Here is a 144179-nt window from a genome sequence, read left to right as displayed (position 1 = left end):
CAGAGAGCTGTGGGTAAAACCCAGGGTCCGGTCCGGCCTCAGTCAGTGAGGAGCTGCTGCCCTCGCACTGCCAACCCCACCGTCCCCGCAGCAGCACCTGATCCTTGAGGACGGCTCCTGTTGGGGAGCTCCTGGGGTCGTCGAGCTTCAGACTGGAACACAGGGCCCGCCCCTGATGTGCACTGACAGGTGGAGAAGCTCCTCCTCTGATGTGTACTGTCAGGCGATGAAGCCCCGCCCCTGATGTGGGCTGGAAGGTGAGAGTTCGGGGCTGGCGTTTTGACACCGAATCCAGTGAAGGAAACAAACCTCAGGCTCTGTCAGTACGTGCGGTGGGAAGGGTTAGAGGGAAATGTGCCAAACACGGGAAAATGGGACTAATGGGACATCCTGGTGGGCATGGATGGGATGGGCCGAAGGGCCTGTTCCAATGCTGCATTGCTCATCGACTCTGAGCTGAATGTTGGGTCTATTTAACCGCTGCCACCAACTGATGAACTGTGGGGCCCTCAGACGTGACCAGCTCCATGGGACCCTCTCCACCACTGAAATGAGTGGAGCTGCTGAAACTGTGCCGGGTCTAATGTGGAGCGGGGTCAGCGGGTGGATCCGCAGCCAAACTCCCGGCAAACTCCAGGAACCAGCGCTCCCCCCGACTCCATGAGGATCCGGGTACGGAGCGCAGACTGAGTGAGTGTGGGGAAACATCTCAGGGAGTCTGGGTTCCTCTGAAGGGATCTGTGTGGTCAGACTGACCCTCCCCAGAAATAACTGAGCCCCACTGTTGTAAACTCTGAATCTACCGTTTAACCAGTCCGGTCTCTCCCTGGAGCAGTGATTCACTGGAACGACAGTCTCAGGAATCTTCCGTCCGCCGGAACTGAAACAAGAATCATAGAGTCAGCCCCTGAACTGAGGGAGTTTATTCACCCGAAGAAAGACAGGGAATTGGGCCCATTCTGTCTGCACCCTGTCCCTTGTCAATATTCCCCCATTCCCTGGAATGCCAATGTTTTTCTCTCTCCCCTTCTACCTTCCCCTTTTTCTCTCTCTCTACAATCTGGGATCTCCCCTTTCCCTGTATTTACTACATGTGCTTAGGAGTAACTGATGATCCCGGTCTCCCTGCATTTCCCCTTCACACGCCCCCTATTCACCTGTTCACATTCTGCAGTTCCTCAGGACTTATCCTCTCACGTTCCCTCTTAAATCTGTACCATCCCACCACAAGATCTCTATCATCCATCCATCGGCCGGCGCACTCAGTGTCAGAACAATCCGTGCTCCTCCAGGGCTGATCCAGGACGTTGTGGGTTACACACGGAACACCGAGTGCGGAGTCTGCGGCTGAGGGACAGAATGATGTTCAGTGTTAATGTCAAGTTCAGCTCATGTCCCCCAGCCTCTTGTTCCCCCAACCAGCCTCACCCCACCTCCATCGTCACCAAGCCCGGAGCACCAATAATCTCCCATTGACTCTCTGAGCGAGACCAACATGACCCAGATAAACGCTGGACCCAGCCTCACCGTTCTGAACTCAGCTTCACCACTCTCCCACCAGGTACTAGTCACCACAAAGACCACCTTTCGGCCCATCGACTACATGCCAGCTTCCAGGGGAGCCATCTCACCAGTCCCATTGCACCTCTCCTGACTTCCATGTACCCCGACAGCTGATTCACGCTCAAAGTTAGAGAGCTGTACATCAGGGAATTAGGCCTTCCTGCCCATCACATCCGTGCTGACGAATTTGCTGACCTGAGCTGGTCCCATTTGCTTGTGTTGGGCTCATAACCCTCTGAACCTTTCCTGTCCATCTACTTGTCCAAATGTCTTTTAGGTGTCATGATTGTACCCATCTCGGCCCCTTCCTCTGGCAGCTCGTTCCATCTCCCCACCACCCTCTGTGTGACAACGTTGCCCCTCAGGTCCCCTTTAAATCTTTGCCCTCTCACTTTCTACCTCTGCCCCCTAGTTTTACACCCTCTACCCTGGGGAAAGGACTGTGACCGTCCACATTTCTAAGCCCCTCATGGTTCATCAACCTCTATAAGGTCACCCCTCAGCCTCCTTAACTCCAGGGAGAACAGTCCCAGCCTGTCCGCTCTCTCCTTATAACCCAAGCCCTCCATTCCCAATGACATGCTGATAAATCTTGTTTGCAGCCTTTCCAGTTTAATGACCCCCTTCCTGTAGCAGGGCGACCGGAACAGTGTGCAGCAACAGAGGGATCTTGGGGTCCACGTTCGTAGATCCCTCAGAGATGCCGCACAAGTTGATGGGCTGGTTCAGAAGGTGTACGTTGAGCTGGTCATTTGTCTGGGGATTGAGTTCAAGAGCCACAAGGTAATGTTGCAGCTCTATAAAACTCTGGTTATACTACACTTGGAGTATTGTGTTCAGTTCTGCTCGCTTCATTATTGTAAGGATGTGGAAGCTTTGGAGAGGGTGCAGAGGAGATTTACCAGGATTCTGCCTGGATTAGAGAACATGTCTTATGAGGAAAGGTTTAGCGAGCTCTTTGGAGCGACGCAGGGAGAGAGGCGACTTGACAGAGGTGGATAATATTATGAGGGGCATAGATAGAGTGGACAGCCAGTGCCTTTTCCCCAGGGCGGCAATGGCCAATACCAGAGGACACCAGTTCAAGGTGAGAGGATGAAGGTTTCGGGGAGATGTCAGAGGGATGTAGTTTACACATAACGTGGTGGGTGCGTGGAACGCACTGTCGCGGGTGGAGGGAGAGGCTGATACATCAAGGACATTTACGAGACTCTTAGATAAGCACGTGGATGTGAGGAAAGTGGAGGGTATGATGCAGGAAGAGAAGGAAACACATGGCAGGTGTGGGAGACTGAGAACAGGAGAGACCAGTCACCAGTTACAAGAGGGTAGGAGAGGACTTACAGTAAATAGTAGGGCAAGCAGGGGCCATGTAATCTCTCTGGCAGGCTGGACTCAGGAGAAAACCAAGGAATTCTGAAACTATATTCAGAGAACGAGGGTAACCAGGGATCAGAGGGTGACGTGTGTGTGGAGCCAGGGGATGTGGAGGAGGTCGGAAATGAACACTTCTCAGCAGTGTTCACAGAGAGAACGGTTTGTTACATGGGGGATTCAAGGAGAATGATGGAGACCTTCTAGACCACGTTAGCATTGGGGAGGCAGAGTTGTTGGATGTCTTAGAGCAGATAAAGCTGAATAAATCCCAAGAGCCTGATGAGATCTGTCCCAGGCAGCTATCGGAGGCAAAGGGGGAGAGAGCTAAGCCCATCTTGTTAAGCACGGGGAAGGGGCCAGAGACCGACACACAGCAAATGTGCTTCCTTTGTTGAAGAAGGGCAACCGAGACAAGCCAGATAGTCAGAGGCCGATGAGTCTCACATCCTTCCTCGGGAAACTATTGGAAAACTTTCAAAGGGACAGGATTTATTTACACTTGGAAAGGCAGGGAATGATGAAGGAGAGTCAGCATGGATTTGTCTGTGGGGAATGATGTCCCACTCATTTGATAGAAGTTTGTGCAGAGGTAACTCTGCACACTGATGAACGCCGAGCAGCAGATGGACAGGTGAACTTCTGTAAAGCCTTTCACTTCTGTCCTGTCCCTCCTTCCGCCCTGTCCATCCCTCCGCCCTGTCTGTCCCTCCCTTCTGTCCCTCCTTCCACCCTGTCCCTCACTCTGCCCTCTCCGTCCGTCCGATCTCTCTGTCCCTCTCGCCGTCCTGTCCCTCCCGTCGTCCTGTCACTCCCTCCGCCCTATCCGTCCCTCCGCCCTGTCTGTCCCCCTGCTCCCTTCCTCCCCTCCACCCTCTCCACCGACATTCTCTGCCACTGAAAACTAACTTGTTTCTCCCTTTCCCGCTTCTGGTCTCCAGCCTGAAACATTAACTCTGATTCTCTCTCCACAGACGCTGCCTGACCTGCTGAGTGTTTCCAGCATTTCCTGCTTTGTCTCAGACTTCCAGCATCTGCATTGTTTCTGATTTCCATCCTCAGCTTCCCTCTCCGACCAGTGACAAAATCCCCCAAATAAATGCTGGAAACGTTCCTCCAATTCTAAACTGGGCTCCACCTCCCCCCGCTCATTCCCCGCCCGTTCCGCTCACTCCCTGTGGATCGACAGATGGATCTAGTCCAGGAAAGTGTGCATTCAGTGTGTGCCATCCAAACAATGTGGGCACATGACGTGTGTTAGTGAACTGCCCCACAGGTGTAGGTGCTGTTGTAATGCAGGGAATACAGCGATCAACTTGTGCAGAGTGAGCCCCATGTGATGCAGACCGACAGATCATGTGTTTTAATGATGTTGACTGGACATCAGCACAGTGAGAGACACCCCCGTCCCTCACAACATGGACACAGGCTCTGGTTACAGACACAAGAGACTTCAGATGCTGTAACAACAGATCACTTGCTGTAGGAAGTCAGTTGGTCAGGCAGCATCTGTGGAGGGGAGGGGGTGGGTGAGGTTTCGGCTCAGGAGCCTGCATTAGGACAGGTAGTGCAGAGGGGAGATATCCAGTACAGAGAAGTGAGAGGGGCGGTGTACAGGGCCGAGGGGGTGACGGGTGGAGACAGGCCAGAGGGGGATGGTGGGCAGGTGGATCCGTGTGGGAGGGGAATGTGTGGGTAACGAGAAGGGAAGGAGGGAGGAAGGGAGAGAGGGAGGGAGAGCCTGCTTGGACTGGTAGAACTGGGAAAGGAACACCGGGGGACTGGGCGACCTGGATTTGGAACATTCAGTGTTCAGTGAAACAGACTGTTTAATATTGATCCCGTCCCTCCCCAGCAGTGCAGCCCTGGCTCAGCACCGCACCGGAAATCAGCCGCAACGTTAGTCCTCAGGACCCTGGTGGGACAGGATCCGGAAGACGAAGCTGTGGTGAGCAATAAGGTACAGGGGTTGGGGTGGAGGCAGCCCAGAGGGAAGCTGACAGCAGGTTCAGAGCGGGAAAGGCAACACTGAATGTGGGAGTCAGGGGCTCTTCCCTCACCCCTGCCTCCCACCTCCTCATCCCCGATCCCTCCTCCCCTCCCCCCGCTCACCCTCCGCCCTCTCTCTCCTCTCCCCCCTCCCCAGTGCCACATTCACATCTGACCCCACTCTCTGTGTACAACGCACCAAGTTTCACATGGACACCAGTGTTTACCGGACTAAGTGTGGGGATTTCAGTGACGTTCCCAGCTCACTGACAGGGACTACCCGGTGTCGTTCCTGCTCGGTACCAAGTGTTGAGACACACAGACACAGTGCGGCACCAATTCCTCAACACTGGTTCTGTACAACATGAGCCAGGCTGACCCTGACTCAGGCCACGCCACTCTAGGGCTGTCAATGCTCTGGGGAAGCTGGGCGGTCCTGAGGCACACTGGAGCAGCAGGTAGTGCTGCTGCCTTCCACCTCCAGTGACGATGGTTCCATCCTGACCTCTGGTGCTGTCAGTGAGCAGTGTGCACCTTCTCTCCGGCACCATGTGCCTTTCCCCAATTGCTCCAGTTCATTCCCACATCCCATAGTCCCCTGTGGAGATGAACTGGTTCCTGGGAATGACTTCTGGTGTAGGTGTGTCACAGGAGTATCATGGAGGGGGAGGTTGTGAATGGGTGTTCTGGCGGAGGGGATGGGTCTGTCCTGGGGGGCAGGGGACGAGTCTATCCTGACGGGGAGTGGATGGGTCTGTCCTGGCGGGAGGGGATGTGTCGGTCCCGGGGTGGAGGGGATGGGTCTGTCCTGGGGGGTGTGTCACAGGTCAGACTGCGAATTGTCACAGGTTAACTTGCCGGTGAAGGTCACAGGTCAGGCTGAACAGCATCACTCAGGCCGAGGGGACTGGACACCAGTGAGGTGATCACTGAGCACGGACAGGGCAGTGATGGGAAAACTCATCCCAGTGTGTGTGTTGGGATCTCGGGACGTCCCAGAATATCACGACAGCACCCAACACCCCTGTGTCACTGGGGAACGGTGACCTACCTGTACAATACACAATGTACTTGGCTAGTGGCGGCTGCAGCCGATACACAAAGAAACCGGAGCAATTTTTCACCCTGATCACCCGGTTTCAATCGCAGGTAGAACTGTACCCAGTGAAGCAGACGTTCCTGGTCAACTCCCCTTCTCCCACACTAGGATGGGCACCTGGAATGAGCGTTACAAACACTGTAACATGTCCCCGGTCCCACAGGACAGCGGGAATGTGAATCGGGACCACTGGAAAGCAGCCGGTCACAACCCAGGGTCCTGTCCGGCCTCAGTCAGCAGGGAGCTGCTGCCCTCGCCCTGCCCACCCCACACTCCCCGCAGCAGCACCTGGTTCCTGAGCACGGCTCCTGTTGGGGAGGTGCTGGAGGTCCCCGGGCTTCCGACTGGAACAGAGGCCCCGCCCATGATGTGAACTGACAGGTGGTGAAGCCCCGCACCTGATGTGCACTGAGAGGAGGTGAATCCCCGCCCCCGATTTGCACTGACAAGAGGTGAAGACCCGCCCCGTTCAGCTGTGAACCCAGACTAACCGGTTGTAATAAAATCACAGACAGTCAGAGCATTCAAAAGCTCTGAAAATATTCCATAATTGTTAAAGTTAATGAAAGGATCAACAATTCGGACGGTCACATTTTCAAAAACACATTTAAAGTTGATGCAAATATTTGCAACAAAAATCAAAATCATTTTCAATATTAAACACAAAACGTTTGAACTAAACGTTGTACCAGTTCAGTCTGACCCCAGCACCTCTAAGGGAGTCTGGGTACCTCTGAAGGGATCTGGGTGGTCAGACTGACCCTCCCCCAGAAATAACTGAGACCCACTGTTGTAAACTCTGACACTACCGTTTACCCAGCCCGATTTCTCCCCGGAGCAGCGATTCACTGGAACGACAGTCTCGGGAATCTTTTGTCCGCCGGAACTGAAACAACAATCAGAGAGTCAGGCCCTGAACTGAGGAAGATTATTCACCCGGAGAAAGACCGGGAATTGGGACCATTCTGTCTGCACCCTGTCCCAGGTCAATATTCCCCCATTCCCTGGAATGCCCCTGTGTTCTCTCTCCCGGTCTACCTTCGACTTTTCTCTCTTTCTCTACAATGTGGGATCTCCCCTTTCCCTGTATTTAATCCCAATGCATTTTAGTGACTGATGATCCCGGTCTCCCTGCATTTCCCCTTCACACACACCTTTTCTCCTGTTCACATTCTCCAGTTCCTTAGGAATTATCCCCGCACGTTACATATTAGATCTGTACCATCCCAACCACAAGATCTCCATCATCCATCGATCAGCCGGTGCACTCAGTGTCGGAACAGTCCGTGTTCCTCCAGGGCTGATCCAGGATGGTGTGGGTTACACACGGATCACCGAGTGCGGAGTCTGCGGCTGAGGGACAGAATGATGTTCAGTGTTAATGTGAATTTCAGCTCATGTCCCCCACCCCCTTCTTTCTCCAAACAACCTCGCCCCACCTCCACCCTCACCAAGCCCCGAGCACTAATAATCTCCCATTGACTCCTCTGACCTTGAACAACATGACCCAGATAATGGCTGGACCCAGCCCCACCGCTCTGAACTCAGCTTCACCACTCTCCCACCAGGTACCGGTTACCACAAGGACAACTTTTCGGCACATCGACTACATGCCAGTTTCCAGGGGAGCAATCCCACCAGTCCCATTGCCCCTCTCCTTACTTCCGTGTACCCCGACAGCTGATTCACTCTCTGACACCTGCCCACCAGCTCCCCTTTCACCTCTCCAGTGATGGAGGCAGATACAAGGACATCATTTCCAGTCAGTGAAGGATTGGAACCAGTCTCCCTGGATCCCTCGCATCTTCATCCCTTGGATCACGTTCAGGCCGTGGAGAATTGGTCTAATTCGGCATCGTGTTGGGTGCAGCCATTGTGGGCCGAAGGTCCAGTTCCTGTGCTGCACTGTTCTATGTTCCAGAACCTGCACACAGACACCGACCGAGGTCAGGATGGAAGCCGGATCTCTGGGCCTGTCAGCTCCATCACGCCACCCATTGGGCTGTGGGGCAGCCTGTAGGACTGGATGTTGTAACGTTGAGTGTTTGTGTGAACAAAGGAGAAGGCATCCTGAAGAATGAAACCTCTTTCCCCTCCCCAGGTGAGGACAAGATGCAGGAGTGAATGTGCTGCAGATTCCCACACTTGCACAGGAACTGACAATGAAAGCTGTGTCCACTCCGTGGTGAAGAGATGAATTGCAAGAGCCCTGTCTGAATGGCACCAGTCGGTCCCAGCCCTTCCACACCCTCAGCCGTGATGTTGTTACCTCTAGACTTGGTTCTCCGTCCCAATCCTGACCAGCGCCCCTCTGCTCAAAACACACACTGCTGCCTGTGTCTGCAACTGCCCCAAGTCCCCTTCACCCACCATCCCTGCGTCCCTGTTCAATTTTCAAATCCATCCACCCTTGTGTTCACCTCCCAAGAGAGCCTCACTGCTTACTACCTCTGTCACATCCTCCAGACTGATAACCCTCCTCCAGTTCCAGCCTCCTAGGATGAGATCACTCCACCTCCGGCCCTGACTTCTGTTCCCTCAGCGTTAAAGGCTTCATTCTTTGCCGAAACCCCTCCGTTTCTCCATCTCCCCCGCCCCCTTCCCTGGTGCTGCTTTATCACCCCTGGCGTCTGGCCAAGACTTTCAACACCTGTTGTAATCCCTGTGTCTGATTGATAATGTTTCAGTAGTCCCTTGTATTCTTCTACCCCAGTTCAACACACTGAATCCACACGTTGTCACTGCCCCTCTGCACAGACAATAAATAAAACCTCCTTCCCCTCACTGTGCACGGCGTGTCGTTTACCCCTGCTGGAAATTACTCACCCAGAGAACCCAGTATCAGTAGCAGAACCCTCATTTCACCAGGTGACATCCTGGAATTAAAACAGGAGAGAGAAATGAGATCCTGGAGGCTCGGGGGAAGATGTAAACTGGGACAGGAGATGAAGGAACAGAAGGGCAGTCCATCCACAGTGGGTGAGGTACATCACTCCCTCACTGGGTCCCCACACACAGGGGGGATATCTCTCTCCTTCCCGCACTGGGACCCACACACAAGGGGGAGATCTCCCTCCCTCCCTCCCTCACTGGGACCCACACACAGGAAGGAGATCTCCCTCCCTCCCTCACTGGGACACCACAGATGGGGGTGGGGTCTCCATCTCCTTTCACTGAATCAACACAGATCATTTCCTTGGACTTTGCCCCCATGCGATGCACACACACCACATACTCTCTCTCTCTCTCAGACTCTCTCTCTCTCTCTCCCACTTCCCAGCTCACGCATTAGAGTCACAGAGCAATACAGCACGGATGCAGACCCTTCGGCCCAACCAGTCCATGCAGACCACGGTGCCAACCCAGCTAGTCCCATGTTCCTGCGTTGGGCCCATATCCCTCCAAGCCCCACCCCTCCACCGACCTATCCAAATGCATCTTCAATGATCCTGTTGTACCTGCCTCATCCACTGCCTCTGGCAGCTCGTTCCATGCACTCACAACCCGCTGTGTGGAAAAGTTGCCCCTCAGGTCCCTTTTACATCTTTCCCCCACACCCTAAACCTGTGCCCCCAAGTGCGGGAATCCCCTACTCTGGGGCAAAGACTGTTACCGTCCACCTTATCTCTGCCTCTCTTTATTTTACACAGTTCTATAAAGTCGCCCCTCATTCTCCTACGTTTCAAGGAATAAAGACCCAGCCTGGCCGACCTCTCCCTGTAACTCGGGCCCTTCAGTCTTTGAACATCCTCGGAAATCTTTTGTACACTATTTCCAGTTTAACCATATCTTTCCTAAACACACACACACACACACACACACACACACACACACACACACACTCTCTCACACACACACTCACACACACACACAACCACAAACACACACTCTCTCTCTTTCTCTCTCTCTCTCTCTCTCTCTCTCTCTCTCTCTCACACACACACACACACACACTCACACACACACACACAAGATGTCTGCTCACCCAGTCTCCAGACGAGGTGTCGATGTGTGAGACCGAGGGAGGTGGAACCACCTGAAACCTCCTCAGTCTCAGCGACGATCTGCTGGGAGCGGTGTCAGGCTTGGCGACAACTCACCAACTCCATTATGCATCGGCTTCTCGAGAGAACGACACCAGGGCTGGGCAGTGAAACTGGTGATGATGTTTGGGGAAAACATGCAAAGTAGGAAAACTGACATCTGTTGATGTGCGGTGAAGCACCCAGTGTTGTGTGGGTGAGCTTCCTCCAACAAGCACGGCATGGGTGATAGGTCAGCATTGAACAGAGGGCAGTGTACACTGGAACAGGAGCGGACACAGGAGTGAGAGAGGGAGTCAGCACACGATAAACCCCCGACAGATCGCGAATGGTCAGCATTCTGCACTGGGCTGTGTACAGGGACTGTGGTGTAATGTTGGTAGAGAAAGGGAGCAGAGCCAATATAGCCCACTGCCTGCTCAGTAATGGGCCAGTGTTGGTCACTGGGCTGTGTACAGGGACTGTAATGGATAATACGAAGTCAGGCAGCATCGCTGATAACAGCACATAACTTACCGATGAGCTTGACACATTCTATGCACGTTTTGAACAGAAGGGGACTGGTTTGTCACCACTTACCCTGACAGCCTCCGATGCCCCTGAACTCTCAGTCACCGTTGTGGACGTAAGATCAGTCTTCTCGAGAGTGAACCCGAGGAAAGCATCTGGCCCGGATAGTGTCCCTGGCCATGTCCTCAGATCCTGCGCAGATCAGCCGGTGGGGGTATTTGCAGACATTTCTCAGCTCTCCCTTCTTCTTTCTGAGGTTCCCACCTGCTTTAAGAAGACCACTATCACCCCATTACAAGGTATGATGCCTAACTGACTCCTGCCCGGTGGCTCTGACATCCACCACCATGAAGTGCTTTGAGAGGCTAGTCACGGCACCCATCATCTCCAGCCTCCCAGACAACCTCGACCCACTGCAATTCACCCACCGCTGAAACACGTCCACAGCAGACGCCATCTCCCTGGCCCTAAACTCATCTCTGGATAATCTGGACAGAAAAGACACCTATGTTATACTGTTGTTTATTGACTACAGCTCTGCCTTCAATACTATAATCCCAAGGAAAGTCATCACCCAACTCTGAGACCTCGGACTCAACACCTCCCTCTGTAACTGTATCCTTGACTCCCTGACCAACAGACCGCAATCAATGAGGATAGGCAGCAATACCACCGACACGACTATTCTCAACAATGGTGCCCCACAAGGCTGCGTCCGCAGCCCTCTGCTCTACTCCCTATACACTCGTGATTGCACAGTCAGATTCTGCTCTAACTCTATTTACAAGTTTGCAGATGATACCACCGTAGTGGACCGTATCTCAAATAATGATGTCGGAGTACAGGAAGGAGATAGAGAGTTTAGTGGCATGGTGTCATGACAACAACCTTTCCCTCAATGTCAGCAAAACAAAAGAGCTGGTCATTGACTTCAGGGAGGGGGCCGTGTACATACTCTTGTCGACATAAACGGTGCTGAGGTCGAGAGTGTTGAGAGCTTCAGGTTCCTAGGAGTGAACATCACCATTAGCCTGTTCTGGGCCAACCACATAGACGGCACGGCCAAGAAAGCTCACCAGAGCCTCTACTTCCTCAGGCAAACGAAATGTGGCATGTTCCCTTTGACACTCACCAACTTTTATCAATGCACCATAGAAAGCATCAACTTTTATCAATGCACCATACCTGGATGCATCACAGCTTGGTACGGCAACTGCTCTGCCCAAGACTTCAAGAAACTGCAGAGAGTTGTGGACAAGCTCAACACATCACTGAAGACAGACTCTCCTACGTGGACTCTGGATATACTTCTCGCTGCCTCAGTAAAGCAGCCAGCATAATCAAAGACCCCACCCAGCCCGGACATTCTCTCTTCTCTCCTATCCCATCGGGCAGAAGATACAAAAGCCTGAAAGCACGTAGCAGCAGGCTCAAGGACAGCTTCTATCCCACTGTTTGAAGACGATTGAACTGTTCCCTAGTACGATGAGATGGACTCTTGACCTCAAAGTCTACCTCGTTATGACCTTGCACCTTATTGTCTGCCTGCACTGCACTATCACTGTAGCTGTGACACTTTATTCTACATTCTGTGTTGTTTTACCCTGTACCACCTCAATGCACTGCACAATGAATTGATATGTACGATCGGTATTGAAGAAATATTTTGCACTGTACCTCGATACAAGTGAAAATAATAAACCAATTCCAATGCCAGTAGGTATTAGAACTTCAGAAGACCCAGTGTAACCCCCTGCATGGCCAGCAATGGGCCAGTGTTGGTCAGGGGGCCGTGTACAGAGACTGTAACGGACAAGGAAGTTCGAGAGAATTTTATGGATATTGCAGTACAGAGGTAGATGTTTGGCCCCATGAGGGGTATTTATCAGCTCTGATCAGAGAGCAGGAAGGGACAACAAGTGTTGCGGAGGGCAAGTGGTGCATTGGCTTTTATTGCAAGGGGTTGGAGTTCAGAAACAGGGAAGTATTGTTCCTGTTCCAGGGTGTCAGTGAAAATGTCCTGAAATACTATGTACAGTGTTGTCCCCTTGTGAAAGTAAGGATACATCAGCATTGAAGACAGTCCAGGAGAGATTCACTCGGCTAATTCCCGGGATGAGAGGGTTGTCCGATCACCAACATCTAAAACCGTTAGATTAGATTTGGGATAATGAGGGATGATCTTCGGGAAACATCTCACATCCAAAAGGGGACGTAACGGTGTCAATGGTCCCCCAGGGGAGAGACTCAAACGAGGGAATATATGAAGGAAGAGCTCAACTCAAAATGCGGCATTCACTTTCCCGGACAGTTGTGGAGAACTGAACATCTCAGGAAGTTAATCGGAAGAAAATTAATTTGTGGAAGCTTGGGGAATTGAGAGCTCTGTGATGGCCCAGAACAGGAGTTGAGAAATGGGAAAACCAGCCACGACTGTAATGAAAGTCCGATTGGGCACTGGGCTGTGTGTTGTGGAACAGGAATGGACGGAGAGGGTGAAGGAGGGAGTGTCCACAGCAGAAATCCCTCCCAGACCAGCACCTTGTCACCGTTGGACACTGGGCTGTGTAGACGGGAACTGCAATGGACAGAGTGGATAATTCCTTCCCTGTATTGGGACTGTACATTGGTCTCTGAGCTCTGGAACTATCACGGGCAGACAGCAGACAGGCCTCGACAGCTGAGGCCAGCTGTAGGTTGTGGATAATGGAGAGGCCAGAAATAGAGGGGCTCAGATCATCAACACTCACAGGAATGGAGGGGATTGCAGAGACGGGGAGGCAGGGGAGACCATGGAAAGAACTTCAAACCAGGAACCATGTCTGGAGGTGACATGGATTCCACCCCCCCCCCCCACTCTCTCTCCCTTCCCAACAACACACCTTCCCACAAACCCTCTCGTCCAGCTTTGTATTTGTTTGTTTCTTTCCATTGCTCAGGACGTATCCCCAGTCTCTGGGTCAACGATCCGTCATTGTCCGTACCTGAGCTACCTCAAACCAACGATTCAGGACTGGGCCGGGATTCACCAGGGGAATCGGTCGATAGGAACTCCACTGAAAGTCGGATTTGGAAAGAAATATGTGGAGTTTACAACACAGGACGGACACTGGGCTGTGTGTACAGAACTATAATGCGCAGTGAGGGTGTGAGAGGGACCGGCCACAGGATAACACCCCCCCCCCCACACCCACCACCACATTACGTCAGTGTTTGACATTGGGCTGTGTATACAGGAATATAATGAGCAGTGAGGGTGTGAGAGCGACCGTCCACAGGTTAAATCCCCCCACCCACCACCACACTGCTTCAGTGTTGGACACTGGGCTGTGTATACAGGAATATAATGGGCAGTAAGGGTGTGACAGGGACCGACAACAGGATAAATCCACCGACACCCCACCACCACCCCCCCCCCCCCCCCCCCGCATCTCCACACTGTGTCAGTTTTGGACACTCTGCTGTATATACAGGAATATAATAGGCCGTCAGGGTGTGAGGGGACGGTCCACATGATAAACCCCACCACACTGCGTCAGTGTTGGACATTGGGCTGTGTGTACAGGAATGCAATGGGCAGTGAGGGTGTGAGAGGGACAGTCCACAGTATAAATCTCCCTCCCACCACCACACTGCGTCAGTGTTGGACACTCTGCTGTATATACAGGAATATAATGGGCAGTCAGGGTGTGAGAGGGACGGTCCACATGATAAACCCCACCACACTGCGTCAGTGTTGGACATTGGGCTGTGTGTACAGGAATGCAATGGGCAGTGAGGGTGTGAGAGGGACAGTCCACAGTATAAATCTCCCTCCCACCACCACACTGCTTCAGTGTTGGACACTGGGCTGTGTATACAGGAATATAATGGGCAGTAAGGGTGTGACAGGGACAGACAACAGGATAAATCCACCGACACCCCACCCCCCCCCCCCCCCCCCCCATCTCCACACTGTGTCAGGTTTGGACACTCTGCTGTATATACAGGAATATAATGGGCCGTCAGGGTGTGAGGGGACGGTCCACATGATAAACCCCACCACACTGCGTCAGTGTTGGACATTGGGCTGTGTGTACAGGAATGCAATGGGCAGTGAGGGTGTGAGAGGGACAGTCCACAGTATAAATCTCCCTCCCACCACCATACTGCGTCAGTGTTGGACACTGGGCTGTGTATACAGGAATATAATGAGCAGTGAGGGTGAGAGAGGGATCGTCCACAGGTTAAATCCCCCCACCCACCACCACACTGCTTCAGTGTTGGACACTGGGCGGTGTATACAAGAATATAATGAGCAGTGAGAGTGTGAGAGGGACCGTCCACAGGATAAATCCCCTTCCCACCAACATACTGCGTCAGTGCTGGACATTGGGTTGTGTATACAGGAATATAATGGGCAGTGAGGCTGTGATAGGGACCATCCACAGGATAAATCTCCCTCCACCCATACATCTCTCCTCACAAATCAACCCCTCCAGTCCAGGCCACAACGTCGTGAATCTTTCCTGCACCATCTCCAGCTCAATCACCCCTTACTTTCGTGTAGTGACCAGAACTGTGCACAACACTCGAAATGTGGACTAACTGACCTCTGTACAACTGTAACATAACGTCCCAGCTCCTGTAATTAGTCCCAAACACCTTCACCACCCTGTCGACCTGAGCTACCACTTTGCAGGAACTGTGGACCTGTAACCCGAGCTCTCTCTATTGAACGCAGATCAGCATCGTGGTTGGAACCGACCAGCAGGGCTAGAAGGGCCCATTTCTCTGCTGTACCATTCCATGAATTTTCTCTCCCTCGACCAGGCCCTCAGACTCCTCCATTCCGGGGAAAACAATTGCAGCCTATCCAGTCTCTCCTTGTAAGCAAAACGTTCCATCCCAGTCTACGCCCTGATGAACCTTCTCTGCAGCCTCTCCAGCACTCACACAACCTTCCTATAGTGTGGTGACCAGAACCACACACAATGCTCCAGCTGTGCTGTGGCCCAACCACTGTTTATGAAGTGGGAACATCACATCACAGCTCCTACATTCCACGCCACGGCTAATGAAGGCAAACACCCCGTGTGCCTTCTTCACCACCCTGTCGAGCTGTGCTGCCACTTGCGGGGATTTATGGACCTACCCCAAGGTTCCTCTGTTCACCAACACTCCCTCGGTCCCTGCCATTTACTGTATGTGTCCTGCCCTCGTTTTCCCTCCCACAACACATCACCTTCCGCGTATCAGGAAGAAATTCCATCGACCATCGCTCCGCCCCACTTTCCAGCTGATCTCCATGCTGCTGTATCATTAGACAGCCCTCCTCGCTGCCTACACCAGCACCAATTGTCAGGTCATCTGCAAACCGATCAAACCTTCTACATTCACATCCAAGTCATTCATGGATGACACAAGCATCATGGTCCTAGCACCGGTCCCTGAGGTACACCACTGGTCACAGACTTCCAATCTCAAAACCACCGATCCATCATCACCCTCTGGCTTCCATCACCAAGCCAGCTTTGGATCCACTGTGCCAGACTACCTTGGACCCCAAGGACTCGACCCTTTCGCACCAGCCCACCGTGTGGCAGCTTGTCAACGGCCTTACTGAAGTCCATATGGACACCACCCACTGCACTGCCCTCATCAATGTGGTCAGTTAACTCTGTCCCATCAGTGAGACAGGATTTCCCACAAAAACCATGCTGACCATCTCCAATCAGTCTCTACCTTTCCCAGTGCCGATAAATCCTGTCCCTTTGAATATTTTCCAGTACTTACCCCACCACCTTGCTATCCCTGCTGCCCTTCTTGAACAAAGGAACAAGATCTGCAATCCTCACCTGAGGCTGCTGAAGATGCAAAAATCTCCGTACCGATACCATCAATCTTCTCCCTCATTTCATCCAGCAGCCGGGAACACATCTCATCTGGCCCTGGGGATTTATCAACATTTGTACATGAGAGATCACACAGCTGTTCCTCCTGGTTTCAGACATGCTGCAGAATGTCCCCACCGCTCTCCCTGAACTCCCCATCGACCACGTGCTTCTCCTGGGTGAATACAGATGGGAAATCTTCATTGAGCACCTGACCCACATCCCTTGGCTCCACACACAGAATGTCCCTTTAGTCCCTCAGGGATCAACACTTACCCTGCTTCCCCACTTCTTCCGAATATACTTATAAAATCCCCCGGCATGTTCAATCCTGTCTGCCAATGATATTCCATGTCCCCTGTTAGCTCCCCTAATGTCATTGTGAAGTCTTCTCACATCTTCTACACTCAAGGGTCTCCCCTGTTCTCACCGATATCTCCAGATGCCTCCTTTGTGTTCATCTAACCCTCCACATCCCTCATCACCCCGGGATCCCTCAACTCACCATCCTTCCCTTCGGTCTGTAATTCCCAAGATTTTCCCAGCTTCCCTCCTTGAAAAGAGGAACGACATTTTCTGTCCTCCTTCATCTGGAACCTCACTTGTGGCCGGCAAAGTTTAAAAAGTCTCAGTCAGAGCCCCAGCAATCTTTTCGCCTGTCTCCCACAGCAGAACGTCACCACCCGTGACATGCCCCCTTCTCGTTACTGCCACCGAGGAAGAGGTACAGGAGCCTGAAGACACACACTCAAGGATTCAGGATCAGCTTCTTCCCCTCCGGCATCAGATTTCTCAATGGTCCATCAACACTGCCTTGTTATAGAAACATCGAACACAGAACATGGAACATTACAGCACAGTACTGGCCCTCAGCCCACGAGATGTGCCGACATGTTATCCTGCTCTAAGATCTATCTAACCTTTCCCTTCCACATAGCCTTCTATTTTTCTGTCATTCATGTGTCTATCTAAGAATCTCCTAAATGTCTCTAATGTATCTGCCCCAACAACCTCTGCCGGCAGTGCGTTCCTTGCACCCACCACTCTGAGTAAAAAACTTACCCCTGACATCTCCCTTATACCTTCCTCCAATCACCTTAAAATTATGTCCCCTCCTGTTAGCCATTGTCGCCCTGGGGAAAAGTCTCTGACTGTGCACTCGATCTTGGCCTCTTTTCATCTTGTACACCTCCATCAAGTCACCTCTCATCCTCCTTCTCGCCAAAGAAAAAAGCTCTAGCTCACTCAACCTATCCTCATAAGACATTCTCTCCAATCCAGGAAACATCTTGGTAAGTCTCCTCTGTACCCTGTCTGAAGCTTCCACATCTTTCTTATAATAAGGCGACCAGAACTGAACACAACACTCCAAATGTGGTCTGACCAGAGTTCTATAGAGCTGCAACATCACCTCGTGGTTCTTGAACTCAGTACCCCGACTAATGAAGGCCAACACTTCATATGCCTTCTTAACAACCCGATCGACCTGCGTGGCAACCTTGAGGGATCTATGGACGTGGACACCAAGATCCTTCTGTTCCTCAACACTGCTAAGAGTCCTGCCATTAACCGCCATTTGCCACTTCAGCTAGTGTCTGCATTCTATCAATATCCTGTTGTAATCTACAGCAACCTTCTACACTACCCACAACACCACCAACCTATGGATCATCAGCAAACTTACTAACACAACCTCCACATCCTCATTCAAGTCATTTATAAAAATCTCAAAGAGCAGGGGCCCCATAGCAGATCCCTGCAGAACACCACTGGTCACTGACCTCCAGGCAGAATACACTCCATCTACCATCACACTCTGTCTTCTGTGGGTGAGCCAATTCTGAATCCATACTGCCAATTCGCCTGGATTCCATGCCTCCTGACTTTCTGAATAAGCCTTCCATGAGGAACCTCATCAAATGCCTTAGAAAAATCCATGTACACCACATCCACTGCTCTACCATCATCAATGTACTTTGTCACATCTTCAAAGAATTCAATCAGGCTCATGAGGTAGGACCTGCCCCTCACAAAGCCATACTGACTTTCTCTAATCAGCCTATGCTTCTCTAAATGCCCATAAATCCTGTCTCTAAGAATCTTCTCCAGTAATTTGCCCACTACTGAAGTTAGACTCACGGGTCTGTATCTCCCAGTGTTATCCCTACTCAATTTCTTAAACAAAGGAACAACATTTGCCACCCTCCAATGATTTGGCACTGCTCCTGTGGCCAGTGAGGATACAAAGATCGCCGACAAAGGCGCAACAATCTCTTCCCTTGCTTCCCGTAATAACCTTGGATATATCTTGTCCGGCCCCAGTGACCTATTTTTCCTAATGTTTTCCAATAGTTCCAGAACATCCTCTTTCCTCACGTCGACATGCACTCGCATATCAGTCTGTCGTACGCCATCCTCACAAACATCAAGGTCTCTCTCTGGTGAATACTGAAGCAAAGTATTTATTAAGGACCTCCCCTACCTCTTCTGACTCCAGGCACATGTTTCCTCTTTTATCCCTGAACGGTCCTAGCCTCGCTCTAGTCATCCTTTTATTCTTCACATCTGTATAGAACGCTTTGGGGTTTTCCTTGATCCTTCTCACGAAGGACCTCTAATGCCTCCTTCTCGTTCTCCTAAGTCTTTCTTAAGCTCCCTTCTGGCTACCTTGTACCTCTCCAGAGCCCTGTCTGATCCATGTTTTCTAAACCTCAGGTAAGCTTCTTTCTTCTTTTGACAACATATTCTACATCTCGTGTCAACCACGGTTACTTGATTCTACCAACCTTACCCTGCTTCAATGGGACAAACCTATCCTGAGCCCTATGCAAGCATTCCTTAAACAATCTCCTCATTTCCGCTGTGCACTTCCAAGAACATCTGTTCCGAATTTACACTCAAGTTCCTGCCTAACAATTCCCTTCCCCCAGTTAAATATTTTCCCATATCGTCTGCTCCTATCCCTCTCCAAGGCTAAGCTAAAGGTCAAGGAGTTATGGTCACTATCACCAAAATGATCTCCCACTGAGAGATCTGAAGCCTGATCATTGCCTGCTACCAGGTCCAGTATGGCCTCTCCTCTAGTCATTATGTCCACATAAAGTGTCAGGAATCCTTTCTGTACACACTGAACAAACTCCGTCCCATCTATCCCCTTTACACTAAGGAGGTGCCAATCAATATTAGGGAAGTTGAAATCACCCATGAAAACAACCCTGTTGTTTCTGCACCTCTCCAAAATCTGCCTCATGATCTGCTTCTCGGCATCTCTGCTGCTACTGGGGGGTCTATAGAATACTCCCAATAGAGAGATCGCTCCCTTCCTGTTTCTGACTTCCACCCACACTGACTCAGGGGACGATTCCTCCAGGACATCCTCCCTTTCTACAGCTGTGACACTGCCCCTGAGCAGTAAAGCCACTCTCCACCACTTTTACCTCCATCCCTGTCCCTTTTGAAACATCTAAATCCCGGAATATCCAGCAGCCATTCCTGCCCTTGCGACAGCCAAGTCTCTGTAATAGCGACAACATCATCGTTCCACGATCTCACCAACGATCTCAGCTCATCGGCCTTGTTCCTGATACTTCTCGCATTAAAGTAGAATCACTTCGGCCCATCCAACTTGCTGCAATCTTGCCATTTCTACCGCATATTCTTCCTCACAGCCTTTCTACACTCTGCATCTACTTGTACGCTAAATGAACCAAGCTCCGACCTATCACTCTGGATCCCATCCCCCTGCCAAACTGGTTTCAACCCTCCCCAACAGTTCTAGCAAAGTTGCCCGCAAGAATATTGGGCCCCTCCAGTTCAGGTGTAACCCGTCCCTTTTGTATAGGTCGTACCTTCCCCAGAAGAGATCCCAATTATCAACAAATCTGAAAGCCTGTCCCCTGCACCAATTTCTCAGCCAAGCATTCATCTGCCAAATCATCCTATTCTTACCCTCACCGGCACGTGGTACAGACAGCGATCCAGAGATCACTACCCTTGAGATCCTGACTTTCAGCTTCCTACCTAACTTCGTATATTCCCTCTTCAGGACCTCATCTCTTTTCCTACCTATGTCATTGGTGACAAGACGTTCCACGACCTCTGACTGTTCACACTCCCGCTTCAGAATGCTGTGGACCAGATCAAGGCGTCCGTGACCCTGGCACTAGGTTGGCAACATAACATCCAGGAGTCTCTTTCATGTCCACAGAATCTCCTGTCGATCCACCTCACTATGGAATGCCCTATCACTACCGCTCTCCTCTTCTCCCCCCTTCCTTTCTGCACAACACGTCCAGGATCATTGCCAGAGACCTGGTCACTGAGGCTTTCCCTTGGTAGGTCGTCCACCCGAACAGTATCCAAAGCAGTATACCTGTTATTGAGGGGAACATTCAAAGGGGTACTCTGAACTACCTACCTACTCTCCGTCCTTCTCCTGAAAGTCACCTAGCTACTTGCCTCATGCAGCTTAGGAATGACTGCCTCGCTGTAGCTCTTTTCCCTGTACTCCTCGGTATTTCGTAGGAGCTGAAGGTTATCCAGCTGCAGCTCCAGTTCCCTAACACGGTCTGTTATGAGCTGCAGCTGGATGCACCTGGTGAAGATGTAGTTATCAGGGAGACTGGATGTCTCGCAGAACTCCCACATATCTAAGGCTGAACCCTGGAACCATTCTCACTGCTCTGCATTACAGGGAGCACCAAATCAAAGACAGAAAGAAACTTACCGGTTCTTCCATTTCTTTTGCTCTCCTTATTGATTTTGGGAATTTATAGTAACTTGCTGCCTTTGCTCTGTTCTGCTGCCCCAGAACAACACATTTCACTTCATGGAAGTCAGTGATAGTAAATGTGATTCTGATAAATCCGATTCTGATCTCATCCCGTCCTGGGGGTTTAAGCCCACTGAGACATCGACTTCCTCCTCTATTTATGGAGACTTGCACTGGAATTCCACCTTCCCTTCCGCTGAGTTCTCCAACCACAAAGTGTGAATACCGACGGAAAGGTTTCATTGAGGACCTCACCTGTATTTTTGGCTCCACACACAAGTTGCCCCTCTTATCCCTCATGTGCCCTGAACTTTCCCTGCTTATTCCTTTCCTCTCAGTGTACGTACGAAGTGCCATTGTCGTGACCTTAACCCTGTCGCCGATGATATTCCGTGACCCCTCTTTGCCTTACTACTTTTTCAGGTCCTGTCTGATTTCACTCAGCCCTTTCTGCTGTTTGCTCACATATCAGGGTGGGTAAGAGGTGAATGGACCACAGAAAATTGTCTCCAGTGTCAGAGAAGGTGGGAGACTCTGGGGGCAGTCGATGCGAATGTGGGGACAGGAACATGGGATCAGTGTAGGATCAGTGTCAATGGGTGCTAGAAGGTCGGCACACAGTCAGTGGGACGAAGGGCCTGTTTCTGTGCTGTGTGACTCTGTGCCTCTCTCTCTGGCTCTGTCTCCCTCCCTCAGCTCCACACTGTCTTTTCCTTCATCTGTCTCTCCCTCCCCACTCCCTCCGCATCCTACACGGTACTGATCCCTCTAGTTTCCATGTGTCCATCTGTGACCTGTCACACAATGTTACCTGTGTCCCTGATGTGCGAAGTCGTTTGTTCTCGCTCTGTGTGTTTCCTGTCACACACAGAGGATCAGAACAGGGCAGAATGAACAAGTGGTGTTTCTATCAGACATGCAATGGGCACAGAGGCAAGGGTGAGTCATTGAGAGCTTTCTGTGCAGAGACAGATGATTCAGCCACACACACTGCCATGGGAACTCTCTCTGTTTCTCTCCCCCCACCACCTCCCTGGCCCATTCCAACAACCACTCTCATTTGGATCTGCTGTTCAATTTGCATCTGTGCTGTTTACCAAATGTTACCTGTGTCCCTGATGTGAAAGAGTCTTTGTTCTCGGTCTGTGCATTTCCTCTTGCAAACAAGGTGTCAGAACAGGACAGAATTAACCCTCGGAATGCTTCTATTTGAACTGCAGTGGCCGCAGAAACCAGAGTGAATTACTTTCCCTCTCTCCACTTTCCCAGCAACACCTCTTTCCTCCCACCCAATCTTGTGTCGTTTCGTTTCCTTACATTTTGCTCAACACACACCTCCAGTCTGTGCTTTGTGTGTCTGAATGAAAAATCCTTTATTCTTGGTACGTGAGCTGCCTCGAGCAAACACCCTCAGGGACGGGCCGGGATTGATCAGAGGACTTCACCAAGAAAAGGAGAGAGAAAGATTCAGCACACAAATGGCCAATTCAGGCCGACATCTCGTTCAGACCGTGGGACACTCCCCTGTCTCCTCCAGTCACCCCTCCTGCACTCGTCAGCACCCGTCAGGGTGGTAAAATGAGGGTGTGATAGGGACCGTCCACAGGATAAATCCACCCTCCCACCACCACACTGTGTCACTGTTAGACACTGTGCTGTGTATACAGGAATATTATGAGCAGTTGAGGTAAGAGAGCGACCGTCCACAGGATACATCCCTCCACCCCCCCCCCCTCAAATCATACATCTCTCCGCACAACTCAACCCCTCAAGTCCAGGCTACAACGTCTTGAATCTTTCCTGCAGACTCTCCAGCTCAATCACCCCTTCCTTTAGTTTAGTGATCAGAACTGTGCACAACACTCGAACTGTGGACTAACTGACCTCTGTACAGCTGTAACATGTCGTCCCAGCTCCTGTACTCTGTGCCAAACACCTTCACCACCCTGTCGACCTGAGCTGCCACTTTCCAGGAACTGTGGACTTGTGCCCCGAGCTCTCTCTGTTGACCGTAGATCGGCATCGTGGTCGGCACCGACCAGCTGGGCCAGAAGGGCCCATTTCCCTGCTGGACCATTCCATGAACTTTCTCTCCCTCGACCAGGCCCTCAGACTCCTCCACGCCGTGTAAAACAACTGCAGGCGATCCAGTCTCTCCTTGTAAGCGGAACGTTCCAACCCAGTCCACGCCCTGATGAACCTTCTCTGCAGCCTCTCCAGCACTCCCACGCCCTTCCTGTAGTGTGGTGACCAGAACCACACACAATGCCCCAGCTGTGCTGTGGCCCAACAACTGTTTATGAAGTGGGAACATGACATCCTAGCTTTTACACGGTTGATGAAGGCAAACTCCCCGTGTGCCTTCTTCATCACCCTGTCGGACTGTGCTGCCACTTGCGGGGATTTATGGACATATCCTCAGGTTTCCTCTGTTCACCAACACTCCCTCAGGCCCTGTCATTTACTGTGTATGTCCTGCCTCGTTTGCCTCCCACAACACATCACCATCCACGTGTCAGGATGAAATTCCATCGACCATCGCTCCGGCCCACTTTCCAGCTGATCACCATCCTGTTGTATCCTCAGACAGCCTTCCTGGCTACCTGCACCACCATCAATTGTCAGGTCATCTGCAAACCGATCAAACCTTCTATATTCACATCCAAGTCATTCATGGATGACACAAACATCATGGTCCCAGCACCGGTCCCTGCGGTACACCACTGGTCACAGACGTCCAAACACAAAATGAGTGGTCCATCGTCACCTCTGGCTCCCATCACCAAGCCAGATTCGGATCCACAGTGCCAGTTTACCTTGGACCCCAAGGACTCGAACCTGTAGCACCCGCCCACCGTGTGGCAGCTTGTCAAAGGCCTTACTAAAGTCCATATGGACACCACCCACTGCACTGCCCTCATCAGTGTGCTCAGTTAACTCTGTGAACAGGTCTGTCACATCAGTGAAACAGGATTTCCCACATAAAACATGCTGACCATCCCCAATCCGTCTCCACCTTTCCCAGTGCAGATAAACCCTGTCCCTTTGAATATTTTCCAGTACTTTCCCCACCACCGATGGAAGATTGAATGACCTTGCTTATCCCTGCTGCCTTTCTTGAACAAAGGAACAAGATCTGAAATCCCCCCGTCATCTGGCACCTCACCTAACGCAGATGAAGATGCAAAAATCTCCGTAAGGATACCAGAAATCTCCTCCTTCATCTCATCCAGCAGTGGGGAACTCATCTCATCCGGCCCTGGAGATTGATCCACATTTTTGCACAAGAAATCTCATAACTGTTCCCCCTGGATGCTGACATGCTGCAGAATGTCCCCATCACTCTCCCTGAACTCCCCATCGACCACTTCCTTCTCCTGCGCGAATACAAATGGGAAGTCTTCATTGATCACCTGGCCCACATCCCCTGGCTCCACACACAGAATGTCCCTTTAGTCCCTCAGGGGTCTACACTTTCCCTGATTCCCCACTTGTTCCGAATATACTTATAAAATCCCCCGGCATGTTCAATCCTGTCTGCCAATGATATTCCATGACCCCTGTTAGCTCCCCTAATGTCATTGTGAAGTCCTCTCTCATCTTCTACCCTCAAGGGTTTCCCCTGTTCTCACCGATATCTTCAGATGCCTCCTTTGTGTTCACCAAACACTCCACACACCTCATCACCCCGCCATCCTTCCCTTTCACACTGATGTGCCATCCCTGAACCGTCAGCACCTCCCGTTGGGAAGACTCCCACAGTTTGGATGTTGTTTTCCCCTCCAGCAGCTTCTCCTAATCTACTTTCGACAGGTCCTGCCTCATGTGACTGAAATCGCCCTTCTCCCAAGTGAGGGCATTTCGGTCTGTAATTCCCAGGCTTTTCCCAACTTCCCTCCTTGAAAAGAAGAACCACATTTGCTGAGCTCCAGTCATCTGGGACCTCACTTGTGCCGGCAAAGGTTTAAAAGTCTCAATCAGAGCTCAGAAATCTCTTCGCCTGTCTCCCACAGCAGCCCGTCACCACCCGTGACATGCCCCCTTCTCGATACTTCCAGCGGGTAGGAGGTACAGGAGATTGAAGACCCACACTCAACGATTCCGGAACAGATTCTTCCCCTCCGCGATCAGATTCCTCAAAAGTCCAGCAACACTGCCTTGTTCTCGAACATAGAACATAGAAAATGGAACATTACAGCACAGTACTGGCCCTTCAGCCCACAATGTTGTGCCGACATGTTATCCTGCTCTAAGATCTATCTAACCCTTCCCTCCCACATAGCCCTCGATTTTCCTATCATTCATGCCTCTATCTAAGAGTCCTTGAAATGTTTCTTATGTATCTGCCCCCACAACCTCTGCCGACAGTGCGTTCCATGCACCCACCACTCTCTGTGTAAAAAAAATTACCCCTGACATCCCCTCATACCTTACCCCAATCACCTTAAAATTATGTCCCCTCATGTTAGCCATTGTCGCCCTGGGGAAAAGTCTCTGACTGTCCACTTGATCTATGCGTCTTATCATCTTGTACACCTCTATCAAGTCACCTCTCATCCTCCTTCTCTGCAAAGAGAAAAACTTTAGCTCACTCAACCTATCCTCATAATACGTGATCTCTAATCCAGGAAACATCCTGGTAAGTCTCCTCTGCACCCTCTCTAAAGCTTCCACATCCTTCCTATAATGAGGCGACCAGAACTGAACACAATACTCCAAGTGTGGTCTGAACAGAGTTCTCTGGAGCTGCAATATCACTTCGCGGTTCTTGAACTCAATACCCTCACTAATGAAGGCCAACACTCCATATGCCTTCTTAATAACTTTATCGACCTGCGTGGCACTTTGAGGGATCTATGGATGTGGACCACAAGATCCATCTGTTCCTCCACACTGCTTCGAATCCTGCCATTAACCTTGTATTCTGCCTTCGAATTCGATCTCCTGAAGTGTATCACTTCACACTTACCCGGGTTGGACTCCTTTTGCTACTTCAGACCAGGTCTGCATTCTATCAATATCCTGTTGTAATCTACAGCAACCTTCTACACTACCCACAACACCACCAACCTTTCTGTCATCTGAAAACTTACTAACCCACACTTCCACATCCTCATCCAGGTCATTTATAAAAATCACGAAGAGCAGGGGTCCCAGAATAGATCCCTGCAGAACACCACGGGTCACTGACCTCCAGGCAGAATATGCTCCATCTACTACCACCTTCTGTCCTCTATGGGTGAGCCAATTCTGAATCCACACTGCCAATATTACCCTGGATCCCATGCCTCCTGACTTTCTGAATAAGCCTTCCATGAGGAACCTTATCAAACGCCTATCAATACTCCATGTACAGCACATCCACTGCTGTACCTTCATCAATATGCTTTGTCACAGCCTCAAAGCATTCAGTCAGGCTCATGAGGCTGGACCTGCCCCTCACAAAGCCATGCTGACTGTCTCTAATCAGCCTATGCTTCTCTAAATTCCCGTAAATCCTGTCTCTAAGAATCCTCTCCTGTATTTGCCCACTACTGAAGTTAGTCTCTCAGGTCTGTTTTTCCCAGAGTTATCCCTACTCCCTTTCTTAATTAAAGGAACAACATTTGCCACCCTCAAATAATCTGGCACTACTCCCGTGGCCAGTGAGGATGCAAAGATCGCCGACAAAGGCGCAACAATATCTTCCCTTGCTTCCCGTAATAACCTTGGATATATTTTCTCCGGCCCCAGTGACCTATTTTTCCTAATGTTTTCCAATATTTCCAGCACATCCTCTTTCCTCACGTCGACATGCACTCGCATATCAGTCTGTCGTACGCCATCCTCACAAGGAAGGTCTCTCTCTGGTGAATACTGAAGGAAAGTATTCATTAAGGACCTCCCCTACCTCTTCTGACTCCAGGCACATTTCCTCTTTTATCCCTGATCGGTCCTATTCTCGCTCTAGGGATCCTCTTATTCTTCACATCTGTATAGAACGCCTTGGTGTTTTCCTTGATCCTATCACCAAGGACCTCTCATGTCCCCTTCTTGCTCTCCTAAGTCCATTCTTAAGCTCCCTACTGGCTACCTTGTAACTCTCCAGAGCCCTGTCTGTTGCATGCTTTCTAAACCTCAGGTAAGCTTCTTTGTTCCTCTTGACAAGATATTCTATATCTCGTGTCAACTATGGTTCCTACATTCTACCATCCTTACCCTGCCTCAGTGGGACAAACCTATCCTGAGCAATCTCCACACTCCACATATCCGCTGTGTACTTCCAAGATTATCTGTTCCCAATTTGCACTCAGGCTCCTGCCTAATAGGATCATAATTCCCTCTTCGCTAGTTAAATACTTTCCCATATCGTCTGCGCATATCCCTGTCCAAGGCTAAGGTAAAGGTCAACGAGTTATGGTCACTATCACCAAAATGCTCTCCCACTGAAAGATCTGAAATCTGATCAGGCTCATTCCGTACTACCAGGTCCAGTATGGCCTCTCCTCTAGTCGGTCTGTCGACATAATGTGTCAGGAATCCTTCCTGTACACACCGAACACACTCCACCCCATCTATCGCATTTACACTACGGAGGTGCCAAGCAATATTAGGGAAATTAAAATCACCCATGACAACAACCCTGTTATTTTTGCACCTCTACAAAATCTGCCTCCCGATCTGCTCCTTTGCAAATCTGCTGCTACTGGGGTTCGGAAGAATACTCCCAATAGAGAGAGATCGCTCCCTTCCTGTTTCTGACTTCCACCCACACTGACTCAAGGGACGATTCCTCCAGGACATCCTCCATTTCTACAGCTGTGACACTGTCCCTGATCAGTAAAGCCACTCTCCACCTCTTTTACCTCTGTCCTTGTCTATTTTGAAACATCTAAATCCCGGAATATCCAGCAGCCATTCCTGTCCTTGCGACAGCCAAGTCTCTGTAATGGCGACACCATCATAGTTCCACGATCTCACCAACGATCTCAGCTCATCAGCCTTGTTCCTGTAACTTCTCGCATTAAAGTAGACTCACTTCAGCCCATCCAACTGGCTGCAATTTTGCCCTTTCAACTGCCTATCCTTACTCAGAGTCTTTCTACACTCTGCATCTACTTGTACGCTAAATGAACCAAGCTCCGACCTATCACTCTGGATCCCATCCCCCTGCCAAAATGGTTTCAACCCTCCCCAACAGTTCTAGCAAATATTCCCGCAAGAATATTGGTCCCCTACAGTTCAGGTGTAACCCATCCCTTTTGTACAGGTCGTACATTCCCCAGAAGAGATCCCAATTATCAACAAATCTGAAAGCCTGTCCCCTGCACCAATTTCTCAGCCACGCATTCATCTGCCAAATATCCTATTCTTACCCTCACTGTCGCTGGGTGGAGAGGTGAATTCTCTCCAGTGTAGGAGCAGGTGGGAGAATCTGGGGGCAGTCGATGCGAATGTGGGGTCCAGAACATTGGATCAGTGTAGGATCAGTGTCAATGGCACCTAGTCAGTGGGCCGAAGGGCCTGTTTATTTGCTGTGTGGCTCTGTGCCTCTCTCTCTCCCTCCCTCAGCTCCACACTGTCCCTTCGTTCTTCGGTCTCTCCCTCCCACTCCCTCCCCGTCCCACACTGTACTGATCCCTCTCGTTTCCATGTGTCCATCTGTGATCTGTCACCCAATGTTACCTGTGTCCCTGATGTGAGAAGTCGTTTGTTCTCGCTCTGTGTGTTTCCGGTTACACACAGAGGATCAGAACAGGGCAGAATGAACCAGTGGTGTTTCTATCAGAACTGCACTGGGCACAGAGACAAGAGTGAGTCATTGAGAGCTTTCTGTGCAGAGACAGATGATTCAGCCACACAAATTGCCATGGGAACTCTCTCTGTTCCTCTCCCCACCACCTCCCTGCCCCTTTCCAACATCCACTCTCATTTGGATCTGCGGTTCAATTTGCATCTGTGCTGTTTACCAAATATTACCTGTGTCCCTGATGTGAACAGTTCTTTGTTCTCGGTCTGTGCATTTCCTCTTGCAAACAAGGTGTCAGAACAGGACAGAATTAACATTCTGAGTTCTTCTACTTGAACTGCGGTGGCCGCAGAAACCAGAGTGAATTATTTTCCCTCTCTCCCTTTTCCAGCAAAACCTCTTCCCTCCCACCCAATCTTGTATCGTTTTGTTTCCTTACATTGCTCAACACACTCCTCCAGTCTATGCTTTGTGTCTCTAAATGAAAAATCCTTTATTCTTGGTAAGTGAGCTGCCTCGAGCAAACTCCCTCAGCGACGGTCCAGCATTGGTTAGAGGAGGCTATTTTATTGCATAGTCTTTATTCATAATAAAATATATGTCGAAAGCAAGAAACGGTTGAAATGTAAACCTTGACGTTCATGGTCATTCAGTGTAAACGTTAAAGAGAAAAACACAGAAACACAGCAATATTTCCCCACATTTAGCCCGCTGAGGTGATGCCACTTTCATTGATCGAGTAGCTTCGCCACCCGACTCTGCCCCTCCTTGTGCAGTAGCGGAAGGAGCCCAGACTGTGGACCTTCCCCAGAGAGCCTCAGCATTGTCTGTACCGAGCTTCAGTGCGTCCCTCAACACGGACTCCTGCAGCCGGCACTGTGCCAGTAGGCAGCGTTCCCTTACGGACATCTGGCTCTGCCGGGAGACCAACAGGTTTTGGGCAGACCAAGGGGCATCCTTCACCGAGATGATGCCCTTCCAGCAGAAGTTGATGTCTGTTTTTGTGTGTGTCCCCGGGAACAGCCCGGAGATCAGAGAGTCCTCTGTCACTCAGCTACGGGGGGTGAAACTCGACACGGACACTTGCATCCATCTGGGATCAGTTCTGTCTGGGAGGGCTCCTCTCACCGCCAGCCAAACGTGGTCATGGTACCTGTTGGTCAGATCTGGCGATGAGCTATTCTGCCACGTGGTTTGGACCGGTTTGCTCAGGGGAATCACCCCACCGTATCCATAGTGTCCCCATCCTGCAGTGTCTGCAGTACATTCCACGCTGACCACTGCCTGATGTACTTGTAGTCAAAGTTGTTTACTTGGAAGATCTCTTCCACAAAGGACAGGTAGTGCGGCAACGTCCAGCTGAATGGGGCTTTGGACGGTAGAGGGGCCTGGCACATCGGCCGCCGCACCAGGGACAGATAGAACCTCAGCATGTAGTGACACGTGGTGCCCACGTACTTGGGGTCCACACACCGACTGATACAGCAACAGACCAAGTGGTCTTCAGGGTGAGGGTACACTTTTGCTCTCATTCTCAGAGGACCTGTGCAGCATGAACCAAAGTACTCGCTCCATCTTGGACCCCCAGATACACTTGAAGACGTCACGGGTGATTTCAGAGGCAGAAGATCGAGGAACAGGCCAAACCTGCGCAAGGTACAGCAGCCGAGAGCACATCGCACCTGATGACCAAGTTGCTCACAGTTATTGCCAAGGAACGCCGTTTCCACACACCCAATTTCTGTTTGACCTTCCCAATCCGCTCCAGACAATTCTTGTTACATATCTCAGAAACCTCCGAACCAGATCCCCAGAACCTTCAGGCAGTTATACCTGTCGGTGAGGAGGACGTTAGATCGGTCGGGCCAGTCACCCAAGAGCACGGCCTTGTTCTTCCTGCAGTTGACGCTGGCCCCCGATGCCAACTGCAACTGGTCGCCGATGCTAATCAATCTGTGAACTGACCGTGGGTCCCAGCAGAAGACGGCGACATCGTCCATGTAGAGGGAGGGTTTGGCTTGTGTGCCCCCACTGCCCGGCAACGTCACCCCTCTTGTCCTTTCGTCTTTCCTGATGGATACGTCAAAGGGTTCAGTGAGCACACAAACAAGACGTGGAGAGTGGGACAATCTGCCTGACTCCAGACCTGATGGGGAAACTATCTGTCTCCCACCCATTGATTTGCGCTGCACTTCGGAGATCTGTGTGGAGCAGTTGGATCCCATTCCTGTGTCCCTCCCCAAAACCCATTTTGGAGTTTTCGTCCATCATGTACGTTTGTGAAGTCCTGTCGAAGGCCTTCTCCTGGTCCAAGCTGATTAGGCAGGCATCCACCCCTCTGTCCAGCACATTGGCGATGGTATCCCTGAGCAGCGCAAGGCTGTCAGAGATTTTCCTGCCAGGTCCAGCACAGGTTTGGTCCGGGTGGTTCACCTGTCCCAGAGCAGACTTGACCCGGTTGGCGATGGCTTTGGACAGGACTTTATAGTCCACATTCAACAGTAAAAAGGGTCTCCAATTCCTGATGTCCTCCCTCTCCCACTTCTGCTTGTTGATGAGGCTAATGTTGCTTTTCCTCATGGAGTCTGACATTCTGCCAGCCAGAAGCACAGCGTTGAACACATCCAGCAGGTCCGGACCGATCAGTCCCACAGACCCGAGTGCAGCTCTGCCGGTAACCCGTTACTTCCGGGAGTTTTATTTGAGACAAGGGAACGGGTGGAGCCAGTCAGCTCTCAAGGACAGTGGCTGATCCAGGATCTCCCGCTTGCTGTCGTCTAGCACCTCGGTGACAGGGGACAGGAAGTTTTGAGCTGCCGTGCTGTCTGTGGTCTTGCTGTCAGACTGACTGACATAGAAGGACCTGCGGATCCTCAGTATGTCCGTCTGGAAGGACGTTACTGAACCATCCTCTTCCTTAAGGCTGTGGATCACAAACCTCCCCATGTGAACCTTTCGGATGAAGAAGCTTGAGCACGTCTCATCCTGATCCACAAAGCGGACCCTGGATCTGAAGTTGATCTTCGAGGGTTCACAGTCTAGGAGCGCAGTTTTCCTGCTCTTCACCTCTTGGAGTTTCTCCCTCACATCCACTCCCCTCGACAGCACAAGAGAAGTTGCTGCAAGTCTGTCTGGAGCTGGAGCAGTTTCCTCTGACTCTGTCTTGCTTTCTGAACACCTTTGAGGATGAAGAACCTCTTGATGTTCTCCTCGGTTGCTTCCCACCAGTGAATTAGGGAGTCAAGGAGGGTCTTTACAGTTCTCCAGCCTGTGTAATCACTCTGTAGTTCCTTCATGTTCTCTGGGGTGAGCAGCTTGACATTCTACTTCCACGTCCCCCGCCTGCCTTCAGCTCCTCCTGTAGGTGACAGTAGGCTCGAAGATAGTCAGAGAAGAACATTGGTGTGATGTCGGTGGATCTCACCGTGACTGCCTTCCATGTGAAGGGGAAGTCCATCCAGCACAGTAATGAGCTGCCCCTTCTGGTCCAAGTGTATTGTGACTGTGCTCCACCTGCAGGGGTACTGAAGGCGTCACACAACTTTGTGTCTGTAACCATTCCCATCAGGAGTCTGGAGCTTCTGTCCAATCTCCTGTCGGCACGGCCGGATTATCCAGTTGCATCAACGAAGCAGGTGAAGTCACCGGCCAGAATGGCTCGTGGGAACGTTGCTAGCAGTGGTGGGAGCTACCTGAGGGCAGCCGGCCACTCGCGGAGGTGGGGTGAGGCTGGTTGGGGGAACAAGAAGCTGGAGGACATGAGCTGAACTTCACACTAACATTGAACGTCATTCTGTCCCTCAGCCGCAGACTCCACACTCGGTGATCCATGTGTAACCCACACCGTCCTGGATCGGTCCTGGAGGAGCACGGATTGTTCCGACACAGAGTGCACTGGCCGATGGATTGATGATGGAGATCTTGTGGTGGGATGGTACAGATTTAACAGGTAACGTGAGGGGATAATTCCTGAGGATTTGGTGTGGGGTGGTCTGGTTACTGTGGTCATCCCGCGGTGCCCGGTTTTGAGTTGTCTGGTTACTGTGGTTACCCCGTGGTGCCTGCTGTGGGGTGGGTTGTTACCATGGTTACTCCGCGGTGTCTGGTGGAGTGGATTCTGGTTGCCGTAGTTACCCCACAGTTTCTAGCGTAGTGGGGGTCTGGTTAGCGTGGTCACCATGAGAGGGCCTGGTATGTGGGGGTCTGGTTACCATGGTTACCCAGTGGTACCTGCTTTGGGGGGCGGTGGGTCTGTTTACATTGGTTACCTCCAGGCGCCTGGTGTGGTGGGTGTCTGGTTACCGTGGTTACCCCGTGGTGTCTTCCGTGGGGTGCGAGTCTCCTGGTTGGGGTTATCTGCTGGGATGCTGATGGGCGCTGCTGGTTCGGGGTATCCCTGGGGTGGGTGGATGGGCCTTCCAGCTGGGAAGGTGTTCATCCGGGTTGGGAGGGGGGACCGTCCCTGCGGTGAGGGGTCTCTCTGGTCCAGACCGGACACTGACCCTGGGACACTGCACCCTGACCCTGTCACCCCACCACACACCCCACACTGACCCTGGGACACTGTCCCCTGACCCTGTGCACCCACCACTCCCCCCCCCACACTGACTATCCATTCCCATGGTCCACAGTGCGGCAGGTGCTGAGAGAGAAGCTCCCCTGCAGGTACCTCCGTCCCCAGGGCATGGGGCACAGCACCGGGAACGACCAGAAGAAAGAAGGGAACTGAGCCGGTGCAGCCCGGATCGGGAACACCCAACACCTCATGTGATCGGCTCCCCACCCACACCCACCCACAGCCCACCACCCACACACAGGGGCAGCAGTCTGTCCAATCGACACCACGCACTGCATCACCTCACCAAGGCTCCTTCGGCTGCACCTTCCAAACCCACCAACTCTGGCAGCTGGAAGGACACTGGCAGCAGAAGCACAGGGACACCACCGCCCGCACGTTGCCCTCCAAGCCTCACACCGTCCTGACTAGGAAATATCTCGCCTTTCCCTCACTGTCACTGGGTCCAAGTCCTGGAACTCCCTCCCTGACACCTCCTGGGTCCACCCACACCTCAAGGTCTGCAGTGGTTCAAGGTCAGGTCATCAAAACTGGCGATGGACAATTAATGCTGCTCAACCTGCGAAGCCCACGTCCCTGGAACATACACCCCCCAGGGTAATGGAGGGAGACTGTGGCCAGGTGTGGGAAGGTGTAGGGGTTGTACTGAGGCGTATGTGGTGGTGGGTGTGTGGTGGGAGTGTGGGGAGACGAGGTGGGGTGAACACACTGGGCAGTGTGGGGCAGTGTGGATCCAAGCTCCATCTGTCTGTGGAATATCTGAATGAACAGCCACTTGCTGCTCGTGTGTAGTTGTTGCTGAACAAACCGCGCTCTCCTTCTGTCAATTCCAGATTAAGTGATTTGTACATAAGACGTGATCTCAAGTAACGCCGGATTCAATGGATGAAAGACCCTTCCTGTTGCTGTGAAATATCTTGGGTGTTGTTTGGTTCACCTGCTGGTGACCCTTGTTGATGGGAATGTATCTCTGTTCTCCTTCAGCAGTGAGGTTATTGGAAACAACACAATAAAGGCACAAGGTTAATGCGGGCATATTGACGGGGCAATGGGTGTAGAGGGACCAGTACCCACACACACTCTGGGAGACAGAACCACGACACCCTCCAGTTCTGAGCCTTTCTTTGCATTCCCTTCAATCCGAGGGAACAGGTTGGGTGCTGTCAGCACTCCGCACCGGCTGCTGCGGAAGTCTCTGCTCCCTCTCCCGTTGGGCAGTCTCACTGCTGCTGTCGGTGTGGGAGGAATGTGGGCAATTCTCAGTAGCTGCCTCTACAGGAGGTCAGGAACCACGATACGGAGGCACCGGTGAAGTTGGAGCACAAACGATGTGTTAAAAACCGTGGTTTGTCCGTGTAAGGTGGGTGCGGTTGTGGTCAAGGTTTCCCACATTGTGTTGTTACGGGTCAGGCAGAGGGGAAACCAGTTCCCACTTCAGGAACAGTTCACAGCTGGGACTGAGGAAGGGAAGGGATGTTGTTTCACTCCCAGGGCTGTTCAGAGAGAGGGATTTGAGAACACTGGTGGTGCTTGAGAGGAAGAGTTTGGCTTCTTTCTCTGGGAAATGTGGCCACCACATGGGAGTTGGGGCGAAGGGGAGAGGGTGAGAGGAGGGTCAGAGGGTTGGTCCGGCCCAGAAGCAGCAGTGTGGTCCGGTTGGGCCTGATGACCTGTCCCTCTGTGTCTTCCCTGGCCTGTAATCCCTCCATCCCTGGGTCAGTTCTGTCTGTGCACCGGTTGAAGAGGCCCATATCCGTCCAAATCTTTCCTGTCCATGTACCTGTCCATATGTCTTCCTCATTTTGGAATTAGTCACACGGAAATACAGCGCAGACACAGGCCCTTCGGCCCAACAAGTCCATACCGACCACGGTGCCTATCCAGCTAGTCCCAATTTCCTGCGTTCGGCCCAAATCGCACTATGACACCACCCACCCCCACCCCCTCCCATGTACCTCTACAAGTGTTGCTTAACTGATCCTGTCGTACCTGCCTCACCCACTGCCTCTGGAAGCGCGTTCCATTCACTCACCTCCCTCTGTGTGGAAAAGTTGCCCCTCAGGTCCCTTTTAAATATTTCCCCCTCACCCTAAACCTATGCCTCCTATTTTTGGACTCCCCGAACCTGGGGAAAAGACTGTTACCGTCCACCTTATCCATTCCTCTCATAGTTTTATAAATCTCTAGAAGGTCACCTCTCATTTTCCAAGATATAAAGACCCAGCCTGGCCGACCTCTCCTGTAAGTCAGGCCCTCCAGTTCTAGCAAAATCCTCGGAAATCTTTTCTGTGCTCTGTCCAGTTTAACCACATCTTTCCTATAACAGGGCGATGAAAACTGTAACATCTCCACTTGTTTCCCTCATCTCTTGAGCAACTATGATTTTCTCCTCAGTAAACAGATTAAAAATCCACCCATGTCCTGCAGATCCAGACATCTCTCACTCTTAAAAGTCTCCCCCTTGCTACTCGTTCCTTTCCCTTCAAGCAGGCTCATCCAATCGACCTCTGCTCGATGCTGCCCAATTACCCAAGAGGAGGTCCAGTATTGCACCCTACCGAGTAGGGACCTCTGTATATCGACTCAGGAATCTTTCATGGACACATTTCACAAATTCCACCCCGTTCAGGCCCCTCACACTCTGGGTCGTCCAGTCAATTCCGGGGAAATTTAAATCTCCCGCTAACATATTATTCGTACAACTATGCACAACTTCTCTGCACACCTGCTTCTCATGTTCCCGCTAACGATTGGGGGGGAGGGGGGTGCGTCTATAATCCAGCCCCCTAGAGTGACCGTCCCCTCACTGTTTCTAAGTTCTACCCACATGGCCTTACTGGACGATGCCCCAAGAACATTGTCTCGAAGCACTGCTGTTACACCCTCCCTTATCAGAAAGTCAACACCCCGCTCCTCGCTTACCTGTACCTGTGTGACTCCTGTAGCACCTGTTTCGAATTCTACCCGTTTCTACCTCCACTGACAGCTCGATCCATATACCCACCTCCCTGTATGAAATCTTGCCCCTCAGGACCCCAGTAAACCTCTCCCCTCTCACCTTAAACCTCTGCCCTCTTGTTTTAGACTCCCCGACCCTGGGTCAAAGACAGTGACCATCCACTCCTGGGCCTCCTTCGCTCCAGAGTAAATTCTCCCAACTTGTCCGTCCCTCCTTATAACACCAGCCCTCCCGTCCCAGTCACATCCGTGTGAAACTTTTCTGAACCCACTCCAGTCTGGTGAGCAGAACTGCACACGATACTGGAGGTGTGGTCTCACCAATGCCCGAGAGGAGGGAGGGAAGGCATCAGAGAGAGGGAGGATCAGAGAGAGGGCAGGACCTACCAGCATTTGGAAAGGCAAGGACTGATTACGTACCGTCAGCATGGCCTTGTGCGTGGGCTATCGTGTCTCACGAATTTGATTTTTGAAGAAGTCAGAAAAGATTTCTTTATTAGTCACATGTACATCAAAACACACAGTAAAATGCATCTTCTGTGTAGAGTGTTTTCGGGGCAGCCCACAAGTGTCGCCAGACTTCCGGCCCAACATAACATGCCAACAACTTCCTAACCCGTACGTCCTTGGAATGTGGGAGGAAACTGGAGCACCCGGAGGAAACCCACGCAGACACGGGGAGAACGTACAAGCTCCTTACAGGCAGCAGCCGGAATTGAACCCAGGTCGCTGGCGCTGTAAAGCATTACGCTAACAGCTACACTACCGTGCCTTCCCCTGACCAAGGAACTTGACGAGAGCAGGGTAGACATTGTCTACATGGACTTCAGCAGGGTCTTTTCCAAGGTCCCACATTGTGGGCTGGTGCACAAGGTGAGTTCCCAAGGGATCCGGGGGAAGCAGCCAAATGGATACAAAGTTGGCTTGGTGGGGGGAGTCAGAGGGTGGCGGTGGAGGGCTGTTTTTCAGATGACATAGAACATAGAACAGCCCAGCACCGGACAGGCCATTCGGTCCACTATGTTGTGCTGATCTTGATGCCGATTTATACTAAATGTCCTCCTCCTGTGTCTCATCCATATCCCCCATTCCCTTCATATTCATGTGTATGTCTAAAAGGCTCTTAAACTCCACCAGACCGCCTGCTCCCCCGACTACCCCTGTAACCCAGTCCAGGAACCTACCACTCTCTGCGTAAAAAAACTTGCCCCTCACGTCGCCTTTGAACTCCCCCCACCCAACCAACCTTAAAAGCAGGTCCTCTGGTGTTTGACATTTCCACCCTGGGGAACAGATTCTGACTGTCGACCATATCTGTGCCTTTCATAATTTTAAAAACCTCCATCATATCTCCCCTCAGCCTCCGACGCTCCAGGGAGAACAACCAGGGTTTGTCCAACCTCTCCTTATAGCACCTCTCTCTAATCCTAGTGAACCTCTTCTGCACCCTCTCCAAAGCCTCCACATCCTTCCCGAAATGGGGTGACCAGAACTGAATGTAGAACTGATGCAGCCTGATCAGAGTACTCTAAAGCTGCAACGTAACTTCCCGACTCTTGAACTCAGTGCCTCAACAGTAACGGTAAGCATGCGGTACGCCTTCTTGACCACCCCATCAACCTGTGCGGCAACTTTCAGAGGGCGATGGACTTGGAACACGATATCCCTCTGTACATCAACTCAGTTAAGGATCCTGCCATGAATTGTGTATTTTACCCGATACATTTGATCTTCCAAAGTGCAACACCTCACACTTACCCATATTGGGTGTAGGGGCAGGAGGGCGTTACAGAGACGGGCATGGATATTGGGCCAGGAGGGGGTTACGGAGACGGGCAGGGGTGTTGGGAGCAGGAGGGGGCTGCAAATATTGGCAGGGATGTTGGGGAAGAAGGGTCTAGAGAGAAGGGCAGGTGTGTTGGAGTCGGAGGGGGCTCCAGAGACGGGCAGGGGTGTTCGGGAACGAGGGGACTACAGAGGAGGAAGGGGTCTTGAGGAAGGAGGGAGCTACAGACATGGGCAGGGTTGTTGGGGAAAGAGGGAGCTACAGAAACGAGCAGGGGTGTTGAGGAAGGAGGGGGCTACAGAGACGTTCAGGAATGTTGGGGTATAGAATGTATTGAAAATACTGGCTGTGCACTTTTTTATTCATAGTCTGCTCTGTGTTTAAGATGGATGCTGATCTCCTTAACATGGCCGCTGGGTCTCCTTCTTCACCAGCCCGAGCGCAGGAAACTCTTGGTGCGGGAAACATATATCTCATTAAACAAATAGTTCTCCCATTCCTAGGGAGACACTTTTGATTTAGTGTAGCTCATTAAACAGATGGTTAGCCCATTCCTAGGAAGACACTGTTGATCTATTGTGTAGCTAATGGTCGTTATGGCCAGTGTGACTAATGATTTTGTAGCAGTTCTGTAGCTGATAGTTTTCATAACTGATAAGTGACCAACGAGTCTCAGAACTAATAGGTGATAGGGGCACATCGTGATTGTTTATAACGGTTAACCGTGTAGTTAATAAACCTAGTATTGTTTTATAACTGATAGGTCTGTAGCCTAGTATTCCCATAAATAATTGGGGCACCCTGTGATCGAGACAGGAAATGACTGTGGCGAATTACAAATGGTTGTGAGCCAGGAGACAACTATGAAAGGAGGCAAATGGTGAAGGATGAAACTGTGAAGATAAGAGAGAACATGATGGATTGTAACAATGGAATTGAGATCTGAAAAAAGGTATTAAAAAGGCCCGAGAGCTTTGCTTGGGGGCAGTCAGAGAAAGCAGTAGTCAGAGGGTGACTAGTAACTGACTGTCTGACTGTCACAGCTTTTGTTTGCAAATAAATGTTTAATTTCTTGATTAATCTTCTGCTTCTCCTGGTCATCTATTTATTGCGGGTAACCACGACAACATCCACGATCAAATCGATATATCATACACCTTTGGCATCAGTACTTACTAATAACCAGAGATCTCCCTTTTTCAGGTTTTTTCGAGGCACTAGACAGGGCTTCCCCTTAAGTCCTTTATTATTTGGTATTGCATTTGAACCCTTGGTAATTGCTCTTTGCGACTCTTCTAACATGCCTGGCATTGGTCATGGAGATGGGATGCATAAGATATCACTATATGCAGATGATCTGTTACTTTAAATCTCTAACCTTGAGGAATCCATCCCTGTAGTATTATCACTGCTTGCTCACTTTAGTGTTTTTTCTGGCTATAACTTAAATCTTAATACGGGTGAGCTTTTCCCATTAAATATGCAAGTCCCAATCCACAGGCAATCACCATTCAGATTAGTGAGTGATTATTTTACTTATTTAGGTGTTAAAATTACCAAGAAGTAGAAGGGCTTATTTAAAGTTAACTTTTTACCCTTAATTGATCATGTTAAACAACTGTTTTTTTTAATTTTATTTACAGCGTGGTAACAGGCCCTCCGGCCCAACGAGTCCGCGCCGCCCATTTTAAACACAGATTAACCTACCCGTACGTCTTTGCAAGGTGGGAGGAAACCGGAGCACCCGGAGGAAACCCACGCAGACACGGGAGAACGTACAAACTCCTTACAGACAAGGACGGGAATCGAAGCCCGGTCGCTGGCCCTGTAATGGCGTCGCGCTAACTGCTACGCTACCGTGCCGCCCTAAAATTCTTGCATTGGCCGTTGCATTGAATGGTCCCCATTATCCTCACTACTGACTGGTCGAATCAATGATGTTAAGATGACTATTTTACCTAATCTTCTGTATCTATTTCAGGCGGTTCCAACCTTTATCTCTAAATACTTTTTTGATATAATTGATTCTAAAATTCATTCATATATATGGCAGAATAAAAACCCAAGGTTAGGCAAGAAATTAAATATTTAATTAAATTTTTTCTTTAAATAATTAAAAAGGATGGAGGTATGGCCTTCCCTAACTTTAGATTGTACTATTGGGCAATTAATATTGGATATTTAATTTTTTGGACACAAGATTTAGATGTAACTCGATGTCCACGACGGGTGAATCTCGAGCGTTGGTCAGTGCAGGGGTTTTCATTGGCTTCTATTTTAGGGGACTCGCTCCCCTTTGCACTGAAGAAATTGAATAAACAAATAGAAAAAAACAGAAAACCTACAGCACAATTCAGGCCCTTAGGCCCATAAAACTGTGCTGAACATGTCCCTACCCTAGAAATTACTTGTCTTCCACATATCCCTCTATTTTACTCAGCTCCATGTACCTATCTAACAGTCTCTTAAAAGTCCCTATCGTATCCGCCTCCATCACTGTTTCTGGCAGCCCATTAACGCACTCACCACTCTGAGTAAAAATCTAACCCCTGTCATCTGACTTATATCTGCTCTCCAGCACCTTCAACCTATGTCCTCTTGTGGCCACCATTTCATCCCTGGGGAAAAGCCTCTGACTATCTACCCTATCAATACCTCTCATCATCTTTTACACCTCAATCAGGTCCGCCCTGATCCTCCGTCTCTCCAACGAGAAAAGGCCGAGTTCCCTCAACTTACTTTCATAAGGCATGTTCCGCATTCCAGGCAGCATCCTTGTAAATCTCCTCTGCACCTTTTCTATGGCTTCCACATTCTTCCTGTAGTGAGGCGACCAGAACTGAGCACAATACTCCAAGTGGGGTTTGACCAGGGTCCTACCTCTCGGCTCCTAAATTCAATTCCCCGATTGATGAAGGACAATACACCATATGCCTTCGTAACCACAAGAGTCAACCTGCACAGCCGCTTTGAGCGTCCTATGGACTCGGACCCCAAGATCCCTCTGATCCTCCACATTGCCAAGAGTCCTACCATTAATACTATATTCCGCCAACATATTTGACAAACCAAAATGAACCACTTCACACTTATCTGGGTTGAACTGCATCTACCACTTCTCAGACCAACTTTGCATCCTATCTATGTCACTCTGTAAGCTCTGACAGCCCTCCAAACTTCCCACAACCAACCTTCGTGTCATCCGCAAACTCATTAAGACCACCCCTCCACTTCCTCATCTAGGTCGTTTATAAAAATCACATAGAGCAAGGGTCCCAGTACAGATCCCCGAGGGACAACACTGGTCACCGACCTCCACGCAGAATCCGTCCCTTCAACAACGACTCATTGCCTTCTGTGGGCCAGTGAATTCTGGATCCACATTGCAATGCCCCCTTGTATCCCATGCCTCCTTACTTTCTCAATAAGCCTTGCATGGGGTACCTTATCAAACGCTTTGCTGAAATCAGTATACACTACATCCACTGCTCTCCCTTCATCAATGTGTTGAGTCACATCCTCAAAAAATTCAATCAAGCTCGTAAGGCAGGACCTTCCCTTGACAAAGCCATGATGACTATTCCTAACCATGTTATACCTCTCCAAATATTCATACATCCTGCCTCTCAGGATCTTCTCCATCAGCTTACCAACCACTGAGGTAAGACTCACCGGTCTATAATTCCCTGGGCTATCCCTACTCCTTCTCTTGAATAAGGGAACAACATCCGCAAACCTCCAATCTTCCGTAACCTCTCCCGTCTCCATCGACGATACAAAGATCATCGTCAGAGGCTCCACAATCCCTTGCCTCACCTCCCACAGCAGCCTGGGGTACATCTATTTCTTTTTCAATCTTTTTATTAGTTTTCAAATTAATACAGATCAATATATCAATGTTTATACATGTAATACAAAGAGATCAGGGGAACAATGACATGGATAGTCATAAAGAACAATAAAGTATAAAAAAATCTGTAGATCTCACGATATGTTAGTGAATGAATATAATATAAAAGAAAACTATTTACTATAAAATATAAAAGAGAGAAAAATATCCCCAACACAATAAGAAAAATTACAAACAATATATCGAACCAAACTCAACTAAAGAAAAAATAATTCAAAACAAAATAGAAAAAAAAACTGGGCTAAGATTTCTCAACAGAAACAGAGCAATATTCTGTCGTCAACTCCGTTCCTCTAAATTGAAAGGTTATTTTAAGGAGATCTATATCATGTGAAAATATTGAATAAATGGACTCCAAACTTCCTCAAATTTAAGCGAAGGATCAACAGTACCACTCCTCATTTTTTCCAAGTTTAAACATGAAATAGTTTGAGAGAACCATTGAAAAGGAGTAGGGGGTATTGCATCCTTCCTTTGAAGCAAATGGATCAGTTGGCTATTAATGTAACAAAGGCAATCATACGGTTAGCGGAGGCAGATAGATGGCCAGATTCTACCCTTGGTAAACCAAAAATTGTAGTGATAGGATAAGGTTGTAAATCAAAAGAGGACAGGACCAAAACAAATGTGTCAAAGAAGCCACATTCGATTTACATCTGTCACATATAGGATTTGGGGGTACGTCTCATCCGGTCCCGGGCGATGTATCCAACTTGATGCTTTCTAAACGTTTCAGTAACTCCTCTTTCCTAATGTCTACATGTTCAAGCTTTTCAGTCCGCTGCAAGTCCCCACTACAATCAACCAGATCTTTTTCCGCAGGCAATACTGACGTAAAGTAATCATTAATTACCTCCGTTATTTCTTCCAGGTCCATACACACTTTCCCACTGCTGCACTTGATAGGTCCTATTCTTTTGCATCTTATTTTCTTGCTCTTCACATACTTGTAGAATTCCTTGGGGTTTTCCTTAATCCTGCCCGGCAAGACCTTCTCATCCCCCTTCTGGCTCTCCTAATCTCCTTCTTAAGCTCCTTCATATTAGCCTTATACTCTTCCAGCTCTCTAACATTACCTAACTCTCTGTACCTTTTGTAAGCTTTTCTTTTCCTTTTGACTAGATTTATTATAGCCTTTGTACACCACGGTTCCTGTATCGTCTCCTGATTCCCCGTCTCATTGGAACATGTCTAAGCAAATATCCCCTGAATATCTGCCACATTTCTTCCGTACTTTTCCCAGAGAACATTTGTTCCCGATTGAATTTTCCAATTTCCTGCCTGATAGTCTCATAATTACCTTTACTCCAAGTAAACGCCTTTCTGGTCTATCTGTTCTTATCTCTCTCCAGTGCTAACGTAAAGGAGATAGAATTATGATCTGCATCACCAAAATGTTCACCCACTGAGAGATCTGACACCTGACCAGGTTCATTTCCCAATATCGAATCAAGCACAGCCCCTCTTCTTGTGGGCCGATCTACATATTTTGTCAAAAATCCTTCCTGAACACACTTAACAAACTCCACACTCACTGTCTGGAGATGCCCGTCGATGTTTGGGAAATTAAAATCCCCCATCACAACGACACTGTTATTCTCACACCTTTCTAGCATCTGCTTCCCTATCTGCTCCTCGATATCCCTGTTACTATTGGGCGGCCGATAAAAAACACCCAGTAAAGTTATCGACCCCTTCCTGTTCCTAACCTCCTCCCGCAGAGACTCCGGTGACAATACCTCCACAACGTTCACCTTTTCCGCAGCTGTGACTCTATCTCTGATCAACAGCGCCGCACCCCACCTCTTTCAGCTCCCTCCCTGTCCTTTCGGTAACATCTAAAACCTGGCACTTGAAGCATCCATTCCAGTCCCTGAGCCATCTGTCGTCCCGAAATTAATTTTCCCCTTCTGTCTGCTGTAAGTAACACAGTGCCAAGAGGTCGATTCGAAAAAATACCTTTATTAGCAGTGCACCGCTAGGAGAATTCTCTTCAGCACTCACTAAGAGTCGCTTCCCGAGTTCTCCCCGCACAAAGGGCAGACAGACATTTATACAGGAATTGTCAGGAACATGCCATGCATACGGCGCCATGAGTTTCGGTCAAGCTATAGAGATCCAGAGACAGCTATCACACCTCTTGTCTTAGTATAATTGAGTTATAATCAAGGCTTTCAAAGGCAGGTATCACCCTTCATTGTTCAGACCAAGCCTCTACCTCTCCACAGTCTGACGTAACGGAATGGTCCGTTACACGAAACAAAGGCAATTAACAAACTTAACATTCCAACTTAACTTGTGGGTCAGCAGCTAGCTATTCCTTGCTAGAGAAATATAAATGCATATAATATAAAATAGACACATCTCAAACCTGGAAGTAACCCGGATGGAGAAGAGGAGGAGGAGTGGCGATACTGGTCAGGGACACTATCACAGCTGTATAAAGGGTGGATAATGTAGAGGGATCCACTCTAGAGTCAGTATGGGTGGAAGTTAGAAAGAAGAAAGGAGCAGGTATTCTACTGGGAGTAGTCTATAGGCCTCCTGGTAGCAGCAGGGATACTGAGGAGCAGATCGGGAGGCAGATTTTGGAAAGATGATTGAATAACAGGGTTGTTATCACGGGAGACTTCAACTTCCCGAATATTGTTGGGCACCTGCATAGTGCCAAAGGTTTAGACTGGGCAGCGTTTTTAAGTATGTCCAGGAAGGATTCCTTTCACATTATGTTGACAGGCCGAAGAGAGGGAATGCCATATTAGATCTATTATTAGGTAATGGACCGGGTCAGGTGACAGATTTCTCAGTGGGTGAGCATTTGGGGGACAGCTTCCACTTCTCCCTAACATTTAGCATTGTCATGGACGGGGATAGGAACAAAGAGGACAGGAAAGTATTTAACTGGGGAAACGCAAATTATGATGCTATAAGGCCAGATCTTGCGATTGTCAATTGGGATTAAATTTTTGAAGGGACATTTACTATAGAGATGTGGTCGTTGTTCAGGATGTTAGGGATAAATTTGTCCCGGTGAGGCAGTGAAGGAATGGCAGGGTGAAGGAACCATGGGCTACAAGAGAGGTGGAACATCTAGTTAGGAGGAAGAAGGCAACATACATAAGGTTGAGGCAGCAAGGATCAGATAGGTCTCTTGAGAAATATATGGTAGCATAGTGGCTGAGGAGAGCAGGAAGTGGTCATGAAAAGGCATTGGCGAGTAGAGTTAGGGAGAATTCCAAGGATTTTATCACTTATGTGAAGAGCAAAAGGATGACGAGAGTAAAGGAAGGACAGACTAGGGATAAAGGTAGGAAGATGTGCCTGGAAGCTGTGGCAGTGGGTGAGGTTCTCAATGAATACTTCTCTTCAGTATTCACCAAGGAGAGGGGTCTTGATGACACTGTGGACAGTGTTGGTTAGAGTAATGTTCGAGAGCATGTTGATATCAAGAGAGAGGATGTGTTGTAGCCATTAGAAAATATTAGGACAGGTAAGTCCCCGGGGCCTGACGGAATATTCCCCAGGCTGCTCTGAAAAGCAAGGGAGGAGGTTGCTGAGCCTTTCGCTAGGATCTTTGCGTCCTCATTGTCCACGGGAATGGTACCGGAGGATTGGAGGGTGTCAAATGTTGTCTCCTTATTCACAAAAGGTAGTAGGGATAGTCCAGGAAACTATAGACCAGTGAGCCTTACATCTGTGATGGGCAACCTGTTGGGAAGGATTCTTAGAGAGAGGATCTATGGGCATTTAGAGAATCATGATCTGATCAGGGACAGCCAGCATGGCTTTGTGAAGGGAAGATCATGTTTCACAAACCTGATAGTCTTTTATGAGGAGGTGACCAGCTGCCTGGATTGGAGAACACCCGGATTGTCCTCTTGGACTGTAATATTGGGTATTTAAGGATCAACATCACAGTATTACCCAGAGGATGGAGGATGTGGAAATCAGTGACGTTTACAGGAGGTGGCCGTGTGGAACATTTCCAATATAACACGTGGAAGTGAGCAGTTACAGGAAAGGTAAGAACAGTCTGCTGAATGGAACTGAAGGTGAACGTAGAAGTGAAATGTGTTTTAAACACTGCCTCCCACATCGGTATGTGGTGGAGCATCAGGTGGTGCCGCTACCTCCCAGCTCCAGGGTCCGATCCTTACCTCAGACACGGTCTGTGTGCACTCAGCACCTTCTCTCTCACTGTGTGTCCTACCTCTGCGAGCTCTGATACTCCCACATCCCAGTGACGTGCTGGGTCTGGGAATTTACCACGGAGTTTAAGTTAATGGCAGAAGGAGTCAAAGGGGAGTTGGTGGGTGTGTGTGAGGCATAATAAGTTGTAGAGTGCAGAGAAATATGGAGGGGGGAATGGGACTCATTGGATCGTCCCCCCGGGAGCTGACTTGGACTCAATAGGCCAAATGGCCTCCTTCTGTGATGTTAAGTACCAGACAGACACAGAGTCTATAGAACAGAGGAAAAGGAGCAGTGAGGTCACGGACAGTATCCGGATTACGGAACGGGAGGTGCTGGCTGCCTTGAGGCGAATTAGGGTGGATAAATCCCCATGGCCTGAGGAGGTGTCCCCTCAGTCCTTGTGGGAGACGAGTGCAGAAATTGCAGGAGCCCTGGTAGAGATATTTAAAACGTCCTTTGCCGGGGTGTCGTGCCGGAGGACTGGAGGATAGCTGATGTTGTTCCATTGTTCAAGAAAGGCTCTAAGAATAAGCCAGGAAATTATAGGCCGGTGAGCCTGACGTCAGTTGTGGGTGAATTATTGTAAGGCATACTGAGGGACAGGACATATAAGTATTTGGATAGACAGAGCCTGATTAGGGATTGTCAACATGGCTTTGTGCATGGCAGGTTTTGTCGAACCAGTGTAATAGAGTTTTTCGAGGAAGTTACCAGGAAGGTTGATGAAGGGAAGGCAGTGGACGTTGTCTATATGGACGAGCAAGAGCTTTGACAAAGTTCCGCATGGGCGGCTGCTGCAGAAGGTTAAGTTGCTTGGCATTCAGGATGCAGTATTCAACTAGATTCAATGTTAGCTTAGCGGGAGAAGCCAGAGAATCGTAGTAGATGGTTGTCTCTCTGAATGCAGGCCTGTGACCAGTGGTGTTCCACAAGGATCAGTGCTGGGTCCGTTGTTTATCATCTATATGAATGATTTTGATGGTAATGCAGTAAACTGGATCAGCAAATTTACGGATGACACCAAGATTAGGGCGCAGTGGACAGGGAGGAAGGCTATCAAAGCTTGCAAAGTGATCTGGACCAGCTGGGAAATGGGCTGAAAAATGGCAGATGGAATTTGATGCAGACAAGTGATGCACTTTGGCAGGGTAAACCAGGATAAGGCTTACACAGTGAATGGTAGGGTTCAGAGGTGTGTGGTAGAACAAAGGGACCTGGGAATATAGATCCATAGTTCCTTGAAAGTGGCAGAACAGGTGGATAAGTTCATAAAGAGAGCTTTTGGCACATTGACCTTCATAAATCAGGGCACTGAGTGCAGGAGTTGGGATGTTATGTTGAAGTTGTACCAGACGTTGGTGAGGCCACATTTAGAGTGTTGTACCTACAGGAAAGATATCAATAAGCTTGAAAGAATGCAGAGAAAATTTACACGGATGTTGCAGGGACTTGAGGAACTGAGTGACAGGGACAGGTTGAATAGGTCAGGAGTTCATTCCCTCGAGTGCAGGAGAATGAGGGGAGATCTCATAGAAAAATACAGAATCATGAGGGTATAGACAGGGGGATTGCATGCAGGCTTTTTCCCCTCAGGTTGGGTGAGACGAGAACTGGAGGACATAGGTTTAGAGTGACAGGTGAAATATTTATGGGGAGTCTGAGGGGGAACTACTTCACTCAGAGCGTGGCGTGAGTGTGGAAGGAGCTGCAGCGGAAGTGGTAGATGCCTGTTCAATTGTAACGTTTAAGAGAAGTTTGATAGGTACATGGATGGGAGAGGGTACGTGGGGATATAGGCCTGGTGCAGGTAGATGGGACGAGGTAGAAAACCAGGCCAACATGTACGAGATGGGCTGAAGGACCTATTTCCGTTCAGTAGTGCTCTATGACTCTCTGACCCCACAAGGTGATTCATTCGGGGAGGCAGAGATAGTTTCTCTGTAATCAGAGAAAGCAATCTTGAGACAGGATACCCTGAGGCCCTCTTCATTATTAAGGGTGAGCTCAACCAGGCCAGACTCACGAATGTATTCCCAAAATACTGCCAGCATATCTCCTGCTCCACCAGAGGTACCAACACCCTTGACCACTGTTATGCAGCCATCAAAGACGCCTTCCGAGCCACCCCTCACCCTGACTTTGGGAAATCAGAGCACCAAGCAGTGCTCCTTCTCCCTACATACAAACAGAAACTGAAACGGGAGGATCCGGTTCGGAGAGTCGTGCAGTGCTGGTCTGAGGAAACAGATGAGCTCTTACGTGACTGCTTTGAGACAGTGGACTGGTCCATGTTCAAAGACTCAGCTGCCAGTCTTGATGAGTATCCCACCACCATCATAGACTTTATCAGCAAATGTGTCGATAACTGTGTACCAAAGAGAATGATACTGGTGTTCCCAAACAGGAAACCATGGATGAACCGGAGATCCACTCCCTACTGAATGAGAGGACTGCTGGACCAAAATCTGGTGATCCTGACCTGTACAAGAAATCGAGATATGGCCTTCGAAAAGCTATCAGGAATGTCAAGAGGCAATACCGACTCAAAATAGAGTCCCAGACCAGCCGTCAGTTTTGGCAGGGCTTACATGCCATAACAGGCTACAAGGCAAAGTCGGGCTGCATAGCTGCCAACAGCGCATCCCTTCCTGATGAGCTTAATGTATTCTATGCGTGCTTTGGAACACAGAGCAGTACAGCTCAATACAGGCCCTTCGGCCCGCAATGATGTGCCGACCTTTAAACCACGCCAAATACTATCTAACCCGTTCCTCCCACATATCCATCTATTTTAAATTCCTTCTTACGCTTATCTAGTAATCTCTTGAATTTGACGAATGTATCTGCCTCCACCACCAGCCCAGGCAGCGCATTCCATGCCCCAGCCATTCTCTGGTTAGAACAACCTTCCTCTGATATCACCTTTGAACTTCCCACCCATTACTTTAAAACATGCCCTCTTGTATTGAGCACTGGTGCCTGGGAAAGAGGCGTTGGCTGTCCACTCTATCTATTCCTCTAAATATTTTGTATACCTTTATCATGTCTCCTCTCATCCGCCATCTCTCCAAAGAGCAAAGCCCTAGCTCTCTCAGTCTCTCCTCATAGTTCATACTCTCTAAACCAGGCAGCATTCTGGTAAATTTCCTCTGCACCCTGTCTAAAGCTTCCACATCCTTCCTTTTATGAGGTGACCAGAACTGAACACAATATTCGAAGTGTGGGTCTAACCAGGGTTTTATAGAGCTACAACATCACCTCGCGGCTCTTGAACTCAATCCCCCGACCAATGAAGGTCAACACGCTAAACACCTTCTTAACAACCCTAGCATCTTGCATGGCAGCTTTGAGCGATACATGGACTCGGAACACGAGATCCCTCTGCTCCCCCGTATTGCCAAGAATCCTGCCATTAACCCTGTAATCTGCCTTCAAATTTGACCGTCCAAAGTGAGTCAATTCACTCTTTTCCGGGTTGAACTCCATCTGCCACTTTTCAGCTCAACTTTCATCCTATAAATGTCCCGTTGTAACTTTGGGCAACATTCTACACTATCCACAAAATCACCAAACTTTGTGTCATCTGCAAGCTTACTAACCCACACTTCCACATCCTCATCCAAGTCACTTATAAAAACTTCAAAGAGCAGGGGTCCCAGATAAATCCCTGCAGAACGCCATTGGTCACTGACCTCCAGGCAGAATACACTCCATCTACAACCACCCTCTGCCTTCTATGGGTGAGACAATTCTGAATCCACACAGCCAAGCATCCCTGGATCCCATGCCTCTCCACCTTCTGAATGAGCTATAATGGGGAAACTGATCAAACGCCTTACTAAAAGTCCATGTACACCACATCCACTGCTCTACCCTCATCAATGTGTTTTGTCTCATCCTCAAAGAATTCAATTAGGCTCGTGAGGCAGGACCTGCACCTCACAAAGCCATGCTGACTGTCCCTAATCAGCTTATGCTTCTCCAAATGCTCATAAATCCTGTCCCTAAGAATCTTTTCCAAAAATTTGCCCACCACTGCAGTAAGAATCACTGGTCTATAATTCCCAGGGTTATCCCTACTCTCTTTCTTGAACAAAGGAACAACATTTACCACACTCCAATCATCTGGCAATACTCCAGTGGCCACTGAGGACGGAAAGATCATCACCAAGGGCTCAGGAATCTCTTTGCTTGCTTCCCGTAGTATCCTGGGTCATATCCCATCCGGCCTCATCGACTAATCTATCCAAATGTTTTTCAAAAGTTCCAGCACATCCTCCTTCTAAATATCAACATGTTCCAACGTCATGGCCTGTCTCACAGGAGAATATTGAAGCAAAATATTCATTAAGGACCTCCGCTACCTCCTCCGACTGCAGGCACATGTTTCCTCCTCTATCCCTAATCAGTCCTACCTTCACTCCAGTCATCCTCCTGTTCTTCGCACATGAGTGGAATGCCTTGGGGTTTTCCTAAATCCTACTCACCAAGGCTTTCTCATGACCCCTTCTACCTCTCCTAATTCAATACTTAAGCTCCTTCCTGGCTACCTTGTCACTCTCCGGAGCCCGTCTGATCCTTCCCTCATAAACCTTAAGTAAGCTTTTTTCTTCCTCTTCACTGGATACTCAACATCTCTTGTCAACCATGGTTCCTTCACCCTATCATCCTCTTCCTGCCTCAGTAGGACGAATTCAACCAGAACCCCCTGAACGTGATCTCCAAACAACATCAACATTTCCATTGTCCGTTTCCCTGAGTACATCCGCTCCCAAGTTCCTGCCTAATAGCATCATAATTCCCCCTCCCCTCATTAAATACTTTTCCATACCGTCTTCTCCTATCCCTCTCCAAGGCAAGGGTCAAGGTCAGGGTGTTGTGGCCACTGTCTCCGAAATGCTCACACACTGAGAGATCCGACACCTGACCAGGTTCATTGCCTCGTACCAGATCCAGAATGGCCTCTCCTCTGGTCTGCCTCTCTACATATTGTGTCAGAAATCCTTCCTGGACACACCTAACAACTTCCGCCCCATCCAAACCTTTTGTACAAAGGAGGTGCCAATCAATATCAGGGTGGTTGAATTCACCCATGACAACAACCTGTTATTTTTGCACCTTTCCATAATCTGCCTCCAGATATGGTCATCAGTATCTCTGTTTCTATTGGGGAGTCGATAACATGGGTCTAATTGGGCGGTGCGTGCTCGTTAGGTCGGAAGGGTCTGTTACCGTGTTGTATAAATAAAGTTTAACAACAAGAGTGATTGCGCCCTTCCTCTTTCTGACCTCCACCCACACCACTCGTGGACGATCCCTCCACTACATCTTCCCTTTCTGCAGCTGTGATATTATCCCTGATTAACAATGTCACTCCCCCACATCTTTTGCCTCCCTCCCTGTCTCTTTTGAAACATCTGAACCCCTGAACATCCAGCAGCCATTCCTGCCCTTGTGGTAGCCAAGTCTCTGTAATGGCCACAACATCGTTGTTCCATGTACTGACCCACGCTCTAAGTTCATCACCCTTGTTCCTGATACTTCTTTCATTAAAATAGACACACTTCAACCCATCCAACTGACGTCAATTTTGCCCGATCAGCTGCCTATCCTTCCTCACAGCCTCTCTACATGTTGCATCAACCTGTACACCAACTGTCCCGTCCTCTGACCTGTCACTTGGGTTCCCGTCCCCCTTCGTGACATGGTGTCATGACAACAACCTTTCCCTCAATGCCAGCAAAACAAAAGAGCTGGTCATTGACTTCAGGAAGGGGGATGGTGCACCTGAGCCTGTAGATATCAATGGTGATGAGGTCGAGCGGGTTGAGAACTTCAAGTTCCTGGGAGTGAACATCACCAATAGCCCGTCCTGGTCCAACCGCGTAGACACCACAGCCACGAAAGCTCTCCAGTGCCTCTACTTCCTCGGGAGGCTGCAGAAATTTGACATGTCCCCTTTCACCTTCACCGACTTTTATCGATGCCCCATAGAAAACATCTCTGGGACGGATGCGCGTCTATCATCCCCCCCCCCCCCCGACCATATCAGCAATCCCCGGGACCACCATCGCAACCACCTCCAACAGTCGTGGAAGTGCGGCAGCCCACACTCCTGTAAATAGGTTGCATCAGTCTTGACCTTGGCAAGGTACTGTAAGGCATGAACACAGCGCACAGAGCTCTCCACACTGCGCACGGTCACAGATGCCAGATTCATCTTCATTGTTCTTTGAGTTGAGGGATCACATGGATTGTGCTGCGGGGAGGTAACTTCTCCAACACTGAAGTCTCTTCGTGGCGCTAGATGAAGTAAGTCGTATTTTGGCGCTGCTCCACTCCATTTTAATTTTTCCCACCACCCTTTCACTACCGATGTTAAAGTATTAATAATACTTTTATAATACTTTTCTCTGTTTGGACTTTGATTTTTAACCGCTGGAAATGAGTACCAGAGGGAAATCAGCAGCTGAATCTCAACTCACTTTGGAAGCTGTATCCAAACTCCTGTATGAAAAAAATGAAAAGTTCGATCGAAGATTTTCCACTTTGGAAGTGTTGTTAAAGGAGATGGAAGGTAGATTAACGCCACTTAAACAGGAAAACGCTAAGCAACGGAAACTAATTTCTAAACTGAAGGAATCTGGCAGACAAAGAGATCACAGATTAGACTCGTTGGCAAAGAAGTTAGTCTCGACTACTCAAGTACCGACTAATCAAGTATTGACTTATAAAGTTGAAGTCAGAAAAAAAAACCTGGGGATAATTGGTCTCCGTCAAAACGTCGGAACTGGTAATTATATTGAATTCTTCTCCAAATTTTTGATGGATGTGTTTGACTCTGAAGTTTGCTCTGCTTGATCGGGCTCACAGAGCTCTAAAACCTAAACCTCTTCAAGAGCAAAAACCACCACCAGTAATATTGAGATTCCACTAAGTGAATACTCAAGAGCATTTAATTTGAATTGCTCGTCGTAAAGGAATTATCCAATACAAAGATTTCAAATTCTGTCTGGTTGAAGATTAGAGTCAAGAAATTATCTGAGAGAATGCTTTTTAAACCGATTATGTCGCAGCCGTATCAAAGGAGATTTCAAGCTGCGCTGCTATTTCCAACTCGTTTAAGGGTTGTTCTCTCTGATAAATCACGTAAATGGATGAAGCTGAAACGTTTCTTGACTATCAACTTTCGACTTCAGATGACCAATAAATGTACTGTTTTTTTTTATTTTTCATATTAAGTCAATAACTAGCTCATGAATCTGAACTTTTTAAGTCCGGATTTCTCTGCCCTTTGTTAACACTATCGTGTCCGGTTCTGGAATATGGATATTTATCGTTCTTTCTTTCTTTCCTTTTATTATTTTATTTTATTATTTTTAGTTGGTTATTTTTGAAATAATTAAGAATCTGATTTGGTGATTGTTTCTTTTCTTTGAAAAAACCCTGTATTTTTTTTTAAATGTCGCCTTTCAGAATTGTTAACTGTGTAGAAGATTCCAGTGACTTTTTTTTCTTTATATGTTTACGTGTCTGAAATGTTTATGGTTCTTCTGTCTCAATGTTTTGACTAATGATGGCGTTTCACATTCCTTTTAATTTGGAGATTTGCCATCAAGAGAGGTGGGGTTAAGAGAATTTGTAGTGAGCTTTCTGGATGTCTATTCACCAGTTCTTCGCTTTTGAGGGTGGGAGGTGGGGTTATTCTTAGTTTAGTTTTTTTTTCCTTTCTCGGCTGATCTAAACCTACTAATATGTCTGAATTGTTGTAACATCCGGCTCCACTTTGAAATTTTTCCCTCTTCCTGATCAATGTCTCCTGTTCAGTGAGGTTAACCCTTTACATACCATACGCTTTATTTAAGCAAAATGGATAATATTATTGACTTTGTTTCATGGAATACAAATGGTTTAAACCATCCGATTAAACGGAAGAAGATTCTTAAAGTTTTCCATGGATTGAAATCTCAGATTATTTTTGTTCTTATGAGGAAGGAGGATAATCAGCGTTTTTTAGGTTTTGGAAAGGTCAACATTTCTGCTCTAATTCACAAGCCAAGGTGAAAGGGGTTTCTGTTTTTACAGATTATTCGATTTCATTTGTCCACGATGAAACAATTTCAGACCCGAACGGTAGATTTTTATTAATTACTGGCTTACTTCATAACAAAAAAGTTGTAATGGTCAATGTTTATCCACCAAACGTCGACTACCCCGAGTTCTTTAAACATCTATTTGCATCTCTTCCTAACTTAAATGAATATACGTTGATATTCGGTGGAGACTTCAACTGCTGTTTGACCCTTCGATGGATAGGTTTGCGTCCAATCATGTACTTCCAAAAAAAATCCGCTATCTTCATCAATTCCTTTTTAGTTGATTCCGTAATTTTAAATGTTTGGAGATTTCTACACCCCAACGATAAAGAGTTTTCATTCTTTTCTCATGTTTACCACAAATACCCCAGAATTGATTATTTCTGTATCGACTCTCGATGAGCTCCATCTGTCATTGACTGTAAGTCCGATGCAATCGTCGTTTCCGGTCATGGGCACTTGAAACAATCAATCAAATTAGCTGACGTAATTTCTGGTGCCAGGCAATGGCGGTTCAATTCTTCTCTGCTTCAGGATGTAATCTTTGTTAATTTTACTAAAGAACAAACTGCCTTTTTCTTTTCAACTAACTCTACAGAAGAAATTTCCAATGGGATAACTTTAAAGCGTATATCCGTGGTCAAATTATTTCATATTCTGCTGGATTGAAAAAAACGAACTAATAATGAAACACGTATATTGGTTGATGAGACTCAAGACATTGATAAAAAAAATACTCTGTTGCTCCTAATCTGGAGCTTTATAAAGAGAGAATTGAACTTCAATTGCAACACAGTTTGTTATTAACGTCCCCAACTGGAAATCTATTACTGAAAACCAAGCGTCATCTTTATATACATGGTGATAAATCTGGGAAGTTATTGGCCAACCAATCGAAAGCTGCTGCGGCTAAACCGCAGATTATTAATGTTCGTAAACGAGATGGTAACTTGACTGTTGACCATCACCAAATTAAGAAATCTTTTCACTAATTTTATACCTTTTTATTCCAATCAGAATCTACTGAGGATTCCACCTTAATACCTGAATTTTTGAGGAAATTGAACATCCGAAATTACCACTTAACGAACGTTTAACATTCGATGCATCCACTTCGGAGGAAGAAATAAAGAAAGCAATCTCTTCGATGAAATCTGGTAAAGCACCAGGACTTGATGGGTATAGAGTAGAATTTTTTAAACCCTATTCTGATTTTCTTTGTCCTTGGTTATGTAAAATTTTTAAAGAAGCCTTATCTGTAGGTCTTTTACCACAATCCCTTTATGAAACATCTATTTCTTTAATTCCTAAAAAAGAAAAAGATCCTTCTGAATGTGCATCATACAGACCTATCTCCTCACTGAATGTGGACTCCATTTCTTTCCCCCAAAATATTGGCTACTAGACTGGAAAGTGTACTTCCACAAATTATTTCTGATGTTCAGACAGGATTTATTAAAAATCGGTATTTGCATTTTAATATTAAGAGGTGAATGAACATTGTATATACCCCTTCATCTACAATTCCAGAATGTGTTATCTCGCTTGATGCTGAGAAGACGTTTGATACGGTGAATGGGAATACTTATTTAACACGCTTGAGAAATTTAATTCTGGTCAAAATTTTATATCCATGATCAAATTGATATATCATACTCCTTTCGCTTCAATACTTACTAATAATCAGAGATCCCCCTTTTTCAGGCTTTTTCGAGGCACTAGACAGGACTGCCCCTTACGTCCTTTACTATTTGATATTGCCTTGGAACCCTTGGCAATTGCTCTTTGTGACTCTTCTAACATATCTGGCATTAGTCGCGGAGATGGGACGCATAAGATATCACTAAATGTAGATGACCTGTTACTTTATGTCTCTAACCCTGTAGTATTATCACTGCTTTGCTCAGTTTAGTGGTTTTTCTGGCTAAAATTTAAATCTTAATAAGATTGAGCTTTTCCCATTGAATATGCAAGTCCCAATCGAAAGGCAATCACCATTCAGATTAGTGACTGATTATTTTACTTATTTAGGTGTTAAAATTACCAAGAAGTAGAAGGACTTATTTAAAGTTAACTTTTTACCCTTAATTGATCATGTTAAACAGTTGTTTACTGAATGGTCCCCATTGACCTTATCACTACCGAATCAATACTGTTAAGATGACTATTTTACGTAAATTTCTATATCAATTTCAGGCGGTTCCAACCTTTATCTCTAAATGCTTTTTTGATATTATTGATTCTAAAATTCATTCATATATATGGCAGAATAAATACCCAAAGTTAAGTAAGAAATATTTACAGAAAATTAAAAGGATGGCAGTATGGCTTTGCCTAACTTTAGATTTTACCATTGGGCAATTAATATTCGATATTTAATTTTTTGGACACAAGATTTAGATGTAACTCAATGTCCACGACGGGTGAATCTCGATCGTGAGTTAGTCAAGGGTTTTCATTGGCTTCTATTTTAGGGGCCTCCCTCCCCTTTACACTGACTAAATTGAATAAACAAATCCAATAACCAAACACACAATACGAATATGGTTTCAATTTTGTAAATTTTTTGGATTGAATAAATTTATCTTATCAAGTCCTGTTCTATCTAATTTTTTCTTTCAACCATCTCGAGTTGATCTAGCTTTTCTTTTATTGAAAACGAAGGGAATAACATATTTTCCTGATCCATTCGTCGATGATTGTTTCCTGTCTTTTGAACAGTTGTCTAATAAATACAATTTGCCCAGATCACATTTCTTTAGATAGTTACAGATTAGAAACTTCTTAAATGTTACTCGACCTACTCTCCCGATACCACACCCAATTGAAATTAATGGAAACATTTTAGGTTTTAACCCTGATCAGCATGGCTTGATAGAAATATCCTATGATTTGATTCTGAAAATACATTTAGGGATATCGGATAAAATAAAGAATGAATGGGAAAGAGAACATCAGATGCCTCTACCTATAGAGACATGTAAGAAAATTCTCTAATTAGTTCATACCTCTTCAATGTGTGCTGGACACTCTCTAATACAGTTTAAGGTGGTTCATGGGACCCATATGTCTAAAGATAAGCTAGCTGGTTTTTATAGCCATGTAAATCCTATCTGTGACTGATGTACTTCTGAAGTGGCTTCCCTGACACATATGTTCTGGCCCTGCTATCTTTTGGAAAAACATTGGAAAGACGCTTTTGATATCATTTCAGTGGTATTGAGTATTGATTTACAACCACATCCTGTTACTGCATTTTTTGGGTTACCAATGATGGATTCTGGCCATTTATCTGCCTCAGCTTGTCGTACGATTGCATTTGTTACATTAATAGCCAGGAGATCCATTCTATTTAAATGGAAAGATCCTAAACCTCCAACTACATTCCAATGGTTTTCCCAAACTATAACATGTTTAAACTTAGAAAAAATTCAGAGTGGCACTGTTGATCCTTCGGTTCAATTTGAAGAAACTTGGAACCCATTTATCCAGCATTTCCATGTGATGTAAGCTGACCTTTTCCGAATCCTTTCCAATAACTTTCTATTGGAAGAACGAGGATCGGAGTTAATGAGATAATGATTATTTCAATCGATGAAATACGACAGCCCGGCTTTTGATTAGTTCTTGGCAGTTTTTGTTCATTGCTATTCTTTTTGTTTTGTTTCATTTTTCGTTTGTGTTTTTTTTCATAAAATCAAATTTCTTTAAATCTTTTTCCTTTCCAATTATGAAGAGATTGGGAGGTTCAGATTCCATATTTTACTCTGTTTGTCTGTACACGTTCCCCGATACTATTGTAACCTCGATCTCTTTGTACCATGTGTATAATCACTGTTGTTACGTTGATTCATTTGAAATTTAATAAAACAAGATTGACAAAAAAAGAATGATGGAAGTCACCGAGGTCTTGGAAGTTGGGGATGGGGGTGGGGCGGCTCCTCATGGCCGACGTAAAGTCCCGCAACACTCCGCTTCGGCTAATCGATGTGTACGCCTCGCCCGTGCTGAGCGAGTGGCCGGCTGCCCTCAAGTAGCTCCCACCACTGCTGGCAACGTTCCCACCAGCCAATCAGGCCGGGGACTTCAACTGCATCGTTGATGCAACTGGATAATCCGGCAGTGCCGACAGGAGATTGGACAAAAGCTCAAGACGCCTGACGGGAACGGTTACAGACGCAAAGTTGTGTGACGCCTTCAGCACCCCTGCAGGTGGAGCACAGTCACAATACACTTGGACCAGAAGGGGCAGCTCATTACCGTCCCGGATGGACTTCCCCTTCACATGGAAGGCAGTCACGGTCAGATCCACCAACATCACGCCGGTGTTCTTCCCTGACTATCTTCGAGCCTCCTGTCACCTACAGGAGGAGCTGAAGGCAGGCAGGGGGACGTGGAAGTAAAATGTCAAGCTGCTCACCCCAGGGAAACTGAAGGAACTACAGAGTGATTACACAGGCTGTAGAACTGTAAAGACCCTCCTTGACTCCCTGATTCACTGGTGGGAAGCAACCGAGGAGAGCATCAAGAGGTTCTTCATCCTCAAAGGTGTTCAGAAAGCAAGACAGAGTCAGATGAAACTGCGCCAGCTCCAGACAGACTTTCAGCAACTTCTCTTGTGTTGTCGAGGGGAGTGGATGTGAGGGAGAAACTCCAAGAGTTGCAGAGCCGGCAATCTGCGCTCATTGACTCTGAACACTCGAAGATCAAATTCAGATCCAGTGTCCGCTTTGTGGATCAGGATGAGACGTGCTCAAGCTTCTTCTTCCGAAAGGTTCACAGGTGGAGCTTTGTGATCCACAGCCTTAAGTGAGAGGACGGCTCAGTAACGTCCTTCCAGACGGACATACTGAGGATCCGCAGATCCTTTTATGTCAGTCTGTCTGACAGCAAGACCACAGAGAGCACGGCCGCTCAAAACTTCCTGTCCCCTATCACGGAGGTGCTAGACGACAGCAAGCGGGAGATGCTGGATCAGCCACTGTCCCATGAGAGCTGACTGGCTCCACCCGTTCCCCTGGCACAAATAAAACTCCCGGAAGCAACGGGTTACCGGCAGAGTTGCACTCGGCTCTCTGGGACTGATCGGTCCGGACCTGCTGGATGTGTTCAACGCTGTGCTACAGGCTGGCAGAATGTCAGACTCCATGAGGGAAAGCATCATTAGGCTCATCAACAAGCAGAAGGGGGAGAGGGAGGAAATCAGGAATTGGAGACCCTTTTTACTGTTGAATGTGGACTATAAAATCCTGTCCAAAGCCATCGCCAACCGGGTCAAGTCTGCTCTGGGACAGGTGAACCACCCGGACCAAACCTGTGCTGGACCTGGCAGGAAAATCTCTGACAGCCTTGCGCTGCTCAGGGATACCATCGCCAATGTGCAGGACAGAGGGGTGGATGCCTGCCTAATCAGCTTGGACCAGGAGAAGGCCTTCGACAGGACTTCACAAACGTACATGATGGACGAAAGCTCCAAACTGGGTTTTGGGGAGGGACACAGGAATGGGATCCAACTGCTCCACACAGATCTCCGAAGTGCAGCACAAATCAATGGGTGGGAGACAGATAGTTTCCCCATCAGGTCTGGAGTCAGGCAGGTTGTCCACTCTCCCACGTCTTGTTTGTGTGCTCACTGAACCCTTTCACGTATCCATCAAGAAAGACGAGAGGACAAGAGGGGTGACGTTGCCGGGCAGTGGGGGCACACAAGCCAAACCCTCCCTCTACATGGACGATGTCGCCGTCTTCTGCTGGGACCCACGGTCAGTTCACAGATTGATTAGCATCGGCGACCAGTTGCAGTTGGCATCGGGGGCCAGCGTCAACTGCAGGAAGAACAAGGCCGTGCTCTTCGGTGACTGGCCCGACCGATCTAACGTCCTCCTCACCGACAGGTCTAACTGCCTGAAGGTTCTGGGGATCTGGTTCGGAGGGGCTGAGATATGTAACAAGAATTGTCTGGAGCGGATTGGGAAGGTCAAACAGAAATTGGGTGTGTGGAAACGGCGTTCCCTGGCAATAACTGTGAGCAACTTGGTCATCAGGTGCGATGTGCTCTCGGCTGCTGTACCTTGCGCAGGTTTGGCCTGTTCCTCGATCTTCTGCCTCTGAAATCACCCGGGACGTCTTCCAGTTTATCTGGGGGTCCAAGATGGATCGAGTCCAATGGGTCATGCTGCAAAGGTCCTCTGAGAATGAGGGCAAAAGTGTACCCTCACCCTGAAGACCACTTGGTCTGTTGCTGTATCAGTCGGTGTGTGGACCCCAAGTACGTGGGCACCAAGTGTCACTACATGTTGATGTTCTATCTGTCCCTGGTGCGGCGGCCGATGGGCCCGGCCCCTCTACCGTCCAAAGCCCCAGTCAGCTGGACGTTGCCGCACTACCTGTCCTTTGTGGAAGAGATCTTCCAAGTAAACAACTTTGACTACAAGTACATCAGGCAGTGGTCAGCGTGGATTGTACTGCAGACACTGCAGCATGGGGACACTATGGATACGGTGAGGTGATTCACTGTGCAAACGGTCCAAACCACATGACAGAATAGCTCATCGCCAGACCTGACCAACAGGTACCATGACCACGTTTGGCTGGCGGTGAGAGGAGCCCTCCCAGACAGAACTGATCCCAGATGGATGCAAGTGTCCGTCTCGAGTTTCATCCCCAGCAGCTGAGTGACAGAGGACTCTCTGATCTCCCTGCTGTTCCCGGGGACAGACACAAAGACAGATATCAAATACTGTTGGAAGGCAATCAGCTCAGTGAAGGACGCCCCTTGGTCTGACCAAAACCCGTTGGTCTCCCAGCAGAGCCAGATGTCCGTAAGGGAACGCTGCCTACTGGCACAGTACCGGCTGCAGGAGTCCGTGTTGAGGGACGCACTGAAGCTCGGTGCAGCCAATGCTGAGGCTCTGTGGGGAAGGTGCACAGTCTGGGCTCCTTCCCTTACCGCCCAGGGAGGAGCAAAATCAGGTGGGGAAGCACCTCGATCAATGAAAGGGGCATCATCTCGGGGGGCTAAATGTGGGGTAATAGTGCTGTGTTTGTGTGTTTTTCTCTTTAAAGTTTACACTGCTGAATGGAACGACCAATAACGTCAAGTTTTCATTTCAACAGTTTCTTTATTTGTACATACTTTTTATTATGAATAAAGTCTATTTATGAAATAAAATAGACTCCTCTAACCAATGCCCGCTCGTCCCAGAGGATGTTTGCTCGAGGAAGCTCACGTACCAAGAATAAAGGATTTTTCATTCAGAAACACAAAGCACAGTCTGGAGATGTGTGTTGAGTAATGTAAGGAAACAAAACGATCCAAGATTGGGTGGCAAGGAAGAGGTGTTGTTGGGAAAGGGGACAGAGGGAAAGTAATTCACTCTGGTTCTGCGGCCACTGCAGTTCAAATAGAAGCACTCCGAGGATTTCTTCCGTCCTGTTCTCACACCTTGTTTGTCAGAGGAAATGCACAGACCGAGAACAAAGAACCTTTCACATCAGGGATACAGGTAATATTTGGTAAACAGCACAGATGCAAATTGAGCAGCAGATCCAAATGAGAGTGGTTGTTGGAATGGGCCAGGGAGGTGGTGGGGGGAGAGAAACAGAGAGAGTTCTCATGTCAGTTTGTGTGGCTGAATCGTCTGTCTCTGCACAGAAAGCTCTCAATGACTCACTCTTGTCTCTGTGCCCATTGCAGTTCTGAACCAAACACCACTGGTTCATTCTGCCCTGTTCTGATCCTCTGTGTGTAACCGGAAACACACAGAGCGAGAACAAACGACTTCTCACATCAGGGACACAGGTAACATTGGGTGACAGGTCACAGATGGACACATGGAAACGAGATGGATTAATACAGTGTGGGACGGGGAGGGAGTGGGGAGGGAGAGACAGAGGAAGGAAGAGACAGTGTGGAGCTGAGGGAGGGAGAGAGCCAGAGAGAGAGGCACAGAGTCACACAGCACAGAAACAGGCCTTTCGGCCCCCTGACGGGATGCCGACCTTCGAGCGCCCATTGACACTGATCCTACACTGATCCCATGTTCTGGTCCCCACATTCCCATCGACTGCCCCCAGATTCTCCCACCTGCTCCGACACTGGAGGCAATTTTCTGTGGTCCATTCACCTCTCACCCAGTCTGATATGTGGGCAAACAGCAGAGATGGCTGAGAGAAATCAGACATGAGCTGAGAAATTAGGAAGGCAAAGAGGGGTCACGGAATATCACCGGCAATAGGGTTAATGTCACGACTAAGGCACTTCATACGTACACTGAGAGCAAAGGATCAAGCAGAGAAAGTACAGGGCCCATGAGGGACAAGAGGGGCAACTTGTGTGTGGAGCCAAAAATAAAAGTGAGGTCCTCAATGAAACCTATCCGTCGGTTTTCACACTTTGTGGTTGGAGAACTCAACGGAAGGGAAGGTAGAATTCCAGTGCAAGTCTCTATAAATAGAGGAGGAAGTCGATGCATCAGTGGGCTTAAACCCCCAGGACGGGATGAGATCAGAATCGGATTAATCAGAATCACATTTACTATCACTGACTTCCATGAAGTGAAACGTGTTGTTCTGGGGCAGCAGTACAGAGCAAAGGCAGAAAGTTACTGTAAGTTTCCAAAATCAATAAGGAGAGCAAAAGAAACGGAATAACCGGTAAGTTACTTTCCGTCTTTGATTTGGTGTTCCCTGTAGTGCAGAGCAGTGAGAATGGTTCCAGGGTTCAGCTTGTGAGATGTGGGAGTTCTGCGAGACATCCAGTCTCCCTGATAACTACATCTTCACCAAGTGCATCCAGCTGCAGCTCATTACAGACCTGTTAGGGAACTGGAGCTGCAGCTGGATGACCTTCGGCTCCTACGGAATACCGAGGAGTACAGGGACAAGAGCTACAGGGAGGCAGTCACTCCTAAGCTGCAGGAGGCTGGTAGCTGGGTGACTGTCAGGAGAAGGACGGAGAGTAGGTAGGTAGTTCAGAGTACCCCTGTGGCTGTTACCCTCAATAACAGGTATACTGATTTGGATAATGTTGGGGTGGACGACCTACCAAGGGAAAGCCTCAGTGACCAGGTCTTTGGCACTGATCCTGGTCGTGTGGTGCAGAAGGGAAGCGGGGAGAAGAGGATATCGGTAGTGGTAGGGTATTCCATAGTAAGTGGGGCAGACAACAGGTTCTGTGGACATGAAAGAAACTCCCGGATGGTATGTTGCCTGCCCAGTGCCAGGCACACAGACGCCTCGAACGGGTCCACAGCATTCTGAAGGGGGAGCGTGAACAGCCAGATGTCATGGAACATATTGGCACCAATGACCTAGGTAGGAAAAGAGGTGAGGCATGTTACGGACTCAGTGAAAGTCCCTTTAAGATAGAGAGTGTGTGTGTATGTGTGTGTGGGGCGTGCTTACGTCAATAGAAGATAAAGGACGTAATGACGTTGTTGAAGAAGGTAGAAGAAGAAGGAGAGAGAGAGAGAAGGGAGAGAGACACCAGCCTGCTTGTTTTCTCTATCGATGGATGAGAAACAATAACTGTGTTTGCCACTGAAATCCATGTATGGAAGTTGGAAGTAATCCGGTGGAGTTCACTTTGTTGCTGACCTGTAGAAGGAAACAGGTATTTGTGTGTGGACGACCACGGTTCGGATGCTTTTCGGGGTGAGGAAGTCACTACCGAGTAAACACTGAAGTGTCGTTTGGGTTCCATCGTGGAACATTTGGATTTCGTATGTACTCTCTCTATGTTTCTCTACATCTACATCTTATCTTCAGACAACGGTGGTTGTTGAAGAAGCCCTTGCTCATGTTTCACCTTATGGCTTGCGGAACTGAACTTTAAGAACCATTCAGGAACTGGGAGTTTTGGACTTTGTCACACACACACACGAAGAGTTTAGTTTTGGGGTTAACGTTCAAGGTTTAACATTTTTGAATTCTAACATACTAACATTTTTACTTGTATTTTACGTATTATCATAAGTAGTGATTAATAAAAAGGTTTTTATCACTGAATCATGCACAGTGTGTTTCTTTTGTTGCTGGTTTGTGACAGGCACTGAAGAGGGAATATAGGGAGTTAGGTAGGAAGATGAAACGCAGGACCTCAAGGGTAGTAATCTCTGGATTGCTGCCTGTGCCACGCACCAGTGAGGGTATATGAATGTGTGGCTGAGAAATTGGTTCATCGGACAGGGTTTCAGATTTGTTGATAATTGGGATCTCTTCTGGGGAAGGTACGACCTGTACAAAAGGGACGGGTTACACCTGAACTGGAGGGGCCAAATATTCTTGCGGGCAGGTTTGCTCGAACTGTTGGAGAGGGTTGAAATCAGTTTTGCAGGAGGATGGGATCCAGTGTGATAGGTCAGAGCTTGGTTCATTTAGCGTACAAGTAGATGCAGAGTGTAGAAAGACTGTGAGGAAGGATAGGCAGTTGAAAGGGCAAAATTGAAGCCAGTTGGATGGGCCGAAGTGAGTCTACTTTAAAGCGAGAAGTATCAGGAACAAGGCTGATGAGCTGAGATCGTTGGTGAGATCGTGGAACTATGATGTGGTGGCCATTACAAAGACTTGGCTGTCGCAAGGACAGGAATGGCTGCTGGATATTCCGGGATTTAGATGCTTCAAAAAGGACAAGGACAGAGGTAAAAGAGGTGGTGAGTGGCTTTACTAATCAGGGACAGTGTCACAGCTGTAGAAAGGGAGGATGTCCTGGAGGAATCGTCCACTGAGTTAGTGTGGGTGGAAGTCAGAAACAGGAAGGGAGCGATCTCTCTCTATTGGGAGTATTCTACAGAACCCCCCCCCCCCCCCCCCCCCCCCCATTAACAGCAGAGATGCCAAGGAACAGATCGGGAGGCAGATTTTGTAAAGTTGCAAAAATAACAGGGTTGTTGTCATGGGTGATTTCAACTTCCCTAATATTGCTTGTCACCTCCTTAGTGTAAAGGGGATAGATGGGGAGGAGTTTGTTCGGTGTGTACAGGAAGGATTCCTGACACATTATGTCGACAGGCCGACAAGAGGAGAGGCCATACTGGACCTGGTAGTCGGCAATGAGCCTGATCAGGTTTCAGATCTCTCGGTGGGAGAGCATTTTGGTGATAGTGACCATAACTCCTTGACCTTTACCTTAGCCTTGGAGAGGGATAGGAGCAGACGATATTGGAAAATATTTAACTGGGGGAGGGGGAATTATGATCCTATTAGGCAGGAACGAGTCTATATTGGGAACAGATGTTCTTGGAATTACACAGCGGAAATGTGGAGATTGTTTAAGGAATACTTGCATGGGGCTCAGGATAGGTTTGTCCCATTGAAGCAGGGTAAGGATAGTAGAATGAAGGAACCGTGGTTGACACGAGATGTAGAATAGCTTGTCAAGAGGAAGAAAGAAGTTTACCTGAGGTTTAGAAAGCATGGATCAGACAGGGCTCTGGAGAATTACAAGGTAGCCAGGAGGGAGCTTAAGAATGGATTTAGGAGAGCTAGAAGGGGGCATGATAGGTCCTTGACGAGTAGGATCAAGGCAAATCCCAAGGCGTTCTGTACATATGTGAAGAATAAGAGGATGACGAGAGAGAGGGGAGGACCGATCAGGGATACAAGAGGAAACATGTGCCTGGAGTCAGAAGAGGTTGGGGAAGTCCTTAATGAATACTTTGCTTCAGCATTCACGAGAGAGAGAGAGAGATACATTCGTTGTGAGGAAGGCGTACGACAGACTGATATGCGAGTGCACGTTGACGTGAGGAAAGAGGATGTGCTGGAATTATTGAAAAACATTAGGATAGAAAAGTCACCGGGGCCGGACAAGATGTATCCAAGGTTATTACGGGAAACAAGGGAAGAGATTGCTGCGTCTTTGGCGACAATCTTTGTGTCCTCACTGGCCACAGGGGTAGTGCCAGATTATTGGAGGGTGGAAAAATGTTGTTCCTTTGTTTAAGAAAGGGAGTAGGGATAAATCTTGGAATTACAGGCCCGTGAGTCTAACTTCAGTAGTGGGTAAATTAGTGGAGAAGATTCTTAGAGATAGTATTTATGGGCATTTAGAGAAGCATAGGCTGATTAGAGACAGTCAGCATGGCATTGTGAGGGGCAGGTCCTGCCTCATGAGCCTGATTGAATACTTTGAGGATGTGACAAAGCAAATTGATGAAGGTAGAGCAGTGGATGTAGTGTACATGGATTTTTGTAAGACGTTTGATGAGGTTCTTCATGGAAGGCTTATTCAGAATGTCAAGAGGCATGGGAACCAGGGTAAATTGGCTGTATGGATTCAGAATTGGCTCACTCATAGAAGACAAGAGAGTGGTGGAAGATGGAGTGTATTCTGCCTGGAGGTCAGTGACCAGTGGTGTTCTGCAGGGATCTGTTCTGGGACCCCTGCTCTTTGTGATTTTCATAAAATTCCTGTATGAGGATTTGCAAGGGTGGGTTAGTAAGTTTGCTGATGATACAAAGGTTGGTGGTGTTGTGGATAGTGTAGAAGGATGCTCTAGATTACAACACGATATTGATAGAATGTAGACCTGAGCTAAAGTGGTAAATGGAGTTCAACCCGGGTAGGTGTGAAGTGATACACTTCTGGAGATCAAATTCGAAGGCAGAATACAAGGTTAATGGCAGGACTCTTAGCAGTGTGGAGGAACAGAGGGATCTTGGGTTCCACGTCCATAGATTCCTCAAGGTTGCCACGCAGGTCGATAAAGTTGTTAAGAAGGCATATGGAGTGTTGGCCTTTATTAGTCAGGGTATTTTGTTCAAGAGCCGCGAAGTGATGTTGCAGATCTAGAGAACTCTGTTCAGACCACACTTCAGACCATACTGAACACAGTACTGTGTTCAGTTCTGGTCGCCTCATTATTAGAAAGATGTGGAAGCTTTAGAGAGCTGCCGAGGAGACTTACCAGGATGTTGCCTGGATTAGAGAGCATGTCTTATGAGGAAAGGTTGAGTGAGCTGGGGCTTTTCTCTTTGCATTGAAGGAGAATGAGAGGTACTTCATAGAGGTGTACAAGATGATAAGAGGCATAGATGGAGTGGACAGTCAGAGACTGTTTCCCAAGGCGACAATGGCTAACACGAGGGGACATAATTTTAAGGTGACTGGAGGAAGCTATAAGGGAGATGTCAGGGGTAAGTTTTTTCACACAGAGAGTGGTGGGTGTATGGAACGCACTGCCGGCAGAGGTTGTGGGGGTAGATATATTGGAGGCACTTAAGAAACTCTTAGATAGACACATGAATGACAGGAAACTGGAGAGCTATGTGGGAGGAAAGGGTTAGATAGATCAGAACAGGATAAAATGTCGGCACATCATTGTGGGCTGAAGGGCCTGTACTGTGCTGTAACTTTCCATGTTCTATGTTCTATAACAAGGCAGTGTTAATAGACCATTGAGGAATCTCATGGCGGAGGGGAAGAAGCTAGTCCTGAATCGTTGATTGTGGGTCTTCAGGCTCCTGTACCTCCTCCCCGGTGGCACTAACGAGAAGGGGGCATGTTCCGGGTGGTCACAGGCTGCTGTGGGAGGCAAGCGAAAAGATTTCTGGGGCTCTGACTGAGACTTTTAAACCTTTGCCGTCCACAAGTGAGATCCCAGATGACTGGAGCTCAGCAATTGTGGTTCCTCTATTCAAGAAGGGCAGCTGGGAAAATCCTGGGAATTACAGACTGGAAGGTCATCACTTGTGACAAGGGTGATATCAGTCACATGAGGCAGGACTTGTCGAAAGTAGCTTGGGAGCAGCTGCTGGAGGGGAAAACAACATCCATCCTGTGGGAGTCTTCCCAACGGGAGATGCTGAGGGTTCAGTGATGGCACCTCAGTGTGAAAGGGAAAGATGCTTAAGTGAGGGACCCCTGGGTGATGAGGTGTGTCGAGGGTAGGTGAACACAAAGGAGGCATCTGAAGATATCGGTGAGAACAGGGGAGACCCTTGAGAGTTGAGGATGTGAGAATACTTCACAGTGAAATCAAGGGAGCTAACAGGGACCATGAAATATCATTTGCAGACAGGATTGAATATCCCGGGGGATTTTTTAAGTATATTCGGAACAAGTGGGGAAGCACGGGAAAGTGTAGACCCCTGAGGGACCAAAGGGACATGCTGTGCGTGGGGCCAGGTGCTCAATGAAGAATTCCCATCTGTATTCACCCAGGAGAAGGACGTGGTCGATGGGGAGTTCAGGGAGAGCGATGGGGACATTCTGCAGCATGTCGGCACCAAGGAGGAACAGTTGAGAGATCTCTTGTGCACAAATGTGGATCAATCCCCAGGGCGGATGAGATGTGTGCCCAGCTGCTCGATGAGACGAAGGCCGAACTTTCTGGTATCCTTACGGAGATTTTTGCATCTTCAGCAGCCTCAGGTGAGGTGCCAGATGACGGGGAGATTGCAGATCTTGTTCCTTTGTTCAAGAAGGGCAGCAGGGATAAACAAGGTCATTGAATCTTCCATCGGTGGTGGGGAAAGTACTGGAAAATATTCAAAGGGACAGGGTCTATCGCACTGGGAAAGGTAGAGACTGATTGGAGATGGTCAGCATGGTTTTTGTGGGAATTCCTGTCTCACTGATGTGACAGAACTGTTCACAGAGTTAACTGAGCACATTGATGAGGGCAGTGCAGTGGGTGGTGTCCATATGGACTTCAGTAAGGCTTTTGACAAGCTGCCACACGGTGGGCCGGTGCTAAAGGTTCGAGTCCTTGGAGTCCAAGGTCGCCTGGCCTACTGGATCCAAAGCTGGATTGGTGATGGGAGCCAGAGGATGATGATGGATCGGTGGTTTTGAAATTGGAAGACTGTGACCAGTGCTGTACCGCAGCGACCGGGTCTGGGACCATGATGTTTGTGTCATCTATGAATGACTTTGACGTGAATGTAGAAGGTTTGATCGGTTTGCAGATGACCTGACAATTGGTGGTGTTGTAGGTAGCGAGGAGACCTGTCTAAGGATACAGCAGCATGGAGATCAGCTGGAAAGTGGGGCGGAGCGATGGTCGATGGAATTTCATCCTAACACGCGGAAGGTGATGTGTTGTGGGAGGGCAAACGAGGGCAGGACACATACAGTAAATGGCAGGGCCCGAGGGAGTGTTGGTGAACAGAAGGACCTTGGGATCGGTCCATAAATTCCCGCAGGTGGCAGCACAGGTCGACAGGGTGGTGCAGAAGGCACACGGGGAGTTTGCCTTCATCAGCCGTGGCGTGGAATGTAAGAGCTGGGATATCATGTTCCCACTTCATAAACAGTGGTTGGTCCACAGCACAGCTGGGGAATTGTGTGTGGTTCTGGTCACCACACTACAGGAAGGGTGTGGGAGTGCTGGAGAGGCAACAGAGAAGGTTCACCAGGTCGTGGCCTGGCTTGAAACGTTATGCCCACAAGGAAGGACTGGATCGGCTGCGGTTGTTTTCCGCGGAGTGGAGGAGTCTGAGGGCCTGATCGAAGGAGAGAAAATTTCGTTGAATGGTACAGCAGAGAAATGGGCCCTTCTGGTCCAGATGGTCGGTGCCGACCACGATGCTGTTCTACGGTCAACAGAGAGAGCTCGGGGTACAAATCCACTGTTCCTGCAAAGTGGCAGCTCAGGTCGACAGGGTGGTGAAGGTGCTTGGCACTGAGTACAGGAGCTAGGACGTCATGTTACAGTTGTAGAGAGGTCAGTTAGTCCACATTTCGAGTATTGTGCACAGTTCTGGTCACTACACTAAAGGAAAGGGTGATTGAGCTGGAGAGGTTGCAGGAAAGTTTCACGACGTTGTGGTCTGGACTGGAGGGGTTGAGTTGTGAGGAGAGATGTATGGGTGGAGAGGGATTTATCCTGTGGACGGCCCCTCTCACACTCTCACTTTACCACCCTGACAGGTGCTGATGAGTGCAGGAGGGGTGACTGGAGGAGACAGGGGAGTGTCCCACAGTCTGACTGAGATGTGGGCCGGAATTGGCCGATTGTGTGCTGAATCTTTCTCACTCTTTTTCTCAGTGAAGTCCTCTGATCAATCCCGGACCATCCCTGAGGGTGTTTGCTCGAGGCAGCTCACGTACCAAGAATAAAGGATTTTTCATTCAGACACACAAAGCACAGACTGGATATATGTGTTGAGCAATGTAAGGAAACGAAACGATACAAGATTGGGTGGGAGGGAAGAGGTGTTGCTGGGAAAGGGGAGAAAGGGAAAATAATTCACTCTGATTTCTGCGGCCACTGCAGTTCAAATAGAAGAACTCCGAGGGTTAATTCTGTCCTGTTCTGACACCTAGTTTGCAAAAGGAAATGCACAGACCGAGAACAAAGAACCTTTCACATCAGGGACACAGGTAACATTTGGTAAACAACACAGATGCAAATTGAGCAGCAGATCCAAATCATAGAATCATAGAACAGTTCAGCAAAATACACGTCCTTCGGCCCACGATTTTGTGCCGACCTCGCCTCAGATGATCTAACCCCTTCCTCCCACATATTCCTCTATTTTAAATTATCCGTATGCTTATCTAACAATCCCTGGAGTTTTATCAATGTATCAGCCTCCACCACCACCCCAGGCAGCGCATTCCATGCCCCAACCACTCTCTGAGTAAAAACCTTACCTCTGATATCTCCCTTGAACTTTCCACCCATTACTTTAAATCCATGCCCTCTAGTATTGAGCATTGGTGCCCTGGGAAAGAGACGCTGGCATCCAGCTGTTCCTCCTAATATTTTGTACACCTCTATCATGTCTCCTCTCATCCTCCTTCTCTCCAAAGCGTAAACCCCGAGCTCTCTTAGTCTCTCCTCAAAATGCCTACTCTCTAAAACAGGCAGCATCCTGGTAAATCTCCTCTGCACCCTTTCCAATGCTTCCACATCCTTCCTATGATGAGGCGACCAGAACTGGACACAGTACTCTAAGTGTGGTCTAACCAGAGTTTTGTACAGCTGCATCATTACCTCGCGGCTCTTAAACTCGATCCCACGACTTATGAAAGCGAACATCTCATAGGCTTTCTTAACTAACCGATCCACCTGTGAGCCAACTTTCAGGGATCTGTGGATATGAAGCCCCAGATCCCTCTGCTCCTCCACAATACCCAGAATCTTGTCATTAACTGTGTACTCCACCTTGCAGTTAGTCCTTCCAAAGTGTACCACCTCACACTTCTCTGGATTGAACTTCATCTGCTACTTCTCAGCCCAGCTCTGCATCCTATCAATGTCCCTCTGCAATCTTCTACGATCCTCCACACTATCCAGAACACCACCAACCTTTGTCTCATCTGCAAACTTGCCAACCCACCCTTCTACCCCCTCATCCAAGTCATTAATAAAAATCACGAAATGTCGAGGTCACAGAACTGTTCCATGTGGGGCACCGCTAGTCACAGCCCTCCAATCTAAATGCACTCCCTACAACACAACCCTCTGCTTTCTACAGACAAGCCAATTCTGAATCCACACGGTCAAGCATCCCTGGATCCTATGCCCTCTGACCTTCTGAAGAAGCCTACCATGTGGAACCTTGTCAAATGCCTTACTAAAATCCATGTGGACCACATCCACGGCACTACCCTCATCAATCTACCTGGTCACCTCCTCAATGAGCACTATCAGGCTTCTGAGACATGAAATGACCTTCACAAAGCCATGCTGCCTGTCGCTAATGAGATCATGATTCTCTAAATGCCCATAGATCCTATCTCTAAGAATCCGTTCTAACAGCTTGCCCACCACAGACGTAAGGCTCACTGGTCTATAATTCCATGGACTATTCCTACTAACTTTTTTGAATGAGGGGACAACTTTTACCACCCTCCAATCCTCGGGTACCATTCCCCTGGACAATGGGGAATCAAAGGTCCTAGCCAGCGATTCCCCAATCCCCTCCCTCGCTTGGCGGAGCAGCCTGGGGAATATTCTGCAAGGCCACGGGGACGTATCTGTCCAAATGACAGTGGTTGTTGGAATGGGGCAGGGGTTGGTGGGGAGAAGAACAGAGAGAGTTCTCATGGCAGTTTGGGTGGCTGAATCATCTGTCTCTGCACAGCAAGCTCTCAATGACTCACTCTTGTCTCTGTGCCCATTGCAGTGCGGATAGAAACACCACTGGTTCATTTTGCCCTGTTCTGAATCTCTGTGTGTAACAGGAAACACACATAACGAGAACAAACGACTTCTCACATCAGGGACACAGGTAACATTGGGTGACAGGTCACAGATGGACACATGGAAACGAGAGGGATCAGTACAGTGTGGGACTGGGAGGGAGTGGGGAGGGAGAGACAGAGGAAGGAAGAGACAGTGTGGAGCTGAGGGAGGGAGAGAGAGACAGAGAGAGAGGCACAGAGTCACACAGCACAGAAACAGGCCATTCGGCCCACTGACTGGGTGCCGACCTTCCAGCGCCCATTGACACTGATCATACACTGATCCCATGTTCTGGTCCCCACATTCCCATCGACTGTCCCCAGATTCTCCCACCTGCTCCGAAACTGGAGATGATTTCTGTGGTCCATTCACCTCTCACTCCGCATGTCTCTGGAATGCGGGAGGAGAAGAGAGCACCCTGGGGAACCCCAGCGGGTCGGTCGCTGAGAGAAGGTGGAAGCTCCAGACACAGGTCAGTGGAACCTGGGTCGCTGGAGTTGAGGCAGCAGCACTACCCGCTGTGTCACTGTAGTGCCCAACAGACAGAGAGTGTGGGTGGCATTTTGGGGGAACAGACATGATGGTCTCTATTTCCCAATGTGCACCGTATCGTTCACCCATGACCTCTGTGCTCATCCGGTCACAGAACTGTCATCCTGCTTTTTCTCCCCCTCCCCAGTCATGTCCCTCCCTGTCTCTGCAGTGCCCTCAGGTACCTCAGTGCCCCGGGCTCTGTGTTCCTCTCATTCTATCTTCTCAATAACCCACACATTTAATGTCTCCATCTCTTGAAGCTGTGCCTTCAGCTGCCAAAGGCCGGGTGCCGTCTGCCTTTTCCAAATCCGGGACACAAGGACCGATATCCAGCCCTGACACAGGAAGGGATCATCCTGTGGGAGTTATTTCCAATCCTCTCTGTCCAGTACAGTTGCTGTGTACACGGTCCGGTGTCACTGACAGTGTGGTGGGTGGGGGGTGGATTTATGCTGTGGACGCTCCCTCTCTCACCCTCACTGCCCAGTGTATTCCTCTATTCACAGCCCAGTGTCCAACACTGACACAGTGTGGTGTTGGGGGTGTGTTCATCATATGGATTTACTTCACCAAACTTCCCCACAACATTTATTCGGAGGGAGTTGGGTGAAACCATGAGCGACTGGAACAGAAGGGACTGGGATGGGCTCAGTTGAATAGGGCGGGAGGAGCTGGAGTGACACACACACAGGGTGGGGAGACTGCTTTGAACGGCTGGGGAGGGGAACCGGAGGGAGGGCTGTGTGGTGATGGGCAGACGGAGAGGGAAGGGAGGGGAAAGAGAAGGGGTGATGGGGCCAGTGGGAAAGGGAAAAAATGGGACAGAGGGGAGTGGTTACCGGGACTCAGAGAATTCGATGTTCATGCCGTCAGGTTGGAGACGGCCAGGGCGGTTGGTGAAGTGTTGTTCCTCGAATCTGTGTCCAGCCTCAACGTGGCAGTGGAGGAGGCCGTGGACAGACGTGTCAGTGTGGGAATGTGAACTGGAATTCAAATGGCTGTCCAGGCAGGATATCCTTTCTTAAATAGGGGAGCAAAGTGTACATTAGATTCAAGACGTGGCCTCACTGTACAACTGGTACAATACTTCCCTGTTTCTGAACTCCGACCCCTGCAATGAATGCCAACGGGCCATCTGCCTTCCGAACAACCCGCTTCCGCTTCTGTCTACGCAAAGCTGACCAGTCCCTGGGCAAGGAGCAGTGTGGCTGAACATCCTGCTTCTGTGTGATAATAACGAAATGATCTCCACCTTCCTTGTCCGTCACACTCCCAGCGCACAGTCCACGGCCCGAGACTGAGCTGGCAGGGCTGCCAGAGTTATACAGCACGGACACAGGCCCTTCGGCCCATCAGCTCCATGCCAAACAAGGTGCCGACCTGGGCCTGCATTTGTCCCATTTCCCTCTGAAACTTTCCTCTCTGTGAACCTGTCCAAGTGTCATTGTAGCCGCCTCTGCCCCTTCCTCTGGCAGCTCGTTCCATCTCCCCAGCCCTCTGTGTGAAAACGTTGCCCCTCAGGTCCCCTTTAAATCTTTCCCCTCTCACCTTAAACATCGGCCCCCAAGTTTTAGACTCCCCAACACTGGTCAAAAGACCGTGACCGACCACCTTATCTCTGCCCCTCTTGAGTTTATAAACCTCTGTGAGGTCACCCCTCAGCCTCCTTCGCTCCAAGGAGAATAGTACCAGCCTGTTCGCTCTCTCCCTGTAACTCAGTCCCTCCAGTCCCTGCAACGTCCTTGTCCACTGGCTCATCCTGTGTCGACTCCCTCTCTCACTCCTGTGTCCTCTCTGTTCCAGTGCACACAGCCCTGTGTTCAATGTAGACCCATCACCCACGCCGTGCTTGTTGGAGGAAGCTCAGCCACACAACACTGGGCGCTTCACTGCACATCAACAGATGTCGGTTTTCGTACCTTGCATGTTTTCCACAAACATCATCCCCGGTGTCTCCGCCCAGCCCTCGTGTCGTTCTCTCGAGAATCCGACACAGAAGGGAGTTGGTGAGCTGTCGCCGAGCCTGGCACCGCTCCCATCAGATCGTCGCTGAGACTGAGGAGGTTTCAGGTGGTTCCACCTCCCTCCGTCTCACAAATCGACACCTCGTCTGGAGACTGGGTGAGCAGACATCTTGTGTGTGTGTGTGTGTGTGTGTGTGTGTGTGTGTGTGTGTGTGTGTGTGTGTGTGTGTGTGTGTGTGTGTGTGTGTGTGTGTGTGTGCGCGCGCGCAGGAAGAATGTGATTAAACTGGAAAGAGAGTAGAAAAGATTTCCGAGGATGTTGCCAGGACTGGAGGGCCTGAGTTACAGGGAGAGGTTTGCCAGGCTGGGCCCTTGTTCCTTCTACGTAGGAGAATGAGGGGCGACCTTATAGAGGTGTTTAAAATAATGAGAGGCATAGATAAGGTGGATGGTAACAGTCTTTTCCCCAGGGTAGGGGAGTCCAACACTTGGGGGCACAGGTTTAGGGTAAGAGGGGGAAAGATTTAAAAGGGACCTGAGGGGCCACTTTTCAACACAGAGGGTAGTGAGTGCATGGAACGAGCTGCCAGAGGCAGTGGGTGAGGCAGGTACAACACGATCATTGAAGAAGCACATGGATAGGTCGGTGGAGGGGTGGGGCCTGGAGGGATATGGGCCCAACGCAGGAAATTGGGACTAGTTTAGGCTGGCACCATGCTCGGCAGGGAGTGGTTGGGCCGAAGGGCCTGTATACGTGCTGTATTGCCCTGTGACTCTGATGTGTGAGCTAGAGACTGGGAGAGAGAGAGAGTCTGAGAGAGAGAGTGTGTGGTGTGTGTACATCGCATGGGGGCAAGGTCCATGGAAATAATCCGTGTTGATTCAGTGAAGGGAGATGGAGACCCCACCCCCCATCTCTGGAGTCCCAGTGAAGGAGGGAGGGAGATCTCTCCCCTGTGTGTGGGATCGCAGTCAGGGAGGGAGGGAGATCTCCCCCCTGTGTGTGGGGTCCCAGTGAGGGAAGGAGGGAGATCTCCCCCGTGTGTGTGGTGTCCCAGTGAAGGAGGGAGGGAGATCCCCCCCCCCGTGTGTGGGGTCCCAGTGAAGGAGTGATGTACCTCTCCCACTGTGGATGGACATCCCTTCTGTTCCCCAGCTCCTGTCCCAATTTACAGCTTCCCCCGAGCCCCCAGGGTCTCAGTTCTCTCTGGTTTTAATTCCAGGATGTCACCCGGTGAAATGAGGGTTCTGCTGCTGATCCTGGGTTCTCTGGGTGAGTAATTTCCAGCAGGGGTAAACAACACGCCATGCACAGTGAGGGGAAGTAGGCTTTATTTATTGTCTGTGCAGAGAGGCATTGACAACGTGTGGATTGAGTGCGTTGAACTGGGGTAACAGAATACAAGGGACCACTGGAACATTATCAATCAGACACAGGGATTACAACAGGCGTTTAACCTCTTAGCCAGATGCCAGGGGTGATAAAGCAGCAACAGGGAGGGAGGGAGATGGAGAGACGGAGAGGTTTCGGCAGAGAATCCAGCCTTTAACACTGAGGGAGCAGAGGTCAGGGCCGGAGGTGGTGTGATCCCATTCTGGGAGGCTGGAATTAGAGGAGGGTTATCAGTCTGGAGGAGGTTGCAGGGGTAGGAAGCGGTGAGACTCTGTTGGGATGTGAACACAAGGGTGGATGTATTTGGAAGTTGAACAGTGACTCAGGGACGGTGGGCGAAGGGGACTTGGGGCAGTTGCAGACACAGGCAGCAGAGTGTGTGGAGAACATAGGGGCTGGTAAGGAATGGGACGGCTAACCAAGTCTAGAGGTGAGTTCAGCACAGCTGAGGGTGTGAGTGAGAGAGGGACTGAGGCAGGGACGGAGTCGGTGACGTTACAGAGGGAAGGTCACAATGGGGCAGAGATGTGTCTGGAAGCACATCAGTGAGCGCAGCAGAGCTGCCAAGGGCTGGTTCAGTCTGAGAGAGGAGCCGGGGGAAGGTGGTCTCAGTGCTCATGGACACAGTTTGAGGAGGGATGGAAGGCAGCTCCAGTGAACCCGGTTCAAACCTGACCTCTGGAGCTGTCTGTGTGGAGTTTGTACGTTCTCCCTGTAACCATGTGATTTCCCCCAGGTTCTCCGGTTTCCACCCACATCCCAAAGACGTGCGGGTTGGGAGGTTAATTGTCGGCTGGAAGTTGTCCTCAGTGTGTGGGTGAGGTTAGGTTGTGGGGGGAGTTGACGGGAATGTGGGGAGAATGAAACGGAACAGTGTAGGACTGGTGGAAGGTGTTTGATGCTCAGCGCTGACTCTGTGAACGGTGGGCCAGTTCCGTGTGTGTGACTCGGTACAAGGGCTGTGGAATGGCTGGAATTGACTGGTACCATTCAGACAGGGCTCTTGCAATTCATCTCTTCACCATGGAGTGGACACAGCTTTCATTGTCAGTTCCTGTGAGCGTGTGGGAATGTGCAGCACACTCATTCCTGCATCGTGTCCTCACCTGCGGAGGTGAGGGAGGTTTCTTTCTTCTCATTTGTTCACACAAACACCCAACTTTCCAACATCCAGTCCTACAGGCTGCCCCACAGCCCAATGGGTAGCGTGATGGAGCTGACAGTCCCAGAGATCCGGCTTGCATCCTGACCTCGGTCGGTGTCTGTGTACAGGATCTGGAACATAGAACAGTGCAACACAGGAACTGGCCCTTCAATGGCTGCACCCAACACGATGCCAAATTAGACCTATTCTCCACGGCCTGAACATGGTCCAAGGGATGAAGATGTGCGGGATCCAGGGTGACTGGATCCAATGCTTCACTGACTGGAAATGATGTCCTTGTATCTGCCTCCATCACTGGAGAGGTGAAAGGGGAGCTTGTGGGCAGGTGTCAGGGAATGAATCAGCTGTCGGGGTACACCGATGTAAGGAGAGGGGCAATGGGATGGGTGGGATTGCTCCTCTGGAAACAGGCATGCAGTCGATGGGCCGAAAGGTGGTCTTTGTGGTGACCAGTACCTGGTGGGAGAGTGGTGAAGCTGAGTTCAGAGTGGTGGGGCTGGGTCCAGTGTTTATCTGGGTCATGTTGTTCTCGGTCAGAGAGTCAATGGGAGATTATTGGTGCTCCGGGCTTGGTGACGGTGGAGGTGGGGTGAGGCTGGTTGGGGGAACAAGAGGCTGGGGGACATGAGCTGAAATGCACCTTAACGCTGAACATCATTCTGTCCCTCAGCCGCAGACTCCGCACTCGGTGATCCGTGTGTAACCCACACCGTCCTAGATCAGCCCTGGAGGAGCACAAATTTTTCCGATACTGAGTGCACTGGCCGATGGATGGACGATAGACATGTTGAGGTGGGATGGTACAGATTTAACAGGTAGCGTGCGGGGATAATTCTTGAGGAATTGGAGAATGTGAACTGGAGAACAAGGTGTGTGTGAAGGGGAAACGCAGGGAGACCGGGATCACCAGTCACTAAAATGCATGGGGAGTAAAACAGGGAAAGGGGGGATCCCACATTGTAGAGAGAGAGAAAAGGGGAAGGTAGAAGGGGAGAGAGAACAACATGGGCAATCCCGGGATTGGGGGAATTTTGACCAGGGACAGGGTGCGGACAGAATGGGCCCAATTCCCGGTCTTTCTCCGGGTGAATAAACTCCCTCAGTTCAGGGGCTGACTCTCTGATTGTTGTTTCAGTTCCGGCGGATGGAAGATTCCCGAGACTGTCGTTCCAGTGAATCACTGCGCGGGGGAGAAATCGGGCTGGTTAAACGGTAGGGTCAGAGTCTACAACAGTGGGTCTCAGTTATTTCTGGGGAGGGTCAGTCTGATCACCCAGATCCCTTCAGAGGAACCCAGACCCGCTGAGAGGTGCTGGGGTCAGAGTGAACTGGTCAAATGTTTTGTGTTTAATATTGAAAATGATCCGGATTTTTGTTGCAAATATTTGCATCAACTTTAAATGCGTTGTTGAAAATGTGACCGTCCGTATTGTTGATCCTTCCATTAACTTTAACAATTATGGAATATTTTCAGAGCTTTTGATGCTCTGACTGTCTGTGAATTTATTACAACCGGTTAGTCTGTGTTCACAGCTGAATGGGGCAGGGGTTCACCTCCTGTCAGTACACATCAGGGGCGGGGCCTGTGTTCCAGTCTAAATCCCGCGGACCCCCAGGACCTCCCCAACAGGAGCCGTCCTCAGGGACCAGGCGCTGCTGCGGGGAGTGTGGGGTGGGCAGGGCGAGGGCAGCAGCTCCCCTCTGACTGAGGCCGGACCGTAACCTGGGTTGCGACCCGCTGCTTCCCAGTGGTCCCGATTCACATTTCCGCTGTCCCGTGGGACCGGGGACATTTTATTGTGTTTGTAACCCTCATTCCAAGTTCCCATCCCAGTGTGGGAGAGGAGAAGGTGACCAGGACCATCTGCTTCACTGGGTACAGTTTCACCTGCCACTGGAAACACAAGATCACGGTGAAAAACTGCTCCAGTTTCTTTGTTTATCAGCTGCAGCCGTCACCCACCAAATAACTTGTGTATTGTACAGGTAGGTCAACGTTCCCCAGTGACACAGGCTTTTTGGGGGCTGTGGGGATGTTCTGGGACGTCCCGAGTCCCCAACACACACACTGGACTGAGTTTTCCCGTCACTGCCCTGCCCGTGGTGGGTGACCCTTCCCCTCCCCCCAGAACACCCATGTCACCCATTCACAAACCCCCCCCCCCATGATGCTCCTGTGACCCACCTACACCAGGTTCACCTCCACAGGGGACTTTGGGATGTGCGAATGAACTGGAGCACTTGGGGGAAGGCACATGGCGCCGGAGAGAAGGTTCACATTCCACACCGACAGCACCAGAGGACAGGATCGAACCCTGGTCACTGGAGCTGCGAGTCAGCAGCACTACTTGCTGTGCCAGTGTGCCTCAGGACCTCCCAGCTGCCCCTGAGCATTGACAGCCCTGGAGGAGGGCGGCCTGAGCCAGAGTCAGCCTGGCTCACGTTGTCGAGAACCAGTGTTGAGGAATTGGTGCCGCACTATGTCCGTGTGTCTCAAGATTTGGCGACCGAGCAGGGAACGAAACTGGGGACTCCCTGTCAGTGAGCTGGGAACGTCGCTAAAATCCCCACACTTAGTCCGGGAAACACCGGTGTCCATGTGAAACTTGGTGCGTTGTACACAGAGGGTGGAGGCAGATGTGGGTGTGGTACTGGGGAGGGGAGAGAGGAGGGGATGGAGAGGGAAAAGGGAGAGAGGCATGATGCGAGGAGGGATCGGGGATGAGGAGGTTTGAGGCAGGGGTGAGGGAAAAGCCCTTGACTCCCACATCCAGTGCTGCCTTCCCCGCTCTGAACCTGCTGTCAGCTTCCCTCTGGGCTGCGTCCACCCCACCCCGTGCACCTTATTGGTCACAACTGCTTCCTCTTCCAGATCCAGTCCCACCAGGGTCCTGAGGAGTAACGTTGCGGCTGATTTCCAGTGCAGTGCCCAGCCAGTGCTGCACTGCCGGAGAGGGACGGGAGCGAAATTAAACAGTCTGTTTCACTGAACACTGAATTTTCCAAATCCAGGTCACCCACTCCCCCGGTGTTCCTTTCCCTCTTCCACCAGTCCAAACAGGCTCTCCCTCCCTCCCTCCCTCCCTCCCTCCCTTCCCTCTCGTTACCCAGACATCCCCTCCCACACGGTTACACTTGCTCACCATCCCCCTCAGGTCTGTCCCCACCTGTCACCAACCCGCCCCTGTACACCACCCCCTCTCACTTCTCTGTACTGGATATCTCCCCTCTGCACTACCTGTCCCAATGCAGGCTCCTGAGCCGAAACCTCGCCCACCCCCTCCCCTCCACAGATGCTGCCTGACCCACTGAGTTCTTCCAGCAAGTGATCTGTTGTTACAGGGTCTGCAGTCTCTTGTGTGTGTAACCAGAGACTGTAGCCGTGTTGTGAGGGACGGGGGTGTCTCTCACTGTGCTGATGTCCAGTCAACATCATTAAAACACGTGATCTCTCTGTCTGCATCACATGGGGCTCACTGTGCACAAGTTGATCACTGTATTCCCTGCATTACAACATCACCTACACCTGTGGGGCAGTTCACTAACACACGACATGTGCCCACAGTGTTTCGATGGCACACACTGAATGCACACTATCCTGGACCAGATCCACCTGTCCATCCACAGGGATTGAGCGGGATGGGCGGGGAATGAGCGGGGGGGTGGGGAGGTGGAGCCCAGTTTAGAATTGGAGGAACGTTTCCAGCATTTATTTGGGGGATTTTGTCACTGGTCGGAGAGGGAAGCTGAGGATGGAAACCAGAAACACTGCAGATGCTGGAAATCTGAGACCAAAGCAGGAAATGCTGGAATCACTCAGCATGTCAGGCAGCGGCTGTGCAGAGAGAATCAGAGTTAATGTTTCAGGCTGGAGACAAGAACCGGGAAAGGGAGAAACATATTAGTTTTATGTGGCAGAGAAGGTGGAGGGAAGGACAGGACGGAGGGAGGGAGAGGGAGGAGGGAGGGAGAGGGCGGAGGGAGGGACAGGACGGAGGGACGGAGAGGGACAAGTCCTATCTTCCCCTCTCTGCACCTGTGAATGGTTTCTCCCGTTCTCCGTCTCCCACACCTGCCATGTGCTTCCCTCTCTTCCTTCATCACCTCCTCCATGTCCCTGGTCATCCAGGATTCCCTGATCCCGCCCTGCTTATGCTTCACCCTTACAGGAAGCTGTTGGCCCTGAAGTGTCGCTGTCTTTTGTTGGAAAGGTTCACACTTGTTGGATTTTGCTTCTCCACAGGCAGCTGCTCCCAATCTACTCTCTCCAGGTCCTTTCTGATTGAAACTGGCCTTCCCCCAGTCCAGCTTCCCGACCAAGCTCTTCCCTTTCCGTCACCATTTGACATCTAAAGAATTACCACACAGTTCCGGAATGGTACAGAACAGAAACAGCCCTTCTGGCCCACCCCGTCCATGGCACCATGATGTCTATCCCTGCAGATCCCGTTTGCCTGCATGAGGCCTGTATCCCTCTTCACCTTTCCCACCCAACCACCTGTCCAAATGCCTTTTAAATGAATGAGCATGGAGGCGGCTTGGTTGGTAAAATTTCAGGTGAGACAGAAATTGGTGGTGTGGTGGACAGTGAGGGAGGTTGTCTCAGGTTACAACCGGCTCCTGATCAACTGGGCCGGTGGACCGAGGAATGACAGATGGAGTTTAATACGGATCAATGCGAGCTGTTGCACTTTGGTGAAGTAAACCAGGACCGGACATTCACAGTGAATGGTTGAGGCCTGGGGAGTGCTGTAGAACAGAGAGACCGAGGGGTGCAGATACATAGTTCCCTGAAAGTGGTGCCACAGGTAGACAGGGTGGTGAAGAAGGTGCTCGGCACACCCGCCTTCATCGGTCAGAATATTGAGCACAGGAGTTGGGATGTGATGTTACAGCTGGATAATACGTGGGAAAGGCCACATTGGGAGTGGTGCGTACAGTTCCACACGGAACATAGAACAGTGCAGCACAGTACAGGCCCTTCGGCCCACCATGTTGTGCCCACCTATTTAAACCAATTCCATGATCAACCTCAACCTTCCCTCCTACAGCCCAGAACCCTCCATTTCTCTTCCATCTATGTGCCTGTCTGAGAGATTTGTAAATGTCCCGAATGTATCAGCCTCTGCCTCCACCCCCGAGCAGTGCGTTCCAGGCACCCACCACTCTCTGTGTAAAATACCTCCCTCTGACATCTCCCCGAAACCTTCATCCTCTCACCTTGAACTGGTGTCCTCTGGTATTGGCCATTGTCGCCCTGGGGAAAAGGCACTGGCTGTCCACTATTATCTATGCCCCACATAATCTTATCCACCTCTGTCAAGTCGCCTCTCACCATGCATCGCTCCAAAGAGTAAACCCCGAGCTCACTCAACCTTTCCTCATAAGACATGTTCTCTAATCCAGGCAGCATCCTGGTAAATCTCCTCTGCACCCTCTCCAAAGCTTCCACATCCTTCCTATATTGAGGCGACCAGAACTGAACACAATACTCCAAGTGTGGTATAACCAGAGTTTTATAGAGCTGCAACATTACCTCGCTGCTCTTGAACTCAGTCCCCAGACAAATGAAGACCAGCTCACCGTACACCTTCTGAAACACCCCATCAACTTGTGCGGCATCTCTGAGGGATCTACGAACATTGACCCAAAGATCCCTCTGTTGCTGCACACTGTTCCGGTCGCCCTGCTACAGGAAGGGGGTCATTAAACTGGAAAGGCTGCAAACAGGATTTCTCAGGATGTCATCGGGAATGGAGGGCTTGGGTTATAAGGAGAGAGCGGACAGGCTGGGACTGTTCTCCCTGGAGTGAAGGATGCTGAGGGGTGACCTGATGGGAGGTTTATAAACTATGAGGGGCATAGAAAGGTGGAAGCTCACAGTCCTTTCCCCGGGGTAGGGGGATGTCAAACTAGGGGGCAGAGGTAGAAAGTGAAAGCGGAAAGATTTCAAGGGGACCTGAGGGGCAACATTTTCATACAGAGGGAGGTGGGGAGATGGAACAAGCTGCCAGAGGAAGGGGCAGATTTGGGAATAATCATTGCACCTGAAGGACATTTGGACAGGTACATGGACAGGAAGGGTTCAGAGGGATATGGGCCCAACACAGGGAAATGGGATCAGCTCAGATCGGCAACTTGGTCTGCACGGATTTGTTGGTCCTAAAGGCCTGATTCTCTGATGTAATACTCTCTGACTTTGAGAGTGAATCAGCAGTCGGGGTATACGGAGGTAAGGAGAGTGCGAATGGGACCGGTGGGATTGCTCCTTTAGGAGCTGGCATGTAGTCGATGGGCCGAAAGGTGGTCTTTGTGGTAACCAGTGCCTGGTGGGAGAGTGGTGAAGCTGAGTTCAGAGCGGTGGGGCAGGGTCCAGCGTTTATCTGGGTCATGTTGTTCTCGGTCAGAGAGTCAATGGGAGATTATTGGTGAGCCGGGCTTGGTGACGGGGGAGGTGGGGTGAGGCTGGTTGGGGTAACAAGAGGCTGGGGGACATGAGCTGAACTTCACATTAACGCTGAACATCATTATGTCCGTCAGCCGCAGACTCCGCACTCGGTGATCCGTGTGTAACCCACACCGTCCTGGATCAGCCCTGGAAGAGCACGGATTGTTCCGACACTGAGTGCACCGGCCGATGGATGGATGATGGAGATCTTGTGGTGGGATGGTACAGATTTAACAGGTAACGTGAGGGGATATAAGTGAGAATAGTATCAATGAGGGAGAATGTGTAATTTGTTCTGCTGCTGCCTCACAGCTCCGCGGACCCGGGTTTGCGGTCTGTGCGGAGGTTGCACGCTCTCTCCGTGACCGTAGGGACAGGGTGCAGACAGAATGGGCCCAATGCCCGGTCTTTTTGGGTGAATAAACTCCCTCAGTTCAGTAGCTGACTCGATGACTGTTGTTTCAGTTCTGGCGGACGGAAGATTCCCGAGACTGTCGTTCCAGTGAATCAATGCTCTGCGAACAGAACGGGCTGGTTAAACGGCAGGGTCAGAGTTTACAACAGTGGGGCTCAGTTATTTCTGGGGAGGGTCAGTCAGATCACCCAGATCCCTTCAGAGGAACCCAAATTCCCTGAGAGGTGTCCCCACACTGACTCAGACTGCGCTCCGTACCCGGATCCTTATGGAGTCGGAGGAGCGCTGGTTCCTGGAGTTTGCCGGAGTTGGGCTGCGGATCCGCCCGCTGACCCTGCTCCACATTAGACCCGGCAGAGTTTCAGGAGTTCCACTCATTTCAGTGGTGGAGAGGATCCCAGGGAGCTGGTCACGTCTCAGAGCCCCACAGTTCATCATTTGGTGGCAGCGGTTACGTAGGCCCAACATTTAGCTCAAACATGGAGAGTTGGGTTTAATTTTAAATCTGCTTCGTGATTTCATGGTGGTTCACATTATTCTCATCATTTCTAATTTCCAGTGTTTGAAATGATCGATCCTGTTCATTTCTATATCGCACGGCGAAATGTCATTCGCTTCGGATATGATTCAAAATTTGTCAATGTCTGAATATCTGTGAAAATGATCAGGGGCGGGGCTTCACCACCTGTCAGTCCACATCAGGGGCGGTGCTTCACCACCTGTCAGTCCACATCCGGGGCGGGGCTTCACTACCTATCAGTGCACATCAAGGGCGGGGTTTCACCACCTGTCAGTGCACATCAGGGGCGGGGATTCACCTCCTGTCAGTACGCATCAGGGGTGGGGCTTCACCTGTCAGTACACGTCAAGTGCGGGGCCTGTGTTCCAGTCTGAAGACCGGGGACACCCAGGACCTTCCCAACAGCAGCCGTCCTCAGGGACCAGGTGCTGCTGCGGAGAGTGTTGGGTGGGCAGGGCGAGGGCAGCAGCTCCCGGCTGACTGATACTGGACAGGATCTTGGGTTGTGACCCAGTGCTTCGCAGTGGTCCCGATTCACATTCCCGCTGTTCTGTGGGACGGGGGACATTTTACAGTTTGTAACCCTCATTCCAGGTGCCCATCCCAGTGTGGGAGAGGGGGAGGTGTCCAGGACCGTCTGCTTCACCTGGGACGGAAACACCTGCGACAGGGAGCAGGTGATCAGGGTGAAAAACTGCTCCAGTTACTTTGTGTATCAGCTGAATCCGCCACCCTACTGTCGTTCTGTGTATTGTACAGGTAGGTCACCGTTCCCCGGGGACACAGTGGTCGGAGGGGTTGGAGGGATGACCCCTGGTCTGACCACACCAACGGTCTGACCCACCACATCTGAGCCCCACACTGACCGAGCCGGGATCTGTCCCCATCACCAGCCCTCAGGCCCCAGCCTGGATCTCAGCCTCGGGCTCAGTGGCTCTTCTCTTCCCGCCGCACTCACCGGTGTGAGGCCCATGGGTTTGAGAGCGTGAGGTTGGGGGATTGTAGAGGCTGTTTGTACTGCCTGTGGGTTCCTGACAGCGGAAGGTGGAGAGAACACAACCTGCCTCAGGGACTCAGCGGGTCTTGCAGGCGTCTGTGGTGATTGAGGGATCGGGGAGGTTTAGGGTCAGGAGCCTGCATCAGTCGTGGTGAGGAAATGGGACAGTTTGATGGGAATTGTTGACGGAACTGAGTGGGAAGGAATGTGTGAGGTTCGGCGGAGGGAGTACAAGGTAAAACCTGAACAGAATGCAGAGTAAGGGGTCACAGCTGCAGAGGAAGTGCAGTGCAGGCAGACAATAAGGTGCAAGGTTGGGAGACTGTGAGGTCAAGAGTCCATCTTATCTGACTGGGGAAACGTTCAATAGTCCTATAACAGCGGGATAGAAGCTGTCCTTGAGCCTGGTGGTTCGTGCTTACAGGCTTTTGTTTCTTCTTCTTAATGGGAGGGGGGAGAAGATGGAATGTCCAGGGTGGGTGGGATCTTTGAATATTTTGGCTGCTTTACCGAGGCAGTGAGAAGTATAGACAAAGTCCATGCATGGGAGGTTGGTTTCCATGATGCTCTGGGCTATGTCCACAACTCTCTGCAGTTTCTTGGGGTCACGGCTGCATTGATAAAAATTGGTGAGCATCAAAGGGGACATGCCAAATTTCTTTCGTCCCCTGAGGACGTAGAGGGCTGGTGAGCTTTCCTGGCCGTGGTGTCTGCATGTTTGTACCAGGACAGGCTATTGGTGATGTTCACACCGTGCAACTTGAAGCTCTCAACCTCTCGACCTCAGCACCTTTGATGTAGCAGGAGCATGTGCATCGCCCCCTTTCCTGAAGTCAGTGACCAGCTCTTTTGTTTTGCGGACATTGAGGGAAAGTTTGTTGTCCTGACACCATGTCACTAAGCTCTCTATCTCCTTCCTGTACTCCTTCCTGAGATACGGCCCACTACAGTAGTATCATCTGCAATCTTCAAGATGAAGTTAGAGCAGAATCTGGCCTCACAGTCATGAGTGTATAGGGAATAGAGTCGAGGGCTGAGGACGCAGCCTTGCGTAGCACCAGTGTTGGGAATAATCATGGCGGAGGTGTTCCTGCCTATCCTCAGTGATTGTGGTCTGTTGGTCAGGAAGTCAAAGGTCCAGTTGGAAAGGGAGGTGTTGAGTACCAGGTCTTGGAGTTTGGTGATGAGTTTACTTGGAATTATGCTATTGAAAGCGGAGCTGTAGTCAATAATATACATTCTCACTTAGGTGTCTTTACTGTACAGATGCTCCAAGATGAGTGTAGGAACAGGGAGATAGCGACTGCTATAGACTTGATTCGGCGGTGGGCGAATTGCAGTTGGTCGAGGTTGTCTGGGAGGCTGGAGTAAATGCGTGCTGTGACCAGCCTCTCGAAGCACTTCATGATGGTGGATGTCAGAGCCACCGGCTGGGAGTCATTGAGGCACGGTAACTTGTTTTTCATCGGTTCTAGGGTAATAGTGGTCTTCTTAAAGCAGGTGCCAACCTCAGAAGTTAGAAATGTCTGCAAATACCCCGAGGAGATCAGGGTGACAAACTGCACCAATTACTTTGTGTATCGGCTGAAGTGATCACCAAACACTCACTGGTGGAACCTCTGGTGGAACCATTCACCTGCTGGATGTGCAGTGCAGTGGGAGAGGGGGTGAATGTCTGTTCTGTTGCTCCCCCCTCCTTCGGTACCAAACGACAGCAGTGTCCTAGATCTCTGGAAGGGATGGTGCCGATGTAACAAACAGAATGTTGTAATAGTAGGGGATTTGAACTTGTCACATATTGACTGGGACTCCCACACTGTGAAAGGGTTGGATGGTTTGGAATTTGTCAAATGTGTTCAGGGAAGTTTTCTAAATCAATATATAGAAGTACCAACGATAGAGGATGCAATACTTGATGTCCTATTAGGGAACCAGGCAGGTCAGGTGACAGAAGTATGTGTAGGTGAGCATTTTGGGTCCAGTGATCATAATGCAATTAGTTTCAAGATAATTATGGATCAGGATAGGTCTGGTCCTCGAGTGGAGGTTCTAAATTGGAGAAAGGCCAATTTTGTGGAAATGAGAAAGGATCGAGGTAGGATGGATTGGGATAAGTTATTTTCTGGCAAGGATGTGCTCAGTTAATGGAAAGCCTTCAAAGACGAGATTTAGAGTGCAGAGTTTGATATTTTCCTGTCAGGATTAAAGGCAAAGGAAACAAGCATAGGGAACCTTGGTTTTCAAGGGATATTGGTGATCTGGTTAAGAAAAAGAGAGAGGTGTATAGGAGGTATAGGCAACTAGGAACAAATGAGGTACTTGAAGAGTATAGGAAATGTAAGAAAATACTAAACAAGGAAATCAGGAAGGCAAAAAGAAGACATGAGGCTGCTTTGGCAGATAATGTGAAGGTAAACCCAAAGGGTTTCACAGGTATATTAAGAGCAAAAGGATAGTAAGAGATAGAATTGGTCCCCTAGAAGATCAGAGTGGTCATATATGCGTGGAACCCGGGAGATGGGGGAGATCTTAAACAGTTTTTTTGCATCAGTATTTACTCAGGAAACTGGCATCGTGGATATGGAAGGAAGGCAAACGAGCACTAGTGTCATGGAACATATAGAGATTAAAAAGGAGGAGGTACTTGATGCTTTACAGCGCATAAATGTAGATGAATCCTCAGGGCCTGACAAGATATTTCCTCAGACCTTGAGAGAGAGTAGTGTAGAAATTGCAGGGGCCCTGGTAGATGTATTTAAAATGTCCTTAGCCACAGGTGCGGTGCCGGAGGACTGGAGGATAGCTCATGTTGTTCCATTGTTTAAGAAAGGCTCGAAGAGTAAGCCAGGTAATTACAGGCCAGTGAGCCTGACGTCAGTAGTGGGTAAATTATTGGAAGGTGTTCTGAGAGATAGGACATATAAGTATTTGGACAGCCAATGGTTGATTAAGGATAGTCAGCATGGCTTTGTGCGTGGTAGATCGTGTTTAAAGAATCTCGTGGAGTCTTTTGAGGAGATCACTAAGAAGGTAGATGAGGGTAAGGTTGTGGATGTTGTCTACATGGACTTTAGTAAGGCCTTTGACAAGGTCCCACATGGGAGATTAGTTCAGAAGGTTCAGTCAATGGGTATCCATGGAAAGGTTGTAAACTGGCTGAGTGTCGAAATCGGCTGAGTGGGAGAAGACAGAGAGTGGTTGTGGATGGCTGTTTCTCAGATTGGAGGCCTGTGACTAGTGGTGTGCCTCAGGGATCTGTGTTGGGGCCATTGTTGTTTGTTGTATATATCAATGATCTAGACGATAATGTGGTAAATTGGATTAGTATGTTTGTGGATGACACTAAGTCTGGAGGTGCAGTGGACAGTGAGGAAGGCTTTCAAAGCTTGCAGATGGGTCTGGACCAATTGGAAAAATGGTCCAGAAAATGGCAGATGGGATTTAATGCAGACAAGTGTGAGGTGTTGCATTTTGGAAGGACAAATCAAGGGAGGACATACACAGTAAATGGTAGGGCACTGAGGAGTGCGGAGGAACAAAGGGATCTGGGAGTTCAGATACATAATTCCCTGAAAGTGGTGTCACAGGTAGACAGGGTTGTAAAAAAGGCTTTTGGCATCCTGGCATTTATAAATCAAAGTATTGAGTATAGGAGTTGGAATGTTTTGGTGAGGTTGTATAAGTCATTGGTGAGACAAAATTTAGAATATTGTGTGCAGTTCTGGTCGCCGAGCTACAGGAAGGATGTCAGCAAGATTGAAAGAGTGCAGAGGAAATTTATAAGAATTTTACCGGGTCTTCAGGAGTTGAGTTACAGGGAAAGATTCAACACGTTAGGACTTTAATCCTTGGAGTGCAGAAGAATGAGGGGAGATATGATAGAGGTTTACAAAATGATGAGGGGCATAGACAGAGTTAATGCAAGTAGGCTCTTTCCACCTAGATTAGGAGAGATAAGTACGAGATGACATGGCTTTAGGGTGAAAGGGGAAAGGTTTAAGGGGAACATTAGAGGGAAGTTCTTCACTCAAAGAGTGGTGGGAGTGTGGAATGGGCTGCCATCTGATGTGGTAAATGCAGGCTCTCTCTTACCTTTTAAGATTAAATTGGATAGATACATGGACAAGAGAGGTCTGGAGGGGTATGGGCTGGGGGCAGGTAAATGAGACTAGCAGAATAAAGTTTTGGCACAGACTAGAAGGGCCAAATGGCCTGTTTTCTGTGCTGTAGTTTTCTATGGTTTTCTATTGCTTCTATGCCCATTTCTCCAGTGATCAACCCACGCCTGGGTCTGAGGCTGCTTCACAGGGCTGGGGGAGATGGGTTGTCAGTCAGCACTCGGGGACTGAGGGCTGGAGCTGGGTGGGTGAGGGCAGTTCAGTGGTGGGTGGGAGGGTTTGGAGTGACCTTCAGGCAGGGGACGTAACACTGCGTATAAATGATGGGGGTATAGATGGGGGAGACTATTTCCCCTCAGAGGTGAATAAAACTCGAGGACACAATCTGGGGTGAGGGGATAGATTTAGAGGGGATGTGAGGGGGACCTTCACCCAGAGAGGGGAGAGTACCTGGAACACAGTGCCGCAGAGAGGGCTGGGAGCAGAGTCACTGACAACATGTGGGAAGATGTTTCACTGCCCGTCTCCCGTGTCTCTTCATTTTTTTCCAGATCACCAGACTAACGGAGGTGAAGGACACACAGGGTCATCAACGAGAGAGTCCCCCAAGGGACCACCCTCTGGCCCAGGAGGGGAGACACCCTCAGGTACCAGGTACTGTGTCTTGTGACCCTTAGTCATTGTTGGTGCCCAGTCTCCCCCTGTGTGGTCCACCCTCCGTATTCAGGGGGAGACCAGGTCCCAGTGTCTGATGGTCTGTACATCTACCCCTCTTTGGGTCTGCCCCCACCCTGACCGTGAGGGTCTGTACATCTTCCCCTCCCTGAGTCAACCCCGACGCTCACTCTCATGGACAGATGGGAGGAGGGAGAGTTGAGGGAAGGAGCAGTGAGGGTGTAGTGGGAGAAGGGAGCGGAGGAGGGAGATTGGGTGGGGACAGTGGATGGAGGAGGAGGGAAGTTGACCTTATGGAGGTTTATAAACAAATGAGGGGCATAGAAAGGTGGACGGTCACAATCCTTCACCCAGGGTAGGTGGGTGTAAAACTAGGAGGCAAAGGTAGAAAGTGAGAGGGGAAAGATTTAAAGGGGACCTGAGGGGCAACGTTTTCACACAGAGGGTAGTGAGGAGCTGCCAGCGGAAGGGGCAGAGGTGGGTACCATCGTGACACCTGAAAGACGTTTGCACAGGTACACAGAGAGGAAAGGTTAGGAGGGATAAGGGCCCAACACAGGCAAATGGGACCAGCTCAGGTCAGCAACTTGGTCAGCACGGATGTGATGGGCCAAAAGGCCTGATTCCCTGTTCTACAACTGTCTGACTTTTAGCGTGAATCAGCTTTGTGGGTACACGGAAGTAAGGAGAGAGGAAATGGGACTGGTGGGATTGCTCCCCTGGAAGCTGCCATGTAGTCGATGGGCCAAAAGGTGGTCTTTGTGGTAACCAGTACCTGGTTGGAGAGTGGTGAAGCTGAGTTCAGAGCGGTGGGGCAGGGTCCAGCGTTTATCTGGGTCATGTTGTTCTCGGTCAGAGGGTAAATGGGAGATTATTGGTGCTCCGGGCTTGGTGACGGGGGAGGTGGGGTGAGGCTGGTTGGGGGAACAAGAGGCTGGGGGACATGAGCTGAACTTCACGTTAACACTGAACATCATTCTGTCCCTCAGTCGCAGACTCCGCACTCGGTGATCCGTGTGCAACCCACACTGTGGTGGATCAGTCCTGGAGGAGCACGGATTGTTCCGACACTGAGTGCACCGGCCGATGGATGGATGATAGAGATCCTGTGGTGGGATAGTACAGATTTAACAGGTAATGTGAGGGGATATAAGTGAGAAATTCATCAGTGAGGGAGAATGTGTAACTTGTTCTGCTGCTGCCTCACAGCTCCCGGGACCCGGGTTTGCGGTCTGTATGGAGTTTGCACGCTCTCTCCGTGACCGTAGGGACAGGGTGCAGACAGAATGGGCCCAATTCCCCGTCTTTCTCCGGGTGAATAAACTCCCTCAGTTCAGGGGCTGACTCTCTGATTGTTGTTTCAGTTCCGGCGGATGGAAGATTTCCGAGACTGTCGTTCCATTGAACCACTGCTCTGGGAAGGGAGCGGGCTGGTTAAACGGTAGGGTCAGAGTTTACAAAAGTGGGGCTCAGTTATTTCTGGGGAGGGTCAGTCTGACCACCCAGATCCCCTCAGAGGAACCCAGACTCCCTGAGAGGTGTCCCCACACTCACTCAGACTGCGCTCCGTACCCGGATGCTCATGGAGTCGGGGGGAGCGCTGGTTCCTGGAGTTTGCCGGGAGTTGGCTGCGGATAAGCCCGCTGACCCTGCTCCGTATTAGACCCGGCACAGTTTCAGCAGCTCCACTCATTTCAGTGGTGGAGAGGGTCCCAGGGAGCTGGTCACGTCTCAGGGCCCCACCGTTCATCAGTTGGTGGCAGCGGACTAGTAGACCCAACATTTGCTCAGAGTCAATGAGAATGCAGCATTGAAACAGGCCCTTCGGGCCATCACATCCATGCCCAACAGGATGTCCCATTAGTCCCGTTTTCCCCTGTTTGTCCCATCTCCCTTTAACCCTTCCCACTCCACGTACTGACAGAGCCTGAGGTTTGTGTCCTTCACTGGATTCGGGGTCAAAACGCCAGCCCCGATCTCTCACCTTCGGTACAAATCAGGGGCGGGGCTTCACCACCTGTCAGTACACATCAGGGGTGGGGCTTCACCACCTGTCAGTACACATCAGGGGCGGGGCCTGCGTTCCAGTCAGAAGCCCGAGGACCCCCAGGACCTCCCCAACAGGAGCCGTCCTCAGGGACCAGGTGCTGCTGCGGGGAGTGTGGGGTGGGCAGGGCGAGGGCAGCAGCTCCCCGCTGACTGAGGCCGGACCGGACGCTGTGTTTGTGACCACTGCTTCCCAGTGTCCCAATTCCATTCCCGCTGTCCTATGGGACGGGGGACATTTTTACAGTGTTTGTAACCCTCATTCCAGGTGCTCATCCCAGCGTGGGAGAGGGGGAGGTGACCAGGACCGTCTGCTTCACCTGGGATGGAAACACCTGCGACAGAAAGAAGGCGATCAGGGTGAAAAACTGCTCCGGTTACTTTGTGTATCAGCTGAAGCCGTTACCCTACAGTCACTATGTGTATCTTACAGGTAGGTCACTGTTCCCCAGTGACACAGAGGTGGGACGGAGTTGGAGGGGGTGCCTGCCGGAGGAACTCAGCGGGTCGGGCAGCGACTGTAGTGACTGAGGGATGGGGGAGGGTTGGGGTCGGAACCCTGCATCAGTCGTGGTGAGGAAATGGGACAGTTTGATGGGAATAGTTGCGGGAACTGACTAGGAAGGAATGTGTGAGGTTGGTGGGAGGGAGTACAAGGTAAAACATGAACAGAATTCAGAGTAAAGGGTCATAGCTGCAGAGGAAGTGCAGTGTAGGCAGACAATAAGGTGCTAGGTTGGGAGACTTTCAGGTCAAGAGTCCATCTTATTGTACTGGGGAACGGTTGAATAGTCCTATAACAGTTGGATAGAAGCCGTCCTTTAGCCTGGTGGTTCATGCTTTCAGGCTTTTGTTTCTTCTTCCTAATGGGAGGGGGGAGAAGACGGAATGTCCGGGGTGGGTGGGGTCTTTGATTATGTTGGCTGCTTTACCGAGGCAGTGTGAAGTATAGACAAAGTCCATGGAGGGGAGGCGGGTTTCCATGATGCTCTGGGCTATGTCCACAACTCTCTGCATTTTCTTGTGGTCCCGGGCAGGGCAGTTGCCATACCAAGCTGTGATGCATCTGGATAGGATGTTTTCAATGGTGCATTGATAAAAATGTGTGAGCATCAAAGGGGACATGCCAAATTTCTTTCGCCCCCTGAGGAAGTAGAGGGCTGGTGAGCTTTCCTGGCCATGGTGTCTGCATGTTTGGACCAGGACAGGCTATTGGTGATGTTCACTCAGAGCAACTTGAAGTTCTCAACCCTCTCGACCACAGCACCGTTGATGTAGCAGGAGCATGTGCACCGACCCCCCTTTCCTGAATTCAGTTATCAGCTCTTTTGTTTTGCGGACATTGAGGGAAAGGTTGTTGTCCTGACACCATGTCACTAAGCTCTCTATCTCCTTCCTGTACTCCTTCCTGAGATAAGGCCCACTACGGTGGTATCATCTGCAATCTTGCAGATGGAGTTAGAGCAGAATCTGGCCTCACGGTCATGAGTGTATAGGGAGTAGAGTCGAGGGCTGAGAACGCAGCCTTGTGGGGCTCCAGTGTTGGGAATAATCATGGCGGAGGTATTGCTGCCTATCCTCAGTGATTGTGGTCTGTTGGTCAGGAAGTCAAGGGTCCAGATGGAAACGGAGGTGTGGAGTCCCAAGGTCTCAGAGTTTTGGTGATGAGTTTGCTTGGAATTATGGTATTGAAGGCAGGAGCTGTGGTCAATAAACTACAGTCTCACGTAGGTGTCTTTACTGTCAGATGCTCCAAGATGAGAGTAGAGCCAGGAAGAATAGCGACTGCTGTGGACCTGTTTTGGTGGTGGCGAATTGCAGTGGGTCGAGGTTGTCTGGGAGGCTGGAGTTAATGCGTGCCGTGGACCTAGCCTCTCAAAGCACTTCATGATGGGTGTATGTCCGAAAACCACCAGCTGGGAGTCACTGAGGCACGTTACCTTGATTTTCATCGGTACTGGGATGATAGCGGTCTTCTTAAAGCAGGTGGGAACCTCCGATTGAAGCAGGGAGTGGTGAGAAATGTCTGCAAATACCCCCAGGAGATCAGTGTGACAAACTGCGCCGATTACTTTGTGTATCGGCTGAAGTCATCACCGGACACTCACTCTGTGTATTGTAACAGGTAGGTCGCCATTCCCCAGTGATACAGAGGGATGGGGTCTGTGGGAAAATTCTGGGACGTCCCGAGTCCCCAACACACACACTGGACACGAGCAGGGCAGGGACATGGAGGATGGCCCCAGCAAATCTCATCTCTTGCCTCTCTCAATAACCTGGGGTCTATCCCATCAGGCCCTGGGGACTTATCCACCTCAAAGTTCCTCATGAGCCCCAACACTCCCTCAACCTGCATCTCAAAGAGCCCCGACACCTTAGTGTGCTCCACACTGATCTCCCCATCCTCCACGTCCTTCTCCTAGTAAATACGTACACAAAGCACTCATTGAGGACCTCGCCCACATCCTCCACCTCCGGGCACACGTTCCCTCCTTTTATCCTTGAGTGGTCCTCCCCTCTCCCTCGCTTTCCTCTTGCTCCGAATTTAGGTGCAGAATGCCTTGGGATTCTCTTCAATCCAATTTGCCAACGGTTTTTCATGGCCCTTCCTGGCCTTCCGAATTCCCTTCCTGAGTTCTTTTCCAGCTTTCTTTAATCCACAAGGGCCCTGTTTGACTTTAGATTCCTAAACCTCACATGTGTTTCTTTCCTTATAACGTTGTAACTTGGTCCTGTCAGGTCCTGACTCGACCTGAGTGCCTCCACTCATGAAGACAAGCAGCCATACACCTTCTTTACCACGTGATCTACCTGCGCAGCCACTTTCAGGTGATTTGCATCTTCCATCAAAAGCAAGGGGCTTGTTACTGAGCCCTGCAGAACACAACCTGATGAAGTCCTTCATCCACAAACCGTCCCAACGACCTTTCCCAGTGTCCTTCTCCCTCTGGAGCCTGGGTCCCATGCACTTTAACTGCTCGATAAATCTACCACATGGTCACGTGTCATTTCCCCTGGGTCTAAACCTCTGGGACTGGAGGGCAGGCATTTAAGCTGCTAGGGGGTAAGGTCAAAGAAGATGTGCGGGGCACGACAGGTGCCGAGTATGAGAACTTCACATCGACCTTCCACCTGCAGGAACAGGCTGCTCTGATGGCGCTGACGGGAACATTTCCCCATTAGTCCAACATCACACCGTTTACTTTGATTTTAACTGACAATCTGCCCCCAATCCATTTCATCTAAAGACCACGACCTTGACTTGCTCGGGGTGTGAATGAATGTTCTTCCCCTGAATGGGGAACAGTTTCTATCTCCACCGACGCTGTCCGACCCGCTGAGTATTTCCGGCATTTTCTGTTTTGACTTCCACCATCTGAGGATGTCTCACTGTTCATTTTCAGTGCAGGGTTTTGGGTAACAGGTTGGTCTGTGTGTGAGCAGAGCTGCTGCCTCACAGCTCCAGTGAACCGGCTTCAGTCCTGACCTCGGGTGCTGTCTGTGTGGAGTTTGCAAGTTCTCCGTGTGACCGTGCGGATTTCACCCAGGGGCTGCGGTTGCCTCCCACGTCCCAGAGTCGTACAGTGGGTTAACCGGCTGCTGTTCGATGGAACACAGTTTGGGTCTGTGACGGAGGGTGAAAGGGGAGCTGGTGGGCAGGTGTCAGAACTTGAATCAGCTGTAGGGGTACACGGAAGAAAGGAGAGGGGCAATGGGAATGGTGGGATTGCTCCCCTGGAAGCAAGCATGTAGCCGATGAGACTAAGGGTGGTCTTTGTGGTAACCAGTACCTGGTGGGAGAGTGGTGAAGCTGAGTTCAGAGCGGTGGAGCTGGGTCCACCGTTTATCTGGGTCATGTTGTTCTCGGTCAGAGAGTCAATGGGAGATTATTGGTGCTCCGGGATTGGTGACGGTGGAGGTGGGGTGAGGCTGGTTGGGGGAACAAGAGGCTGGGGGACATGAACTGAACTTTACATTAACGCTGAACATCATTCTGTCCCTCAGCCGCAGACTCCGCACTCGGTGATCCGTGTGTAACCCACACCGTCCTGGATCAGTCCTGGAGGAGCACGGATTATTCCGACACTGAGTGCACCGGCCGATGGATGGACGATAGAGATCTTGTGGTGGGATGGTACAGATTTAACAGGTAACGTAGCGGGGATAATTCCTGAGGAATTGGAGAATGTGAACAGGAGAACAAGGGATGTGTGAAGGGGAAATGCAGGGAGACCGGGATCATCAGTCACTACAATACATGGGGAGTAAATACAGGGAAGGGGGGATCCCACATTGTAGAGAGAGAGAAAAGGGGAAGGTAGAAGGGGAGAAAGAACAACAGGGGCATTCCCGGGATTGGGGGAATATTGACCAGGGACGGGGTGCGGACAGAATGGGCCCAATTCCCCGTCTTCCTCCGGGTGAATAAACTCCCTCAGTTCAGGGGCTGACTCTCTGATTGTTGTTTCAGTTCCGGCGGACGGAAGATACCCGAGACAGTCGTTCCAGTGAATCACTGCTCCGGGAAGAGAGCGGGCTGGTTAAACGGTAGGGTCAGAGTTTACAAGAGTGGGTCTCAGTTATTTCTGCGGAGCGTCAGTCTGATCGCCCGGATCCCTTCAGATGAACCCAAACTCCATTAGGAGTGTCCGCACTCTCACTCAGACTGAGCTCTGGCAGCGGATCCTCATGGAGTCAGAGGGGCGCTGGTTCCTGGAGTTTGCCGGGAGTTTGGCTGCGGTCCGCCTGCTGACCCCGCTCCGCATTAGACCAGGCACAGTTTCAGCAGCTCCACTCATTTCAGTGGCGGAGAGGGTCCCAGGGAGCTGGTCACGTCTCAGGGCCCCATAGTTCATCAGTTGGTGGCAGCGGTTAAATAGACCCAACATTCAGCTCAGAGTCAATGAATAATGCAGCACTGGAACAGGCCCTACGGCCCATCCCGTCCGTGCCCACCAGGATGTCCCGTTAGTCCCGTTTCCCCGTGTTTGGCCCATCTCCCTCTAACCTGAGGTTTGTGTTTCACTGGATTCGGTGTCAAAACACCAGCCCCGAGCTCTCGCCTTCCAGCCCACAGCAGGGGCAGGGCTTCACCACCTGACACTACACATCAGGGGCGGGGCTTCATCACATGTCGTACACATTAGGGCGGGGCCTGTGTTCCTCTCTGAAGCCTGGGGACCCCCAGGGCCTCTCCAACAGGAGCCGTCCTCAGGGACCAGGTGCTGCTGCGGGGAGCGTGGGGTGGGCAGGGCGAGGGCAGCAACCTGCTGACTGAGGCCAGACCGGACCCTGCGTTGTGACCCACTACTTCCTAGTGTCCCGATTCACATTCCTGCTGTCCTGTGGGACCGGGGACATTTTACAGTGTTTGTGACCCTCATTCCAGGTTCTCATCCCAGTGTGGGAGAGGGGGAGGTGACCAGGACCGTCTGCTTCACTGGGTACTGTTTCAACTTCTACTGGAACCGGGAGATCAAGGTGAAAAACTGCTCCGGTTACTTTGTGTATCGGCTGAAGCCGTCACTCGACGGTCACTCTGTGTATTGTACAGGTAGGTCACCGTTCCCCCGGGACACAGGGGTGGTGGGGAGCGGTTGACCCCTGCAATGGGACACCAGCGTCTGGGAGTGCAGAGAGGGCAGGAGGGAGAGAGGCGGAGAGGGATCAAAGAGAAGGAGAAGGACTGGAGGGAGCCCGTGGGGGAGGAGGCAACGCGTTGAGGAAGGTGAATGGAAAGGGGAAAGTGTGGAGAGAGGAGATGAGGGAAACTGTAGATTGGGGAGGTGTGGGATAGGAGGAAGAGAGAGAGCTGAGGGGATGGAGGGAATCCTGAGGGCGAAAGGGGTGTGTTGGAGGGAGGTTTGTGGGGGCAGCGGTGGCAGGTTGGAAGATGTGGAAGGGAGAATGTGTGGAGTGGGAGGGGAAGAGGGAAATGGAGGTGGAAGTGAAGTAGGATGAGGGAGGGAAGGGAGGAGGGGGACATAGGGGGAGGGGAGAGGAAGAGGGAGACGGAGGTGGAAGAGGTGGAGATGGGATTGTTGGAGGGAGGTCTGTGGGGGTGGAGGTGTAAGGGTGTGGAAGGGAGGAGGAAGGCCGGCGAGGGGGAGGAGATTGGAGAAAGGGGAGGGGGAGATGAGGAATGAGACAGAGGGGTGGAGGGAGCAGATGATTCACAAAGAGGGGGAGGGAAGGATAGGAACGATGGATGGGAATGGAGTGGAAGGAGTGGAGGTAGACGGAGGGGGAGGTGAGGGGGAGGGAGGCGTAGGCGGAGGGGAAGTGGAGGTGGAGGGCGGCGGAGGGTCAGTGGAGGGAAGGAGGGAGATGGAGTGGGAGAGGGGAGGGTAGGAGGGAGATGGAGGGAGGAGTGGAGGGGAGGCGGAGGGGTAGGGGAGGAGGGGGGAGGGGAGTGGAGGGGTGAGGCAGCGGGACACAGTGAGTGTATCAGTGTGACCCGTCGGACACAGGTGAGTGTGACGGAGAGATTATGGTGAAAGCACAGGCGGGGTTCAGCCGTTCTCTGCGGCTAATTCCATCCCAACGAGCTGGTCGACTGTTCCCGCTCCTGCACCCACCCCGTGTCTCCTCTTGTTACAGATCCAGCAACTCCCCCACCTCGGGAACACAGGGAATCAACACACCAACCCAGGGGGGATTTGTACACAATCCCGGCACCAGCTCCGAGCTCATGTACCAGTGGTAGGGAGCGTTGGACGTATGTTTCTCCCAAATCTCCGTCCGGGGGGAGTGGGATGGACGGACCAGAGGGAATGGGGACACTGGGGAGAGGGGAGAGGGGAGGAGGTACAAGGTGGAGGAGGGAGAGTACAGAGAATGAAGGTGGGGTAGAGGTGAGGAGGGATGGAGGTGTGAGCGGAGGAGGGATGGGAGGGAGGAGGAGGGAGAGCCGAGGAGGAAGTGGGATATGGGAGAGTGGACAGATGGGAGAGGGTGGGGCAGGGAGAGGGAGAAGTGAGAGCAGAGAGAGGGGCGAGAACAGATGGCCGGGGGGGGGATGTGGGATAAGGGAAGAGGGGGAGGGAGAGAGGAGATTGGGGAGCAGCGAGACTGTGCGGGGCAGGAGGGAGAGCAGTGAGGGGGAGGATGGAAAGTGGAGAAAGAGGTAGGGTGGAGGGAGGAAGGCTGGAGGGGGAGAAGGGAGGAGGAAGGAGGAGAGGGGAGGGGAGGAGTCAGACTGGAGGGAGAGATTGGGGAGGGAGTCGGATGGATCCAGTGAGTGTATCAGTGCAACATGTCAGAGACAGGTGAGTGTGATGGAGAATCGACAATGGGACACAAGTCGGGAACCTCAGGGAACAACGAGTGGAGAACCTGGTCCGGGTTTGACCACCACCCCAGCAGAGTCTGCAGGCTCAGTTCTCAGTGGTGGGAGCATTGAAGGGAACCCTGCTCCCCAGGTTCACTCCATGAAATCCATCCCGACCCGGACTGAGGGCAGCAACCTGGAGTGACAGATGTTTGGGAGGGAGAGTTGGTGGAGGGAGAGAGGCCGATGTTGATTTTTCCACAGACCCAGTCCTCCATTCCCTGAACTCCTTTCCCAGCCCGTTGACCTCTCCCGTGTCTCTGTTCCTTTATTCCAGACCCGGAGAATTCCACAAGGGAACAGAACAAAGGTTCACCAACTGGAGACCCCACCCAGGAACCGTCCTCTGTCGCATCGGGAGACATGTCCACAAGTACCTGGTCCTGTGTCAGTCTCTCTCCCTGTGTGAGGTGGAACCTCTGGTGGACCCATTCACCTGCTGGACGTGCAGTGCAGTGAGGGGTGAATGTCGGTTCTGTTGCTCCCCCCTACCTCGGTACACAGACGTCAGCAGTGTTCGGGATCTCTGGACGGGTGGGCCCATTTCCCCGGTGAACAACCTACCATTGTGTCTGAGGATGTTTTATGGGGCTGGGGAGATGGGTTTTCTGTCAGCAGTCGGGCACTGAGGGCTGGGGCTGGGTGGGTGAGGGCATTTCAGTGGTGGGTGGGTGGGTTTGGAGTGACCTACAGGTAGGCGACATCACGCTGGGTATAAATGATGGGCGGATTGATGGGGAGTCTGACGTTTCCCCTGAAGAGGGGAATGAAACTAGAGGACACAGATCTGGGGTGAGGGGAAGAGATTTAGAGGGGATGTGAGGTGGACCTTCACTCAGAGAAGGGCGTGTACCTGGAACACAGTGCCGCAGAGAGGGCTGGGAGCAGAGCCACTGACAACATGTGGGAAGCAGTGTCACTGCTCGTCTCCCGTGTCTCTTCATTTATTCCAGATCGCCAGACTTCCGGAGGTGAAGGACATACAGGGTCATCAACGAGAGTTTCCCCCCAGACACCACCCTCTGTCCCAGGAGGGGAGACACCCTCAGGTAGTAGGACTTGTGCCTTGTGACCCTAAGTCAGAGTTGGTGCCCAGTGTCCCCCTCTGTGGTTCACCCTCTCTATTCAGGGGGACCCCAGGTCTCAGTGTTGGGGAAACCTTCCCAACCCCGTCGTGTTCCTTGTGGTGGTCTCACAGCCCCCCCCCCCACCTCATTGTCTGAGGGTCTGTACATCTACCACTCCCTGGGTCAGACCCCATCCTGACACTGAGGATCTGTACATCTCCCCACCCCCCCCCCCTTCGGTCCACACCCACCGTGACCCTGGGGTTCTGTACATCTCCCCTTCCCTGTGTCCACACCCACCCTGACCCTGGGGGTCTGTACCACTCCCCTCCCTCGGTCCACCCCCACCATGACACTGTGTTTCTGTACATTTCTCCCTCTCTGAGTCCACCCCCACACTGTCCCTGGGGGTCTGCACATCTCCCCCTCCCCACGTCCATCTCCACGATCATTCTCCTTGACAGATGGGAGGAGTGAGAGCTGAGGGAAGGGCGCAGTGAGGGTGGAGTGGGAGAAGGGAGCGGAGGAGGGAGATTCAGTAGGGGCAGTGGATGGAGGAGGAGGGTGGGCGTATGGCAGAGTGAGGAGTTCTGGTGGATTGAGGGTGGGAGGGGAGTGGAAGGGAGAGAGGGGGTGAGGGGGAGTGGAGGGTTTGGGTCGGTAGGGGAGGGTGTTGGGGAGGGGCGTGTGGAGGGGAAGATGGGAGGGGAGACCGGCGGGATTGGAGGGGGTAGAGGAGTGGGTGTGGAGTGGGGAGGAAAGAGGTGGGGATGTTGAGGGAGTGGAGTAGAGGGGCGGAGTGTACGGTGGGAGTGGAGTGCACGGGAGGGAGGAGGAGGGGAGGATGGAGAGTGGGTAGGGAATGGACGGTGAGGAGCGAGGGGGGACAAGGAAGATTGGAGAGAATGGAGGGAGGCTGGAGGGGGAATGGGGAGGGGAGGAGGGAGATAGAGAGCAGAAGGGTGACGGGGAGGGGACAGGAGGAAGCAGACAGAAGGGAGGGGATGGGAGGAGGGACACAGAGGGTCACAGGAGTGAGGTAGAGGGGGAGAGGAGAGGGGAGGGGATGAGGAAGGAGGAGAGGGGAGGGAGTCAGAGGGATCCAGTGAGTGTATCAGTGGGACAGGTCAGAGACAGGTGAGTGTGATGGAGAATCGACAGTCGAACACAAGTCGGGAACCCCAGGGAACAACGAGTGGAGAACCTGGTCCGGGTTTGACCACCACCCCAGCAGGGTCTGCAAGTTCAGGTCTCAGTGGTGGGAGCATTGAAGGGAACCCTGCTCCCCAGGTTCACTCCCTGAAATCCATCCCGACTCGGACTGAAGGCAGTGACCTGGGGTGACTGGAGGTTTGGGAGGGAGAGTTGGTGGAGGGAGAGCGGCTGATGTTGGTTTCTCCACAGACCCAGTCCTCCATTCCCTGAACTCCTTTCCCAGCCTGTTGACCTGGTTCTGTGTTTCCCAGTGTTCTGGAAACCTCCCCAAACCCATCGTGTTCCATGTGAGGGTCTCACAGCCCCTCCCTCACTGTCTGAGGGTCTGTACATCTCCCTCTCCGTGGTTCCACCCCCAACCTGACACTGACGTTCTGAACATCTCCACCTCCCTGGGGGTTTGTATATCTCCCCCCTGCCCTGGGTTGATCCCCTTCCCCTGGGTGGGGCTGTGTCCCTGATATCCCTGCCCCCACCCCCATGGCCACCCTTCCCCCTGTGCCCGTGGCTGTCCCTGAGCTCAGGCGGTGGGCTGACTGACGCCGTGTCTCCACTTTCCAGCGCCGGGGCTGCCCACAGACGAGGAGTGTGAGGAGCTGGTGGGAGGCGGCCGTGCTATACGTTGGGGACCGCCCGGTGGGATCGGCCGAGGAGCAGGAGATCTCTCGCTGGGTGAGGGGGCGTTCCTGGTCTGGGGGTTGGTCTGGTTACCGTGGTCACCTCACGGTGCCTGATGTTGGGGCTGGTCCGGTTACCGTGGCCACCCCACGGAGTCTGATGTGGGAGTTCTGGTTAACGTGGTTACCGCCGGTGCCTTCTGTTGGGGGGGTCTTGTTTCCATGGTCACCCCGTGGTGCCCTATGTGGGGGGGGTTTGGTTACCACGGATACCTCGCGGTGCCTGGTTGTTGGGTGGTCTGGTTACCGTGGTCATCCCGCGGTGTCCGGTTTTGCGTTGTCTTGTTACCGTGGTTACCCCGAGGTTTCTGGTGTAGTGGATATTGGTTGCTGTAGTTACCCACGGTGTCTGTTGTGGGAGGGTCTGGTTACCATGGTTACGCCGAGGTGTCTGGCTTGGAGGGGGGTGTTTGGTTACTGTGGTCACCCTGTGGGGCCTGGTACGTGGGGGTCTGGTTACCATGGTTACCCTCTGGTGCCTGGTGTGGGGGTAGTCTGGTTACCGTGAATACCGCCCGGTGTCTGGTGTGGGTGTTATGATTACCATGGTTACCTCGCGGTGTCTGTTGTTGAGGGGCTGGTTCCCATGGTTACCCCGTGGTGCCTGGTGTGGTGCGTGAGTGACCTGGTTGGGGTTATCTGTTGGGATGGGGGGTGGACTCTGTGGGTTAGGGGGTATCCCTGTGGTGGAGGGATGGGCCTTGCGGGATTGCCCTGGGGAGGGGGGACTGTCCCTGCGGTGAGGGGGGTCTCTCTGACCCACATCGGACACTGACCCGGGACACTGCCCCCTGACCCTGTCCCCCCACCACTCCCCCCACACTTACCGCCCACTCCCCTGGTCCACAGGTGCGGCAGGTGCTGAGAGAGAAGCTCCCCTGCAAGGTACCTCCGTCCCCAGGGCACAGGGCAAAGCACCGGGAACGACCAGAAGAAGGAAGGGAACTGAGCCGGAGCAGCCCGGATCAGGAACACCCAACTCCTCACGTGATCGGCTCCCCACCCACACCCACCCACACCCACCCACCACGCACTGCAGCACCTCACCAAGGCTCCTTCGGCTGCACTTTCCAAACCCACCACCTCTGCCAGCTGGAAGGACACGGGCAGCAGCAGAAGTACAGGGACACCACCGCCTGCACGTTGCCCTCCAAACCTCACACCGTCCTGACTTGGAAATATCTCGCCGTTCCCTCACTGTCGCTGGGTCCAAGTCCTGTAACTCCGACCCTGACACCTTTTGGGTCCACCCACACATCAAGGTCTGCAGTGGTTCAAGGTCAGGTCATCACCTCCTCAGGGACAACTGGCGATGGACAATTAATGCTGCTCAGCCTGCGAAGCCCACGTCCCTGGAACATACACCCCCCAGGGTGATGGAGGGAGACTGTGGCCGTATGTGGGAAGGTGGGGATGGGGGGTGTAGTGAGGGGTATGTGGTGGTGGGTGTGTGGTGGGAGTGTGGGGAGACGGGGTGAGGGGAACACACTGGGCAGTGTGGGGCAGTGGAGATCCAAGCTCCATCTGTCTGTGGAATATCTGCATGAACAGCCACTTGCTGCTCGTGTGTAGTTGTTGCTGAACAAACCGCACTCTCATTCTGTCAATTCCAGCTTCAATGATTTGCACATGTGACGTGATTTCAAGTAACGCCGGGTTGAATGGGTGAACGACCCTTCCTGGTGCTGTGAAAATTCTCGGGGGTTGTTTGGTGCACCTGCTGGTGACCCTTGTTGATGGGAATGTATCTCGGTTCTCCTTCAGCTGTGACGTTATTGGAAGCAACACAGCAAAGGCACAAGGTTAATGCCGGCATATTGACGGGGCAATGGGTGTAGAGGGACCAGTCCCCACACACACTCTGGGAGACAGAACCATGACACCCTCCAGTTCTGAGCCTTGCTTTACATTCCCTTCAGTCCGGGGGAACAGGTTGGGTGCAGTCAGCACTCTGCACCGGCTGCTGCTGAGGAAGTCTCTGCTTCCTCTCCCGTCGGGCACTCTCACTGCTGCTGTCGGTGTGGGAGGAATGTGGGCAATTCTCAGCAGCTGCCTCTACAGGAGGTCAGGTACCATGAGACGGAGAAACGGGCTGCAGTGGGAGCACAAATGATGGGTTAAATCCGTGGTTTGTCCATCTAAGGTGGGTGCAGTTGTGGTCAAGGTTTCCCACATTGTGTTGTTACGGGCCAGGCAGAGGGGAAACCAGTTCTCACTTCAGGAACAGTTCACAGCTGGGACTGAGGAAGGGAAGGGATGTTGCTTCACTCCCAGGGCTGTTCAGAGAGAGGGATTTGAGAACACTGATGGTGCTTGAAAGGAAGAGTTTGGCTGCTTTCTCTGGGAAATGTGACCACCGCATGGGAGTTGGGGCGAAGGGGAGAGGGTGAGAGGAAGGAGAGAGGGTTGGTGCGGCCCAGAAGCAGCAGTGTGGTCTGGTTGGGCCTGATGACCTGTCCCTATGTGTATTCCCTGGAATGTAATCCCTCCATCCCTGGGTCAGTTCTGTCTGTGCACCGGTTGAAGAGGCCCATGTCCCTCCAAACCTGTCCTGTCCATGTACCTGTCCAAAAGTCTTTCTCACAGTGTAATTAGTCACAGAGCAATATCACACAGATACAGGGCCTTCGGCCCAACCAGTGCATGCCGACCACGGTACCCATCCAGTTAGTCTCAATTTCCTGCGTTCGGCCCAAATCGCTCTCCATGTACCTCTCCATGTGTTCCTTAACTGACGCTTTTGAACCTGCCTCATCCACTGCCTCTGACAGCTCGTTCCATGCACTCACCACCCTCTTTGTGAGGTTGTCCCTCTCACCCTGAACCTATGCCCCCTATTTTTGGACTCCCCTACCCTAGGGAAAAGACTGTTACCGTCCACCTTATCCATGTCTCTCATTATTTTATAAATCTCGAAAACGTCACCTCTCATTTTCCAAGAAATAAAGACCCAGCCTGGCCGACCTCTCCCTGTAACTCAGGCCCTCCAGTCCTGGCAACATCCTCAGAAATCTTTTCTGTGCTCTGTCCAGTTTAACCACATCTTTCCTATAACAGGGCGATCAAAGCTGTAACAGTGCTTCAAGTGCGGCCTCTCCAATCACATACAACTGCAACATAATGTCCCAACTCCTGTACTCACTGCCCTGACTGATGAAGGCCAACGTGGTAAACGCCTTTTTCACAACCCTGTCTACCTGTGACGTCGGTATCAATGAACTATACACTTGTACCCCTGGATCACTCTGTTCCACTACAATGCCAGTACCCTACCATTCATAGTACAAGTCCTACTCTGGTTTGACTTTCCAAAATGCATCCCCTCACACTGATCTGTATTGAAATCCATTTGTCACTCCTTGGCCCGGTTCCTTCACTGATCAAGATCCCCCTGCAATCTACGATAACCTTCTTCACTATCAACAACACCTCCGAATTTTGTGTCATCCACAGATTTACTGATCAAGCTTCGGGCACTCACATCTAAATCATTTGTGGAAATAACGAATAAACAGTGTCCCAACACAGATTCCTGCGGCACACCATTAGTCATCGATCTCCATCCTGAGAAACAACCTTCAACCACCACCCTCTGCTTCCTAGCTCCGAGCTAAATTTGAATCCACCTAACTCCCTGGATTCCATGGGGCCTAACCTTCCAGACCAGCCGACCATGCAGGATCTCGTCAAAGTCCCAATAGACAACATCCGCTGCTTTACCTTCATCTATATTTTTGGTTACCTCTTCAAAACACTAACAGGTTCATCAAAAACGACTTTCCACGCACAAAGCCACAGTGACTCCTCCTAATCAGACCCTGTACCTCCAAATGCCGGTAGATTCTGTCCCTCAGAATTCCCTCCAGTAACTTCCCCACCACTGATGTCAGGCTGACCGGCCTGTAATTCCCTGGCCTGTCCTTTCTACCTTTCTTAAACAACAGAACGACATTAGCCACCTTCCAGTCTTCGGGAACTTCACCAGTGGCTGACGATGAAGCAAATATCTCCACAAAGGCCTCCGCAATTTCTCCTTTAACCTCCCACAAGGTCTGAGGATGCACTCGGTTAGGCCCTGGGGATTTATCCACCTTCATGTTCTGGAATGCTGCAAATCCCTCCTCCCTGGTAATATGAATGTTCTCCAAAATATCTCCACTTGTTTCCCTTATCTCTTGAGCAATCATGATTTTCTCCTCAGTAAACACATTAAAAATCCCACCCATCTCCTGCGGCTCCAGACATTTCACACTCTTAAAAGTCTCCCCCTTGCTACTCATTCCTTTCCCTTCAAGCAGGCTCATCCAGTCGACCTCTGCTCGATCCTGCCCAATTCCCCATGAGTAGGGCCCTCTATATATTGACTCAGGAATCTTTCATGGACACATTTCACAAATTCCACCCCGTCCAGGCCCCTCACACTCTGGGTCGTCCAGTGAATTCGGGGGAAATTTAAATTTCCCACTAACATATTATTCTAACAACTATGAGCAACTTCTCTGCACACCTGCTTCTCAAGTTCCCGCTGAATACGGGGGGGGCGGGGGTGGCATCTATAATGCAGCCCCGCTAGAGTGACCGTCCCCTCACTGTTTCTAAGTTCTACCCACGTGGCCTCACTGGACGATGCCCCAAGAACGTTGTCTCCAAGCACTGCTATTACATCCTCCCTTATCAGGAAAGCAACACCCCCTCCTCGCTTACCTGTAGCTGTGTCACGCCTGTAGCACCTGTATTGAATTGTACCCGTCTCTACCTCCACTGGCAACTCGATCCATATACCCACCCCCCCCCCCCCAATGTGAAAACTTGCCCCTCAGGTCCCCTGTCAACCTCTCCCCTCTCACCTTAAACCTCTGCCCTCTTGTTTTAGACTCCCCGACCCTGCGACAAAGACAGTGACCATCCACTCCTGGACTCCTTCTCTCCAGAGTAAATGTTCCCAACCAATTCGTCCCTCCTTATAGCACGAGCCCTCCCGTCCCAGTCACATCCGTGTGAAACTTTTCTGAACCCACTCCAGTCTAGTGAGCAAAACTGCACACGATACTGCAGGTGTGGTCTCACCAATGCCCGAGAGGAGGGAGGGAAGGCAACAGAGAGAGGGAGTATCAGAGAGAGGGCAGGACCTACCAGCATTTGGAAAGGCAAGGACTGATTAGGTACCGTCAGCATGGCCTTGTGGGTGGGCTATCGTCTCCAATGAATTTGATTTCTGAAGAGCTGACCAAGAGAGTTGACGAGGGCAGGGTAGACATTGTCTACATGGACTTCAGCAGGGTCTCTTCCAAGGTCCCACATTGTCGGCTGGTGCACAAGGTGAGATCACATGGGATCCGGGGGAAGAACATCTGCAACGCTCCAATCTTCCCGAACCTCTCCCGTCTCCATCGACGATGCAAAGATCATCGTCAGAGGCTGCGCAATCCCTTGCCTCACCTCCCACAGCAGCCTGGGGTACATCTATTTCTTTTTCAATCGTTTTATTAGTTTTCAAATTAATACAGATTAATATATCAATGTCTATACATGTAATACAAAGGGATCAGGGGAACAAATGACATGGATAGTCATAAAGAATAATAAAGTACAAAAAATCTGTAGATCCCACGATCTGTCAGTGAATGAATATAATATAAAAGGAAATTATTTATTATAAAATATAAAAGAAAGAAAAAAATCCCTAAAACAATAAGAAAAGTTACAAACAATATATCAAACCAAACTCAGCTAAAGAAAAAAAAATTCAAATCAAAATAGAAAAAAAAACTGGGCTAAAATTTCTCAACAAAAACAGAGCAATATTCTGGCGTCAACTCCGTTCCTCTAAATTGAAACCTATTTTAAGGGGATCTATATCATATGAAAATATTGCATAAATGTACTCCAAACTTCCTCAAATTTAAGCGAAGGATCAACAGTACCACTCCTCATTTTTTCCAAGTTTAAACATGAAATAGTTTGAGAGAACCATTGAAAAGGAGTAGGGGGTATTGGATCCTTCCATTGAAGCAAAATGGATCATTTGTCCATAAATGTAACAAAGGCAATCATACGGTTAGCGGAGACAGATAGATGGCCAGATTCTACCTTTGGTAAACCAAAAATTGCAGTGATAGGATAAGTTTGTAAATCAATCTTCTGTACATTTGAAATAATGTTAAAAATATCTTTCCAATATTTTTCCGAAAGAGGACAAGATCAAAACATACGTGTCAAAGAAGCCACATTAGATTTACATATGTCACATATAGGATTTGGGGGTACGTCTCATCCGGTCCCGGCGATGTATCCAACTTGATGCTTTCCAGAAGTTTCAGCACCTCCTCTTTCCTAATATCTGCATGATCAGGCGGTTAAATTTGAAGAAACTTGGAGCCCATTTATCAAGCATTTTCATGTAATGTAAGCTGACCTTTTCCGAATCCTTTCCAATAACTTTCTATTGGAAGATCGAGGAGCGGAGTTAATGAGATAATGATTATTTCAATCGATGAAATACGACAGCCCGGCTTTTGATTAGTTCTTGGGCAGATTTTTTAGTTTGGGTTTTTTCTCATTTCATCAAATTTCTTTTAAATTTTTTCCCTGTTCAATTATGAAGAGATTGGGAGGTTCAGATTCCATATTTTACTCTGTGTGTCTGTAAACTTTCCCCGTTATTATTGTAACCCCGATCTCTTTGTACCATGTGTATAATCACTGTTGTTACGCTTTTTGATTTGAAATTTAATAAAAAGATTGACAAAGAAAGGAAGAAAGAAGTCACCGAGGTCGTGGAAGTTGGGGGGTGGGGGTGGGGCGGCTCCTCATGACTGACGTAAAGTCCCGTAACACTCCGCTCCGGCTAATCAATGTGTACCCCTCGCCCGTGCTGAGCGAGTGGCTGGCTGCCCTCAAGTAGCTCCCACCACTGCTGGCAACGTCCCCACCAGTCATTCTGGCCGGTGACATCGTTGATGCAGCTGGACAATCCGGCAGTGCCGACAGGAGACTGGACAGCGGCTCCAGACTCCTGATGGGAACGGTTACAGATGCAAAGTCTTCAGACCCCTGCAGATGGAGCACAGTCACAATACACTTGGACCAGAACGGACAGCTCAGTACGGTCCCGGATGGACTTCCCCTTCACATAGAAGGCAGTCACGGTCAGCCGGTGTTCTTCTCTGACCACCTTCGAGCCTCCTGTCACCTACAGGAGGAGCTGAAGGCAGGCAGGGGGACGTGGAAGTAGAATGTCAAGCTGCTGACCTCAGAGAACATGCAGGAACTACAGAGTGATTACACAGGCTGGAGAACAGTAAAGACCCTCGTTGACTCCCTGATTCACTAGTGGGAAGCAACCAAGGAGACCATCAAGAGGTTATTCATCCTCAAAGGTGTTCAGAAAGCAATACAGGGTCAGAGGAATCTTTGCCAGCTCCAGACAGACTTGCAGCAACTTCTCTTGTGCTGTCGAGGGGAGTGGATGTGAGGGAGGAACTCCAAGAGGTGAAGAGCCGGAAATCTGCGCTTTTTGACTCTGAATCCTCGACGATTATCTTCGGATCAAGTGTCCGCTTTGTGGATCAGGATGAGACGTGCTCACGTTTTTTCTTCAGAAAGGTTCACAGGGGGAGCTCTGTGATCCACAGTCTTAAGGAAGTGAACAGCTCAGTAACATCCTTCCAGACGGACATATTGAGGATCCACAGATCCTTCTATGTCAGTCTGTATGACAGCAAGACCACAGACAGCACGGCCGCCCAAAACTTCCTGTCCCCTATCACGGAGGTGCTGGATGACAACAAGTGGGAGAGCTTGGACCAGCCACTATCCCTGGAGCAGCTGACTGGCTCCATCCGTTCCCCTGGCACAAATAAAACTCGCGGAAGCAACGGGTTACCGGCAGAGCTGTACTCGGCTCTGTGGGACTGATCGGCCCGGACCTGCTGGAAGTGTACAACGCTGTGCTTCTGGCTGGCAGAATGTCAGACTCCATGAGGAAGGGCATCATACCCTCATCAACAAGCAGAAGGAGAGAGGGAGGACATCAGGAATTGGAGACCCTTTTCACTGTTGAATGTGGACTTCAAGATCCTGTCCAAAGCCATCGCCAACCGGGTCAAGTCTGCTCTGGGAAAGGTGAACCACCCTGAACAAACCTGTGCTGTACCTGGCAGGAAAATAGGCGCTGCTCAGGGATACCATCGCCTATGTGCAGGACAGCGGGGTGGATGCCTGCCTAGTCAGCTTGGACCAGGAGAAAGCCTTTGACAGGACATCACACGCGTACATGATGGACGTGGTCTCCAAAATGGGTTTTGGGGAGGGAATCAGGAATGGGATCCAACTGTTCCACGCAGATCTCCGTAGTGCAGTGCAAATCAATGGGTGGGAGATAGATAGTTTCCCCATCAGTTCTGGAGTCAGGCAGGGTTGTTCACTCTCCTCCATCTTGTTTGTGTGCTGCACTGAACCCTTTGACGAAACCATCAGGAAGGACGAGAGCACAAGAGGGGTGACGTTGCCGGGCAGTGGGGGCACACAAGGCAAAACCTCCCTGTACATGGACGATGTCTCCGTCTTCTGCTGGGACCCACGGTCAGTTCACAGATTGATCAGCATCTGCGACCAGTTCGAGTTGGCATCGGGGGCCAGCGTCAAACGCAGGAAGAACGAGGCCGTGCTTTTCAGTAACTTGCCCCACCGATCCAACGTCCCCCTCACCGTCAGGTCTAACTGCCTGAAGGTGCTGGGGATCTGGTTCGGAGGGGCTGAGGTATGTAACAAGAATTGTCTGGAGCGGATTGGGAAGGTCAAACAGAAATTGGGTGTGTGGAAACGGCGTTCCCTGTCAATAACTGGGAGCAACTCGGTCATCAGGTGCGATGTGCTCTCAGGGCTTCTGTATCTGGCGCAGGTTTGGCCTGTTCCTCGCTCCTCTTCCTCGGCAATCACCCGGGACGTCTTCCAGTTTATCTGTGGGTCCAAGATGGAGCGAGTCCAATCGGTCATGCTGCAAAGGTCCTCTGAGAATGAGGGCAAAAGCGTACCCTCACCCTGAAGACCACCTGGTGTGTTGCTGTATCAGTCGGTGTGCGGACCCCAAGTACGTGGGCACCAAGTGTCACTGCATGCTGAGGTTCTACCTATCCCTGGTATTGCGGAGGACGGGCCCGGCCCCTCTACCGCCCAACGCCCCAGTCAGCTGGACGTTGCCGCACTACCCGTCCTTTGTGGAAGAGATCTTCCAAGTAAATAACTTTGACCACAAGTCCATCAGGCAGTGGGCAGCACGGAGCGTACTGCAGACACTGCTGGACTGGGACACTGTGGATAAGGTGGGGTGATTCCCTGAGCAAACGTTCCAAACCACATGGCAGATTAGCTCATCGCCAGATCTGACCAACAGGTACAACGACCTCGCTAGGCTGGCGGTGAGAGGGACCTCCCGGTCAGAGCAGATCCTAGATGGATGCAAGGATCCGTGTCGAGGTTCATCCCCAGCAGCTGAGTGACAGAGGACTCTCTGATCTCTGGGCTGTTCCCGGGGACACACACCGACTGACATCAAGTGCTGCTGGAAGAGCATCATCTTGGTGAAGGATGCCCCTTGGTCTGCCCAAAACCCGTTGGTCTCCCGGCACAGCCAGATGTCCGTAAGGGAACGCTGCCTACTGGCACAGTGCCGGCTGCAGGAGTCCGTGCTGAGTAACGCACTGAAGCTCGGTGCAGCCAAAGCTGAGGATCTGTGGGGAAGTCCCACAGTCTGGTTTCCTTCCGCTAAAGCACACGGAGGGCAGAGTCAGGTGCGGAAGCCCTCGATCAATGAAAGGGGCATCACCTCAGGGGGCTAAATGGGGGGACAATAGTGCTGTGTTTGCGTGTTTTTCTCTTTAAAGTTTACACTGCTGAATGGAATGACCATGAAAGTCAATGTTTTCATTTCAACTGTTTCTTCCTTTGTACATTTTTTTATTATGAATAAAGTCTATTTATGAAATAAAAAAAGCCTCCTCAAACCAATCCCGGCCGGTCCCTGAGGGTGTTTGCTCGAGGCAGCTCACGTACCAAGAATAAAGGATTTTTCATTCAGAGACACAAAGCAGACTGGAGGTGTGTGTTGAGTAATGTAAGGAAACAAAACGATACAAGATTGGGTGGGAGGGAAGAGGTGTTGCTGGGAAAGGGGAGAGAGGGAAAGTAATTTACTTTGGTTTCTGCGGCCACTGCAGTTCAAACAGAAGCACTCCGAGGGTTAATTCTGTCCTGTTCTGACACCTTGTTTGCAAGAGGAAATGTACAGACCGAGAACAAAGAACCTTTCACATCAAGGACACAGGTAATATTTGGTAAACAGCAAAGATGCAAATTGAGCAGCAGATACAAATGAGAGTGGTTGTTGGAATGGGGCAGGGAGGTGGTGGGGAGAGGAACAGAGAGAGTTCTCATGGCAGTTCGTGTGGCTGAATCGTCTGTCTCTGCACAGAAAGCTCTCAATGACTCACTCTTGCCTCTGTGCCCATTGCAGTTCTGATAGAAACACCACTGGTTCATTCTGCCCTGTTCTGATCCTCTGTGTGTAACAGGAAACACACAGATCGAGAACAAACGACGTCTCACATCAGGGACACAGGTAACATTGGGTGACAGGTCACAGATGGACACATGGAAACGAGAGAGATCAGTACAGTGTGGGACGGGTAGGGAGTGAGGAGGGAGAGACAGAGGAAGGAAAAGACAGTGTGGAGCTGAGAGAGGGAGAGAGACAGAGAGCGGTACGTCACACAGCACAGAAACAGGCCTTTCGGCCCACTGACTGGGTGCCGACCTTCCAGCGCCCATTGACACTGATGCTACACTGATTCTATGTTATGGTCCCCACATTCCCATCGACAGCCCCCAGATTCTCCCTCCTGCGCCGACACTGGAGACAATTTTCTGTGGTCCATTCACCTCTCACCCCACGTCTCTGGAATGTGGGAGGAAAGGAGAGCACCCTGGGGAACCCCAGCGGGTCGGTCGCTGAGAGAAGTTGGAAGCTCCAGACACAGGTCAGTGGAACCTGGGTCGCTGGAGTTGAGGCAGCAGCACTACCCGCTGTTTCACTGTGGTGCCCAACAGACAGCGAGTGTGGGTAGCAGTTTGGGGGAACAGACATGATGGTCCCTGTTTCCCAATGTGCACCGTATCGTTCACCCGTCACCTCTGTGCTCATCCGGTCACAGAACTGTCATCCTGCTTTTTCTCCCCCTCCCCAGTCATGGCCCTCCCTGTCTCTGCAGTGCCCTCAGGTACCTCAGTGCCCCATGGGCTCTGTGTTCCTCTCATTCTATCTTCTCAATAACCCACACGTTTAGCGCCTCCATCTCTTGAAGCTGTGCCTTCAGCTGCCAAAGGCCTGGGTCCCGTCTGCTGGTTCCAGTTCCGGGGCACAGGGACCGATATCCAGCCCAGACACAGGAAGGGATCATCCTGTGGGAGTTATTTCCAATCCTCTCTGTCCAGTACAGTTGCTCTGTACACAGTCTGGGGTCGCTGAGAGTGTGGTGGATGGGGGGTGGATTTTTCCTGTGGACGGTCCCTCTCTCACTCTCACTGCCCAGTGTATTCTTGTATACACTGCCCAGTGTCCAACACCGACACAGTGTGGTGTAAGGGGGGGTGAAGGTGGGGGAGGTTTGTCCTGTGGTGTTACAGCTCCAGCCGCGTGATGTGGTCAGTCAGTGTCTGCAGCCAGACACTCTTCCCAACGGTGGAGTCACCAGAGACACTGGAGGTTTCCCTGATCTCCCACACCCTGCAGGAAGAACATGTGACGGCGCTGACTGCCATCCCCAACCCACTGGGACTGGAGAGGAAAGTAAAAGAACTTCCCTTCCCTTCTCACAGCACAGCGTCCTTGACGATACAACGTCTCAGCACTGACCCCTCAAACACAGCACTTCCACCTCACAACAGCCACTCTCAATGTGACCGATTGGAACTGTCCATCTCTGTGTTGTAAACTGCACATATTTCTTTCCAAATCCCAGTTTCACTGGAGTTCCTATCGACCGATTCCCCTGGTCAATCCTGGTCCAGTCCTGGGGACGTTGGTTTGAGGCAGCTCAGGTACGGACAATGACGGAGACTGGGGATACGTCCTGAGCAATGGAAAGAAACAAACAAATACAAAGCTGGACGAGAGGGTTTGTGGGATGGTGTGTTGTTGGGAAGGGAGAGAGTGGGGGGGGCGGAATCCATGTCACCTCCAGACATGGATCTTGGTTTGAAGTTCTCTCCATGGTCTCCCCGCCTCCCCGTCTCTGCAATCCCCTCCATTCCTGTGAGTGTTGATGATCTGAGCCCCTCTAATTCTGGCCTCTCCATTATCCACAACCTGGCAGCTGCCCTCAACTGTTGAGGCCTGTGTACTGTCTGCCCGTGATAGTTCCAGAGCTCAGCGACCAATGTCCAGTCCCAATACAGGGAAGGAATTATCCACTCTGTCCATTGCAGTTCCCGTCTACACAGCCCAGTGTCCGACGGTGACAAGGTGCTGGTCTGGGAGGGATTTCTGCTGTGGACACTCCCTCCTTCACCCTCTCCGTCTATTCCTGTTCCACAACACACAGCCCAGTGCCCAATCGGACTTTCATTACAGTCGTGGCTGGTTTGCCCAGATCTCAACTCCTGTTCTGGGCCATCACAAAGCTCTCAATTCCCCGATCTTCCACAAATTAACTTTCTTCCCATTAACTTCCTGAGGTTTTCAGTTCTCCATAGCTGTCCGGGGAAGTGAATACCGCATTTTGAAATGACCTCTCCCTTCATATATCCCCTCGTTTGAGTCTCTCCCCAGGGGAACATTGACACTGTTACGTCCCCTTTAGGATGTGAGATGTTTCCCGAAGATCATCCCTCATTCTCCCAATTCTAATCTAACAGTTTTAGATGTTGGTGATCGGACAACCCTCTCATCCCGGGAATTAGCCGAGTGAATCTCTCCTGGACTGTCTGCAATGCTGATGTATCCTTTCTGACACAAGGGGACAACACTGTACATAGTATTCCAGGACATCCTCACTGACACCCTGGAACAAGAACAATACTTCCCTGTTTCTGAACTCCAACCCCTTGCAATAAAAGCCAATGCACCACTTGCCCTCCGCAACACTTGTTGTCCCTTCCTGCTCTCTGAGCAGAGCTGATAAATACCCCTCGTGTGGCCAAACATCTACCTCTGTACTGAAATATCCATAACATTCTCTCGCACTTCCTTGTCCATTACAGTCCCTGTACACGGCCCACTGACCAACACTGGCCCATTACTGGCCATGCAGGGGGTTACACTGGGTCTGCTTCAGCTCTAAAACCTACTGGAATTGGAATTGGTTTTTATTGTCACTTGTGACGAGCTACAGTGCAAATTTTGTCTTGCATACCGATCGTATAGATCAATTCATTGTGCAGTGCATTGAGGTGGTACAGGGTAAAACAACACAGAATGTAGAATAAAGTGTCACAACTACAGTGATAGTGCAGTGCAGGCAGACAATAAGGTGCAAGGTCATTACGAGGTAGATTGTGAGGTCAAGAGTCCATCTCATCGACTAGGGAACCATTCAATCGTCTTAAAACAGTGGGATAGAAGTTGTCCTTGAGCCTGGTGGTACGTGCTTTCAAGCTTTCGTATCTTCTGCCCGATGGGAGAGGGGAGAAGAGAGAATGTCCGGGCTGGGTGGTGTCTTTGATTATGCTGGCTGCTTTACTGAGGCAGCGAGAAGTGTAGCCAAAGTCCACGCAGCAGAGACTGGTTTCCGTGATGTGCTGATCTGTGTCCACAACTCTCTGCAGTTTCTTGAAGTCTTGGGCAGAGCAGTTGCCGTACCAAGCTGTGATACATCCAAATAGTATGTTTTCTATGGTGCATCGGTAAAAGTTGGTGAGTGTCAAAGGGGAAAAACCAAATTTCTTCAGCCTCCTGAGGAAGTAGAGGCGCTGGTGTGCTTTCTTGGCCATGACATCCACGTGGTTTGTCCAGCACAAGTTGTTGGTGATGTAGACAGGTGCATGTACACCATCCCCCTTCCTGAAGTCAATGACCAGCTCTTTTGTTTTGCTCACATTGAAGGAAAGGTTGTTGTCCTGACACCATGTCACTAAGCTCTCTTTCTCCTTTCTGTACTCCGACATCATTATTTGAGATACGGTCTACAACGGTGGTGTCACCTGCAATCTTGTAAATAGCGTTAGAGCAGAATCTGACCATGCAATCACGAGTGTATAGGGAGTAGAGTGGAGGGCGGAGGACGCAGCCTTGTGGAGCACCAGTGTTGGGAATAATCGTGCCGGAGGTATTGCTGCCTATCTTCACTGATTGTGGTCTGTTGGTCAGGGAGTCAAGGATCCAGTTACAGAAGGAGGTGTTGAGTCCCAGGTCTTGGAGTTTGGTGATGAGTTTGCTTGGAATTCTCGCATTGAAGGCAGAGCTGTAGTGAATAAACAACATTCTAGCGTAGGTGCCTTTACTGTCCAGATTATCCAGAGATGAGTTTAAGGCCAGGGAGATGTCATCTGCTGTAGACGTGTTTCAGCGGTGGGTGAATTGCAGTGGGTCGAGGTTGTCTGGGAGGCTGGAGTTGATGCGTGCCGTGACCAGCCTCTCAAAGCACTTCATGGTGGTGGATGTCAGAGCCACTGGGCAGGAGTCAGTAAGGCATGTTACCTTGTACTGGGGTGATAGTGGTCTTCTTAAAGCAGGTGGGAACCTCAGATTAAAGCAGGGAGAGGTGAGAAATGTCTGCAAATACCCCCACCAGCTGATCTGCCCAGGATCTGAGGACATGGCCAGGGACACCATCCGGGCCAGATGCTTTCCGCGGGTTCACTCTCCAGAAGACTGATTCTACGTCCACAACGGTGACTGAGGGTTCAGGGGCATCGGAGGCTGTCGGGGTGGGTGGTGACAACCCAATCCCCTTCTGTTGAAAACGTGCATAGAATGTGTCAAGGTCATCGGGAAGGGATGTGCTGTTATCGGCGATGCTGCCGGACTTCGTATTATCCACTACAGTCCCTGTACACAGCCCAGTGACCAACACTGGCCCATTATTGAGCAGGCAGGGGGTTGTATTGGCTCAGCTCCCTCTCTCCCCCAAAATTACACCACAGCACCTGTACACAGTCCAGTGCAGAATGCTGACCATTTGCGATCTGTCGGTGGTTTATCGTGTGCCGACTCCCTCTCTCACTCCTGTGTCCGCTCCTGTTCCAGTGTACACAGCCCTCTGTTCAATGCTGACCCATCAGCCATGCCCTGCTTGTTGGAGAAAGCTCACCCACACAACACTGGGCGCTTCACTGCACATCAACAGATTGCGGTTTTCCTACTTTGCATGTTTTCCACAAACATCATTCCCGGTGTCTCCGCCCAGCCCTGGTGTCGTTCTCTCTAGAAGCCGAGCCTGACACCGCTCCCAGCAGATCGTCGCTGAGACTGAGGAGGTTTCATCTGGTTGCACCTCCCTCCGTCTCACAAATCGACACCTCGTCTGGAGACTGGGTGAGCAGACATCTTGTGGGTGTGTGTGTGTGTGTGTGTGTGTGTGTGTGTGTGTGTGTGTCTGTCTGTCTGTCTGTCTGTCTGTCTGTCTGTTGTGTGTGTGTGTGTGTGTCTGTTGTGTGTGTGTGTGTGTGTGTGTGTGTGTGTGTGTGTGTGTGTGTGCGCGCGTGCGTGCGTGCGCGCGCACAAGAAAGATGTGGTTAAACTGGAAAGAGTGTAGAAAAGATTTCCGAGGATGTTGCCAGGACTGGAGGGCCCGAGTTACAGGGAGGGGTCGGCCAGGCTGGGTCTTTATTCCTTAGAACGTAGGAGAATGAGGGGCAACCTTATAGAGGTGTTTAAACTAATGAGAGGCAGAGATAAGGTGGACGGTAACAGTCTTTGCCCCAGGGTAGGGGAGTCCAACACTTGGGGGCACAGGTTTAGGGTGAAGGGGAAAGATTTAAAAGGGACCTGAGGGGCACCTTTTCCACACAGAGGGTGGTGAGTGCATGGAACGAGCTGCCAGAGGCAGTGGGTGAGGCAGGTACAACAGGATCATTGAAGAAGCACTTGGTTAGATGGGTGGAGAGGTGGGGCTTGGAGGGATATGGGCCGAATGCAGGAAATTGGGACTAGCTGGGTGGGCACCGTGCCCGGCATGGACTGGTTGGGCCGAAGGGCCTGTATCTGTGCTGTATTGCTCTGTGACTCTGAAGTGTGAGCTGGACAGTGGGAGAGAGAGAGAGAGTCTGAGAGAGAGAGTATGTGGTGTGAGTGCATCACATGGTGGCAAGGGCCAAGGAAATGCTCCATGTTAATTCAGTGAAAGGAGATGGAGCCCCCACCCCCCATCTGTGGGGTCCCAGTGAGGGAGAGAGGGAGATATTCCACCTGTGTGTGGGGTCCCAGTGAGGGAGGGAGGAAGATCTCCCCACTCAGTACGGGGTCCCAGTGAGGTAGGGAGGGAGATCTCCCCCTTGTGTGTAGGGTCCCAGTAAGGGAGTGATGTACCTCACCCACTGTGGATGGGTCCCTTCTGTTCCTCAGCTCCTGTCCCAGTTTACAGCTTCCCCCGAGCCCCCAGGGTCTTATTTCTCCCTGGTTTTAATTCCAGGATGTCACCCGGTGAAATGAGGGTCCTGCTGCTTATCCTGGCTTCTCTGGGTAAGTAATTTCCAGCAGGGGTAGACGATACTCCGTGCATAGTGAGGGGAAGGAGTTTTCATTTATGGTCTGTGCAGAGGGGCAGTGAAAACACGTGGATTCAGTGTGTTGAATTGGGGTAAAAGAATACAAGGGACCACAGAAACATTATCAATCAGACACAGGGATTACAACAGGAGTTGCAAGTCTTGGCCAGACGTCAGGGATGATAAAGCGGCAACAGGGAGGGAGGGAGATGGAGAGACGGAGAGGTTTCGGCAGAGAATCCAGCCTTTGACGCTGAGGGAGCAGAAGTCAGGGCGGGAGGTGGAGTGATCCCATTCTGGGAGACTGGAATTGGTAGAGGGGTATCAGTCTGGAGGAGGTGAGGCTCTGTTGGGATGTGAACACAAGGGTTGATGGATTTGAAAGTTGAACAGTGACACAGGGACGGTGGGTGAAGGGGACTTGGGGCAGTTGCAGACACAGGCGGCAGATTGTGTGGAGAGCAGAGGGGAGCTGGTCAGGAGTGGGACGGGGAACCACGTCTAGAGGTGACAACAACACAGCTGAGGGTGTGGAAGCGCTGGAACTGCCTGGTGCCATTCAGACCGGGCTCTTCTCCATGGAGTGGACACAGCTTTCATTGTCAGTTCCTATGCAAGTGTGGGAATGTGCAGCACACTCATTCCTGCATCGTGTCCTCACCTGGGGAGGGGAGGGAGGTTTCTTTCTTCAGGATGCATTCTCCTTTGTTTACACAAACACTCCACGTTCCAACATCCAGTCCTACAGGATGCCCCACAGCCAAATATGTGGCGTGATGGAGCTGACAGTCCCAGAGATCCGGCTTCCATCCTGACCTCAGTCGGTGTCTGTGTGCAGGATCTGGAACATACAACAGTGCAACACAGGAACTGACCCTTCGGCCCACAATGGCTGCACCCAACACGATGCCCAATTATCTCAATTCTCCACGGCCTGAACATGGCCCAAGGGAGTAGATGCGCGAGATCCAGGGTGACTGGATCCAAAGCTTCACTGACTGGAAATGATGTCGTTGTGTCTGCCTCCATCACTGGAGAGGTGAAAGGGGAGCTGGTGGACAGGTGTCAGAGAGTGAATCAGCTGTCGGGGTACACGGAAGTAAGGAGAGGGGCAATGGGACTGGTGGGATTTCTCCCCTGGGAGATGGCATGTAGTCGTTGTGGTAACCAGTACCTGGTGGTAGAGAGTGGTGAAGCTGAGTTCAGAGCTGTGGGACTGGGTCCAGTGTTTATCTGGGTCATGTTGTTCTGGTCAGAGAGTCAATGGGAGATTATTGGTGCTCCGGGCTTGGTGACGGTGGAGGTGGGGTGAGGCTGGTTGGGGGAACAAGAGGCTGGGGGACATGAGCTGAACTTCACATTAACACTGAATATCATTCTGTCCCTCAGCCGCAGACTCCGCACTCGGTGATCCGTGTGTAACCCACACCGTTCTGGATCAGCCCTGGAGGAGCACGGATTGTTCCGACACTGAGTGCACCGGCCGATGGATGGATGATGGTGATCTTGTGGTGGGATGGTACAGATTTAACAGGTAACGTGAGGGGATAATTCCTGAGGAATTGGAGAATGTGAACAGGAGAACAAGGGGTGTGTGAAGGGGAAATGCAGGGAGACCGGGATCATCATTCAATAAAATACATGGGGAGTAAATACAGGGAAAGGGGAGATCCCATATTGTAGAGAGAGAGAAAAGGGGAAGGTAGAAGGGGAGAGAGAACAACAGGGGCATTCCCGGGATTGGGGGAATATTGACCAGGGACAGGGTGCGGACAGAATTGTCCCAATTCCGGGTGTTTCTCCTGGTGAATAAACTCCCTCAGTTCAGGGGCTGACTCTCTGATTTTTGTTTCAGTTCCGGCGGATGGAAGATTCCCGAGACTGTCGTTCCAGTGAATCACTGCTCCGGGGAGAGACCGGGCTGGTTAAACGGTAGGGTCAGAGTTTACAAGAGTGGGGCTCAGTTATTTCTGGGGAGGGTCAGTCTGACCACCCAGATCCCTTCAGAGGAACCCAGACTCCCTGAGAGGTGCTGGTGTCAGACTGAACTGGTGCAACGTTTTGTTCAAATGATTTGTTTTTAATATTGAAAATGATTTTGATTTTTGTTGCAAATATTTGCATCAACTTTAAATGCGTTTTTGAAATTGTGACCGTCCGTATTGTTGATCCTTTCATTAACTTTAACAATTATGGAATATTTTCAGAGCTTTTGAATGCTCTGACTGTCTGTGAATTTATTGCAACCGATTAGTCTGGGTTCACAGCTGAACAGGGAGCTGAACACGGAAGTAAGGAGAGGGGGCAATAGGACTGGTGGGATTGCTCCCCTGGGAGCTGGCATGTAGTCTTTGTGGTAACCAGTACCTGGTGGGAGAGTGGTGAAGCTGAGTTCTGAATGGTGGGGCTTGGTCCAGCTTTTATCTGGGTCATGTTGTTCTCGGTCAGGGAGTCAGTGGAAGATTATTGGTGCACATCAGGGGCAAGGCTTCACCTCCTGTCAATACACATCAGGGGAAGGGCTTCACTTCCTGTCAGTGCATATCAGGGGCGGGGCTTCACTACCTGTCAGTACACATCAGGGGCGGGACTTCACCACCTGTCAGTACACATCAGGGGCGGGACTTCACCACCTGTCAGTGCACATCAGCGGCCGAGCTTCGCCACCTCTCAGTACACACTGGGGTGGGGGGGGGGGTTGTCCTGTGTTCCAGGCTGAAGCCCGAATACCGCCAGGACCTCCCCAACAGGAGCCGTCCTCAGGGACCAGGTGCTGCTGCGGGGAGTGTGGAGTGGGCAGGGCGAGGGCTGCAGCTCCCCTCTGACTGAGACCGGACCGGACCCTGGGTTGTGACCCACTGATTTCAAACAATCACCGACTACAAGCCCCCGCCCGCGGATATGTCATTATGATCCCTCTTTACCAGATAATCTTTTATGCACGTTTTGAGGCAAATAACACCGTTCAGGCACAGATGCTTCCACCATCATCAAGAGACCAGGTACCTCAGCTGTCTACAGCTGGAGTGGAAAAGGCCTTCGCCAGAGTCAATCCACGGAAAGCTGCGGGGCCGGACACCATTCCTGGACGTGTTTTAAAGGATTGTGCAGAGCAGCTGAAGGATATCTTTGCAGACATCTTTAATATCTCAATCAGGCAGGCAGTAGTGCCCACCTGCCTCAAAAGTGCCATCATTATTCCTGTCCCTAAGAGTCAAACTCAGCCTGTCTGAATGACTTCCGCCCTGTGGCCCTTACACCAATAATAATGAAATGCTTTGAGCGATTGGTCATGCACCATATTAATACCTGTTTCCCTGAAAACTTAGATCACCTACAGTTTGCATATAGACTCAATCGATCCACAGGGGATGCAATCTCTACTTTGCTCCAGCTCACACTGTCACATCTGGAGAAGAATACATACACCAGGATCCTCTTCATCGACTTCAGCTCAGAAGTTCACATGATCATTCCACAACAGCTGGTGGGAAAGCTGAGGCAGTTTGGGGTGGATACTTGCATTTGCAATTGGGTCCTCAATTTCCTGACGCAGCGGCAGCAGGTAGTTAGAGTTGGCAGTCATACAGCAGGAACCATCTCAGTGAGCACATGCTCACCTCAAGGCTGCGTCCTGAGCCCTTTATTGTTTATCCTGCTCACACACGACTGCATTGCTGGATTCAGCACCAACTATGTCATTAAGTTCTCTGACGACACAACAGTGGGGGGTCTCCAATGTGACAATAATGAGTCTGCATATAGGATGGAAGTGGAGACGCAAACAGCGTGGTGCAGATTTCACAATCTCGCCCTCAGTGTGCACAAAACAAAGCAGATGGTGATTGATTTTAGGAGGGCTGGCAAACATCATCATACACCGCTGACTATTGATGGCGCTGCTGTGGAGAGGGTCAACAATATAGGTTCCTGGGGGTTCACTTAGCGGATGATCTGACCTCCACTATTAACACTGTAGCCATCGTTAAAAAAGCCCAGCAGCGACTTCACCCCCTCCGGAGACTCGGAAAGGCAGGCCTCCCTATTCCACACCTCATCACTGTTTACAGGGGCACCATTGAAAGCATCCTGACCTACTGCCTCACCTCCTGGTTTGGTAGCTGCAAGGCCTACGAACAACAGCAGCTCAATAGGATGGTGAAGACAGCTCGCAGGATCATTGGTGCCCCTCTCGCCTTTTTGGCGAGATGAATCAGCAAGGCTGCGTTCGCAGAGCTACGGCCATCATTAAGGACTTTCATCACCCTTCTCACGACCTGTTTTCCCTCCTGCCGTTGGGGAAGAGATCTAGATCTGCATCTGCTCTAGATCTGGTAGGTTGCTGAACAGCGTTTTTCCCACAAGCAGTCAGGATCATAAATGGACTGTGTCCCCTTCCCCTTCCACCGACAAGCTCCCCCCCTACACACACGGACACACTCACATCAACACAGAAACAGTTTGATAGTTAGTGACCTGATACGTTGAACTTCATCTTGAGCTGAAGAAACTCTTATTAATACATCAACGCACTTTAACAGATGTGAAGATGTGGTGTTGATGTTTTTAGTTTTGTTTTGGTGATGTTTTTATAGACTATTTCAGATATTTATCACTGTTCTTTTTGTTGCACTGATATGAGCTGTTGAGAAACAGTATTTCGTTTTTTTGTGTATGTAAATACTCAGAGAAATGACAACAAAGCAAATCTTGAATCTTGAATCTTGGTCTCGATTCACATTCCCGCTGTCCTGTGGGACCGGGTACATGTTACAGTGTTTGTAACCCTCATTCCAGGTTCCCATCCCAGTGTGGGAGAGGGGGAGGTGACCAGGACCGTCTGCTTCACTGGGTACCGATTGACCTGCCACTGGAAACACAAGATCAGGGTGAAAAACTGCCCCGGTTTCTTTGTGTATCAGCTGCAGCCACCCTACAATTACTCTGTGTATTGTACAGGTAGGTCACCGTTCCCCAGTGACACAGGGGTGTTGGGGGCTGTGGGGATATTCTGGGACGTCCCGAGTCCCCAACACACACACTGGGCTGAGATTTCCCGTCACTGCCCTGCCCGTGGTCAATGATCACCTCACTGGTATCCAGTCCCCTCCGTCTGAGTGATGCTGCTCAGCCTGATATGTGACCTTCACCCGTTAAGTGAGCTGTGAACCTTCGCAGTCCGACCTGGGACAGCCCGCAGGACCGCCCCCTCCCCTCCCCACCCCAGGACAAACTCGTCCCCTCCCCCCAGGTCAGACCCATCCCCTCCCCCCAGAACACCCATGTCACCCATTCACCACAGCCCCATGATACCTACACCAGAAATCATGCCCGGGAACCAGTTCACCTGCACAGGGGCCTTTGGGATGTGGGATTGAACTGGAGAACTTGGGGAAAGGCACATGGTGACGGCGAGAAGGTCCACACTGCACACCGACAGCACCCGATCGAACCCTGGTCACAGGAGCCGGGAGGCAGCAGCGCTACCTGCTGTGCCAGTGTGCATCCGGACCACCCAGCTGCCCCTGAGCATTGACAGCCCCGGAGAAGCGTGACTGTGGGTCAGCCTGGCTCACGTTGTCCAGAACCAGTGTTGAGGAATTGGTGCCACACTGTGTCCGTGTGTCTCAACACTTGGAGACCGAGCAGGGAACGAAACTGGGGAGTCCCTGTCAGTGAACTGAGAACGTGACTGAAATCCCCACACTTAGTCCGGGAAACACTGGTGTCCATGTGAAACGGTGCGTTGTACACAGAGAGTGGGGGCAGATGTGGTTGTGGCACTGGGGAGGGGGGAGGGGAGGGAAGAGAGAGGGAGGAGGGAGAGCGGAGGGAGGGGAGGAGGGATCGGGGATGAGGAGGTGGGAGGCAGGGGTGAGGGAAGAGCCCCTGACTCCCACATCCAGTGCTGCCTTCCCCGCTCTGAACCTGCTGTCAGCTTCCCTCTGGGCTGCCTCCACCCCAACCCGTGCAGCTTATTGGTCACCACCGCTTCCTCTTCCGGATCCAGTCCCAATAGGGTCCTGAGGACTAAAGTTGCGGCTGATTTCCAGTGCAGTGCCCAGCCAGTGCTGCACTGTCGGGGAGGGACGGGACGATATTAAACAGTCTGTTTCACTGAACACTGAATGTTCCAAATCCAGGTCACCCACTCCCCCGGTGTTCCTTTCCCACTTCCACCAGTCCAAACAGGCTCTCCCTACCTCCCTCCCTCCCTCCTTCCCCTCTCGTTACCCAGACATTCCCCTCCCACACGGTTCCACCTGTCCACCATCCCCCTCTGGTCTGTCTCCACCCGTCACCTCCCCACCCCTGTACACCGCCCCCTCTCACTTCTCTGTACTGGATATCTCCCCCCTGCACTCTCAGTCCCAATGCAGGCTCCTGAGCCGAAACCTCGCCCACCCCCTCCCCTCCACAGATGCTGCCTGACCAACTGAGTTCCTCCAGCAAGTGATCTGTTGTTACAGGGTCTGCAGTCTCTTGTGTGTGTAACCAGAGCCTGTATTCGTGTTGTGAGGGACGGGGGTGTCTCTCACTGTGCTGATGCCCAGTCAAAATCATTAAAACACATGATCTGTCGGTCTGCATCACATGGCGCTCACTCTGCACAAGTTGATCGCTGTATTCCCTGCATTACAACAGCACCCACACCTGTGGGGCAGTTCACTAACACACGTCATATGCCCACATTGTTTGGATGGCACACATTGAATGTTCACTTTCCTGGACTAGATCCATCTGTCGATCCACAGGGAGTGAGCGGGACGGGCGGGGAATCAGCGGGGGGAGGTGGAGCCCAGTTTAGAATTGGAGGAACGTTTCCAGCATTTATTTGGGGGATTTTGTCACTGGTCGGAGAGGGAAGCTGAGAATGGAAACCAGAAACACTGCAGATGCTGGAAGTCTGAGAGAAAAGCAGGAAATGCTGGAATTACTCAGCAGGTCAGGCAGCGTCTGTGGAGAGAGAATCAGAGTTAATGTTTCAGGCTGGAGACCAGAAGCGGGAAATTTTGTTTTATGTGGCAGAGAAGGTGGGCGGAGAGGGTGGAGGGGACCAAGGGGGCGGAGAGATGGACAGGACGGAGGGACGGACAGGACGGACAGGACGGAGGGATGGACAGGGCGAAAGGAGGGACAGGACGGAGGGACGGAATGTTGGACAGGGCGGAAGGACGGACGGAGGGACAGGACAAAAGTGAAAGGCTTTACAGAAGTTCACCTGTACATCCGCTGCACGGCCCTCATCAGTGTGCTGAGCTCCCTCTGCACAAACTTCTATCAAATGAGTGGGACATCATTCCCCACGGACAAATCCATGCTGACTCTCCCTCATCGTTCCCTGCCTTTCCAAGTGTAAATAAATCCTGTCCCTTTGAATGTTTTCCAATAGTATCCCGAGGACGTCCGATAGTTATCTGGCTCGTCTCGGTTGCCCTTCAACAAAGGAAGCACATTTGCTGTGCGTCAGTCTCTGGCCCCTTCCCCGTGCTTAACAAGATGCAGAAGTCTCTTTCAGGGCCCAGCTCTCTCCCCCTTTGCCTCCCATAGATTCCTGGGACAGATCTCATCAGGCTCTGGGGGTTTATTCAGCTTTATCTGCTCTAAGACATCCAACAACTCTGCCTCCTCAATGCTACCATGTTCTAGGTCTCCATCCCTCTCCCTGAACCCCCCATGTAACAAACCTTTCTCTCTGTGAACACCGCTGTGAAGTGTTCATTTGCGACCTCCTCCACATCCCCTGGCTCCACACACACGTCATCCTCTGGTCCACGATTACCCTCGTGCTCCGAATATAGTTCCAGAATGCCTTGGGATTATCCCTGGTCCTGCCTGCCAGTGAGATTTCATGGCCCCTCCTTGCCCTGCCATTTACTGTAAGTCCTGTCCTAGCCTCTTCTACTAGTGAATGGTCTCTCCCGTTCTCAGTCTCCCACACCTGCCATGTGCTTCCCTTTCTTCCTTCATCACCCCCTCCACTTTCCTCACATCCATGTGCTTATCTAAGAGTCTTGTAAATGTCCCTGATGTATCAGCCTCTCCCTCAACCCCCGACAGTGTGTTCCATGCACCCACCATGCTCTGTGTAAACTACCTCCCTCTGACATCTACCCGAAAGCTTCCTCCTCTGACCTTGAACTGATGTCCTCTGGTATTGACCATTGCCGCCCTGGGGAAAAGGCACATGCTGTCCACTCTATCTATGCCCCTCATAATCTGTTCCACGTCTGACAAATCGCCTCTCACCCTGCGTCGCTCCAAGGAGAAAAGCCTGAGCTCGCTTAGCCTTTCCTCATAAGACATTTTCTCCAATCCAGGCAGCATCCTGGTAAATCTCCTCTGCACCCTCTCCAAAGCTTCCACGTCCTTCCAATAATGAGGCGTCCAGAACTGAACACAATACTCCAAGTGTGGTATAACCAGAGTTTTATAGAGCTGCAACATTACCTCGTAGCTCTTGAACTCAATCCCCAGGCAAATGAAGACCAGCTCACCGTACACCTTCTGATCCACCCCATCAACTTCTGCAGCATCTCTGAGGGATCTACGAACGTGGACCCCAATATCCCTCTGTTGCTGCACACTGTTCCGGTCGCCCTGCTACAGGAAGGGGGTCATTAAACTGGAAAGGCTGCAAAAAAGATTTATCAGGATGTCATCGGGAATGGAGGGCTTGGGTTATAAGGAGACAGCGGAAAGGCTGGGACTGATCTCCCTGGAGTGAAGGAGGCTGCGGGGTGACCTTATGGAGGTTTATAAACCATGAGGAGCATAGAAAGGTGGACGCTCACAGTCCTTTCCCCAGGGTAGCGGGTGCAAAACCAGGGGGCAGAGGTAGGAAGTTAGAGGGGAAAGATTTAAAGGGGACCTGAGGGGCAACGTTTTCACACAGAGGGTGGTGGGGATATGGAACGAGCTGCCAGAGGAAGGGGCAGAGGTGGGTACATTCATGACACCTAAAAGACATTTGGACAGGTACATGGACAGGAAAGGTTCAGAGGGATATGGGCCCAACACAGGCAAATGGGACCAGCTCAGCTCGGCAACTTTGTCAGCACGGATGTGATGGGCCGGAAGGCCTGATTCCCTGATGTACAACTGTCTGACTTTGTGCGTGAATCAGCTGTCGGGGTACACGGAGGTAAGGAAAGGGCAATGGGTCTGATGGCATTGCTCACCTGGAAGCTGGCATGTCCTCTATGGGCCGAAAGGTGGTCTTTGCGGTAATCAGTACCTGGTGGGAAAGTGGTGAAGCTGAGGTCAGAGCGGTGGGACTGGGTCCAGCGTTTATCTGGGTCATGTTGTTCTCGCTCAGAGAGTCAATGGGAGATTATTGGTGCTCCGGGCTTGGTGACGGTGGAGGTGGGGTGAGGCTGGTTGGGGGAACAAGAGGCTGGGGGACATGAGCTGAACTTCACATTAACACTGAACATCATTCTGTCCCTCAGCCGCAGACTCCGCACTCGGTGATCCGTGTGTAACCCACACCGTCCTGGATCAGCCCTGGAGGAGCACGAATTGTTCCGACACTGAGTGCACCGGCCGATGGATGGACGACAGAGATCTTGTGTTGGGATGGTACAGATTTAACAGGTAACGTGAGGGGATATAAATGAGAAAGGCATCGGTGAAGGAGAATGTGTAACTTGTTCTGCTGCTGCCTCACAGCTCCCGGGACCCGGGTTTGCTGTCTGTGTGGAGTTTCCATGTTCACTCTGTGACCGTAGGGACAGGGTGCGGACAGAATTGGCCCAATTCCCGGTCTTTCTCCGGGTGAATAAACTCCCTCAGTTCAGGGGCTGACTGTCTGATTGTTGTTTCAGTTCCGGCAGCCGGAAGATTCCCGAGACTGTCGTTCCAGTGAATCACTGCTCCGGGGAGAGACCGGGCTGGTTAAACGGTAGGGTCAGAGTTTACAACAGTGGGGCTCAGTTATTTCTTGGGAGGGTCAGTCTGACCACCCAGATCCCTTCATAGGAACCCAAACTCCATGAGAGGTGTCCCACACTCACTCAGACTGCACTCCGGTCCCGGATACTCATGGAGTCGGTGGAGCGCTGGTTCCTGGGGTTTGCCGGGAGTTGGGGCTGCGGATCCGCCCGCTGACCCTGCTCCATATCAGACCCGGCACAGTTTCAGCAGCTCCACTCAGTTCAGTGGTGCAGACGGTCCCAGGGAGCTGGTGACGTCTCAGGTCCCCACAGTTCATGAGTTGCGGGCAGCGGTTAAATAGACCCAACATTTAGCTCAAACGTGGAGAGTTGGGTTTAATTTTAAATCTGCTTCATGATTCCTGGTGGTTCAAATTATTCTCATCATTTCTAATCTCCAGTGTTTGAAATGATTGATCCTGTTCATTTCTATATCTCACGGCGAAATGTCATTCGCTTTGGATATGATTCAAAATTTGTCAATGTCTGAATATCTGTGAAAATCATCAGGGGCGGGGCTTCACCACCTGTCAGTGCAAATCAGGGGCGGGACTTCACCTCATGTCAGTCCACATCAGGGCGGGGTCTGTGTTCCAGTCTGAATGCCGGGGACCCCCAGGACCTCCCCAACAGGAGCCATCCTCAGGGACCAGGTGCTGCTGCGGGGAGTGTGGGGTGGGCAGGTTGAGGGCGGCAGTTCTCCGCTGACTGAGGCCGGACCGGACCCTGGATTGTGACCCACTGCTTTCCAGTGGTCCCGATTCACATTCCCGCTGTTCTGTGGGACCAGGGACATTTTACAGTGTTTGTAACCCTCATTCCAGGTGCCCATCCCAGTGTGGGAGAGGGGGAGGTGACCAGGACCGTCTGCTTCACCTGGGATGGAAACACCTGCGACAGGGAGCAGGCGATCAGGGTGAAAAACTGCTCCGGTTACTTTGTGTATCAGCTGAAGCCGCCACCCTACAGTCGCTCTGTGTATTGTACAGGTAGGTCACCGTTCCCCAGTGACACAGAGGTGGGAGGGGGTGCGCCCTGGTCTGACCACACCAGCGGTCTGACCCACCACATTTGAGCCCCACACTGAGCAAGCCCCACTCTCCCCATCACCAGCCCTCGGGCGCCAGCCTGAAGATCTCCCCCGGGAGTGGGTCTCAGCATCGGGCTCAGTGGCTCTTCTCTTCCCGCCCCACTCACCAGTGTGAGGGCCTTGGGTTTGAGAACCTGGGTTTGGGGGACTGCAGAGACGGTTTGTACTGCCTGTGGGTTCCTGACAGGGGAGGATGGAGAGAACACAAACTGCCGGAGGGACTCAGCGGGTCGGGCAGCGTCTGTGGGGACTGAGGGATGGGGGAGGGTTGGGTTCGGGACCCTGCATCAGTCGTGGTGAGGAAGTGGGACAGTTTGATGGGAATAGCTGAGGGAACTGAGTGGGATGGAATGTGTGAGGTTGGGGGGAGGTAGTGAGTGCGGGGAGGTGGTGTGTGAGAGTGAGGGAACTGAATGGGTGAGGGGTAAGGGGGAGACGGGGAATGAGGAGTAATGACATTGGGATGTCAGGGCAAAGGGTACGGGGACTGGGTGAGTGATGTTTGCAGCAAAGACTGGGCTCTGTCCCTTTGCCCAGCCTGGACCCACACAGTGAGCCGAGCGTTTCCTTCTCTCCCTCAGCGACAAGGTGTCCTGTACATAGTTCACATTTACAATTGACCATCAGACTGCGGAGCAGGAAGAATTGGTCAGGGATCCAGAGCGGAACTCGTTGGTCCAGGACAGGATTGCCAGCTCAGCTGTCCCGTTTGGGAATCGCTCTAATTACCCATTCATCATCACCCTGTCCCATTCCTGAAATCCCTGCAGACTGACAGAGTGGGGTGGGGAGGGGTGGGGAGGGGGATGTGGTGGGAGCTACTGAGGGCAGAGGGAGTCAGTGCCTGAGGAGTGTCAGCAACACACAAAACGCTGGAGGAACTCAGCGGGTCAGGCAGCATCTACGGAGGGAAATGGACAGTTGATGCTTCAGGTCGAGACCCTTCATTAGGACTGACAGATAGAGGGGAGATGTTCAGTACAGAGAGGTGGGAGGAAGGGGGGGGCAAGAGCTGGCAGGTGATGCCGGTGAGGGGGGTGATAGGCAGATGGGGGAGGGGAGAGTGGGAACGGCGACAGAAGCTGGGAGGTGAGAGGTGGGAGTGACAGAGGGCTGAAGATGATGGAATCTGACAGGAGAGGAAGGTGGAGCCTGGAGTAAAGGGAGGGAGGTGGGGAGGGGAGATGGGAGGGGAACCTGTGGGAGGGGTGTGTGGTTGATGGGTAGATGGAGAGGGTGGAGAAGGGGAAAGATTCAGGGTGAGGGGAGTGGGGGTGGGTGTGGGAGGAATTGTGTCGATCAGGATGAGTGAGGAAAGGGACAGAGGGGGAGCAGGTTACCTGAAGTTGGAAAGTTCAGTGTCGGTGCCGTCGGGTTGTAGACGGCCCAGGGGGAAGATGAGGTGCTGTTCCTCCGGTTTGGGTTCAGCCTCACCTTGGCAGTGGAGGAGGCTGAGGACAGACATGTCGGTGTGGGAATGGGGAGGTGCATTAAAATGGCTGCCCACTGGGAGATCCCGGCCGGTCCAGCGGACGGAGCGAAGGAGCAGGGCGATGCGATCCCCCAGTCTGCGTCCGGTCTCACCGATGTAGAGGAGACCGCACCGGGAGCACCGAATGCAATAAATAATGCCGGGGATTTGCATTTAAAGACGACCTCACCTGGAAGGGCTCTTTAGAGCCCTGGACGGTGGTGAGGGAGGAGGTGTAGGGGTTGGTGCAACACCTCCTGCGGTTACAGGGGAGAATGCCTGGGGAGGGAGGGATGAGCAGACCAGAGAATCACGGAGAGAGTCATCCCTGCGGAAAGCAGAAAGGGGAGGGAAAGATGTGGTTGGTGGTGGGATCACGTTGTAGATGCCGGAAGTTGCAACGGCTGCTGGGGTGGTAGCTGAGGACCAGGGGAACTCTGTCCCTGTTCTGTCTGGGGGTGGATGGGGGAAGAACCGAAGTGCGGATAACAGAGGAGATGTGGCTGAGGGCTCCATCAGTAACCGTGGGAGGGAAACCCCGTTTCCTGAGAAAGGAAGACATCTCGGATGCCCTGGAGTGGAAGGGCTCATCTCGGGAACATATGTGGCAGAGACGGAGGAACTCAGGAGAGGGAATGGAGTCCTTCCCAGTGACAGGGTGGGAGGAGGTGTGGGCGAGGTAACTGTGGGAGTCTGTGGGTTTGTAGAAGAAGTGGGAGGATAATCTGTCTCCTGAGACAGAGACAGAGAGAGCAAGAAAGGAGAGAGCGGTGTCGGTGACGGACCAAGTGAATTTGAGGGTGGGGTGTAAAATTGTGGCGTTCCGCATGGGAGCAGGAAGCGGCACCGATGCCGCGGTCGATCTGGCAGAGAAAGAGTTGGGGGGCAGTGCCAGGGTAGGTTTGGGACATGGAGCTCTCCAAGTAGCCAAGGAAAAGGCAGGCGCAGCTGGGGCCCCTGGCGAGCGTCCATGGCTACACCTTGGTCTGGGCAAAGTGGGAGCAGCAAAAAGAGAAGTCGTTGAGGGTGAGCACCAGTTGTGCCAAGCGGAGGACGGTGGTGGTGGAGGGGATCGGGTTGGCTCTGTGTCCCAGGAAAAAACGGAGAGCCCCGAGGCCTTCCTCATGGGGGATGGAAGTGCACAAGGACTGGACGGCCATGGCGAAGATGAGGCGGTGGGGGCCAGGGACCTGAAAGTTGTAGAAGTGGTGGAGAGCAGGTGAGGTGTCCCGGATGTAGGTGGGAAGGGAGCTGACCGGGGGGGGGGGGGGGGGACAAGATGCAGGTTTGAGGAGATGAGTTCAGTGGGGCAGGAGCAGGCAGAAACACTGGGCCCATAGGGGCATTTATGTTTGTGAATCTTAGGTAGGAGGTAGAAAGGGGAAGTGCGGGGTTGGGAAACTACAGGTTGGAGGCTGTGGAGGGGAGATCTCCGGAGGTGATGACGTCGGTGACGGTCAGGGGGACAGTGGGCTGATGATGGTCGATGGGGTCCTGCACCAGGCGAAGGTACGAGGAGATGTCCGAGAGCAGTCGTCTGGGCTCCGCAAAGTACCCACTACAACTTGTCTGTGGGTTTAGTGGTAAGGGTGGGATCAGTACAGAGGGAGTGGGGAACAGTGTGTTCAGAGGGGGTGAGGGTGGATTGGTACAGAGAGAGTGGGGAACAGTGCGTTCAGGGGGGGGGGGTGAGGGTGTATTGGCACAGAGAGAGTGGGGAACCGAGTGTTCAGAGGGGGTGAGGTCGGAGCGGGTGGGGGACCTGGAGAAGACAAGTTGCTGATTTCCCGTCGACAGTAGAAATGAAAAGGTCGACAGAGAGCAAAAGGCCAGAGGGGGTTTGCAGAAGGATGAGATTTGAGATGGGAGATTGGTCATCAGTGGAGGGGGGGGGGTGAGTCCTTGCCAATGAAATATGCAGCGAGGCGGAGGCGGAGGAAGAAGAACACGGCGCCATGGCTGGGTCATGCCAGACCGAGGAACCGGGGAGGGTAGAACATTGTTTCAGGGTCTGAAGGACCTTCTCTGTGGTGTTGCCCAGTTCGTGTCCATCAACATGTTGTTGTTCAGCCTCATCTTACAGTTTGGGGAGGGTGGTCACTCCACAGGAAGACGTTGTTGTAATTCCCAAAACACTACAGTGTCCGCAGTTCGAAAGGGTTTGGTACCTGGCGGGAGAGTGGTGAAGCTGAGGTCAGAGCGGTGGGGCTGGGTCCACCGTTTATCTGGGTCATGTTGTTCTCGGTCAGGGAGTCAATGGGAGATTATTGGTGCTCCGGCTTGGTGACGGTGGAGGTGGGGTGAGGCTGGTTGGGGGAACAAGAGGCTGGGGGACATGAGCTGAACTTCACATTAACACTGAACATCATTCTGTCCCTCAGCCGCAGACTCCGCACTCGGTGATCCGTGTGTAACCCACACCGTCCTGGATCAGCCCTGGAGGAGCACGGATTGTTCCCGCACTGAGTGCACCGGCCAATGGATGGACGATAGAGATCTTGTGGTGGGATGGTACAGATTTAACAGGTAACGTGAGGGGATAATTCCTGAGGAACTGGAGAATGTGAACAGGAGAACAAGGGGTGTGTGAAGGGGAAATGCAGGGAGACCGGGATCACCAGTCACTACAACGCATGGGGAGTAAATACACGGAAAGGGGAGATCCCAGATTGTAGAGAGAGAGAGAAAAGGGGAAGGTAGAAGGGGAGAAAGAACAACAGGGGCATTCCCGGGATGGGGGAATATTGAACAGGGACAGGGTGCGGACAGAATGGGCTCAATTCCCGTTCTTTCTCCGGGTGAATAAACTCCCTCAGTCCAGGGGCTGACTCTCTGATTGTTGTTTCAGTTCGGGCGGACGGAAGATTCCCGAGACTGTCGTTCCAGTGAAGCACTGCTCTGGGAAGAGAGCGGGCTGGTTAAACGGTAGGGTCAGAGTTTACAACAGTGGGGCTCAGTTATTTCTGGGGAGGGTCAGTCTGATCACCCAGATCCCTTCAGAGGAACCCAGACTCCCTGAGAAGTGTCCCCACACTCACTCAGACTGCGCTCTGGCCCCGGATCCTCATGGAGCCGTGGGGAGCGCTGGTTCCTGGAGTTTGCCGGACGTTAGGCTGCGGATCCGACCGCTGACCCCGCTCCACATTAGACCCGGCGCAGTTTCAGCAGCTCCACTCATTTCAGTGGTGGGGAGGGTCCCAGGGAGCTGGTCACGTCTCAGGGCCCCATAGTTCATCAGTTGGTGGCAGCGGTTAAATAGACCCAACATTCAGCTCAGAGTCAATGAATAATGCAGCATTGAAACAGGCCCTTCGGCCCATCCCGTCCGTGCCCACCAGGATGTCCCGTTAGTCCCGTTTCCCAGTGTTTGGCCCATCTCCCTCTAACCCTTCCCAACCCACGTACTGACAGAGCCTGAGGTTTGTGTCCTTCACTGGATACGGTGTCAAAACACCAGCCCCGAGCTCTCGCCTTCCAGCCCACAGCAGGGATGGGGCTTCACCACCTGACAGTACACATCAGGGGCGGGGCTTCACCACCTGTCAGCACGCATCAGGGGCGGGGCTTCACCACATGTGGTACACATCAGGGGCGGGGCTTCACCACATGTCAGTACAAATCAGGGCGGGGCCTGTGTTCCAGTCTGAAGCCCGGGGACCCCCAGGACCTCCCCAACAGGAGCCGTCCTCAGGGACCAGGTGCTGCTGCGGGGAGTGTGGGGTGGGCAGGGCGAGGGCAGCAACCTGCTGACTGAGGCCGGACCCCACCCTGGGTTGTGACCCACTACTCCTTGTGTCCCGATTCACATTCCTGCTGTCCTGTGGGACCGGGGACATTTTACAGTGTTTGTAACCCTCATTCCAGGTTCTCATCCCAGTGTGGGAGAGGGGGAGGTGACCAGGACCGTCTGCTTCACCTGGGACGGAAACACCTGCTACTGGAACCGGGAGATCAGGGTGAAAAACTGCTCCGGTTACTTTGTGTATCGGCTAAAGCCGTCACTCGACAGTTACTCTGTGTATTGTACAGGTAGGTCACCGTTCCCCAGAGACACAGGGGTGGAGGGGGGAGAGGGAGTTGGAGGGGGTGCCCCTTGCTATGGCCACACCAGCATCTGGGAGTGCAGAGAGGGGAGGAGGGAGACAGGCGGTGAGGGAGCAGAGAGAAGGAGATGGGCTGGAGGGAGCCCGGAAGGGGAGGAGGGTAAGCGTTCAGGAGGGCGAGCGGAGAGGGGAAAGTGTGGAGAGAGGAGATGAGGGAGACTGTAGAGTGGGGAGGAGGGGGATAGGTGGAAGAGGGAGAGCTGAGGAGAGGTAGAACTGGTGGGAGGGAAGCCTGAGGGGGAGAAGGGAGTGTTGGTGAGAGGTCTGTGGGGGCGGAGGTCGGAGGGTGTGGAGGGGAGGAGGGAGGTTGGAGAGAGAGAGGAGAGGGGAGGGTAGGAGAGGGACAGAGTGGGGAGGGGAGTTGGGAAATGGAGGGATATGAAGGGAGGGAAGAAGGGAGAAAGGGGTGAGACGGGAGGAGTGAGACGGAGGGGAAGAGGGAGGTGAGGGGAGTGGGAGATGGAGGGGGAAGAGGGGACGAGGGGCCTGTTGGAGGGAGGACTGTGGGGATGGGGATCAGAGGGTGTGGAGGAGAGGAGGGAGGCCTGAAAGGGTGAGGAGAGGGGAGGAGGGGAGACTTCGGGGGGGGGAGGAGATGATTGAAACGAAGGGCGGAGGGGATGGTAGGAATGATGGATGGCGGAGGAGTTCAAAGACAGGAGGGAGAGAGAGTGGGGGGAGAAGGCAGGGGAGGGGAGGGGAGAAGGGAGGCGGAGTGTGAGAGGAGGGGAGGAGGGAGGGGAGGGGAGTAGGGAGGCGGAAGGGGAGGGAGAGGAAGGAGGAGGGAGGCAGAGTGGGAGAGGAGGGGAAGGGAATAGGGAGGCGGGGTAAGGGAGGGGAGGGGTGGGGGAGGGGGAGGGAGGCGGAGGGGGAGGGGAGGGGGAGGGAGGCGGAGGGGAGGGGAGTGGGAGGGAGGCGGTGTGGGAGAGGAGGGGAGCAGGGATGCGCAGGGAGAGGGGAGGAGAGGTACACAGTGAGTGTATCAGTGTGACCCGTCGGACACAGGTGAGTGTGACGGAGAGTTGTTGGTGAAAGTACAGACGGGTCCAGTCGTTCTCTGCGGCTAATTCCATCCCAACGAGCTGGTCGATTGTTCCCGCTCCTGCCCCCACCCCATGTCTCCTCATGTTAATGAACCAGCAGACCCCCCCCCCCCCCAACCTCAGGAACACAGGGAATCAACACTCCAACCCAGCGGCGATTTGTCCACAATCCCGGCACCAGCACCGAGCTCAGGTACCAGTTGTAGGGAGCGTTGGAACGGGCGTTTCTCCGAAATCTCCGTCCGTGGGGAGTGGGATGGATGGACCAGAGGGAATGGGGACATTGGGGAGAGGGGAGAGGTGAGGAGGTACAGGGTGGAGGAGGGAGAGGGCAGAGAATGGAGGTGGGGCAGAGGTGACGAGTGAGGGCGGTGTGAGGGGAGAAGGGATGGGAGGAAGGAGGAGGGAGAGGCGAGGAGAGAGGGGGAGATGGGAGAGTGGGCAGATGGGAGAGGGTGGGGCAGGGAGAGAGGGGGACAAGGGATGGCAGGGAGAGGGAGAAGTGAGAGCAGAGAGAGGGGTGAGAACGGATGGCTGGGAGGGAGAAGGAGGAATAAGGGAGGAGGGTGAGAGGAGGAGGGAGAGGGGAGGTTGGAGAGCAGCGAGACTGTACGGGGGAGGAGGGAGAACAATGAGAGGGGAGGATGGAAAGTGGAGAGGGGAGGTGGGATGGAGAGAGGGAAGCTGGAGGGGAGAGGGGAGGGGAGGAGGAAGGAGCAGAGATGGGTGGGAGATGGAGGGATCCAGTGAGTGTATCAGTGGGACAGGTCAGAGACAGGTGAGTGTGATGGAGAATCGACAGTCGGACACAAGTCGGGAACCCCAGGGAACAACGAGTGGAGAACCTGGTCCGGGTTTGACCACCACCCCAGCAGGGTCTGCAAGCTCAGGTCTCAGTGGTGGGAGCATTGAAGGGAACCCTGCTCCCCAGGTTCACTCCCTGAAATCCATCCCGACTCGGACTGAGGGCAGTGACCTGGGGTGACGGAGGTTTGGGAGGGAGAGTTGGTAGAGGGAGAGCGGCTGATGTTGGTTTCTCCACAGACACAGTCCTCCATTCCCTGAACTCCTGTTCCAGCCTATTAACCTCTCCCGTGTCTCTGTTCCTTTATTCCAGACCCGGAGAATTCCACAAGGGAAGAGCCCAAAGGATCACCAACTGGAGACCCCACTCAGGAACCGTCTTCTGTCCCATCGGGAGACACATCCTCAGGTACCAGGTCCCGTGTCAGTCTCTTTTCTTGTATGAGGTGGAACCTCTGGTGGACCCATTCACCTGCTGGACGTGCAGTGCAGTGGGGGGTGAATGTCGGTTCCGTTGGTCCCCCCTCCATCAGTACCAAACATCAGCAGTGTCCGAGATCTCTGGAAGGGGTGGCGTCCATTTCCCCAGTCAACAACCCACGCCTGGGACTGCGGCTGCTTCACAGGGCTGGCGGAGATGGGTTGTCAGTCAACACTCGGGAACTGAGGGCTGGGGCTGGGTGGGTGAGGGCAGTTCAGTGGTGGGTGGGTGGGTTTGGAGTGACCTTCAGGCAGGGGACATAACAATTGGAATAAATGATGGGGGGATAGATGGGGGAGACTGACGTTTCCCCTCAGAGAGGGGAATAAAACTAGAGGACACAGATCTAGGGTGAGGGGCAGAGATTTAGAGGGGATGTGAGGGGGACTTTCTGCACCCAGAGAGTGGCAAGTACCTGGAACACAGTGCCGCAGAGAGGGCTGGGAGCAGAGTCACTGACAACATGTGAGAAGCGGTTTCACTGCCCGTCTCCCGTGTCTTTTCATTTATTCCAGATCGCCAGACTTCCGGAGGTGAAGGACACACAGGGTCATCAACGAGAGAGTCCCCCCAGCGAACGCCCTCTGCCTCAGGAGGGGAGACACTCTCAGGTACCAATTCCTGTGTCAATCTCTCAGAGGAAGGAGTGGGTGTCAGAGTAAGTGTGGGCGTGGTAGGGAGATACCTGGGGGTGGAGACAGATGTGTGGTGTTGGAGGGGTCCTCGGGGTCCAGTGACCGTGTACTGGGTCAACATTCCTGAGTTGGTCAGTGACACTCCCAGGGACGTGGGTCCGGAGTCACACCCACACTCACCCCAGCGACACGGGAGCACAGTCTGCCTTGCCCAGCTCACTCTCCCAGTGAACACACACACAGCCTTCCGCAAGAGGACTGCACGCAAGTGGTGGCAGATCCTCACTGGGGTCTAACCGGTGTCCTGGTGTTAGCAGTGACTGAGTGTAACGTCAGTGCAGACTCCAGCACAGACAAAGTCTGGGAGAGCCGCTGGCCACACGTGTCTCATGAGCTGCCTGTGTCTGCTGACCCCCGGGGTGGGGAGGGTGGGTGTCCTGCGGGCTGTGGAAAAGTGACTCACCAGGTGGTGGTGTGTGAACCTCTGGGCAGAGGGGTGCAGATGTCCGTCCTCTCCTTCTCCCTTCAGTGTCCCAGCGACACTCCCACTGTCTGTTTCAGATGGAGTCTCCGGGACTGCCTCGGGAAACCAAGCTCAGACTCATTGCAGTGAGGGTGAGAACACGGGCGTCTCCCTATGCCCAGGGACGGTGTAGCCCTCCTCCAGGAAAAGTCCGCGACATGAACGTCAGTGCTAACCTTGTCACTGTAGGAGCCCGGTGTGTGTGTGCAGAGAATCCCCGGGCCCCAGTCTCAGCCTTCACCCTCCCACCACTGACAGACACCGTTTGGTTCGTTCGTCCTGAGGCTGGGTTGAACCACAGAAACATGTCGTCTGCCAAAGGGTCTTCATCCTTCAACATCATGTCCTCTTCCACTGGTGTTGTCCGACTCCCCTCTCCCTCTCTCCCCACCTCTCCCCTTCTCTTCCCACCTCCCGTCCCCATCCTCCCCTCTCCCACTCTCCTCAACCCCCTCCCCCACTCATCTCCCCCCTCCCCTCTACCCAACTCTCTCCCCTCTCTCCTCTCCCCCTCTCCACTCCCCTTTCCCCGTCGCTCCCGGCTCAAATCCCTCTCTCATACCCTCACCACCCCCTCGCTCGACCCCCCTTATACCCCTCTCTCGCACCCCCTGTCACCCCTTCACACCCCACCCCTCCCACACTCCCTCTCACACACCCCACCCCTCTCTCCCACTCTGCCTTCTACCCAACTCACTCCCCTCTCCAAAGCCCTCGCCTCTCCACCCCTCTCCAACCCTCTTCCCCTTTCCCTCTCTCTCCCCTTCTCTCCCCTTTCCCCCTCTCTCCCCACTCCCGCTCAAACCCTCTGTCTCTCTCACTCTCCCCACCACCTCGTTCCATCCCACTTATACCCCTCTCTCTCCCCTCTCTCACACCGCCCAACCCTCTCTTCCCCTCTCTCCCTCACTCCACACTGTGGGGGTGGAGATCGGAGGGTGTGGATGGGAGGAGGGTAGCCGGAGAGGGGGAGGAGATGGGAGGAGGGAAAGGTGAGGAGGGGGAGAGGGGAGGGCAGGAATAATACAGAGGGTGGAGGGGAGGGGAGGAACGACGGATGGGGAGTAGGGAAACAAAGGAAGACAGTGAAAGGGGAGGAGGGAGACAGAGGGGGAGGGGGAGGTGGGAGATGGAGAGGGGAGGAGGGAGGTGGAGTGGAGGGGAGGAGATGACTGAAACGGAGGGGGAGGGGAGGGTAGGAATGATGGATAGGGGAGGAGTTGAAGGAGGGGAGGGAGACGCAGGGGGGATGGGAGTGGAGGAGGGAGATGTATGGGAGGAAGGAGCGGGAGGGGACGGGTTAGGCAGGCGGAGGTCGAGGGGAGGGGAGGAGAGAGACAGAGTGGGAGAGGGGAGGGGAGGTGGGAGGCGGAAGGGGAGGGGGAAGGAGGCAGAGGGGGAGAGGGGAGATGGGGAGCAGCGAGACTGTACGGGGGAGGAGGGAGAACAATGAGAGGGAGGATGGAAAGTGGAGGGAGGAGGTGGGGTGGAGAGAGGGAGGCTGGAGGGGGAGAGGGGAGGGGAGGAGGAAAGGGGAGAGGGAAGGGGAGGAGTGAGGCTGGAGGAGGACAGGGGAGGAGCAAGGAGGAGAGGAGAAGGGAGGAGTTAGGCTGAAGGGGGAGAGGGGAGAGGAGGAAGAAGTGGGAGAGGGGGGAGGGAGTCGGAGGGAACCAGTGAGTGTATCAGTGCGACAGGTCAGAGACAGGTGAGTGTGATGGAGAATCGACAGTCGGACACAAGTCGGGAACCCCAGGGACAAACGAGTGCAGAACCTGGTCCGGGTTTGTCCACCACCCCAGCAGGGTCTGCAAGCTCAGGTCTCAGTGGTGGGAGCATTGAAGGGAACCCTGCTCCCCAGGTTCACTCCCTGAAATCCATCCCGGCCTGGACTGAGGGCAGTGACCTGGGGTGACGGAGGTTTGGGAGGGAGAGTTGGTAGAGGGAGAGCGGCTGATGTTGGTTATTCCACAGACCCAGTTCTCCATTCCCTGAACTCCTGTCCCAGCCTCTTGACCTCTCCCGTGTCTCTGTTCCTTTATTCCAGACCAGGAGAAATCCTCAAGGGAACAGGCCAAAGGATCACCAACTGGAGACCCCACTCAGGAACCGTCCTCTGTCTCATTGGGAGACACGTCCTCAGGTAGGTCCTGTGTCAGTCTACCTCCCTGTGTGAGGTGGAACCTCAGGTGGACCCATTCACCTGCTGTACGTGCAGTACAGTGGGGGGTGAATGTCAGTTCCGTTTCTCCCCCCTCCCTCGGTACCAAACATCAGCAGTGTCCGAGATCTCTTGTAAGGGTGGGCCCATTTTCCCAGTGAAAAACCCAAGCCTGGTTCTGAGGCTGCTTCACGGGGCTAAGGAAGATGGGAAGTCAATTGGCACTCGAGAACTGAGAGCTGGGACTGGGTGGGTGAGGGCAGTTCAGTGATGGGTGGGTGGGTGTGGAGTGACCTTCAGGCAGGGGACATAACAATGGGAATAAATGATGGGGGGATAGATGGGGCAGACTGAGGTTTCCCCTCAGAGAGGGGAATAAAACTAGAGGACACAGATCTGGGGTGAGGGGCAGAGATTTAGAGGGGATGTGAGGGTGATCTTCTGCACCCAGAGAGTGGCGAGTACCTGGAACACAGTGCCGCAGAGAGGGCTGGGAGCAGAGTCACTGACAACATGTGAGAAACGGTTCCACTGCCCGTCTCCCGTGTCTCTTCATTTATTCCAGATCGCCAGACTTCCGGAGGTGAAGGACACACAGGGTCATCAACGAGAGAGTCCCCCCAGGGACCGCCCTCTGCCTCAGGAGGGGAGACACTCTCAGGTACCAGTTCCTGTGTCAATCTCTCAGAGGTAGGAATGGGTGTCAGAGTAAGTGTTGCGAGTGGTAGGGAGATATCTGGGGGTGGGGACAGAGGTGTGGTGTTGGAGGGGTCCTCGGTGGAGCAGTGACCGTGTACAGGGTGAACGTTCCTGAGTTGTTCAGTGACACTCCCAGGGACGTGGGTCCGGAGTCACATCTACACTCCCCCCCCCCCACACCCCCAGAGACACGGGAGCACAGTCTGCCCAGCCCACCCTCCCAGTGAACACACACAGAACCGTCCGCAGGAGGACTGCACGCCAGTATTGGCAGATCCTCACTGGGGTCTAACCGGTGTCTTGGTGTTAGCAGTGACTGAGTGTAACGGCAGTGCAGACTCCAGCACAGACAGAGTCTGGGAGAGCCGCTGGCCACACGTGTCTCGTGAGATGCGTGTGTCTGCTGACCCCCGGGGTGGGGAGGGTGGGTTTGCTGGTGTAGGGGAGGTTCTGGGCTGTGGGGAAATGATTCCGCAGGTGGTGGTGTGTGAACCTCTGGGTAGAGGGGTGCAGATATCCGTCCTCTCCATCTCCCCTCAGTGTCCCAGGGACACTCTCCCTGTCTGTTTCAGATGGAGTCTCCGGGACTACCCCAGGAAACCGAGCTTAGACTCATTGCAGTGAGTGTGAGAACACGGTCGTCTCCCTCTGCCCAGGGACGGTGTAGCCCTCCTCCAGGAATGGTCTGCGACATGAACGTCAATGCTGACCCTGTCACTGTAGGAGCCCGGTGGGTGTGTGCAGAGAATCCCCGGGCCCGAGTCTCAGCCTTCACCCTCCCACCACTGACAGACACCGTTTGGTTCGTTCGTCCGAAGGCTGGGCTGAACCACAGACATATGTCGTCTAGCAAAGGGTTCTTCAACCTTGAACGTCATGTCCCCTTCCACTGGTGGTGTCCGGCTCCCCCTCCCTCTCTCCCCACCTCTCGCCCTCCTCTCCCACCTCTACTCCCTCTCTCCCCACCCTCTCCCCCTCTCTCCCCACCCTCCCCCATCCCCGCAACCCCCTCCCCCACTCCTATCCCGCCCTCCCCTCTACCCACCTCTCTCCCCCTCTCCACTCCCCTTCTCCACTCCCTCTCCCCGTCGCTCCCCGCTCAAATCCCTCTCTCACACACTCACCACCCCCTCACTCCATCCCCCTTATACCCATCTCTCACACCCCCCGTCACCCCCACACCCCACCCCCCACACCCCACCCCTCTCTCCCACTCTGCCTTCTACCCACCTCACTCCCCTCTCCACCCCTCTTCCCCTTTCCCCCCTCTCCTCTTCTCTCCCCTTTCCTCCTCTCTCCCCGCTCCCGCTCAAACCCCTCTCTCTCACACCTTCACCACCCCCTCGCTCCATCCCACATACCCC

At 51.4% G+C, this 144179-nt stretch overlaps 1 protein-coding gene across 1 annotated transcript; it reads left to right on the top strand.

The window, feature by feature from the left end:
* The first annotated feature begins 68809 nt into the window (after positions 1-68809).
* LOC127577128 (uromodulin-like) lies at positions 68810-131013 on the top strand. Its single transcript, XM_052028032.1, has 6 exons — positions 68810-68917; positions 76330-76379; positions 129326-129470; positions 129701-129777; positions 130633-130797; positions 130922-131013. Exons 2-6 carry the CDS (start codon positions 76331-76333, stop codon positions 131011-131013), a joined length of 528 nt encoding a protein of 175 aa, XP_051883992.1. The 5' UTR covers positions 68810-68917; position 76330.
* Positions 131014-144179: the final 13166 nt, after the last annotated feature.

Source organism: Pristis pectinata, chromosome 13 (genome assembly GCF_009764475.1).
Source record: "Pristis pectinata isolate sPriPec2 chromosome 13, sPriPec2.1.pri, whole genome shotgun sequence".
NCBI classification, from domain to species: Eukaryota; Metazoa; Chordata; class Chondrichthyes; order Rhinopristiformes; family Pristidae; genus Pristis; species Pristis pectinata.
This window is presented reverse-complemented; position numbering and strand designations above follow the sequence as displayed.

Bases quoted from the DNA above. Each gene is read 5' to 3' on its own strand.
- LOC127577128 (XM_052028032.1), top strand. From the start codon at position 76,331: ATGTCACCCGGTGAAATGAGGGTTCTGCTGCTGATCCTGGGTTCTCTG. The intron at 129,471-129,700 runs GTAACGTGAGGG...TTGTTGTTTCAG, and splicing joins GGATGGTACAGATTTAACAG to TTCCGGCAGCCGGAAGATTC. The intron at 129,778-130,632 runs GTAGGGTCAGAG...CCCTCATTCCAG, and splicing joins GAGACCGGGCTGGTTAAACG to GTGCCCATCCCAGTGTGGGA.